This window comes from Monodelphis domestica, chromosome 3, assembly GCF_027887165.1.
Source record: "Monodelphis domestica isolate mMonDom1 chromosome 3, mMonDom1.pri, whole genome shotgun sequence".
Lineage (NCBI taxonomy): Eukaryota > Metazoa > Chordata > Mammalia > Didelphimorphia > Didelphidae > Monodelphis > Monodelphis domestica.
Window position 1 is genome coordinate 264,124,235 of NC_077229.1, and position 144,179 is coordinate 264,268,413.

General features: G+C 38.2%; 1 protein-coding gene across 3 annotated transcripts; it reads right to left on the bottom strand.

The window, feature by feature from the left end:
- Positions 1 to 7,504: 7,504 nt before the first annotated feature.
- On the bottom strand, positions 7,505 to 102,806 carry LOC103098366 (cilia- and flagella-associated protein 53-like). 3 transcript variants are annotated; one of them, XM_007487687.3, is made up of 8 exons: positions 102,268 to 102,802; positions 86,969 to 87,058; positions 76,561 to 76,679; positions 73,115 to 75,189; positions 47,291 to 47,427; positions 36,854 to 37,014; positions 22,261 to 22,373; positions 7,505 to 8,765 (listed from the first exon to the last, which is right to left on the bottom strand). In XM_007487687.3, the coding sequence occupies exons 3-8, from the start codon at positions 76,622 to 76,624 to the stop codon at positions 8,340 to 8,342; spliced, it is 2,976 nt and encodes a 991-aa protein (XP_007487749.2). In that variant the 5' UTR covers positions 76,625 to 76,679; positions 86,969 to 87,058; positions 102,268 to 102,802; the 3' UTR covers positions 7,505 to 8,339. The 3 variants fall into 3 exon arrangements, with proteins under 3 accessions (XP_007487749.2, XP_007487750.2, XP_056679668.1); XM_007487688.3 differs by lacking the exon at positions 86,969 to 87,058 and having other exon boundaries at positions 102,268 to 102,803; XM_056823690.1 differs by lacking the exon at positions 36,854 to 37,014 and having other exon boundaries at positions 8,629 to 8,765; positions 102,268 to 102,806.
- Between the last annotated feature and the right edge of the window lie 41,373 nt (positions 102,807 to 144,179).

Consider the following 144,179-nt stretch of genomic DNA (forward strand, 5'->3'; position numbering starts at 1 on the left):
CAAGACAGAGTAAGGGGTTTATATATATAATATTTATTTCATCTTTATATATTAATATAAATATAATTCATTATGATTATATAACAAACATGCAATTATATAATTATTAAGTGTTAATATTATTGATACAAATATGTAATATAGAATATTCTATGTATATTTTATATAAATGTATAAAATATATAAATAAATATAAAATATATGTTAATATACTTATTATTTTATTTATTATTGATAACATAATTATCATAAAACACTTATTACAAATGATAGGAATTTATTATATAATTATATTATAATTAATATATGACATTTATTAAATATTACATTTATATTTAATATAAAATATAATTTACATATGGTATATATCATATAATTATAATAGAATGAACATTATGTAAAATTTATTAAATATTATATTTATATGAAATATAAAATAAAACAATATACACATATATTATATATATATAAACATATATAAATGACTTTGTAAACTTTAAAGAACTATATAATTGTAAGCTGTCATTACTTTTCTGATGAGCAACAACTAGGTGGCATTGTGGATAGAGTGTTGGATCTGGAATCAGGAAATCTAGAATTCCAGTTCAGTCTCAGACACTTCTTGGCTGTGTGACCCTTGCTAAGTCACTTAAACTATTTGCCTTAGTTTCCTCAGCTATAAAATAGAGATAATTATAGCTTTTACCTAGTAGGGTTTTTGTGAGGATTAAATAATATTTTAAAATACTTAAAATATTTTGTCTGGCATTTACTGGACACTAAATAAATAAAATATGTATTCTTTCCTCATTTAATCTCCACAATCACTCTAAGGGCAAATAGCATATCAGTCACAAACCCCAAAAGTATTCCTAAGTTAATATTGTCCTTTATGAGGAATGATGAACTGGAGGAATTCCATGTGCAATATTTTTAATTGAAAATTTTATTTAATTATTTAATTTAGAATATTTTTCCATAGTTACATGATTCATGTTCTTTCCCTCTCCTCCCGCGCCCCCCCCCCCCCATAGCCAATGCACAATTTCACTGGGTTTTACATGTGTCATTGATCAACACCTATTTCCATATTACTGATATTTGCACTAGGGTGATCATTTAGAGTCTACATCCCCTGTCATATCCCCATTGAACCATGTGATCAAGAAGTTGTTTTTCTTCTGTGTTTCTGCTCCCACAGTTCTTTCTCTGGATGTGGATAGTGTTCTTTCTCATAAGTTCCTCAGAATTGTCCTGGATAATTGCATTGTCCTTTCTGGATTATTTTAAATGCAGCAATATAGTCAATCAGTAATTAAATTAGGAATCTATATGAGAATGAGAATATGTAGAAGGGTGCTTAGAGATCATGTAAAAATGTGATAAGATCCTAGACAGATTTAAATGACAATTTTAATACTTTAAAGTCCTAACATGCTTAAAGTAAATTTATTTCGACATACAGGTTTTCAATATCTGCATCTTGGTACAATGAAGAGAGTGGCAGATTTTGAGTTAGAGTTTCTGAGTTCAAATCTAAATTCTGCCACTTACCATCTGTTTTTTGTCAGTTACTTCACCTCTCTGTTTCCTCCTCTGTAAAATGAAAGGGTTGGACTGGATGTGTTCTGAGGTCCTTTCTCCCCTAAATCAATGGTCCTCTGATCCTTTAGTAATGGGTAAAATGGAGCAAATGTGCACATAATAGCATGAGAGATGTAGCCACCCATTCCCTTGATTATTGTAATCTACAGGGAGGAAGGTGGTCCCATAATTAATTAACTGACTGGCTGAGGAATGTAGCATTTTGGCCACCAGGAGGTGGTGTACTCAGGCCATCACCTCAGTGACTTTATCAGGGAGCATTCGCTCGCTGCCCATAGTGGGCTATTCTCAATGGCTGCTGTATCCCCAAGCTTCAGACTACCTAAGAGTAGACTGTCCTAATGTCTCAGGCATTATAGAGTTTGTATTCTATTCAGATCTGTGAATTTGACTTGGAATAGGATAAAAATAATCTAAATTATGACATGATTATTTAAAATGTTTTATTGTTTTCTCTGAGGCTTTCCCACCTCCACAGTGCTTAGGGAAGCTAAATTAGGAAGACTTAAGCATGGTATTCAGTAATGGTCTGTCACCTGAAGAGCCAACTAGTTAAATTTAGAGAGGCTAATTAAGTGATGGACTGATGAATTTTTTCAGTTAAATGAACTTGAAAAAAATCATTCCTTAAGTTATAGAAGTATTACTATCTATATTAGTACAGGAATACCCCCACAGATGGAATTACAGCTCCTTCAAGTCTTATTATCAGTGCCAGTGCCAAGGATAAGAATTTCCATAGTGCTTCAGTTTAAAAACCAGTTTTCTCACCCAAACTCAGTGAAGTAGGTTGTTTAAGTGTCATCTCATGAGATCATATATTTTGACCTGGAAGAGGACTTAAAGAGCATTGGGGTCCAATTTAATTTCTCATTTTACAGATGAAGAAACAGCCTCTTAGTGGTCAAGTGGCTTAGCCAGGGTTACATAATTAGTATTGGGTAGAACTTGAACTCTCCCACCCCATTTTCTTGACCTCATGTCCAACTCTCTATTCATTACAAAAGCTTCCTCATTTTTATAGAGATGGAAAACAAGACTCAAAGAGCCAGTAAGTGGCAGAGCTCATCTCCCCAGTCCAATGTTCTTTCCATGCTGAGTCAAGTGCAAGTTTTGAGGAAGAGAAAGGATTTTGTAAGAGGAATGGGAAAATTGAAAGAAGAAATGAAGGCAGACCAAGTTTTAAAGGTGGTATATGTATTTACTGCATTGCATCTAATTTAGTAACTATTCTGCTTCCTTTGCGTCGAGTTGATTAGTCATGATCAGGAGACATTTCCCATCTTTCATGTGTTGCTAAGATGACAATCTGGTATTCACTAATCAAGTCTGTGAAGGAAATATAGTAAATATGTTATTTGGCAGAGGTTGATCCTGACAAACTGGTCCTTGCAGGTAAATCCAATAAAAATATTTTAAGTCTTGATTTTTGATGTGAACAGAGAAAGGGCTAGTAGTATCTGCAGAGTGTTTAAGATGGCTGTCTTCTGTTGATTTCTCCATTTCCAGGCAGCACAGTGTACCTTGACAACAAGGGCATCTTTTATTGAAAGGAGACATTTTCTGCAGATTATGACTGTCCTCACAATCCCCAGCACTTCACAGATTCCTGGCAACATTGAAAGGAGGGAAGCAATAAGACGGGACACTTTTTGAAGATGGTGAGATTCTGGTCCTTCTGTCTCTTTGAAGAAGTAATAGTGTCAGCAACACCTTTCAGCCAAGATTCTCATCAACCTGAATGGTAGTGAGGGAGTGGGAGAAACAAGGCTCTTAGAGCAAGCAGCCCTTCCCACCAAATGCAAGCCATAAACTCCTAGTGACTAAACATGTTAAGACTCCCTATTAATTGGTTAATCAATCACAATTACTCAGCAGGCTGGTAGTTAGGGAAGATTGAGACTAACTACAAGGAAATCTAGGAAGAATAAGCAATTCTGTTTAATCACTTAGCAGAATCCCTAAAAGCCTCCTCTGGCCTCCTGGCCAGACTTTTGTTACTTAAGTGGTTGAAAAGATTATTTTAAAAAATTAAAGAGACTGTATTTGCTGAAGAAGTAGGAGAAGATACTATACATTATGGACTTGATTCAGGAGTTTGGCAGTGAAAAGGAGAAAGATTCAATAATAGTTTGGAGGAGGGGATGAGGCAATGCAGAATTGACTGGAGGTGTTGTTTTTTTTTTTTCAAGAAAGGGAAAACAAATTTTTGAAGTGTGTTAGAGGGCTGATTTGGGAGATTTTTGGAGAAAGAGATGATCCCAGAAAGTAGGAGAGTGAAATGGATTCTTCCCCTTCAGTCTTCCTTAAATATCTCTTCCCACTAACCCTGCCTTTACTACTCTCTAATAACTGGTTTTTAATGGGTGAACTTCTTCATTTGGGGAAAGACAGAGAAATCAGCTCTCTCCCTCTTCCAATATGACAAGGAAGTCAATTTAAGATAACTGAGAACTTTATTCTCGGTGTGAAATCTCCTGATGCTTTTCTTACTCTTCTCAGGTTCTGCCACAACTCTTGGTACTTTTTTTTTGGGGGGGGATGGTGATTAGATTCAAGGAGGGATTTGAAAAGCTCAGGAGAGAAATCTCTGAATCAGACTGTCATCTTGGCTTTCTCAAGATAGAGAGATCAACTGCCTCTCACCCACCTGGAATCTCTCTTCCCTCAAGATTCCAAGCCTCCATCCCCCACTGTGGATGTAAAGCTTTGCATGTCTTCCAGGCTCTGCCCTTCACAGAAGGCAATGAGAAAGGAAGTAGTTAAGAAGAATGAAAATATTGGAACAAGGAGCATAATTAAAAGAGGAAGGTTTCAAAGAAGGCAGAATCAGATGAAGCTGAAAACACAAATATGGTCAGGATCAACCCAGATAGGATAGTAGTCCAAAGAATTAATGAATGTTATCACATATAACATAACTCATAATTCAATAATAACAAATAAAATTATTGTAAACTATTTTATACCAGATCTGAAATTTCATTGATCTAAAGAACTCCCACTGAGAAAGTCCTTATGTCAATGCAAATTAACACCTCCTCTGCAGCTTCTAGTCTTCCAGAGAGTTGCCCAAGATGCTGAGAGGTCACTGGGTGACCCCTAGACAAGGTCACTCAGCCAGTATGTATCCGAGATGGGACTCAAACATGAGTTTTCCAGACTCCAAGGCCATCTTTATTTACTCGGTCATGATGGACAATGGTGTGGTTGGAGAATAATTTTGTGCCTAAATCATGGCCCCATTGGTGCATTTTCTGGGGCAGCTTTTACCTTAAGGATGGTGGGAATTCATTCCTACCAGAGTGATGATAGAGGTGTCCTGTAAAACCTTCTGCAAGGGGAAAAAGACCTTAACTTTAACCCCATTATCTATTACTTCTATGTTAAAGGAATATCACTACACTCTCTGGGTTTTCTTTTTTCTCATTTGTTAAGTGAGGAGGTTGGATGCTCTCCAACATCCCTTCCAGTTCTGATTCATGAATAGATGCAGACACTAGGGTGTGGCACTGCATCTGCTAGAGCTTCTTGGAGCCACAGAGGAGAGCTAGGTGTCAGATGGACACCAAAGGAAGAAAGCAGCCCTGAAAAGGGCTTGCCTGGCCTTCACACCAGAGGCACTAGTTTTTCCTGAACACTCGCTATCCCCTGGTCAGGTGGAGGATAACCGATTGAGGATGGGACACAAGCCTGTGGGTGAGTTAGTGGGATGTGTATCCCAAGCAAACGAAGACTTTCTCTGGCAGAATGGGCCAATGAGAACAATTTGTTCCAATGGCCATGAAGGCTGCAGAAGCAGAGGCTGTGGAGTTCTTAGAGCTTGGTTAGAAGGCAAGTTCACCTCCTGCATCCTGGGCAATCTCTAACCATCCTGACTTTTGTCTTGCCCCTGGACTTGGATGACTGGAAGAGAGTGAGGTGTACAGCTTGCATAACTCTACCTTACTCAAATTCAATTTATGTGCCAGTCGAAAGACACCCAGTAATGTCATTTTGGTCTTCTTTGAGCACAAGGGACAACAACTAATGAACTAAGTATATCTGTATCCATATTCCCATAGATAATTTATTAAGCATTTACTACATGCCAGGAACTGTGCTAAATCCTGAACATATAAATTCAAGGAAAAAAGAGAGCCTTTTCCACCTCCCCCCATCTCAATGGTTCAGATGGGGATAATGAAGAGATTGTAGTAATGACATATTTATATAGTTTTATGATTTACAACCATCTTCTGAGGTAGGCATTATAAGTATTATTCTGCCCATTTTACAGACAGAGAAACTGAGGCTTAGGAATGTTTAAACGCCTTGTCTGTAGTCACAAAACACAGAATGATAGGTCTGGGGACTGGAACCCAGATCTTTGGACTCCCATACCAGTGCTCTTTCCAGTAACCCCAAGACTGAAGAGACATATATCTTTCTTTCTTGCAAAATCTTCAAAGAGCAAGTTCCAGCTTCAGCACATTTTCATCATGGGGATAGAGGGCTTGAATTATGAAAACCACCATTTCACATTGAAATGACTGAACTGGGCATTGAGGATATACTTGTCTGGTTCACAGCTGATGTTATGCTGAAGCTCACTTTCCCAAGGGAAAACCTCTCCATTCCATTAGCTTAAGTTCCCTTGGTTTCAGATAAAAAAGGAAAGAGAGCCTCTTGGGTCCCCAGACTTAAACTCCTTCCCTCCTTTAGCCTCCCCCATTAAGTTCAAACCTTAAGCTGAAGCTACAAAGTTCACTGTCCCCTCGAGGGCAGAAAGGGCTCCAAGTCTGCCTTTGGCTCTCTCCAAAGCCACCACTATGGGGGCAGACATAGTGTAGCCCTTTTCTTAATCCCCTACCCCCAAACTAGAATACTTTTGCAGTGTGTTCTGGGTGCTAGGATACATAATCCATTTGATGTATTCATCACAAAAAGATGTGCTTGTCTATTTTTTACCCCTCTCAGATATGAATTATTAAAGACTCCGTCATTGTTCTTCATGCTCTTGTATTGAACATAGAGCTCATTTGGAGGGGAAAAAAAGAATCGACTGAGGCAACACAGGATAAGCAAAACTAAAGCTCAAGCACTAAGTTCAAGACTCCCACCAATGGCGAAGATAATCTCTTGTATTTTTGTGCAAAGGGAAAATTTTCCCGTTTTGTTTTCATTCTGGGTGCACAAGATAATTACACCTACAGGGAGAGGCTGTATCTAGAATAGCGGAGGCTGCTTTGCTCTTCCCACACTCCCCCCCCCCCAACCCTCTCAGTCTCCAAGCTGCTCATGTCCCTGCTCCAACCACAACCACTTGGCGAATGCAGTGGACAAGACAGGACGGCTCCCTGAAACGTGTATACACAGTTTTCAGCCTCCTCCAGGGCCTGCCAAACAAAGGCTCCTCAAATAGTGAAAACACAGAAGTTTAACAAAGATCTATCTGTCTGAAGGCAAAGCTGCTAGCCCATCCGTGCTCTACTGGCCCAGGATGAATCCCCCACTGCCTGCTGCCTCCCCAATATGGATAACCAAATTTAATGGAAGTAATAAAAAAAAAACAGCTTTAATGGAAACTTGGACTCCAGTGCACTTATTGATAATAAAATACTAATTCTCCAGGTTCATAAAGACCAATATAACCCAATGCTTAATAGTCAAAAGAGAGAGAAAAGGGGATACTTTGGAGATCTGATTTTACTTCCTTCTAAAATCCATTCCCCTGCTTCTTAATTGTGACAGATTTTTTTTCCACCATCATCTTTAGACTGAAATTCTAGCCTACTACAATTTCCATCATTGGCTAAATCTCAGGGACAGTAGATATTCACTAGCACCATCTACTGGTTTCAATATTCTTTCATTTTCTTTGCTGAGAAAGGGTAAAAAACCAAACCAAACCCAAAACTACCATTTAAAATGACCCCCAAATCCTCAGTTTATTTTGTGGATGCATTTTTTATTACATGTGGAACATTGAGTTCCTTCCTTACTGGAGAAAGATTACAATTCTCTCTCTCAATAACTCAAGTCAAATATTTGAAGGAGGATATATTTTTCCATTTCATTTATGGCACTTTGGGATACTAATAGGAGCATTTTGTCCTCTTATATGATCAAAGGCATTCAATTTGGGAAGCTCATCCCAAGGCTTCCTGAAATAAGATATGTCAATGATTGCAACAAAATACAATTCTGAAAGATTTAAGTTCAGCTTTTTCAAACTCAGAAAATAAACGTCAGATTAAAAAATGACATGGAATCAATCCATAAATATACAGGCAAGTTAATTGGTGATGATAGCTGGATAGCTTTCTCTTTTGAAGTGGCCAAGAAGCAGTACTCTGTTATCTGGGTTTCATTAGTTTTTGATTGAATTCTTCCACATTCTTGGATGGATTTCACTTTTGTTTGGGTTGTTACCTCATTTACAAACAGATGACTTCTGATGTGGCTTACAAAGTAATTTGCTCTCCAGATGGCATTCAAAAGAAGTGGCACATCTCAGTTTTTGTGCTGGCATCTCAGTCCAGAGCAGCACCTCCTGGCACAATGACTGTCCCTCTGGTGAGCTGAGCATTGGAACAAGTTCTACCTTATTCTGGGCAAGCAGGCTGATGAGATACAATTTCTGTTGATTCAACTCTTTAGAAATTACCATCTGTCAGCTTCATTGTTTTTCTGATCCCTCATCTATGTTCTTCATTGCATCTGGTTGTACTGGCAAAATCTCAGGAACTGGCTTAAAGGAAGACCTTTGCATCTATGGTAAAGATTTCATCTAAAACTGACACACCTGTCTTTTGGTCTACCGTCTCACATCCAGGCCTGATTGAGGATGTATATTCAGTGGGTTTATCATCGTCTTCGGCTATGCAAGAGATACATCGGCAACACTCAGTGGCTTTGGTCTCTTCAGCTTTGGCTTCTGGGCAAGGGTCAGGAGAGATGGGAACACACAATTCTTTCAAATACTCTATCTCTGTGGGTAGTTTCTGGGTCTCACCTGTGCGCCCAGGAGCAACAGAAATGGTACATTCACAGTGATAGTAGCCAGATTCCTGCTTCTTTTTATGCATGGAGCAAAGATCAATTTGACTAAAGATTTCAGTTCCAAAGGGGTAGTCTTCATATTCTTTATATAGTTCAGAATGGATCTTTCTAAAGCCCTAGAAGTAGAAAAACAATTAGCATTATATTTTTAGGAAGTAAATTGGATGCATATGATTTTGCTGTTTAGGAAGACTTAAATAACCCCAGAAAGATTATATTTAATTTTAAAATTTAAAAATCATAATTAAGCAAGTGTCCTTCTTCAATTTCCAAAACAAAGTAGTCAGTGTCACATATAAAAGTCCAGAAAGTGAAGCATTATTGTTCAAAAGAAGTACTAAGTTGGAAGGATGCCCAGGCCTGGCAAGGTTAGTTATTCTGCACAGGTATCTATCCTTATGAACGATGGGGACTTGAGACACAGAAGAATTCAGTCTAGGAGGCATGGGAAGTACTAGAGATAAAATTCTCAAGCCCCAAAGAGAAACAATTCCAATGAGAAAGAAAAGGAGACTAAAGAAACCTATGTGAGTAAAAAGTGAATTTATCAACAAAGTTGTGAAAGTTTAAAAGACATACAGAAAAGATAAAAGAAAGAGCAGATAACAGAAGATGAATTCGAAAGTGTGTCACAGTCCTGTTAGAATGTCAAAAAGTGCTGAAGCTCAAAATGTGCTGGTCTGGGCAAAGTAAGTCTAGAGAGAACAACAAAATTCTTTTAAGTTATGTTGGGGAAAAGGAGATCACAGAAGGGATAGAACCACTGTTCAGGGTGGATGGGACAATGATATCTGATAACAAAGAAAGCAGAATTGCTTCAACTCAGTTTTCTTTGCTAACAAGGAAAGTTTTGGGATTAGAAAGCCTAAATTAACAATGGCTAATAGGAAGTTGATATCCAAGGAAAATTGGGAGATAGAAAGCATTTAGCTACTCTTGACAGGTTCAAATCACCAGACCCACATGGGCTATATGCCAAGGTACTGAAAACTGGCAGATGTGATTGCTGAGCCATTGTCAGTGATTTCTGAAAGACTGCAGTGAAGGGAGAGGTACTTAATATAGGATGGCAGGAGGACAAATGTCCCAATTTTTTTCAAAGTAGAAAATAGAATCTATAAATTATAGGTCAATGAATTGGATTTGTGGGAAATTTCTAAAATATATTATTTATGAGTTGGTTAATGAACATTTAGAAAAGGAAGTGGTAATCACAAAAAACTAGCATTGTTTTAGTTAAAACAGGTTATATAATCAAAACAATATAGTATTGGCTAAGAGAGAGAAAGGAGAATCAGTGGAATAGACTTGGGATAAATGACCTTAGCAAGTGTACGATAAACCCAAAGATCTCAGTTTTTGGGAAAAGAGCCCACCATTTGACAAAAAATGCTGGGGAAATTGGAAAACAGTATGGGAGAGATTAGGTTTAGATCAACATCTCACACCCTACACCAAGATAAATTCAGAATGGGTCAATGACTTAAATATAAAGAAGGAAACTATAAGTAAATTAGGTGAACACAGAATAGTATACCTGTCAGATCTCTGGGAAAAGAGAGAATCTGAGACCAAGAAAGAGATAGAGAATATCACAAAATATAAAATAAATAATTTTTATTAAAAAGTTTCTGTAAAAAAAAACAAAACAAAACGAATGCAACCAAAATTAGAAGGGAAGCAACAAGTTAGGAAAAAATCTTTAAAATAAAAACCTCTGACAAACGTCTAATTGCTCAAATTTATAAAGAGCTAAATCAATTGTACAAAAAATCAAGCCATTCCCCAATTGATAAATGGCCAACGGACATAAATAGGCAATTTTCAGATGAAGAAATCAAAACTATCAATAAGCATATGAAAAAATGTTCTCAATCTCTTATAATCAGGGAAATGTAAATCAAAACAACTCTGAGGTATCACCTTACACCTAGCAGACTGGCTAACATGAGAGCAATGGAAAGTAATAAATGTTGGAGGGGATGTGGTAAAATTGGGACATTAATGCATTGCTGATGGAGTTGCAAATTGATCCAATCATTCTGGAGGGCAATTTGGAACTATGCCCAAAGGGTGATAAAAGACTGCCCTTTGATCCAGCCATACCACTGCTGGGTTTATACCCCAAATTGATAAGGAAAAATACATGTACAAGAATAGTTATAGCTGCGCTCTTTGTGGTGGCAAAAAATTGGAAAATGAGGGGATGCTCTTCGATTGGGGAATGGCTGAACAAATTGTGGTATATGTTGGTGATGGAATACTATTGTGTTCAAAGGAAGATTGAACTGGAGGAATTCCATGTGAACTGGAAGGACCTCCAGGAATTGATGCAGAGTGAAAGGAGCAGAAAACCAGGAGAACATTATACACAGAGACTGATACACTGTGGCACAATTGAATATAATGGACTTCTCGACTAGCAGCAATGCAATGACCCAGGACAATTCTGAGGGGTTTATGAGAAAGAACATTATCCACATTCAGAGCAAGAACTGTGGGATGTAAACCTTAAAATTTCTTAGACTTATGAATGTTGGAAATTTCCCCATTGGGAAATCTCATACTGGAAAAAATTTCCTACTGATAGTAAGAACTCTATTGGAATGTGAACCCCCTTGGCATGGGAGGATCCTTCTCCTCCCTACCTAAGACTACTTTAGGACAGAAACCTTTTGCTAAACAATGGCAAGGGCTTTGACCTATGCTTAAGCATAGAACAGGAAGTTCTTTGAGTCATGATTGATTTTAGAATTAATACAATAGAGATACTTGGAATGACAGAACCAGGTCTTGAAACTACAATCTCCACCCTACTCAGAGTAAAAGGATTTAGGAAGGGCTGCAGCAAGGATCAAGATTTAATTATTTGAGAATATGACCTTCAACAGACATGTGCAAAGGGGCAGACCTCTGGGTGGTCCTGGGTTAAGCTAGAGCTACCATTGGCACAGGGAAGACATGGACAGTGATTGGTAGATGTGAGAACTGAGGGGAGGGAACTTAGATAGCAGGGTCTGAGGACTGGAGGTTGGAGAGGTTTTGCTCTGAGAGGTGGTGCTCTGAGAAGCTTGCTCTGAAGGAGGCTGGAGGTGGAGGCCCCTGAGACTGTTTCTCCATTTTGGTCACGTGAGTGATAGGGACTGATCTCTTTTCTTTGCCTCAGCTATCTAAGGGCTTGGGCCTTTTGGCCCAGCCTAAACAGAGGGGGTATTTAAGCCCTATTCCCTTCTCTCCCTCTCTCCCTCTCTCCCTCTCTCCCTCTCTCCCTCTCTCCCTCCCTCTCTCTCTCTCTCTCTCTCTCTCTCTCTCTCTAATACCTTTCTTCCTCCTGTTTGTAATTAAAAACTCCATAAAAGGTTGACTGCTGATTTGAGTTTTCATTTAGGAATTACATAGCTGAATTCCTTGGTGACTTTAAATTAATATATATCAGTCTTTTAAAGTGATTTCCTTGTCACAGGGAGCAGAGACACAGAAAAAAAACAACTGCTTGCTTGATCACATGGTTCAATGGGGATATGATTGGGGATGTAGACTCTAAATGATCAACCTAATGCAAATATTAATAACATGGAAATAGATCTGTATTAATGACACATAAAACCCAGTGGACTTGTGTGTCAACTACAGGAGGGGTTGGGAGGAGGGGAGTGAAAGAACATGAATCATGTAACCATGGAAAATATGCAATATTAATTAATTAAATAAACAACTTTAAGAAAGGTTTTGTTGCACCAAAGATTTTTTTGGGGTGCAGATTATTATACTGACTGATTAGGGCAATGCTGTAGTTGTAATTATTCTTATAGAAAAAGGGGAGCTGTGGCCTAGGTGATTAACAAATAGAACTAGAGGTGGTTGAATGGCTGGGTCCGTGATGAAATTATTATTCAGTGTCAGCTTTGAAGGGGATCTTCATCTGAACCAAAGATCTGTTGTTTGCTCTGTGCTGGCCAACATTTCTGCTAATGATTTTATATTAAAGCATAGATACCATGTTTATTGAATTTGAAGAAGGCACAACTGGGGTCCAAAAAGACCTTGATAATCTAGACTATTGGGCTGAATATAAAAAGGTGAAAGTTTAATAGAGATTTTGCCATTTTAATAGAGATATGCCAAGATTTTACTTCATGAGTAGAAAATAAAGTAAACATGGCCAGACAGCAATTTGTCTAATAAAAACCTAGCTTTTTAATGAGCTGATAGCTCAATAGGAGTCAAAAAAGTTAACAAGATCTTAGGTTGAATTAAAAGAAATATAGTACCCAGGGTAAAGGGGGTCAGTGTCCTACTGCCCTGCCCTATCCTAGTCAGACCACGTCTGCAATTTTGTTTTCAATTTTGAATACTACATTATTAAACTGACACTGAACATATGTTGAGTGCACAAAATAATTACCCTTCAGAGACACCCACAGGGAGAGGCTGTATCTAGAATAGCTCAGGGCTGTTCAGGCTGCTGTGCCTCAGACCCCACCCCTACGTCCTAAGCTACTCATGGCACAACTCACTTGAAGATTGTAGCTGATGAGATGCTGATCCTGATGAGATGAGATCCTGAATCATGCAAATATGGTTCTCAGCCTTCTCCAGCTCTTATTGGACAAAGGCTCCCGAGTGAAAATATAGAAGCTTAACAAACATCTGTATGAACCCCAAAGTTTTCCTTCACTTTCCTTCCTCTATTAAAACCTTCTGAAATCTGTCTTGAAGTCTCTTCATTTAGCTGAATCTACTTTTCCCAAAGTTACTAAAAATATTTTATTTGCAAAAATCTAATGGTCTTTTTTGATCTCATCCTTTTTGACATCTCTGTAGCATTTAATCACTATTGGTCACCATCTTTTCCTGGATATCCTCTCTAGGTTTTGTAATACTATTTTCCCCTCATTCTCTTCTCCTTGTAAAGACCCCCCATTTCCTTGGCTGACATGTCCACTAATCTTGGGTGCCTTGTGTCTTCATCTTCTCCTTCTATACTATGTTGCTTAGAGATATTATCTACTATGGGTTCAACTATCATTGCTTGTTAGATGATTCTTAGATCTATATGTACCAATCTAGCCTTTCCCTTCAGTTCTAGTCCTCTATTACCAGCAGTCTTTTTTGCATCTCAGATTGGGCGTAGGTACCTCAAACATTTCCAAAATGGCATTCTCTCGCTCTCTCCCAAACTTTTCCATCTTAACTTCCCTATGACTGGTTAAGGGCACTAAGATCATTTCATTCACTCAGGTTCAAAACCTTAGTATCATCCTTGACTCCTCACATTCAAAAATCCAATTTTGTCAAATCTTGTCATTTATATATTGACAACAATATTTCATGTACATGTCTCCTCTCCATTTACCTCATCTTATTAGAGGTTCTCATACCTGTGTTCTGCCTTAACTTTCTATTGGTCTTCCTGTGTAATCTCTTTCCCTATTCCTATATTCAATTGCCAAAATGGTCTTTCTAAAGTATATTCTAAGTAACATCATTACCTTACTCTTACTCAAACTCCAGTGTCTTCTCATTACTTCCAGGAGCAAATATAAAATTCTTGATTAGGTATTTAAAGCCCTTCAAAACAACTTGGGTTCTTTCCATCTTCCTAGACTTCTTTCATACATCCTTCCTATGTACTCAATGATACAGCTAAACTAGCCTACTGACTGTTTCTTGTACACAATACTCCATCCATGCCTTCTTACTGCCTGTCCCCCATGTCTGGAACAGTCTTTCTACTCAGCTCTGCCTCCTGGTTCCCTGGCTTTCAAGTCCTTGCTCAAATCCCACCTTCCACAAGAGACCATTACCAGTTCTTCCCACAGGCAGTGCTTTCCCTCTGAGACTATGTCTCACTATTTTGTATACATTTTATATGAATGGAGTTGTTTGAACAGGGGCAATTAGGTGGTGCAGTGGATAGAGAACTGGGCTTAGAATCAGAAAGATTCACTTTCCTGAGTTCAAATCTGACCTCAGACACTTACTAGCTAGGTGACCCTGAGCATCATTTAGCCCTGTTTGCCTTAGTTCCTCATCTGTAAAATGAACTGGAAAAGGAAATAACAAACCACACCAGTATCTTGCCAAGGATACCTCAAATGGGGTCATAAAGAGTCTGACATGATTCAACAACAAGAAGTTGTGTAAATATTGCCTCCCTTGTTAGAATGAGAGCTGTCTTTTCTTTTGCTCTATAGATGCTTAGGACAGTGCCAGCCACAGAGTAAGTTCTTAGTGTGTGTTTATTCATTGATTGACTGGGTGAGCTAGGTTGGGCTTTGAAATGATGATGAGTTATAGATGTTTAGCTTGGGGGAGAGAAGACATATGGAGGACATAAAAACTGTCTTTAAGTATTTTAAGAGGTATTAGGTAGAAGGATTAGACTGGTTTTCTTTGACTGTGAGGTGCTGAGTCAGGAGCCCTGAGTGGGTGAAAGTTGCTAAGGACCAAGTTTAGGTTTGATATAAGAGATGACTTCCTAATGATTGAAGTCATCCCCAAGTAGAAAGAGCTGGCTATCCCCGAAGCTAGTAGGCTTCTCTCCCCTCTGGAAGTCTTCAAGCAGAGACTATATTACCACTTGTCAAGTATATTCTAGTGGAAATTCCTGTCTAGGAATTTGCTTCTGAGCCTTGTCCTAATTCTGAAATTTTGTTCAGTTTATAAAATCAATTAGTGAGTTAATGGAATTTATCTAACTCTTTACTGTGCCGAGCATCATAATAGACACTAGTCAACAGTTCCAAGCCCCTTCCTTAGAGACTCTAGAGTTTAGAGGAAGAGATGCACTAATATACAAAAACAGAAATATGCACACACAGGCACACCCACTGAACAAGGTCAATAGAGGGGATTCTGCCTTTTGTAGTGGCCTGGGTTGTGCTGATTTCATAAAAGGGTTGGTTGGATATATATATATATATATATATATATATATATATATATATATATATATATATATATATACGCAGTCTGTGATTAGGAAAGAAAATAAGGATATCTGGCCTACATGGAAACCAAACTTCATTAGCACTATGTTCTATGGTGTTAGTAGAACATAATCAGGAAAATGTTAATTCTGAATGGGGTTCTTTAGATGTTAGTTGCACCTCAACCCTGTCTCCAAAAGGTACCTAACTTTCTCTTCACCTTGTCCTTTAAGACCTCGTTACCAAAAATTGCCTGGGTCTAGGGGGTCCTTTAGGCTGTATCTCAAGTAAACTCAAGTCTCTGGAGCAATTGCAATGCTTGAGTCAGAGTCAGAATGGATCCCAAGATTATATAGCTTCTTTAATTTGGGGTTCATTTTTAAATTTAGGGACAAATGAGCAATCTTACTACGATAAGGTCTACTAATGCCTGGATTTAGACTATATACGCTTATTATATATGTTCATATAATATATTAGAGAAATTAATATATAATTTTAAATTATAGACATTAAAATTCTATTAAATAAAATTATATAAAATAAACATAAATTTATAAAATAAACTCTATAAATATAATATATTATATAATTATGTGAATAAATATGATTATGAATCCTAGAATATTTATGTATAATTTATCATAAGTTTAATTATATTATTTATTATTTATGGTAATATTTGTTTACATATAATACATAGATTATATTTATAGCATTTATCATATATAAATATATAAATGTTACTTATACATATATGTATCTATCTATATTTATTTATATACTACATAGTCTATGCAGAATGTAATTCTCATGCAGGGTCATGAAAAAGGGTCCAAAGGTTTTATCAAACTACCAAAGGGGTCCAGGACCCCCAAAATGGTTTAGGACCTCAGCTCTGAATTTTACTTAAAGGTGCCTGACTTGACAGAGGGAATTCCTTAACAGAAGATTCCTATGCTGCCAACATTACCAATCCAGTAAAACAAATATGACCATTTTATAAATAAGGGGATTAATCCTGTTTCCCAGCCCCGGAGTTATAAAGGTCATCCATTTACAATGAGAAATACAGTTGTATCTCCCTTTTAAAATATATTGCCCAATTTAATAAGTTTGGACTAACAGAAGCCAGGGACACTCTACTATATATCAGAAACCTCTACATTTATAAATTGATAAAATTATTACCCATTATCACATTTTTGTGTCCTCCCATTAATTTGTCAACTGTATCATAAACCCCATCATATATTCACTGTCCAGTTGTGTGCTGCTTTTTCCCATAATTCCTCCCTATGAAACACAATGGCCAATTATACAGTAAACCTCATTATAAAGTTCTTAAAAGTTGGCATATACTGAGCAATAACATAATCAGAATTCTGGAAATTAGATTCAGACCAGGTGAATTGGGAAGAGAATATACACACTCTCTCCCCTTTCTCAATTTACTTTTCATTTACTTTTTATTGATTTCTCTGTGCACATGTCAAATTCCCATTTCTGCCACCCCCAGGAGAATACAAGGGCAAGGACTGTGTGTCAGTTTTGTCTTTGTAACCCAAGAACCTGGAACAGTGTCCGATACAGGAGGTGCTTAATAAATGTTTGCTGAATTCCATTGAGATGGAGAAAAGAAGGGGAAGAGGAAATCTCAGTTATAATATTGAAGGACATTATTTAATACTTGATCCTGAAATTGAATTGTACTGCAATCAAGCCTTATGAAAGGAAATAAATATGATTGAGAGCCTTTCAGTGAGAAAATGGGTTCTTGTCACATGCAGGATATCAGGCAGTTAGAAATCTACTTTGGGAATATCTCAATAACCCAAACAAACATGTAAAAACTGTTAATTGATCTAGCAGAGGAAAAAAAAAACATTTCAAACATCTGGGTCATTTTTGTTGTTGACCATTTTGTACGACAAAGGTCTTTTCTTATTGTAAATCTCATCAAATATCTGTGCTCTTCTCCTCTACCCCAATCATTGAAGGGAAAGCTTATGGTTTTGAAGCAAGTTCTAACTGCCCTGTCCCAGAGCATCTGCCTCCAGGTATGGTATGATCTGCTCTTCTTGTACTTTTCCAGAAGGGGGAGAAAGGAACCTGGTGCTTTCTTATTCTCAGAAACAGCTCAATGCTTTGATTTCTTGGGAGAATTTATAGCTTATATTGTGAAGGTAGGTCAAGACTGATGAGAAATGACACTGGTAAGATTGAAAGTGACTGTAAGTAGTAATGATTAGAAGGAATCATGAATTTTTCCTTTTGATTAGGAAGTCTCATTCTCTTTTAAATCATACTGTAGTGGGAAGAACAATGGATTTGGAATCAGAAACCATGGATTCATAATCTGCTCTGTCACTTGTCGTTGATGGAGCCTTATGTAAGTCACTAAAATTGTCTAGTGTCTCAGTTTCCTTATCTATAAAATCAGTTTGTTGTCCTAGATAACCTTTGAAGTCTTTTCTAGGTCTAAATCTTTGGGGCAAAGCAATATCTTTTTTTTTTTTTAATGCTATCCACTATAGATCTTTGGTTGGAATTCAAATTGCGACAAGTAGAACTGGGTGAATAATGTAATTTTAACTCACAGAACTCTGCGACTGACTGTTCTTTCTATAGATCTGTACAAAAGGGTGACTGGGACCCATTCTAGTCTGAGGCAATTAGTTTTCCTCCTGATTGTCTGCTAACAGCCCAAGTCAATCAATTTATACTCAATGATCGAGGCAAATCAAAGCCCCTAACCCTCTATAATAGAATCCTTCTATCCTTAACAACAATAACCTTCTTTATCATAGAGTTGGTGTATAAATGTATGTATGTATATATATATACATATATATACGAACCCATATACACATATGCATAAGCACACATACACATATATAAATATATGTATATATAATCTCATTGATCCTAAAAAAATGCTTTGTTTTATAAAATCCAAGGTTTTGTCATTATCACCAAAGTAGTTTGGTATTAGCTGCAATAGGGCTGAGTTGACTATATGTCATTAAATAAAATACTTTAAAAATCAACTTTTCCTACACTGTGAAAAGTAACTTTTCAGCATTTGAGATGCTCTTATTGTGACACGTTGCAAAGATTGCTTCCAAACTATATATATAAAATATAATTTACGTTATATTATATTAATTGTATAATTATTATTTTATAAATTATCATTATATTACCTATAATTATATAAATATATTTTTTCAATGGGTTTATTTTAATTAAGAATCATGCATTGTCTCAGCTTGCATTTTATAGTTTGGATTTTTTTGGAGGGAGGCAGAGTTCTCTTTCATTACTTCTAAATCTGAATCTGGTTAATTCTTACATTTTATATATGCAAGCGATGAAGATAGCACAAAAAGACAAGCAAAACATGGCAAAAAAAATCAATCAAATGAACAAGACACGGAGTCCACATGCTATCATGTCATTGGTGTTTTTCCAAATGGCAAACCCTCCCCTTCCCCATCACCTGAACCCTCACCATTGAAAGGCATTTCTTCCTTTGCCTTTCAACAAGAGAGATCACCTTTGTGAGATTGTTTGACCAGGATCGGTTTTCCTGACATGAGAAATGACTCTCCATTTCCTTGCATCCTAGAAAACTACTCTTAGATTTCTCATTAGTAGTCCTAGAAGAGGAAATCTGTAGTTCCAGAGAACCTTCCCTGGATCCTTGACTCAGGGGCCACTTTGGTTTTCTGCTCATTTAGTCAACTCAGTTTTTGAATGACATGTAGGAATCCCTGGGCATATTGCTTATGTTAAACTAAAGACAACCACATTGGCTGCTACTTTAATCTATTAATTGAAAGTAAACCTACATAATAGGTTTATAGCTCTGGGACTTTAGGGGAACTGTCCTCAGACATTAGTTTTCACTCAAGTAAAAAATCCAAAGCCAATCTTTGCCATTTTCCTCCATGATGTCCTTCTCTAGTACATATACCAGCAACTAATATAGTTTTGCTTCAAAGGATCCTTCTGTTGGAATTTACAGAGGTGGAACATGAAGAATTGAGTCCTGTTTCAACCCTACAAGTTCTATGTTGCTGGACACCAGTTCTGATTACTCTTAAACACAGAAATGCAGATGGAGACTCTATGTTACTTAATAGCATATGAAGCGTGCCATTTGGCATACTGCCCATATCCTATGTGGTGAGCAGCTGGAATCTGACTGCTTTTGCAAAATGTATTAAGGTACAATCACAAAGGAACCATATCCAGATGTCAATACACTGTGGCACATCTGGAAAAGATTGGGCTTGTTGAAGCAATAACCCTCATATCCACCTACCACACAGAGTCTTTGGTGAGCAGCAGCTTTGGGATTGCAAACAACAACAAGAATCTAAATAAAAGCCTTTATATTCATAGCAGTTAAAAAAAATAAAATGTAGGCTGAAATGAGAAGGCAGCTATGCCCTTCCAAAGACTGACAGTCACCAAAGGACCCCACAAATACAGCCTTGGAAAGAAAACAAGCTATTAGAACTTTACCTGTGTGTGACTTAAGTATATTCCTTAATACTGTATTGAAATGATGGTTCAGTGTATAAAAATGTAATTATAGCCAGTAGATGGCATCATAATAGCTAGAACAATATTTTGGTAAGTTATTTGCTTGACATCATATCTTCTGTGGTATAATGGCTCTTCCCTTGATACTTAGCAACAGGCCATTTTAATTTTCAGTCCTACTTATGGTTGCCTTTTTCATTTTCACCTGACAGATGTTGCTAACATTTTTTTAAAAAAAGGTTAAACATCACAATCTTGCTACTACGTGATTCTGTTAAAAAAGTGTTTAAAAGGCAAATTCCTTAACTTCCAAATGAATGTCATTTAAAGATATTAATTATGAAATGTTAGATGTAAACCCTCCCCCCCAAAGAGTGAGTTAATTCACTGTAACTGACTACAGATAGCAAAGGGGCTCCCTAGCAGAACAGGATAGAAAAAAGAATAGCCATGATGCCTCCAACTTAGACAAATTCCTTGGAATTCAATGAATTGAAAAGTTTCACAAATAATTAAGTTACTGAATAGACTAGACCAGGAGGGGGAAAAAACCAATAGAATTTGATTCCTTAGAGCTAAATTTGCTTTTTAGTTTACTGTATCTATCTGCAATCCCAACAAACTACTTAAGTCATTAAAATCCCATTAGTTTCCCCTTTCTTTTCAACATCAATGGAACTTAAAATGGAATTTTTTCACATAAAGATGATAGCATCGAGTATGCAGGACTCAACACTTTGCATTTTCTGTGTTGCTTAGCCAGGCCAATATCCGAGCTTAAAGACAATGGGATTTCCTTATTGCACCACTTTTTCTGGTTTGGATGGATGGATTTTGGCAGTTGGGTTTGTATTAGATTGATCTAATAAATAAAAGAGGGTTCTTGCGAATGTGAAGGACAGTTGTCTGCTGGGGAGAAGACTAATCTAATCAGAGAATTGTTTCCTTCTTTAAGTGTAAGTCATAAAAACAGCCAATTCCCATGTCATGCTGCAGTAAAGGTTACATCAGCACTTCATATAATATTTATAATTGTAAAAGAAACCCTGCAGTCTGGATTCCAATGTGGCATTACTCTCCCCCTCCTCTTTCTTTTGCCCCTTCCCCCCTCACCCACACTCAATGCTCTCCCCAGCCCAAGTCTGATGATGGGAACAAATGACTACACAGTCCTGCTAGAACAGGAATCTTGACCACAAAAGCAAATATAGAATCCTATTAGGTTGCAGACAGGCTGAAGCCACACATTACGGACATGCTTTGTGCCTTTCTGTTTGAAGATCTCCCAAGTGAAACCTTTCTGCCTTCATCCTGTAAGACTACCCCACAGGGAGAGGAGGTTCAATATATGGCCAGTTTCTGGGAAGGGTCCTGTTGGTTTGGGGATGATGTTAATGAGACCAGTCAGTCACAGGTTAACTCCCCCCCCCCATTGGGGAGCTAGCTTCTGAGACCTACTCTCTGATGGCCACAGTCTTCACCCCAGAACCCGAACATCTGCTCCTGTGATAATAAGGTCATGGTATGGATAGTGATTAAGAGGGGAGCTGACTCAACTCAACCCATGACCATGATTAGAACATCCATTCAAAAGAGGTTCTATTAATGGCGGTTAGGGAATGTTGTCTTCAACGTAACAAGAATAAGTCAGTGGTCATAGGACACGCCTGTAATCCTCGCCACTAGGGAGGCTCAGGTGAGTGGATCCCTTGAATTGGGAGGTTCTGTGGAAGCCTGGAACTGATTTAGTATCTACAATCAATCTTTCATCATCATGGTAAGCCCTTGGAGGAGAGGTGGAAGAGAGGTTGGACACGGTCTGCCTAAGGAGATGTGAATCAGCTCTGATTGCAAACACAGCAAGCAGCCCACAAACTTTAGGCTATTGTGCTTCTAGTCTGAATGAGAGATGGAGATCCCATCTCAAAAAGTAAAAGTAAATCATATCACAAAATAAATAAATATGCCCACAAATACTGTATACACTTCTATGTCCACACACACAAACTAAGAACAATAAATATATTTTGGAAAATCTTTTTTATACCAAAAGGAGAACACAGAATGAAATATATATTTTTTAAAAAAGAATACTTAATAGAAAGACTTGAATCAATTTAATTACCTTTCTCCTCAGGGCGGGTGCTTTGGATAGTTTCAGGAAAGTCAGATGTGGTCTGAAGTCTTTGCTGCCTGTGATGTCTATGTTCATTTCCTGAAAAGATCTCTCCACGGCCTCTGATAAACAAACAATTTGTAGTTATTTGGGGGGGGTGGCACTGAAGGAGGGGCACGGGTTGTTTCACTGTCTTTATCAAAATACCTCATTAGTTGCAGCATATGGCCGTGACTGATTGAACAGCCAAAGTTTACGTTTTCACAGCTGTCACGTATTCAAAATACAAATTCAAAATGGGAAATGCACAACATTTGTATTCATCAAAAAATTTAATTGCTGGCAAGTTGGTGAGTTCTGATGATAGAAATGACATGGAATCCATGAATTGTGCTATGTTATAATTGGCACAGGGACAGGGTTTAGGCTCTGGTCCCTAAGTCCTCCCCTGGTCCCTATCACTATGTTTCTACCTTAATTGGATTCAGTGCAGAAAGTTGGCTTACATGGTGGTTTGCAACCAGAGATGGGAAATTTAGTGATGATATAAATTAGAGAAGAGATTTTCATCCTTTTATATATGGAATAAAGGGATGTGCAAACACTAGGAGATGAATATGCTCAAAATTTAGGTGGTCAAGGTTGCCATCCAATGGCTAGCTTTTTTTTTTGTTTGGGCAAAGTGATCTTTGAAACTCACTGAAGGATTCTTTAGGTTAGTGGTATCAAATTTAAGGCAATAAATCAAACATAAGGACCCTTGCAGGTGCATAGTGACATAGAAAACAAGTTAACGTTATCTCTGTTCTTTTGGGTTTTTATTTATTTGGTAAATATTTCCCAGTTACATTCTAATTTGGTTCCACACACTGGTGAGTGTTGGGGGCCTGCTTTAGAGCAAAGTTGGCATTGTCTTTAAGCTAATCGAATGAAAAGATTGTGCCTTAGATTTGTAGACTTAGTATGGCAGAGGCTGTGATTAAAAAATGCCTGTTGAGGAGGCAACTAGGTGACTCAAAGGATAGAGAACCAGGCCTAGAGATGGGAGGTCTTAGGTTAAAATATGGCCCTAGACACTTCTAGCTATTTGACCCTGGGCAAGTCGTTTGACCCCCATTGTTTAGCCCTTACTCTTCTTCTGTCTTGGAACCAGTGATGGAAGATAAGGTTTTTTTTTTTTTTTAATATTTGTTGATTGAGCATGAAGGATCTAACAAATGTCTCTGGTTCAGAAGAAAAATGGCAGCCAGATGACTTGGTACCTGATACAGAAGTGTGAGGTGTTTCAGCCTCATCTTATAGAGATGATGCTGGATTACATTTCATAATTTATTATCTCTTACAATTAAATAAAAAAAAAACTTTACTTTTCTTCTTAGAATTAGTATTAAGTATTGGTTCCAAGCAGAAGAATGGTAAGGGGTAGACAATTGGGGTTAAGTGACTTGCCCAGAGTCACACAGCTAGGGATTATCTGAGGCGAGATTTGAACCTGGGACCTCTGATCTCCAGGCCTGGATCTCTATCCCCTAGATGTCCTTGCAATTACATTTTTGCTATTCTTTATTTCAAAATGCTTGAAAAATGCCCAGAATAGCTAGACAATGAGTTTATCATGTTCTCCAAGGAGAAAACACAATGGGTAATAGTAAGAACATTGGTCTGGGAGTTAGAAGACTTCGATTCTAATCCCTACCTTACCACTAACTGACTTTGTAACCTCAGACAAGCCCATATCAACTCCCTGGGACTTGGTTTCTTGAGGTCTAGGATGTGGCTTGAGAACATGAAGATGGAATAGAGTGTTTTCTAAGGTTTTTTTCAGTTCAATAATCTCTGATGGGATAAAGCCAAAATGGTAAAAAATAAGATAGCCCTTGAGAGAAAAGATATTTGTTTTAGAAAATGAAGGCATGTTAAGAACAAGGAGAAGGAACAAAATGAATGAGAAGATATTCCCAGTGCATTTGGGGGTTATGAAAATGGACTAGAAAATTCTACCTGGATTGAAAAGGAAGACAGTCACTTCAGCACACTGATTGTCTGACAGTCAGTTCATTTTGTGTCTGCTGTGTAGTCAAATCACCCTTGCTGCCTCTGGCAGTCCCTCAGAGGCCAATGACTCACCATGGTGCAATTCTCTGATTCAGTGGATGAGTGAAGAAAATAAAAGTCCAGGCATATTGGGAGACTAGGGAGAGGGTAGCTGCGGTTCCTCTCCTAGTGATACTTATTTGGACAGCTTGAGAGCACTTACATCTACCAGGCACATTAGTCAAGCACACTTCTGAGGGAAAAAATATTCAGTCCAGTGGCCATAAAATCAGAGACCCCAAAAGAGTATGGAGAGGCCATTTAGCCCATTCTCCTGCATCGAAGCTGGTTTATCCTAAATAATTCCTGCCTGACGGGTGTCTATTCTACTTCCACAGATCCGCACGTAAAGAGAAGCTAGTTTTCAAGTACTTCAACAGATTGAATGGGTTTCCACTCAGGGGGACAGTTTATCCTAGCATGTGTCCAAAGTGACAATCTAACGACAGGCCTGTTAAAAAAAAATATAAGGAATCTGACTTCGTCTCACTTCACTTTTGTCAGGTTTTTACTGTGCCCTCATGTTACTGTTGCTTGCTTGCTGCTGAGATTTGGGCCACTGTTCCAAGTTCTGCCAGGACAAGGTTCCCCCACCATGATCCACTCAACATCCTTGTCTAAGATCTTCTTCTATCTGTCTACTGACTGTCCGGTGATGAATTAGAATTTCCCTGAGCAACATAAAATACCTAGGAATCTATCTACCGAGACAAACACAGGAACTATATGAATACAACTACAAAACACTCTCCACACAACTAAAACTAGATCTAAACAATTGGAAAAACATTGATTGCTCATGGGTGGGACGAGCTAACATAATAAAAATGACCATTCTACCCAAACTGATCTATCTATTTAGTGCCATTCCCATTGAACTTCCAAATAACTTTTTTACTGAATTAGAAAAAAACATAACAAAGTTCATTTGGAAGAACAAAGGATCAAGGATATCCAGGGCAACAATAACAAAAATACAAAGGAAGGTGGCCTTGTAGTCCCAGATCGCAAACTATACTACAAAGCAGGGGTCATCAAAACAATTTGGTACTGGCTAAGAGACAGAAAGGAGGATCAGTGGAATAGACTTGGGATAAGTGACCTCAGCAAGACAATATATGACAAACCCAAAGATCCCAGCTTTTGGGACAAAAATCCACTATTTGATAAAAACTGCTGGGAAAATTGGAAGACAGTGTGGGAGAGATTAGGTTTGGATCAACACCTCACATCCTACACCAAGATAAACTCAGAATGTGTGAATGACCTGAACATAAAGAAGGAAACTATAAGTAAATTAGGTGAACACAGAATAGTATGTATGTCAGACCTTTGGGAAGGGAAAGATTTTAAAACCAAGCAAGACTTAGAGTCACAAAATGTAAAATAAATAATTTTGACTACATCAAATTAAAAAGTTTCTGTACAAACAAAACCAATGTAACTAAAATTAGAAGGGAGGCAACAAATTGGGAAATAATCTTCATAACAAAAACCTCTGACAAAGGTCTAAGTACTCAAATTTATAAAGAGCTAAATCAATTGTACAAAAAATCAAGCCATTATAGGCAGTTTTCAATTAAAGAAATCAAAACTATTAATAAGCACATGAAAAAATGTTCTAAATCTCTTATAATCAGAGAGATGCAAATCAAAACAACTCAGAGGTATCATCTCACACCTAGCAGATTGGCCAACATGACAGCAAAGGAAAGTAATGAATGCTGGAGGCAATGTGGCAAAGTGGGAACACTAATTCATTGCTGGTGGAGTTGTGAATTGATCCAACCATTCTGGAGGGCAATTTGGAACCATGCCCACAGGGCGATAAAAGACTGTCTGCCCTTTGATCCAGCCATAGCACTGCTGGGTTTGTACCCCAAAGAGATAATAAGGAAAAAGACTTGTACAAGAATATTCATAGCTGCGCTCTTTGTGGTGGCCAAAAATTGGAAAACGAGGGGATGCCCTTCAACTGGGGAAGAGCTGAACAAATTGTGGTATATGTTGGTGATGGAATACTATTGTGCTCAAAGGAATAATAAAGTGGAGGAATTCCATGGAGACTGGAACAACCTCCAGGAAGTGATGCAGAGGGAGAGGAGCAGAACCAGGAGAACATTGTACACAGAGACTGATACACTGTGGTACAATCGAAGGTAATGGACTTCTCCATTAATGGCTTTACAATGTCCCTGAACAATCTGCAGGGATCTATGAGAAAGAAAAAAAAACCCTATCCTCAAGCAGAGGACAAACTGTGGGAGTAAAAACACTGAGGAAAAGCAATTGTTTGACAAAGGGGTGGAGGGGATATGATCGAGGAGAGACGCTAAATGAGCACCCTAATGCAAATACCAACAACAAGGAAATGGGTTCGGAGCAAGGCCACATGTGATACCCAGTGGAATGGCACGTTGGCTAGGGGATGGGTGGAGGGAGGAGGGGGGGGAGGAAAAGAAAATGATCTTTGTTTCCAATGAATAATGTATGAAAATGACCAAATTAAAAAATGTTAAAAAAAATAATTTCCCTGGGACTTCTCCAAGTTTTGCTCTTGTATTCAAGGATACCTTGCTTTGTCTCTGCCTCAAAGTAGCAGTGAAGCCTGCCTTTTTCTTATCCTTAGAATGTTAGCCATTAAAGACCCCTTTCAGAAGCAAGCTTCAATCCCAATACCAGGAGGGTGATGCTCCCAAATCCATCTAGACTATTGGGTCTAAAACTTTATAAAGTTTTATTGAAAAGTTTATAAAACTTTACTAAGTTTTATTAAAAAATTATAAGACTTTAAAATTTTTATAAAATATTTTGTCAATATATATATTCATATAAAATATTGTAGTAATCATTTTTGGAGACTTCTTCAATATTTGTGACTTAATCAACATAGAGAACTCCCAGTGTAAAAACTCCCTCTGCTTTGGAATTGAATAATTTTAGAAAATTGCCCAAAGCCCTTGAGATATTAAGTGACTTGCTCAGGGTCATATAGCTAGTATGTAATCATGACTTGAATTCAGATTTTCCTGTCTAAAGTAGTCTTACTTTCCATTTTGCCATGCTTCCTTTCAATGATTTCATTCTTCCCTTAAAATTTCACTTGTCATTTAGAGGTGACCTTGGATTCTTAAAAGGCTGTTTTAGCAACTAAGAAGTTCTGTCTGGCACTAAAAAAACCAGAAGGTCCTCAGATCTGTGTCCTGTGGCAAATGCTGTATTTCTGTCATCTAAGGATGAGCCTAGCTAAATTGGGAGAGACTTGTCACCCAAAAGTTGGGCAATAGGCCTACAAGTTTATATTCTATCTGTAATGAAAGCAAGAAAGTAGGTGGATAGAGTTGCAGCTGGTAGTCAGGAAAGGCTGAGTTCAAATTTGGCATCAGACCCTAGCTGTGAGACCCTGGGAAAGTTGCTTCACACTGTTTGCCTCAGTTTCCTCATCTGACAAATGAACTGGAGAAGAAAATAGCAAACCAATCCAATATCTCTGCTGAGAAAAACTTGAGCAGGGTCATGATGGGTTGGACATGACCAAAAGATAGAACAACAACAAATGTCTCATTTCTGTCTCCAGATTGTCCTGGCTTCCTTAGTTTCCTAGTTCTAGCTAAAATCTTACCTTCTATAAGAAACCTTTCCTGATCCCCCTTTACATTAGCTTTCTTCCCTTTCTACATTATCTCTAATTCATCTTGAATCTATCTCGTCTGTACATGTTTGCATGTTAGATTATGAACCTGGGAGTAAAAAACTGGGTTTTTTTCTCTTTTTTGTGGGTGTCCCTGGCACTTAGAAAAGTACCTGGAAAATATAAATTACTTAATAAATGTTTATTGACTTGTATAACCTTTGGCAGGTCACTAAATCTTTCTGGACCTCAGCTTCTTAATTTGTAAAAGTATGACCATGGGAAGATATGACTTTTTAAGCTTTCTTCCATTTCTAAATCTATGATCCTATTACATATAATGTACACACTATATATTATCTGTAAGGTTCATACCAACCAATCAATCAACATTTATTAAATGCCTCTGTACTAGGCACTGTTCTAAAAAGTAAAAAAAGAAAACAACAAAACTGGGGTTACAAAAAGAGGCAAAAGACAGTACCTGACCTTAAGGAACTCACAATGTAATTGGGGAGATGACATGTAAAGAAATATATACAAATGAGCTATATAGACCCTAAATATGAAATAAATAAAAGAGATGAAGCACTGGAATGAAGAGGGGTTAGGGAAGGCTTCCTATAGTAGATGAAATTTTAACTGGGACTTAAAGGAAGGCAGGGGAGAAAGAGCATTCTAGACAAGGAGGACAACCAGCAAAAATGCTTGGAGTTAAGAGATAGCATGGCTAGCTCATGGAAAAACCAGGAAGCCAGCACCACTGAATTAAAGAATATTTGGCAAGGAGTGAGGTGTAGGAAGATTGGAAAGATAGATGAAGGTTAGGTTCTAAAAGATTTAAAATGATAGATAGTATTTTGTATTTGATCCTAGAGGTAATAGAGAGCCACTGCAACTTGGGTAGAGGGAAGGTGACATGAATGGACCCATGCTTAGGAAAATCACTTAGGAGAGAGAAGAGAGTATCAGGGAGGAGAGGGTGATCAATAGTGTCAAAGATCGCAGAGAGCTTTAAGGAGGATGAGGATTGAGAAAAGGCTGATGGAGTCGGCAACTACGAGATGATACACGGATGGCATAAACTCAAGTGACATAGGTGACCTAGCTAGGTGGTATGATTTAATGATCTTCACTGATCAACAATACTTCCTTCTCTGACCTATATGAAATCTGCAGCAACATTACTCCCACTTTTGAGACGGTATTTGGAATTTTCTTTGCCTCTAGGCATCATGACTGACATTGGTGAAAGTTAACCCTTTTATCATGGATGAGTTTATCTTATTCAAGTAACCTTGGGAAGGGCAATGGGACTCAACTTCCTCATCTGCAAAATGAGTGTCTGGCAAATCTCTGAAAATATGATATGGGACACAGGAGTTGGAACAAGGATAGATCCGGAGAAGAGGATTACAGAAAATGACTTTTGGCCTATAGGGAAGAGTATAGGGGTTGTAGGAGAGAATGTGGATAAAAGCAGAAGGGGACATAGAGAACAATCTCTATTGTTCAACTTTGTCAAAGGCCAACCTTGCCATTCGGCATTCCTGTGCCTCTTACCCTTTTCCCTCCATGAAGGGTTCACATCAGCAGCTGGTAGACTACAAGACCAGTAGAGTCAGAGTGTCTTGGAGGACGAGGAAAGATGCATGAAGCAAAGATCTGTGCTTTGTTGGCCTTAGCATGTGAAAATGAGCTTGTGAATGTGATTGGAAAATAGAAAGGGCTTATACTGTAATATGGAAGCAGGACGAATGGAGTTCTAGATGACTGAAGAAAGTCTTGCTAATCTAACAGAACTTGGATAAAGGCCAATTTGAAGACAGTTGCTTGTGTTTAATTTTATATATACATATATACATATATAAATCACATATTATATATGAATATATATTTTATTATTTATAAATTTCTAGGACAATTGACTAAGAAAACAATTTTATATCAATATATTGTATCTATGGCTGCAGGATATTGTGGAGAGTCTTGGATTTGGAATGATTCCAATCCTGACTCTGTAACTCACTTGATTTTGGGCCAATACTGGGCCAACCCCATATACAAAATGTGGGAAGGAGGTATGGCATCTAAAGACCTTTCCTATTTAATTAATTTATTTACTGAAAATTTAATTCATTAATTAATTTAGTCCTTTCCTATTTTTAATTAATGGACTTATGACCATTTCTAGGGATTCTCTTAGCCTATATATATATTTTTTCAGATAACACTGAGAATAGAAACTATCTTTTTTTTTTTTAATCCTTATCTTCCATCTTAGAATGAATACTGTATATTGGTTCCAAGGCACAAGAATGATATGGGCTAGGTCACACAGCTAGGAAGTACCTGAGGTCAGATTTGAACCAAGGACCTCTCATCTCTAGGCCTGACTCTCAGTCCATTGAGCCACCTAGTTGGCCCAGAGTAGAGACTCTCCTTTTGCCCTTAGATGCCCAATGCTTAGCACAGTGTCTGGGCACAGGAGGCACTTACTAAATGTTTATTGACTCTGTTTAGACAATCAGAGGTCCTCTTGATACAAAGAGAAATGGAGTCTTGGGAAGAGTAATGGGACTCAACTTCCTCATCTGTAAACTGAGTAACTAGCTAATCTCTTGGTCTAGCTTCCCTTAAGCTTTGCTGTGTTCTGACCTCTGCATGGAAGGAAGCCCCACCATACATCCTAACTACTGATTGGTATATTCTACATGATACAGTAGATCTTCCATTTCTACCTCTTCTTGGTCTTTGGCCAACACAAGACTAGTGCAAGCTAACTAGTGGATTTATCCCACAACATAGAGCTCAAGTTCTGAAGCTTAGTGTATTGGGGTTTGCTGAGAAAGAACCCACTTGATTGGAATCATAGAATCCAAGTTCAAATTCTTGTTCTGCTACTCCATTTGTGATCTTGGGCAATTTATGTAACTCCTCTGGGCCTCAGTTTCCTTAGCTGTAAAATGAGGAATTTGGACAGGATGAATGCTATGGTCTATAATATTATGGTCTTTTGCTATTTAATTGGAAAGAAACAGAAATTGTTTGAATCGTAGTGTGCCTCTGAAAGGCACATATTCCTATTTTTTGAGGGAGGCTCAGGTTACCAGGGAGGACGAGGCATGTTTTGCCACATTGGCTAGTGGGTGTGTGTAATATCTTGAGACTTAAGGACATTGGATGTGGCTGACTTTGAGTCAGGAATGTTGACCTGCATTAAAAGTGTACACCAATATACCTCTAATTCAGCCGCCCTTTTCACATATAATCAGCGCTGTGGCTAGGTTTGGTAGGACAGTGAATCTCCAAAATACTGCAGGCAGAAACAATGGGCCAAATATTACAATATGAAATTTAACGAGGAGAAACACAGAGTTTTACATTTAGGTTTGAAAATACAATTTTAGAAGTTGAAAAAATAGGGAAATATAGATAGCAAATGATGTGAAAAAGACCTCCTGCTTTAGCTGACTGCAACAAAATGAATCAACTGCCAAAAAAGCCATTTCAGGAGTAGGCTCCAAAAAAAGAAGTATAACATCTAGAATATGGGAGATATTAGGCAGCTTGGGTGACTGTATGACTTTGGACAATTCATTTCATCTCTGTTTGCCTCAATTTCCTCATCTAAAAAAATGTGGGTAATAGGACTTACTTCCAATAATTATTGTGAGGATCAAATGAGATAATATTTCCAAAGCACTTAGTATAGTAGGTATTTTGTAAATACTAGTTATAATAATAATAATGATTAGGTATTCCATATAAGCCTTTGGTACTCTGTCTTGTTCCTATAGGAAGGGAAACACTGAGATTAGTTCTGAATACTACATTTGTAGGAGGAAAATTTCCTCAAAGGAGCATGGCGCTCAAAGCCATGTTACATGGGACTTGACTGAAGGAAAAAGGATTGTTTGACATAGAGAAGGCTTATGGAGGGGGAACAGGGAGGATAAGATTGTTTATAAATCTCTAGTGGGTTGTCACTCAGAATAAGGATTAGAGGTATTCTCTTGGAATCTGTAGCGAAATTGGAACGGAGGGTAGAAGTTAGAGAGAGGAATATTTTGGCATTAACCTCTTAATAATTAGAATTGCCCAGATGTGGAATACACTGGTAATAAACTCCTCTTCCCTGGAGGTGTTCCAGGAAAAGCAAGCAGAGAACTTGTAGGCAGGATAATAGCAGGAGATGATCTGCTGGGCAAAGCATAGTATTAGGTCATCTTCAAGGTTCTTTCTAGCCCTGCTCTGCATTTCTCTTATTATTTAGTGATTTGGAGCATCCTTTCATATGGTTGCTAATAGCTGGCAATTCTTCTTTTGAGAACTCTTTGTTCATATTCTTTGATCCCTAGTCCATTAGGGAATGGCTTTAGGTCTTCTTGAATTATCTGATAGCTATCTGTAGATACCCAAATTTTATCTGAGAAAATAGCTACAAATATTTTCCTCATTTGATTGCTTCCTTTCTTATGCTATTTACACTAACTTTGTGGAGAAGTTTTTCCAGATCATGTATTCAAAATATGTCTGTTATAATTGCATCTATGCCTTGTGTGATTAAAAATACATCTTTTATTTATAATGGTGTGGGGTATATAATTGGCTTCTTTTTTTCTCTTATGGAATAATCTTTAATAAGCAGGTGATGTATCCATTTTGAATTTATTGTGGAATATATGGCAAAGAGTTTGTCTGAATCTAATTTCTGCCAGACTAATTTCCAGTTTTCCCAGTAGTTCTTATCAAATAGGGAAATCTTTCCTAAGTTAATTTCTGTTTTCTGGTTTAAAGGATGCTGAACATTGAGTTCCATTATTTCTGATTCTTTTATCTGGTCTGCTCCATTGATTTACTATTCTCTTTTTTAGCCAATTCCAAATAGTTTGGATGATGACTATTTCATTATATAGTTTGAGGTCTGGAAGTACATTTCTCCTCTTATAACCCCAAAACGTGAAATACTACATTTATTAGACAGAAAGATTTGGGTTAGAATTCTGTTTTAGATACTTAGCTGTGTGACCCCAGGCAAGTCACTCAGTCTCTCTGGACTTTAGTTTAATAATCTATAAAATGGAGCTAAACAATAGCATCAGGTTAAAGGATTATTTTGAGGAGCAAATATGATATTACATATTAAGTGATTTATAAACTTTTAAATGCTATCTAAAGGTGAGCCTATTTTAGGGAGTGGGAGATGGGGTTGAGGAGAAGATTCCAACTTGTGATTTCATTGGTTTGGAGATCTTTCAGATCCTGTCAAATTCAGGTTGTCAACTGTATGATTCTGTAACTTTGAGTTTTACCAAATTGCTTTGATCTCAAAAAGGTTACGCGACTTGTCCAATGCCACGTCATCAGAATGGGTTCGAGTTAGGACTTGAAAGTAGGGCTTCTTGACTTTGAGGCAGACCTTCTATTTGATATTCCAGACTGTATCCCTTGAGCTGTTATTATGAGGATTAGTCACAAGAAAAATAGTACTCTCTATATCTTTCTGTGTGTAGATATAGATATAGACAAAAGGTATCCGAGAAAGTCAGAGAGAGACAGAGATAGAGAGAATATTCATGCTAACTACCAAATGACCTTGTGACAAAGATAGTTCATGTTCTCCCTTAGAGTATTTGAGTTGTGGAAGAAAGAGTTTTAGTCTGTCCGGGCTATTTAAGGTTCCAGGACTTTTAATATTCCTGACATTGAATGAAATGTAAATATTTCAGGGGAGAAAAATAATAGGTGGGGGCCCTAAATGTGGGGAGGAATGAGACAATGGATGACAACATACACTCATCCAAATGTGGCTGTTGCCTCTCAGGCAGACAGTTTGGAAATGACGTAGGCAAATCAATGAGCTCTCTGCTTAGGCAAGACCCATTAAATGCGATCAAGGCCGGCCCCCTTCCCACAAGATATTAAATTAAGTCCTTTAAACCAAGCCCTTGCCTGCTGTCAGTGAGACAGACATCTTACTGTTGGAGTGCTCATGGTTCAAGTTCAAGGTAGATGTTCCAGGAATTCATTCCCTGATGCCTACCTATAAAAGGGACAGCTGGCTGGGGCTCAATATTTTGTTCTAAGATCCTGATCTGAAGATTGTTTTTGCCTTATTCGCCGCTCAATGGCGTTGCTATGCTGAGGATAACCCAGTTCACAAATGGAGCAATCCCAGGCTTTTTTGTAGACCTAACGTTACCTGTTGATGTCTGTTCACATTGGCCCAGAGCATGCCTTTTTTTTTTTTAATAACCTGCCTCTTGGGAGATAAATCAGGGTGACTCTGCTCAGTTTTAGGATGATGAAAGCAGGCAGAGTGCTATTATGACTCAGGGACTTCTCCCATTTCCTAGTGGCATTAACCCTTTCAAGGTCCCAGTGCATTGCTTTAAATATGGAAGCATTAGGTATTAGTCACTGGAGTACCAGAGTGCCTTTGTCAACTGAAAAGTCGATCCTTTTTCCAGAAATTCACAATCAGGAAATGATTTCAGGATGAGATCTTGACAAACATTTTTTGAGTTTCTGCAAAATGAAGCTGTGTGCAGAGAAAATATTTTTCTTTTTTTGTTTTAATTTAATTTTACTGATTAAGAAAAATTTTCCATGGTTCCATGACTCATGTTCTTTCACTCCCCTCCTCCCTCCCCACCTCCCATAGCCAATGTGCAATTCTGCTAGGTTTTACATGTGCCATTGATCAAGACCTATTTCCATATTATTGATATTTGTGCAGAGAAAATATGAGCACATAGTAGGAACTTAATAACTGCTTATTGACTTGATGTGTTACTTTCAATTCTACAGGTTGTTGTATAAAGTGATAAATGAGCTCCCAGACCAGGTTGTTTTTCAAACTCCTATTTGATATGAAAATATCATAACATAACAAAAAATAATTTGCCTTTAATATTTTTTCTCAATTCATTTCAAAGTGCTCTCCATGTCATATTCACTCTCGTGTAGTATTTCTAATAGGAATGATTGTGAACCTATTCTTCCATTATATTCAGTCAAAGACATCAAGACCTGAAGAAGGGATGAAGTACCCCCATTTGAGGTTACATAGGAAGTCAATATTAGATTTTATATATTTGAGATACATTTTATGTCTTCTTTCTTTATATATCTTCTATCTTTATATAGATCTTCCCTCTGTTAGAGTTCATGGTTTTGAAATATATTTTCTATATTGAGATCTAGGGATCTTGGGCAAAGTTGGACAACCATCACCAAGCAAACTGGGCCATTCCCTTCGATGCTAGGACAAGAGGCAGGATTTTTAAGTTGGCGACAGGTCATACAGGCCAATGAGTATTTGCCCATTTCCTATTAACATTCTTTACTTTATTTAGCCCACTGGCTTAGTAACCTATCAAATGATTATATTTTCCACTGGAGAAACTGTTTGCAACCTAGTTCAGAGCAGGAGGAAAAATCATTTTCTTGATTTGTCTCTGAGCCTTCTCTCAAGGGTCTCACATACCATGGAATCATTACTTTTGTTCTATTCTAAGTAACAAAGCAAGAGATGGGGGAGACAACTTCATGATAAAATTCTACATATGGTAAAAACTATCACTTGAAAGCATTGCATTTGACCACAAAATCCAAATGGACCAGGTTCAGGGAAATACTTGGATATTTTGGCCGGTGTCTTGTTGATCTTTTTTGACAACTACTTTGCAAAGATTGAGGGAAGGCACAGAACGGGAAGGGGGCAGCCCCTAATAAAATGAGCAGAGAATGAAGCTGGTGACTTTATGAAAGTGAATGCCAAGGGACCATGCTCCAGGCCTATTAGAGTCTCTCCACCGGCTCCCTTTCTGAGAAAACCACTTGGGTTTGATTAGTAAGAAGAGGAAGGAAAGATAAAATGGTCACACAGAGCTCCTTTTCCACAGAATTAGAATCTTCAAAGGCAAAAAGCTGAAAATGGATAGGGGGAAATTCCTTCTGCAGAGAAGCTCTGAAAACACATTTTGCAGAAACAAATGTGGGGCCTGACTCATGCTAGGACGGCGAGCAGCTAAACAAAGAGAACAGTAGACACACGCTGTGGGGGAATGGGGATCATTTGCAGAGTCTCCCTCTTCTTTGGGCCTAGGTAGTGCTAGCAGGGAGCGAGGAGATGGGGTCTTCCTGATGCTTTTCTTGGAGGCCTACATCAATCCTGCCATTTCTTCGTAGCCCCCCAAACATCTTCTCTCAGGAGAGTAGTGTTTGTAAAGAGAGCTTGATGATGCTGATGATGGGCTTAAATTGCTGGAATCAACAGTCACGCATAAGACCTATACCCCAAATCATTCCTTAATTACTCGTTCTCAAAATAGACTGTGGCCCTGGGTGGGTAGGAGCTAAATCACTGGGGAATAATTATGATGATTCTCCCATCTAACTGTGAGGTCATAGGCTGTTGTTCAGAATGTCTCTGCTGCCTTAAAGTCATCCCAGATCTTCCCTCTGTTAGAGTTCATTGGTTTTTTTCCCTTTGAATCAAGTCAACAAGCATTGGTTGGGTACCTACTATGTGCCAGGTACTAGGTTAGAGGTCATCCTAAATGGAGACAAAGAAACCTTGAGGTTAAAAGAGGTCATCGTAAGCAAGCACCAAGGAGACAGTAAACCCAAGGATTCATACAAACAAGGGGCTCCGAATAGTATTTCCTAATAAAATTGGAGAAAAATGGACTTTTTTTTTGCTTTCAAGAATACATTTTTTCTTTCATCTTTAGCATAAAATGCCTAGTAAGGAAGGAACTTGAAAACTATTTAAATAAATCAAATCTTTCAGACCCAGTTGAATTTACACATACACACACACAGATACACATATATACACACAGACACACATATGTTTAGGTACTTAACCTGCAATTTTGCTCAGTAGCTGTTGCTCCTGCTCTCCAGACATTTTCACATATATCACTTGATTACTAAACTGACCAATCCCATGAAATGTCATATTAAGACGTCTGCCTTCCAAAAGCTCTTCTACACGAACTTTGCTCTCTTCCAGAGCTGAAATAGCCCTGTCAAAAGAACATACAAGAAAGGGAGAACTATTGGGCAGGCCATTGTGGCAGTGAGGTGGCATAGTAGAGTGCCAGGCCTGGAAGCAGAAAAATTCAACTTACTCAGTTCAAATCTGGTCTCAGCACTTACAAGCTGTGTGACCCGGACAAGTCGCTTAACCGCTGTTTACCTTAATCTACTGAAAAAAAGAACTGTTAAAGCCCTCCAATATCTTTGTCTAGAAAAATTCCACATGGGGTCATGAAGAGTCAGACATGATCGAATACCAACACTAGATGACTCTCTTCTTTATGAGAAAATGATGGCATATGGAAGATTATTATTATTATCATTTTGAAAAACCTTTACCTTCTGTCTTGGAATCAGTACTGAGTATCGTTCCAAGGGAGAAGAGCAGCGAGGAATAGGCAAGTGGGGTTAAGTAACTTGCCCAGGGTCACAGAGGTAGGAAGTATCTGAGATCAAATTTGAACCCAGAACCTCTAGTCTCCAGGTGTGGCTCTCTATCCACTGAGCCACCTGGCTCTTGCCAAATATGGCGGCTTATTGAAGTGAGTTGAGAAAAACGAAAATCCTTTCTTCAATTCCCATTTGGGGAGGTCTCTCCCTCTCTTTCCACCCCTTCCTATCCTCCTTTAGTAAAACTGGCTAATTGGTCAGAGATGGTTGGATGTCACAGTATACACATGGCATCTCCACTACCAGGATGCCAATTTCTATTACCATATTAATAAAAGAAGGTACCAGTGGTCAACGGCACCCAGAAAGACCATGCATTACACTTTTCTAATCAGAATTAATCCCTCTAGGCACATAGTATGTGAAACATCAAAGACTTAATATTTGATACATCAAAGGCTCTCTTGCTAATTCTTTTGAGGAATAAAATATTATGCTAATGAAGGAATGGGGTATGAGATTTGAAATCAGAACCTTTTTCCCCTCTGATTTTGGATAAACTTTTTATAACTTCATTTGCCAGATAGCATCAGCAAGGCTATGCCAATGAATTGTCAGAGTAGGCATCTGCCCATCTGCCAGTTTTTGAGTTTCTGGAAATGTCAGTCAGCCTTACAGAATCTTCCCCTACAGTCTGCCATGGCATCTCACTTCCTAGGATTGAGCTGCTATGAACATCCTTAACCCAAAGTTACAGTCGGTCAACAAGATTTATCATGAACCTACACTGGGCTAGGCACCCAAGGTACAAAGGAAAGCAAGGTCCCCTGGGACTGGACTATCAGATTAGCAAATCAGTCATGCAGCAGGGCTGCGAGAGAAAAGACACAATTAAATCTAGCTAAAAAAAAAAATATATATATATATATATTATATTTATAACACAGGGTGGGAGTGGGGTCTCTTTGCTCCAGGATAACATAGCCTTGACTAATTCTTTAGACAAGAAGTCTTTGGTAAGGGGTCACAGAAATAGTGAAACAACAGATTAAAAAAAAATAACTTCAGCATGGGTAGAAACTTCCACTTGAGGCTTCAGTGACTCTAAAAAGCAAAGGTCCCCAAAAGCTCTAGCCTGGTTTACAACCCTGTATGTAGAAGAAATGAATGTGTGCCCACCAAGGCTGTGTGAATTATAATCCTTGCAGAATTCTGGGCTTTGGTCATGAAGCACAGGCCTCCATTGAGTAGACTAAATTATCCATGTCATTTGATTGATATTGGCAATCTGGATGATGAGCTTTTCTTTACATTCACTCCTTCTCTCACACCCATTTCTCTTTCAGTAGCTGGGTTTTTTTTTTCCTATTCTCCAGATGACTTTGCTTATAAAGGGACTGTGACAGTGCATTTGGCTATATCCAAGTCAATATAAATCCTTTTCCCAGAAAGACTTTTGACTCATGTCTTTGGAAAGAGAAATGAATTTAAAATATTCCAAATTAAGATACCTGGCAAACAGGAGAGGAATGAAAACCCTTGGGAAAGGCATCAACAGGGTAGATGCATATTCAATTTTACTGGTTCACTGCACTTTCACAAATCACATCTCTTTGGATATACATGCCCAAAGGCAATAGATAATATAAGGATGGACTTAGGGGTGTTTCTAATTAAAGTATTTATGGGCATTAACATAATGAGATCCTAGGAAATATTTACTTGTTCATGATTGATGAGGGAATGTCAGTTAGTTCAGAGATCTCCATTTCCTTTCTGCTTGGGTTTTCAGTAAAATTCCGGAGTATATAGTTGGACTGGAAGGGTCATTCATCCCAGGGCTTGGTAAGTGCAGGAAGGTAATTTCACACAAATTACTGTAGGGTTTTCTTGGTTCAGTACCTTAGCCTTTTCAGGCAAGGCCTAGTTCACCCAACATTTTTCTGCTGTGTAAACCTCAAAATTTCTTAGACTTATAAATGTTAGAAATTTCACCATTGGGAAATTTCATACTTGAAAAATTTCCTATTGATTGTGGGTCTTGACTATTGGAATGTGAACCCCATTGGCATGGGAGGTTCCTTCTCTTCCCTTAAGATTACTTTAGGACAGAAACCTTTTGCTGAACAATGGAAAGGACTTTGACCTATGCTTAAGCATAGAACAGGAATTTCTTTGAGTCATGATTGATTTTAGAATTGATACAATGGAGATACTTGGAATCAATCTCCACCCTATTCAGTCCTAACAGGATTGAGTAAGGGCTACAGACTAGATCAAAATTTAATTATTCCAATCTCTACCCTACTCAGGTTAACAGGATTTAGGAAGGGCTGTAGCAAAGGATCAAAGATTTAATTATTTGAAAATATGACCTACAACAGACATGTGCAAAGCCAGACCTCTGAGCGGTCCTGGGTTAAGCGAGAGCCTCCATTGGCACAGGGAAATTGATGGACACGTGATTGGTAGATGTGAGGACTGAGGGGAGGGAACTTGGATGGTTTCCTTAAGGATAGGGGGGTCTGAAGACTGGAGGGCGGGGTTGAGAAGTTGGTCGGGGTGGTTGGTGTGTGCTCTGAAGGAAGCTGAAGGTGGGGGCCTCTGAGACTGTTTCTCCATTTTGGTCATGTGAGTGATAGGGACTGATCTCTTTTCTTTGCCCCAGCTATCTAAGGGCTTGGGCCTTTTGGCCCAGCCTAAACAGAGGGGGTATTTAAGCCCTATTCCCTTCTCTCCTTTTTTCTCTCTCTCTATCTCTAATTCCTTTCTTCCTCCTATTGTAATTAAACTCCATAAAAGATTGACTGCTGACTTGAGTTTTCATTTAGGAATTACATAGCTGAATTCCTTGGTGACCTTAAATTAATATATATCAGTCTTTTAAAGTGATTCCCTTGTAACAGCTGCTAACATGTTCTTTATATTAATGGAACCTCCTACACATTGGATTGTGGGATAAAGAACATCAAGTCCAACTTTCCCATTTTACCAGCGAGGAAGCTGAAGCACAGAGTTTTAAAGTGACTTTCTCAGGGCCACACAGCTGCTAAATATATAAGTCTTCTGGACTCAGAGGCTCTGTCCTCCATCATGTTGGAGCTCTAGAATGGGGGCTCCAGGTTTTGATCCACAGAATCTATGAATATCTAAGAGATCCAAATCAAAGTAAAGGATGCAAGGGAAGAGAACACAGGGGCAGGGAACAGCATTAAGCATTAAGTTCCCAATGGCATGCTTGCTATTTTCCAGTTGTGAAATGGAAAGAACTTTGGATTCCATTTATAGCAGTTTTCCTTCTGTAGCATACCAGATATATTAACATCTTGAAAGCATTATTGGTGTATTGATATTGTGTCTTATGTGTGTATATATCAGACTCATGGTCATGTTATTTTTTGATGATTGTATTTCCAAATCTTCAGTCCAAAGGACAAAAGAATTCCTGAGCAGGGCATTATTTTCCATAGGGTCCTAGCTACTACCGCGTTAGATCACATTCCATACCAAGTCACATGCTTGATTAACCTCCTCCTCTTTGATTAAGTGTTGTCAATTGAACCAATGTTAAAACCTATGCTATGTCAAATGTTCATTAGCTACCTCCCACCCACTCCACATTCCAAAACTCTCCAATAAAAGTTCGGGGACACATGCAAATTGTCCTTTTTGAGAAACATCACTGGAGCATGCTGGATCCCTCATGTTTTTACTCTTTGTCTCTGAGTCTTTTCTTTCTCTCTCTCTCTCTCTTTCTCTCTCTTTCTCTCTCTCTCTCTCTCTCTCTCTCAGTCTCTGTCTCTGTCTCTGTCTCTGTCTCTGTCTCTGTCTCTGTCTCTGTCTCTGTCTCTGTCTCTATTCTCCTTCTCAGGTGTCTACCCACTGAGTAATTAAATAGGAATTGCAAGCAGTTCCAACACCTTCTCTGTTCCTTAGAAGGCAGGAAGGGTCTGTTTGGCCTCTATAAACCCATTAGTGGGTAGTTCTTCATCCAACACATATCCTTTCTTTGCTTAAATTTGTCCCATTTCCCGTCTCTGTTCCTGCTCAGCTCATGTTGTCCACTCTACATTATGATGACTACTCTTGACAAAAACACTTTGCCACATATCTGATGCCAATCCTTCACAAGCTTTAATCATAACTTCTCATTCCACCTGAAAGGCACTCACACTTCCCACTGCCATGACACAAAGCTAAAAATTTGATTTAAAGTTTACTCCCTGGAAACCAAGGACAGATAAATGGAAAGCACTTCCCATTTATCTTCCATAATAGGTCCCACAAAGATTTTGACATCTCAGAACTAAAAAAAACATAAATCATCACTGCTTGACTATCCCAAAAAGATCAACTCTTTAAAAATCCATGATTCCCACAGTCTATTTAGGAAGGGTGGAGGGAGGGAATAAACATTTATTAATCACCTTCTCTGAGCCAGACACCATGCTAAGAACTTTAAAAACATGAATTCACTTGATCCTGGCAACAGTTCTGGGAAGTAGGTGTTATTATGATACTCATTTCATGGCAGAGGAAAATGAGACAGACAGAGGTCTGATTTACCAAGGGTCACATAACTATTGTCTAAGGCAGTATTTGTTTTTGTTTTTTTGGATTTTGCATTAAATTTTTTAAAATTTATTTATTTATTTTAATTAATTAAATCTGTTTAATTGAAATTTTTTAATTAATTAATTTAGAATATTTTCCCATGGTTATATGATTCATATTCTCCCCTCCTCCCAGCCAATACGCAATTCCACTGGGTTTTATATGTATCATTGATCAAGACCTATTTCCATATTACTGATATTTGCACTAGGGTGATCATTTAGAGTCTACATGCCTAATCATATCCCCATCGACCCATGTGATCAAGCAATTGTTTTTCTTCTGTGTTTCTACTCTCACAGTTCTTCCTCTGAATGTGGACAGAGTTCTTTCTCATAAGTTCCTCAGGATTGTCTTGGATCATTGCATTGCTGCTAGTAAAGAAGTTCTAAGGCAGTATTTGAACTTAGATCTTCCTGACTCTAGGCCCAGTGCTCTATCCATTGTGCTGCCTAGCAATTTCTGGCAAAGTCATTGTTAAAATGGGATGATAGCAGCTTAATTAAATTGACCAAATTGATTAGCTGCTAATATTGATTATTTCTGGTGGAGTTGGTTATTATTGTCACATAGTTACTCTACCTGTAAAGTAACCAATTGAATTGGCCTTTTCCCCACTTAATAACAAAGACATGAAAAGGGACATAAAACTAAACAAGAGTTAATGGTATAAACTTAAAACATTTCAGCTCTCAAATTTCTCCACCCATCCACTAAAGTCCTGCTCTTATGCTGCACCATGGAATGGAATGCTGTGTCAGTGGGTCTTATGACTGACTGTGTCCCGTCACCAAAAGACCATTCCAGCTAAATTGGGGGAACCTCATTCCTTACTTCTCCTGACCCCCAGGTTTGGGTCTGGGGATGCATTTCTCATCCAAAGCAACTTTCAATGAGCATATTGTAAATTGTGAAACATCGCAGTGTAAGCTAAATTGGTATATGGAATATCCATACAGATGGTTGGAGACTTGAAGTTATTCCTATCCTGTTCTTGAGAGGCAGAGTGTAGCTGAAAGAACACTACACTAAGAACAAGAAGACTTACGTTCTGGGAGTGCCAACTGAGATCACACTGAAGTGATAGGTTTGGAAGTCAGTATACAGGGACCCAGAGACCTTTGGGCAAATAGGGATCTTTTATGCTGTTCCCACTTTTCATCATTCTCATGGACTTCGGTACATATAGGATCAATAAGAAAATGGTACAGGATATATATATATATATATATATATATATATATATATATATATATATATATATATATATATATGTGTGTGTGTGTGTGTGTGTGTGTGTGTATGTGTTTTTTAAATTTATTCATTATATCCATCCCTTGTGATTTCTCAGCTCTAAAACAGCTGTTTCTCTTGACATCTTGCACCTGTATTTGTCTTCTTCCTCTTTATGGACTAAATTCTAATAAAGGATCCTGGTTTGAGCTAGGTAATATCTCATCCCAGGTCCCTCCTTGTCCTCCAATATCTCTTGTTGTTAAAGACACTTATCTGAGTACTCCAAGATTTAGATTTAGTCTATCAGCACCATTTAGGTGCTGGGGGAAGGACAGGTATCAAGTTCCAAGACAAGGAAGGGATTTCTGGATTTATTCTTAAGAGGCTAGTTAGAGTTTTTGTGGTGTTGCCTCTTCTAGAGGGCAGCTAGGTGGCACGGTGGATAGAGTACTGACCTGGGAGTCTGGCAGACCTGAATTCAATTCTGGCCTCAGATGCTACCTGGGCAAAGGACTATAAGGGGTAAATTTAGAGGTTTTGACTAATATATTATACTAGTGGTCGCCAGGGATTTAATTCAATCCCAATAAAAATACTCAAGTCAGTTTGGGAATTTTATGGTGGTTTAATTAATATAGAGGGAAGGAATTAAGAAGAAGAGAGAGAGAAAGGGGTATAAGAGATTTCTCCAGCCTAGCCTAAGCCAAGGGGAGTTCAGCGAACTCAGGCACGAGGCCTCCTCAGAAGATAAAAACTAGCTCGGCTTCCCAAGAGGATAGTGTTTTTGGAAAGGTAAAGGGAAAAAAAAAAGAAATCAGCCTAAACTCCGAGAGAGCTCAGGGAAGACGCCTCACCTGACCCATGCTACTGAGATTCTCCCAGTCACCTAATCAAGGATGCTCACCGCCAAACCCGGACAAGAGCTGAAAGCACACCAAAACGCCAAGACACCCAGCACACTGTCATGAGCCACGTCTCTGCGAAAGAGAGCCCCAGAGCTCAACGTCTTTGCTGTCAAAGAGAGACTAGAGAGAGCAAGATCCCCCAAATATATAGACTCTTTTTTTACATCACTTCCTGCATCTCACATGTACCAATGATAGCTTAAGGTTGACTTAGGACAGCCCAAGGGTTTGTCAGTTGTTTCTGATTTGTCCCTTCCTAGCACATGTTGGTCATAGGCCATCCTCCTCAACACTTAATCCTTAAGTATGGGTGTAGACATTCCTGTTTGTTAGGTTTTTAAAAGCTAATCAGGGCATAGAAAATCTAAAATTCACATCACTTACTCTATCTGCCTCAGTTTCCTGATGTGTAAAATGAGCTGGAGAAGGAAATGGCAAACAGCATCAGTATTTTTGCCAAGAAAACTCCAAATGGAGTCATGAAGAGTCAGACATGACTGAAACAACTGAACAACAACATCTTTTCTAATTTTTGTAATTTATTGAAAGTGGAAGAATCTTGGAAGTCATTGAGTCCAACCTCCTCATTGTCATGATTGAAAGTTAACAAAAAAGGGTAAACTGAGGCAAGTCTCCAAGCAGGGTCATGCTATCTGTCAATAAATGTATTGGTGATGTACTTCTATTTCTGCCAAAGATCCCAACCAAAAGGAGAGTTCCTTTAATATGGGTTTTGAGGAATACAGAACAAAGAATAGAATAGGAAGATGACATCATGAGGTTGGGAGCAATATAATTGGTGATAAAGATAAAGGGAACAACAGGAATGGTTGGAAGTTTGGTAATGAGAAGCTAGAAACAATTCCCTCCAATTTGCCTGTCACTAAGAACTGGTCATCATTTTAGAGTACCTGCCAGGTCTGAGAGATAACAGACCTGACTTTTGGACTGCAAACTAGACATCCTTGAAGCATGACTCAGTGGTGTAAAGATATTAGACCCAATTCCCTTGTGTTTTTGTGTATCCCCCCCAGGACAGCTAAATTCCTTGAGGCAAGAATAAATTAGTGATTAACAGGAGAGTTAGATTTCTAAAATTAACTCATTAAAGAGCAGCTGAATTCTGAACTAGGTTCAGACACATAGAGCCATGCCTTAAGCAGTAACAGGACAAAAGCATTTATAGGACAAAATCAATTAATTGTAAATAGGATCAATAAGAAAATGATACCAGATGGATCTTAATATTTTCATTATTTTATAGATGAGAAAACTGAGGCCCATATAGGGTAAGTGATTTAACAGTGGCCACACAGGTAGGACATGGCAGAGCTAGGATTCAGGCTCAGGTTGTCTCATGTCAAATCTAGTTCTTCTTCCAATGTACCATGTCACTTCTTTTTAGCCATTTGGGAACTTGAGCTTGAAGCCTTCTTCCCATTCCTTAGTCTGTAGCTAAAACTGGGTTTGGTCATGATGGGTTAAGTTGAATATTTGCTTCCTGACTTATTAGTTGTGGGATTCTGGGAAATTCATTTATCTTTAACTTCTCAGTGTCCTCATCTATGAAATGGGGATAAGAATGCTGGGCATTACCTACTTCACAATGGTTGCAGCAAAGGAAATGAAATGCTATATAGACGTAAAGCAATGTTAAGCTGTGGGCATTTGTGAGGGGAACTAATTTAATTCGCCAGAACTCTGTGTAAGATGCAACTAAGAATATTCCTACACAACGACCCCCAAAAGGCTGGAAAGAAAACAGCTAAATGGATGACTGTGGTAACTGATGCCCAAAGCTTTCCATTTGAGCCCTCACCCAATTTACTAAGTATCTTTAATTCTCTCACTCCAGCCCCCATTCCCAAACTAAAAATAGAAGATTCCATCAAGTTAAGACTGCCAAGCTGGTTTGCCTTTTGTTTTTATCTCCTGCCCCTAGGCTTTGTGTGCTTTTAACCTGATTGGCTAGCAGTGGGGAATGATCCAGAGAGGCATGACCATCCAAATACCATGCAAATCCCACTAGGGCAGCTCTTTATAAACTAGACTGATGATCACAGAAACATGGTGTTTATACTAAATACCCAAGATTAAATGTCCCCTTCCCCTCCGAACTCCCCCAGCTTCCTCACCTCAAGGAACTTGGAACACAGAATTAACCATTTTTATCCTAGTGTAATAGTTACCCACATTTACCTTTTGAAACCCATTTGCAGATGAGCTTAGAAAGGAGATGACTTTAGGCAAAATATCTGGTTTTGTAGTCTCTAAACAGAAACTTCCTAAGTCACCTTTGTGTGAACACTGTTTTGTATTACTTAGATTCCTGGATGATAGGTTCACTTTAGCTCAGCTGTCTACATTTAAAGAGGCATCTAGGTGGCACAGTGGACAGAACGCTAAATCTGAAATGAGGAAAACTCAAATTCAAATCCAGCCTCAGACACTGATTAGCTTTGTGACTCTGGGCAAGTTACTTAAACCTCCATCTACCTCAGTTTCCTCAGCTGTAAAAAATAGAGATAATAATGGCACTTACCTTCCAAGGCTGTTGTGAGGATCAAATGAGAGATTTATTTGTTTAAGCCTTTACCTGCCATCTTAGAATCAATACTAAGTATTGGTTCCAAGGCAGAAGAGTGGTAAAGGCTAGGCATTTTGGGTTAAGTGACTTACCCAGGGTCACACAAGTAGGAAGTAATTGTCTGAGGCTGGGTTTGAACTCAGGACTTCTCATTTATAGGTCTGGCTCTCTATCTACTAAGCCACTCAGCTGCCACCAAATGAGATACTTGTAAAGAACTTAACACAGAGCCTGGAACATAGCAAGTCCTTAATAAATAATTGTTGTCCTTTATTTAAAGACCTTTCCTATTAACTCAGTTAAGTGCTAAGCTCTCTAACTCAGGCACATAGGTATCTTTTACATATTCTAATCCTAAAAATCTAGTGAATTAAAAATACTAAATAGGATTTTTAAGAGTAGAAAAGGATAATTTTTGTTACATATAAAAACATTTATTTAAATATCTTATGTAAATGGAGTGAGGTTTGGGAAAAAATAAACACTGTATAAATCAAATCCACTTTGTAGACAAACTAATATGGTTCTTACTTTTGCACGTCTTGCTTGGTTCTGAGATGAGCAACAATTATGGTGATATGCATGGTCTGGACAGGGATCAAGGCTTTTAGCAGTTCAGGCTCCTTACTGTAAATGAACTCCTGCACATCTTCAATTTTATCTAGAATCTAAAACATTACATGTGAAAAGAAAGACATGATTTACTTCATTCGCACATTCTATCTTAAGTTATCAATTCAAGTCTACCCCACAACTATTTATGGAGAGCTTTCTGTGGACAAGACATTCTTGGAAATACCACGATGACTAAGACATGGTGTCTCCCCTCATGCAGCTTATAATCCAGAAGAGAGAAATAAGATATGAAGATAAACAATTAGAATAAAAGGTAGGACACAGATGTTCAAAAAGAGGTATGAAGTGCTCATTTCAGAGGACGAAAAGGTTCATTGCAGATGAGAGCATCAGGGAAGCCTCCACAGAAGAGGAAGCAATTAGAATGAACCTTCAAGAACAGACAAGATTAGAGAAATCAGGAAGAGCATTTAAGTCAAAGGGGATGTTTTAAGTAAAAAGTCCCGAGGTAAAGAAGTACAGACAATAATTCAGGAACACCAAACTCTAGTTTGGATGCTGGATAGGATTTGTGAAGAGGAGTACTAGAAACTAAAGTTGGAAAATTATGTCTGGGCTAGACCATCGAGGGCTTTGAATGTCATGCTGAGAACTTTAGACATAAATACCTTCAGGCTCTCGAAGGACAATGGATTTAAGAGAAGTAGTAAAAAAAATCAGTGCTATGTTTTAGGAAGATGATGGCAGTGGCATGTAGGGTGATCTGGAGGGCAGGTAGGACAGAACAGAAGCAGATCAGATGGCAAACCATCGTAATAGTTCAGGAAGGCAGCAATGAGAATGGCGGCAGAGCTCTGCTCATGTAACTACTGAGTTTTAGGAAGATTAAGTTAACAGCCGTATTGAATAGGTTGAACTTTTAAATGGCTTCTAAAGTCTCTTCATGCTCAGATCTATGATGCTGTTTTTTTGGGATTAATTCTTTCCACCATCACTGACTGTGCTGAGGGGCATATGAGGATGAAGACAGGAGTCCTACGCTCAAGGAGTTTATACTCAAAAACGAGCAGATGTAGAACCCACCATACACATGGATAGAGTGAGCAGCTGAACATGGAACAATTTTGCAGTGGCCCAAAGACAAGCTTGCTTGCCTTTTAGATCTCTACCTCACTAGTATGAAATCCTCAATTGGAATATTGCCTTTGAGTTGCTTCTTGTCTGTCCTTTGCTTTCAAAAAAGGACCAATGACATCACAGGTGAAGTCTTGACTTGTGCATGAACTGGATTTATTTATTTTTTTGTTTATTTGTTTATTTTTTTAAAACCCCTTATCTTCCATCATGGAATCAATATCGTGTATTGGTTCCAAGGCAGGAGAGTGGTAAGGGCTAGGCAATGGGAGTTAAGGAACTTGCCTGGGATCACACAGATAGGAAGTAATTGAGTCCAGATTTGAACCCAGAACCTCTCATCTCTAGGCCTGGCTCTCAAGCCACTGAGCCACCCAGCTGCCCCCATGAACTGGATTTAAGTGAGGAAGAGCTGCACAAAGTTGTCAGCCTAGTAGCAAGACAAAAGTCAGGATGACTGACCATGGTCCAAGATGCAGTGGATGTCCTTGGCATCTTTGAAGTCTGACTAAGCTTTGGTGCTCCACAGTGCCTGCTTCATGGCCTTCATGGCCACTGGAACAAAGCATTGCCATCCACCCATTCCACTGGGGAAAGTCTTCATTTGCTTGGGGTTCACATCTCCCCTAACTCACTGATGAGTTTCAATCCTAGCAGTTACCCTCAACCTGGTTTAGCTCATCTGCCAAGATGGTTTTGCTAGGTTACAGTCACCATTGCACATGCTACCATGAGTCACAGGTGAGATTGGGGTGACAGTGTTGGGTGACAACAAAGGCGAATGAGCAGTTCCAAAAAGGGCTCCGTAAGTCTCCATCCTGGAGGCATTAGTCTGAGTCTTTGGTTAAATTAAATAAATCAGATTAACTAGTTATTATCTTGAAAAATGAGTTCTGATTTTGAAGGTAACTTTTGATAAAGAAATAGAGGCCTTATGGGACCAGTTAAGTGGCTCAGTGGATGGAGTGCCAGATGTGGAGATGGGAGGTCCTGGGTTCACATCTGGCCTCCAGCACTTCCTACCTGGGTAAGTCATTTGTCCCAAATTGTCTAGCCCTTACTGCTCTTCTGTCTTGGAATCAATATTTGTATGGATTCTAAGACAGAAGGTAAGAGTTTAAGAAAAAAGAGGCACTATGAAAAAAAGATAAAGTCAGGTGGTATGGGAAAAACTAGGGAAAGAATACCTTATGTCTCGGGGTAGGGATGGGGAGTAGCATTAGAAAAATAGAAAAGGATACTTCATCCCTCCATTCCCCTGACATAGGGGTTGGAAATACCAACAAATTTTGCCTAAATATTTTTCCCCTGTATTTTTATCCAAGCACTTAACAAGTGATGGATAAACTTCGATAAGCAGCATATTTAAAGCATAGATAAACAGGTAACGATCCACACAGAAAATGCCAGGGACACAACTATCTCTCCTACTCTTGGCTGCCCTTCCCAGAGGACTGGTGACCATTAGCTCACACAAAGACAAAATGGCTAAAAGTGTGGAGCGTCAAACCACAATTATATCACTCCAAGAAGTGCAATGGTTCTACCTGGTCCCCAACCCTTGATGCTCTCTTATTAAAGTTCTCTCTGAAATAGCATCACGGTATAATTCAGTTTGAGTTCACTAACTCCGATAGCCTGCCAGCTTCTCCTATATTTTATGGACTAGATTCAAGCAGCTTAGTGTAGAAGAGCAAATGATATAGTTTTTAGACATATGGGATGTATCGATTCCTTTAATGTCCCTGGAACACAGTTTCCCTACAAAGCTAGGTGGGGGATATTGGAAGGGACAACAAGAAGACACAAAATCTAGAGGTAGAGAGGGAGAAAAGGTAGAAAAGAACACACTAACAACTTTGCCCAAGAGTCCAACCCTACCTGCATCAAACAAGAGCTCATTAATTCTCCCTGTTCCAACATTAGACAGATGAATAAAAAAAAAGTGGCAACAACCATAGTAGAAGGACAAAAACCCCAAATCTTTGGGATTTAAAAACTGCTCCCAACTTTTCCCTGAGGAAAGTTCTAATGAAAGATCTTTCTAAGGAAGGGTCATAGATTGCAAAGGAGTTGCTACTTCGCTGATATCATAAAACCTGAATTTAATGGCAAGTATCTTAAAGGAACCTTCAAAGGGAAACTATCTTGTCTAGATATTGGTCCTGGATAGAAAATCAATAATAATTTGATAAACATTAATGCAAAATCCAAACTAAATCCTCTCCTTAAATATTAAACTAATTTAAAAGGCAATGTTAATCAAATCCTCTTTAAAAGTCTAAATCTACTTGGTCAAGACTCAGAGCAATGTTTATGCTACCATACAATTATTATTGGAGTCTTAGTGTGGTTGCCTGATGAGTGATCACAAGAATTGAACAGTATTTCCATAATTAATCTCATGCCATTTCCCCAATTACAAATTTGATATAGTGAAACTGATAGGTCTTCAAACGTAACTAAGAACAGTAGCTAAAATCATTTTCTCAGCCAATTGAGTATGGTTTCTTGGTCAGCTGTTAGCTGATTGCATAACTCACTTTCAAACTCCTGGCAGTGGAAGAAAAGAGGGCAAGCAATCCAGAAATGTTATTTTGAGCCAGTTTTTTAATAACTGGGGGAAGCTGAAGTTGTTTGGTAAAGAACAATGATCTATGGGGTCGGGTGCCCCTTAACAACTCAGGAATCATGAGATTTGAATTCATCATAAGGGGGTAAGGGGGCTGGTGCATTGCAAGCTCAAGGAGTCAATAGTTTATACCAGGTGTTGATCAGAAATATCTGTCTCAGTTACCAAATATTTATTAATAACACTATATACCAGTGTCTTTGCTAAGTGCTGGGGATAACAAGAAAGGCAAATCACTATCCCTATCTTCCAGGGTTTCATATTGCAATGGGAGGATAACACATAGACAGTTGTTCATATAAGATGCACATACACACACATATATATATATATATATATATATGTATACACACATATAGTACAGATGGATAGGAGGCTAAGGAGTTTGTGTGATCCTATGATTCACTGAGAGACAACTAGTGTGCAGAAAAGCAAGCAATGATTCTGTGACTCTCTTGGTCAGATAACAACTGGAATGTTCTGTTTAATTCTGGGCTCCACATTTCAGGAATGATATTGATAAGCTATAGACATCATAAGCTGTAGAGGGCAGTAATGAGCACAATGAAAGGTCTTGAGATCATGATGTCTTACAAGGACTAGTCAGAGAAATTGGTGGGGTGCTTATTCCAGAGAAGAGAAGACTAGGCAGAAGGGACATGAGAACATTCTTCAGCCATATGAAAGGAAGAAAAATTAGGCCTTTTCTGTTTGACCTCAGAGGATAGAAGAAGGAATAATAGGTAGACATTTCAGAGAGGCATCTATAGTATAAATATAAGGAATACAACTTCCTTCTAACCAAAGCTATCTCAAGAGTGGAGTGAGTAACTTTAAGAGTTAGTGGGTTCTTCCCTGGAGAACTGCAAATGGAGGCTGGGGGACCACTTGTTAGATTATAGAGTAGATTTTTTGTTTATATATGGATTCCAATGCCAAGATTCTGAGTGTGAGTTTTAAGTTGGACACAAAGACTGGTGTCACTGGATAAGTTATGTAATCTCTATTCTTTATTTTCCTTATCTGTAAAAAAACTGAGAATATTTGCAAACTTGCAAGGTTGTTGTGAAGCTCTACATAAATGTGAATGAATAATCCTATCAGAGTGAAGTGAATGTGAGCTATTGAAAGCCCTTCCTTAGCCTCAGTCTAAATATCAAGAGTTAGTTCAGCTGGAAAGGCCTCCAGGAATTGATGCAGAGTGAAGGGAGCAGAACCAGGAGAACATTGTATGCAGAGATTGATACACTGTGGTACAATCAAAGGTAATGGACTTCTCCATTAGTAGCAATGCAATGATCCAGGACTATTCTGAGGGACTTAAGAGAAAGAACACTGTCCATATTCAGAGGAAGAACTGTGGGAGTAGAAATGCAGAAGAAAAACAACTGCTTGATCACATGGGTCAATGGGGACATGATTGAGGATGCAGACTCTAAATGATCACCCTAGTGCAAACATCAACAACATGGAAATAGGTCTTGATCAATGACACATGTAAAACCCAGTGAAACTGCGCATCAGCTACTGGAGGGGGTTGGGGGGAAGGGAGGGAAGGAACATGAATATTGTAACTATGGAAAAATATTCTAAATTAACTAATTAAATAAAATTTTCAAAAAAAAAGAGTTAGTTCAGATCTGCTGTCTCAGGCACAACATGAAAGACTGGCATAGTCATAGAAATTTATCTACAATTAAACATTCTCCTATAAAGTGTATTCACCTGTCTTTCTATAACAAAAGGACTATCATGGCCCTGGGAAGAAACCCTGAACCATCTGTCCATCCTTACTTAGCCCTGACCAGGCAAACCATCCCTTGATCCCTTGAGCCAATGGCCTGATTTCTCAGTGCTGGACAGAACACAGAGACAGTACTCAACACAACAGGAGGGAAAGTAGGCACCAAACTGCTAGAAGTGATGAAGTCAGTCTAGAGAGATTCATCTGTTCCTAGAGATAGAGCATCACAAAGTAAGCCAGTTGTCCAAAGAGTGAAATGGTGGGTGCACAGTATTATGAACAGTAGCCAACTCAAAAATAGCATCATAATATCTAGAGATATAGGGGACCTTTGAAATAATTCAATCTAATTACCTCATTTACAGATAGGGAAACTTAGGATCAGAGAAGCTAAATGATTTGTCTAAGGTGTACAGGGGTAAATGGCAGATTCAGATCTTGACCTCATATCCTTTAATTCCAAATCTACTGACTTTTACCTTATTCAGAGAATCATTGTATCTGAGATTTGGAAGAGATCTTGGGAGTCATTTACTCGTATACTAAAAGAATTCCCACTAGTGCATACCTAAAAAGTGGTCTCCCAACAAATTAATAACAAATTAATAAAGAACTTCTAACTCAAGACTGCCAATTCTTTTGTCAGTTATTGTTATTGCCATTGATAGATTGAGGGTATCTGCTTTGACTTTCTCAGACAAACTGTGGTGATTCTAGTCAGAGGACCCTCTTTTTTAGGCATAAACATCCACAAAGTTGGAGAGACAGAGAATGTGCTCACCTATAGGACATGTTGTTTGTCCTGTTTTCAAAGAGGACCAATGATATAAAAAAGTAATGTCTTGACTTGTGCATGAATTGTATTTGATAGGCAGAGTTACACAAAGTCATCAACTTCACTCTCTTTCAGAGTCATCCAAGTCCAGAGGCAAGTCAAAAGTCAGGACCATGGCCTGGGATGCAGAAGATGACCTTGGCGTCTTCTATGTCTGACCAAACCCTAATAGCTTCACCGTGCCTGCTTTAGTTGCTTTCATGTCCAGTGGAACAAATTGTTTTCCTCTACCTCTTCGGCAAGGGGAAGTCTTCACATGCTTGGGGTGGATACCCTCTAACTCACTGATGGGCTTATGGACCTTGTAAAAATGGAGATTTGAACCCCAGACTTCAATTCCCAGAAGTCCTTGGTACTTCACAGAATTCCCTATATTCTCACCTGAGTCCTCACCTGAGTGAGAGAACACAATTTAGTATTTAAAGGGCTCTCTGCCTCCCAAGAGCCTCTCTTCTTCTGCTTCTAAGCACATATGTCTCTCTACCTGACAGGCAAAATGTAGTGAGTAGGCTGTGAATGGGCTAATGTGCCCTAGGCATGTGCTTTTCTTATTTTGTATTTCTTTATCCTTGATTTCTAATAATCTTTAATAAACCTCATAAAATATAATACTTTTATTAGAGAAACTAATTTAACTATTACAACCTTCAGTTATCCTCAATCTGGTTTAGCCCCTTTGCTGAGATGGGTTTATTGGGGTATGGTCATTGATCATGCTATACCTTCTTGAAGTTACAAGACTAGACACTTTCCAGATTACTTTCCAGAACTGCTGGACCAATTCACAGCCCCACCAATAGCATGCCCATTCCTATCCTCCAATATCTCCAAAAACTGTCATTTTCATCAATATGATGGAGAAGAGGTAGAACCTCTCAGTTCTCTGGGCAATTAAGACTTCAAGTTACAGGGAAGGTGCTAACTTGCTTTAGTAGAAGGAGCTTCTTCATTTAGGAGCAATGTGTCCCAGTGGATAGAATATTGGTCCTAGAATTAGGAAAAGTTCAAATACAGACTCAACCACTTACTGTATGACCTCAGGCAAGTTATTTAATCTCTCTTTGCCTCAGTTTCTTAAACTACAAAACGGGGATAATAATAGCACCTATCTCTCAGGGTTTTTGTGAAGATCAAATGAGATCTTTAAAGGTGGTTAGCATGGTGTCTGCCAAATAGTAGGTGTTATATTAAGGCTTATTTTCTTCCTCCCAATACCAATGAAATTATAGGCATAGCCCCTAACATTTTTCCCCTTTTAATTTTAACTTCAAAGATAATATCTGTGCAGAAGTTTTCAATTTATGTTGCCTGATTTTTGTAAAGATACCCTACACATCTAAAGGACATATTCCTTTCTATTCCATCAATTACCAAAGAGCTAGGATATCTAATTTGTCTGAAATTTTATTCAATTCCTTAATTTATTTAAAAAATATTTATCTGGTGCTTAAATGTCAATATTGAGGTCTTCCACCTATTATCATATTGCTATTCTCCTCTGTAATTTAATTTTTACCAAAGCACTTGGGTACTATTCCATTTGATACATGTATATTAATTATATATTATTTCTTTGCGTAGGATACCTTTCAGCATAATGTAGTTTTGTTATTTTAAACATGTTTATTTTCACTGTTGCCTGTCTAGAATTATGATTTCTAGTCATGATTTTTTTGATTCACTTGAAGCATAATACATTTTGCTTTATCTACTTATTTTAACTGTGTGAATATTTATGCTTCCGGATTATCTTATAAACAACAAAATGTTGGATTCTGCTAATCTATTTTGCTAGGTTATTTTGTTTCATGGGTGAGTTCAAAAGTAACATTTTCTGTTATTGTTAATTGGGTATTTTCATTTGTCATCCCTTCTTATCCTTTCTTTCTCTCTTTGCTCTTTGACCTCCACTTTATAAGAAAGAAGTCAGTGGTGAATGCAAAAATATGCTCAGGGCTACTAAGCCATAATTGTAGCAAATTTGGTTTTATTACTCCTACTCTTTCCCCTTTATTCAGATCCTAATAGTTCTTACTCATATTTTTCCTCCTTCAGGATCCACTCTCTTGCGATTAAAATTTGTGTTGCCTGTGATTATTCCTTTTCCCATATCTCTCTCTCTCTTAACCCATCCCCTCTTAACCCAACCCTGCCTGTCTCTGTCTCTCCTTCTCTCTACATCCCCTGTTCTCTTTTTTGTCTGGTTCAGAAAAGAGTGAAGTTTATTTAATGCCTTCTCCACAAACATCTCCCTTTACATTTATACATGCTTATGTACTCTAATTTTGAGAAAGAGTAAATTTGACTTATCTTTCTATCCTAGTATATTCTTTTTACTCTCCCTTTTCGTTCCTCTCCCAAATCTATCAAGGCTGAACAAATCCCAAATCCTTTGTTCTGATTTTATTGAATGCCTTTTATGACTTTGGGAGACATTAAAAGTCAAGGAGGAATCCTAGAGATTCAACCAAAAAGCTAATTGAAATAATCAATAACTTTAGCAAAGTTGCAGGATACAAAATAAACCCACATAAATCATCAGCTTTTCTATATATCTCCAACACAGCTCAGCAGCAAGAACTAGAAAGAGAAATCCCATTCAAAATCACCTCAGACAAAATAAAATACCTAGGAATCTACCTCCCAAGACAAACACAGGAACTATATGAACACAACTACAAAACACTCGCCACACAGCTAAAACTAGACTTGAGCAAATGGAAAAACATTAACTGCTCATGGATAGGATGAGCCAATATAATAAAAATGACCATCCTACCCAAACTTATTTATCTATTTAGTGCCATACCCATTGAACTACCAAAATACTTCTTCACTGATTTAGAAAAAACCATAACAAAGTTCATTTGGAAGAACAAAAGATCAAGGATATCCAGGGAAATAATAAAAAAAAAACACATATGATGGGGGCCTTGCAGTCCCTGACCTAAAACTATATTACAAAGCAGCAGTCATCAAAACAATTTGGTACTGGCTAAGAAACAGAAAGGAAGATCAGTGGAATAGACTGGGGGAAAGCGACCTCAGCAAGACAGTATATGATAAACCCAAAGATCCCAGCTTTTGGGACAAAAATCCACTATTTGATAAAAACTGCTGGGAAAATTGGAAGACAGTGTGGGAGAGATTAGGTTTGGATCAACACCTCACACCCTACACCAAGATAAATTCAAAATGGGTAAGTGACTTAAACATAAAGAAGGAAACCATAAGTAAATTGGGTAAACACAGAATAGTATACATGTCAGACCTTTGGGAGGGGAAAGGTTTAAAACCAAGCAAGATATAGAAAGAATCACAAAATGTAAAATAAATAATTTCGACTACATCAAACTAAAAAGCTTTTGTACAAACAAAACCAATATAACTAAAATCAGAAGGGAAACAACAAATTGGGAAAAAATCTTCATAGAAACCTCTGACAAAGGTTTAATTACTCATATTTATAATGAGCTAAATCAATTGTACAAAAAATCAAGCCATTCTCCAATTGATAAATGGGCAAGGGAAATGGATAGGCAGTTCTCAGATAAAGAAATCAAAACTATTAACAAGCACATGAAGAAGTGTTCTACATCTCTTATAATCAGAGAGATGCAAATCAAAACAACTCTGAGGTATCACCTCACACCTAGCAGATTGGCTAACATAACAGCAAAGGAAAGTAATGAATGCTGGAGGGGATGTGGCAAAGTAGGGACATTAATTCATTGCTGGTGGAGCTGTGAACTGATCCAACCATTCTGGAGGGCAATTTGGAACTATGCCCAAAGGGCAACAAAAGAATATCTACCCTTTGACCCAGCCATAGCACTGCTGGGTCTGTACCCCAAAGAGATAATAGACACAAAGACTTGTACAAAAATATTCATAGCTGCGCTCTTTGTGGTGGCCCAAAACTGGAAAACGAGGGGATGCCCATCAATTGGGGAATGGCTGAACAAACTGTGGTATATGTTGGTGATGGAATACTATTGTGCTAAAAGGAATAATAAAGTGGAGGAGTTCCATGGAGACTGGAACAACCTCCAGGAAGTGATGCAGAGCGAGAGGAGCAGAACCAGGAGAACATTGTACACAGAGACTAATACACTGTGGTATAATCGAGCGTAATGGACTTCTCCATTAGTGGCAGTGTAATGTCCCTGAACAACTTGCAGGGATCCAGGAGAAAAAAACACCATTCATAAGCAAAGGATAAACTATGGGAGTGGAAACACCGAGAAAAAGCAACTGCCTGAATACAGAGGTTGAGGGGACATGACAGAGGATAGACTCTAAATGAACACTCTAATGCAAATACTATCAACAAAGCAATGGGTTCAAATCAAGAAAACATCTAATGCCCAGTGGACTTACGTGTCGGCTATGGGGGGTGGGGGGGAGGAAAAGAAAATGATCTATGTCTTTAACGAATAATGCTTGGAAATGATCAAATAAAATATATTTTAAAAAAAAGTCAAGGAGGACAATTATTTTCCTCTCCATATTAGAATGTTAGCACTTCTTCAACATTATCTAAGCCCCTTCTGATTGCTCAGATCTATTTATCTTTCTCAGTTTCTCTTGATTTGTGTCTGAATTTCAAAACTTCTGCTCAACTTTGGACTATCTACTCATCTTGAAAGTTGTCTATTCTATTAAAGGTTCTTTCTCTTCCTGTAGGATCATAATCAACTTTGCAGGCTAAGCTATTTTTAGTTGTAAGCCTTTACCTTTTGGAATATTATATTCTAAGATTTCCTCTCCTTTGTAACTGGGGCTACTAATTATGTAACTTTGACTGTGAATTCTTACTGTTTGTAGACTTTTTCTTCTACCTAGAAACTCTAAATATTGGCTATGATATTCCTGAGATTTTTTTCCTGTTGGGATTTCTTTCAGGAGGTGACTCATGGATTCATTCTATTTTCACTTTACCCTCTAGTTCTCATAAGCCTGGGTAGCTTTCAATTATGATTTCTTAAAATGTAGTATCCAGGACTTTGTTCTAATATTTCTTGTAGTCTCATGGATTCACTGATTTATTCTTTTCTAATTTTCAGAGAATTACTTAGGTATCATCTACTACTTTCTGTTTTAAGTTGTTTATTCTCTTTCCAATTCTTTTCCTCGAGAACTTTATTTTTATTTTTTTTTAAATAGCTTGCTTGGTTTCTCCCAGACATTCTTGTGTCCAATTATTTTTTTTTCCCTCTCAAATGTAGGCAGATGTTGTGAAGTTACTTCTTTTGTATTGGATATTTGAATCTTATGGGTATTGGATCTCTCGATCTCTAAAAATTCTTTAGAGTGGTCAGTTTCTTCTGTTTACTCATTACTGTAGTCTTCATTTCTGAATTAGGTCTTTGTGTCAGGGCTAGTCTCCATATCCATCCTGCACTTTTCATTTGGTTTGCTATGATTGGTCACTCTGAGTCATCCAGATTCTTGCATTGGCCTCTGAAACCCTCAGGTATGTATATCTGTGCTCAGAGGGTTGGTAGATTTGGGGGACACTATATTTTTGAAGTTCAGAATGCTGAATCTTCAGGGTTTTCTGTGGGATTTCAAGTCATATTGTCATAGTTTTCTGATGCCCAGAGGTCTGTCTTATCCCAGTCTGAGCTCTGCTCTCCCAGATTAATTGCTGTTACTCTTAGATGTTTCCAACTTGGACTATATTTGGGGCATTTTGGGAAGATGTTCTCTTGTTTTCCTGTACTGATGTTGATTTTTCTGCTGGACCCCCATTCTAATACCTATGAACCTCTGGCTGATATTTTGCATAATTCAAGGCTGGAAGAAATTACTTTTATAGTTTCTTTTTGCATTTCTCAATGCTTCATTCAGTTTGGTACTATTTTTGGAATTTTTGCTAAAGTCAGTATGTGAAAACTGGGCAGTTTACTTTTTCTTCTTCTACTACTTCTTCAGGCTTCCATATTAACTAGAAGTCCCTTGTGATTAGGATTTTTCATATCATTTACTTGCCTTGTTTGAACAATACCAGTGAGATGATTTGAGACAAGTAAAGGGGTTATTTCTTAAAATTTCTCAAATTCAGGGCTGAAAATGCAAACTCTCATGAGATCTAAACTCTATCAATATGGTACAGTATGGTAGAAGGAATCAGAATGGCAATTCTAGTCACCAGTTTTGATACTAATTTCTTGTGCCCTTGGGAAAATTGCTTAATGGTTGACCCTTTTTTTTTCATCCTTAAAATGAAAGTATTTGAATCTTAAAAACTGAAAGGGAGCGTAGAGCCCCATGATGCTACCATTTTTACAAAGCAGCAAAGAATAAGAAACTGGGAAAAATTGTGGAAATGTGGAAAAACTACATTAGAAGGAAGAGAATTGTTTCATATATTTTCAAAGGTTTATAAATTCCTTGCCCTTCGCATACTAACATTCTTAGTTGAATATGTGAAGGAAAGATCTGGAATTCTGTCCATATGAGGATCCCCTACCAGAGCAGATCACAGACTGCCTATGACTTAGTAGATTTATAAGGATATTGCCTGAAAATTAGAGAAATTAAGTAAGTTGACCAGAGTCTCACAGTTAGTAAGTCTCAGAGGGTGGATTTGAACTAGGTCATTCTCAACTTCAAGTCTATTATTCTAGCCACTAAATCACACTGATGAAACTTTGACTAAATCTATAATTCTCATTCAACTCACCTATAAAAGTGAAGTCTTCAATTCCTCCTTCAGGTCAAAAACTCAATGTTCTTCCAAACCCAGAGGTCTTTTCCATAAATTTGGATGGCCTTGTGCCATTCAATTTTAGTGTACAGGGCTCAGGATTAAGCCATTAACTACTCTATTCAATCAAGAAAATTAAATTTAAATTCCACACACATAGCCTTTTCCATTACCCAAGATGCAAAATTTGTTTAAAACATTACAATGGATATGGCAGATGAGTGAGCAGCAATAAATAGGACATCCTGGAATAATCATATAACATTACAACATTTCCAGTACAAGCCTTCCTCACTCAAGGATGGCTAAGCATTTTCACTTAGGCTAGAGGCCAGTTCTCTTTAAAGAATATTGAACTGACCTCTTGAGATTTAATACATTTATCCATTAGATTAAATTTTGCACTAACCACCCCACCTTTCCAAAAGGCGTCAATCCTAGCATTACTTTTAGGATTAGTGTGCAATGATATATGTCAAGCACCTACTACATCCACCCCCCCCAACTTTTAAAATGAAGATTAAATATGCAGAAGAGTAGGAGGAGGCTAGCATATAATTTATAATTATGATCTTATAAGATTAAATAATGCTGCAACTATTATCCTCCAGAGAATTCAAGCACCTTCAAATAGGATGGGGCAGCCTCCCTCATTCTACAAATGGGAAGGTGTTCAGAGGAGTTAAAAGATTTCATTAAATTAAACAGATAAAGACAAACCTATGAATGTCTTTCTTAATTACGTGTGGAATGAGGAGGGAGGCAGGGGAAGCAATCATTCAATATAGATCTTATTATGTTCCAGACACTGTATGAAGCATTTTATAAATATTATCTTATTTGATCCCGACAATGACTCAAAAAGGTAGGTGCTATTATTATCCCCATGTTATAGATGCTGAAATTGAGGCAGGCAGTGACTAGTCCAGGACTACATAAGGTTGGATTTGAACTCAGGTCTGACTCCACCTACCTGCCTTATCTACTAGAAGAACAACAGTGTTTTTCTCCAACCTCCCTTGTGCATGATTTCAGGTAAAGAGGAAATTAGGGAAATTGGGGATGAGATGTCTGGAATTGGAGGCTGGTAAAGATAACCTTTTATTTACCCATTTCTGGTTGTAGGTTTGGGGCTTTTGAACCTAAATTTGTCACTCTGAAACATAAAAGCTGTCTCTATCTCTGAACTCTGTAAGATGCTCGCATTGTAATACTCACATTTCTAAATTGTTTTATACTTTACAAAGTGCTTACCTTTAAACCTTGTGCAATATTTTCAAGTATCATTTCTCCACTTTAGAGGTGAGAAACCGAGGCACAGAGAAATGATCTGTTTGGATCATGCAGTAAGAATCAGAGCCAGGAATCTGGCTGTGATTGGGCTCTTATTCATTGAAGATTGGACTCCAATCATCAAAGTTCTTTACTCATTTTTGCATTACTTACCTTCAATGCTTGCCCTATAATTTCAGTTGCAAAATAATCTTCTGCTGAAATAGTATCTTAAATATGGGAAGACGACACGTCCTCTTCTATGGTGGGAGAAGAGGATGGGCTGAACTCTATGGACAGAGACCCTGGGGCATTCCAAAGCTCTTGTTGGGAAAGCTGCTTCTTCTCTATCTCAAGGGACAGGGGGAAGAAAGGGAAGAGAAGAGGAGTGAAAAGGAGAGGAGATGGGAGAAAAGAGAAGGGAGAAAAGGAGAGGAGAGCAGAGGGATTTCATGTATACTTTCCTTAGTAGTTTTAAATATTAAATAATCATTTAAATTAAATATTAAATAATCATTTTTGCTCAGAGAAGTTATTTCTATGCTTCTGAAGAAGTGCAAGCCCTATGCAGTTTCTGGGACAAAGCCCTGATTATTTCACCCTAGTTGTACTCAGTATATTACTTGTAGCTTTGATAGGATGTATTTCCTCACTTTTCCTTGGATGTTCCCACCTTTGCACTATCACATCTTATCTTTTTAGTAAAAGGAGTGCTTCCCACCTTTGTCAGCATTGCTCAAAGGTCTTTCCAGGTGTCTATCTGTGATTGTTCCTATTTACATTCTTTGGCCAGGGAAAGCTGTTGTGGAGTCTTGCTTGTTACCAACATGCCCCAACATTTTGCTTTGGGATAGGGTTCTCTTCTCTTCTCTTCTCTTCTCTTCTCTTCTCTTCTCTTCTCTTCTCTTCTCTTCTCTTCTCTTCTCTTCTTCTCTTCTCTTCTCTTCTCTTCTCTTCTCTTCTCTTCTCTTCTCTTCTCTTCTCTTCTCTTCTCTTCTCTTCTCTTCTCTTCTCTTCTCTTCTTTTCTTTTCTTTTCTTTTCTTTTCTTGTCCAGAGCTGTTCACAGCAATCAAAGTCAGTCACCCTGAAGGTCTGCTTGGACCATGCCTGTTTACAAAGAGAGTAAACAACATAAGCATGGAATTTTACTTCACTCATTCAACTCCCCTCTCAGGCATTATGGTTAATGGCCAAATAAATTGTCTATGCCAGACTGTGAGCTTTTCCTTGTTTTGAAGTGGGTGCTTCTGGTACTTTTGAAGAGTTGAGTTGGAGCTGTCCAAAGTGGATGGGCAATCCTGGTGGGAGCAAGTTCCTCATCATGCGGTCACAGAATGTCCACTCAGTCTGGAATGCTACACATAGACGATCGGGGTATCGTAGGCTTGACGCTGGAAGGAATCTCAGAAACCATTCGATCATCTACTTCATATTTTCACGGGTGAAAAACCAGCAGAGAGGGGAAGGGTATTTCTTCAGTAACAGACAGGTTTAGATGCCTCTCAAGGTCCTTTCCAGCACTGAGTTTTGTGATTTACTCAGCTAACTAACTAGAATTCACATGAAGAGCTTCAAGAGAAACTGAAACCTCCCTTGAAGCAAATAGGATACAGGAGTCCTAACCGATGTATCATCTGTTCTCGACAATCTGTGGGCCCCAGATATATTCACTTCAAACAAACACTACTACTATGTGCAAAGCACTGTGGTAGGTGCTGGGGGTTCAAAGATAAAAAGCAAAGTCCCTGACTTCAAGGAATTTGAACTTAGGGGTTCGGGGAAGCTACACGAACACAAGTGAATATAATACCCAGGAGAGAGTGAAGGGCCAAAGGGGAAAGGCAGAAAAAATGCTCAGTAACTTATTTAAGGTGGGAGAGAATGGATCAAGGAACACTACGTGGAGATGTAACATCTGAGCTGAGCCTTGAGGGAAGAGGATTCTGAAAACTCAAGATGAGGGAATGCATTCTAAGGATAGGAAGGACGGCAAAAGGAAATAAACTTTTATTGTCTGCTGTGTGCTAGGAACAGAACTGGGCTTTTTACTTTGCAAATATGACCTCATTTGATTCTCATGTCCACCCTGGGAGGTAGGTGCTATTATTATTATTACCCCCCTTTATTATTTATTATTATTTGTTATTTTAGTAATATAAGTGCTTCCCATTTTTTTCCCCTATTGCTCAAAAAGTCCTTCTTTTTTTACTTTTTGCCCATGCATCTGTCTGTGAATCCTTGTTACATTTTTGTGGTGGGGATGCTACTGTGCAATATGATTCTTATTCTTTATGAGTTCTTCCTTTTTACCATTTGGAGTTCCATTTTACAATTGAGGAAACTGAGTCAGGCAGAGGTTAAGTGACTTGCCTAGGGTCCTACAGCCAAGAAATATCTGAGAAAGATTTGAACTCAGGTCTTCCTGACTCCAGGCCCAGTACTTTATCTATTACATTCCTTAGCTGTCAGGAGGGCATCATGGACAAATATGTGGAGAGGGGAGATAGAAGGTTAAATGTGGAAAACAGCTAGGCTATTAGGGATCCAGAAAAAGTGAAGAAGAATGAACTGGTGCTAGAAGCATATTGTGGATGGGGAAAGAGTTTTGTATTTTATTTTGGGTTCAATAGGAAATCACTGAAAGGCTTTTTTGAGCAGAGAAGGTAACTTGGTCAGAGAAGACCCGGCAAGGAAGATAGCACATCATGACATGATTTTTTACCATCCATGCTTCACTTACGAAGAATTTGTATGAATGTTTTTTAAAAATAGTATTTCCCTTCTAGATCAATACTGTGTATTGGCTCCAAGGCAGAAGAGTGGTAAGGGCTAGGCAATGGGGGTAAAGTGACTTGCCCAGGGTCACACAGCCTGGAAGTGTCTGAGGCCAGATTTGAAACTAGGACCTCCCATCTCTAGGTCTGGCTCTCAATCCACTGAGTCACCCAGCTACCCCTGAATTTTCTGATTATTGATAGGGAGGCAGTAGTGGAGAGACCATTAGTCCTGGAGTCATAAGACCTAGGTTCAAATCTCACTTTTGATGCACCTATGCTAGATTCCTACTCCTCTAAACCAGTTCAAGTGATCAGTACTTTTGAATTTCTCCAGATTAAAAAAAAAAACCCTCACCTTCTGCCTTAGAATCAATACTTTGTGTTGGTTCCAAGGCAGAAGAGCAGTAAGGGTTAGGCAATGGGGGTTAAGTGACTTGTTCAGGGTCACACAGCTGGGAAGTGTCTGAGGCCAGATTTGAATCCAGGATCTCCTGTCTCTGGGCCTGGCTCTCAATTCGTTGAGCCACTCAGCTGCCCTCTTTTGCCAGATTTTCAAACTTTCACTGATCCTGACTAAAAACACCAGGCCACCTGACCTTCCTTGGTCCTGTAGCTTACTTAGCTTCCTTTGTTTCTGTCATCAAAACTGAGTACCTAATTCTAGCATCTGCTCCATCTTTGCTTTCCATTCCCTGCTACTACACACTGTAGACCATAAGAACACACACACACACACACACACACACACACACACACACACATACACACACACTTTTTTAAATGTGAGAATTCTGATACAAAGTACCAGGATAAGGAACATATAAAGGAAAAACTAGGTGGCAGAAACTTTCCAAATCAATATCTAGGTAGCTCCAGACTTAGTTTATTTATTTATTTTAAACCCAGAACTTTCCAATGCTTAGTGTTTTTATCTTATTTTTTCCTGGAGAGGTAAGGTCACCACACACCCACACACCCCCATCCCCCCCACACCCCCACCCCACACACACACATGCGCATGCACGCCAGTTATTTGCAAGTCTGATTGCCACACATGTACTCCTGTCCCCCCTCCTCCTCTGCTCTGGTGATATTACCTTAGTCTATTAGAATTCAATCCCCTGGAGGGCAGGTGCTATCTTCCTTCCTTCTATTTACATCTCCAGTGTTTGGTATGGTGCCTGGTGCCCAGCAAGTACTCAATAAATGGCTTTTCTTTCATTAGTGAGGACCCTGATTTCTAGGGTCTCAGAAGTGGTACATATTTTAAAAGTTCTGATTATGAGATACACAGCATATGGACCATCAGAAAGACCCCGAGAAATCTTATACTGTTAGAAAACATCGGATATATGCCTGGCCAAAACCAAAGAAATGGGAAATGATCCTAGTGTCACTATCAATGCTGCTGGTAGCCCCTCTACCAATAGATGGTTCATTTGATACAAAATATACTATAGAGACACTGGGGTTTTCCCTGCAAAACCTAAAAGTCATTCAAACTTTCTTGGGAATATTCAGTTTCTTCAATGTCCCACCTCCCCAAAGACCTTTGATAAGCTACCTCATTGGCCATTGGAAAAGGGCGATCCATGACTTTGGACTTGCCCAAAATGAGGATACAGCCATTCTAGACTACTTAGTAATCATTGGCTTGATAGATAAAACATTTATTAATGACGTATATATTCCAAGTACTGTGCTAAACAGTAGGGATACAAACGTTAACAAAGAAGATAGCTTCTATGCTCAAGGAACTTATATTTGAATGGGGAGAAGACGTAATATGATGGGGAACTGGAGAACTAGGCAGTGGGGTAGGGGAGTGAGGAGGAAGGCTGATAGGAAGGACGTGGAAAGGTCTTGGGTGTGAGTGGAGCCAAGAGTGAAGTGCAAATGATCTGAGTGGCCTGTGAGATAGTTCAGGTGAGGGGCTCCCCAATCAGGAAAGAAGACCTGAAAACAAAGGCATCTCTGGGGGATGGAGAAAAGCTGCTGGGGAGGTGGTGGAGACCTTTTGAGTTTGGGCTTGTCTGTTATGATGAATCACTGTTTTATCTTATTTCTGAAATGTGATCTCACTGTATTGGGGTTTAGCCAAAAAAAAAAAAGATGAGAAGAGCTTATTGCTTTCAACTCAAGAGCAATGTCATACTGAGGGGAACTACCAATGCATTCCCCATAGATGCCCTTTCTGCCACTGAAGAAATCAGAAACTCCACTGTGCCCCCTTTGTCTCTGGGGGTCTAGTTCATACACTGGCACATTGACCAACTGGAAAAGAACTTCCCCTCCTAGAGGGACCTGACAACTGCAGAGCAATTAGAAGGGCCTCCTCTGAAGCCAGTGGACTCCCCAGTGCCCCCAAAGAAAGGATGCAATCATTCTTGTCTGGCAATTGTACCTCCTGCAGTATTTCTCCTGGTATTTCTCCAACCTATAGTACATCATGCAGACATTCTCACAAGAGGGAAAAGCCTCACTGGCTACAAGATTCCATTAGCTAAGTACTTAAGGTTGGGGGTGGTGTGAGGGGGAGCATTCTGTGTGTTTTTGCCAGAGGGTATTAGGGGCCAATGTTGAAGTGTTTCTCCTTTGTCACTTGGGAGTGCCTTTACTTATGCCCCCCTATATTTCTCTTCCCACTCTCAACCCCTTCCCCCAGGATGAGTTATTTCAAAAGTACAAAGCAAGGAAATTTGGTGGCTTTGAAGGCATGCTTGTCTCTTGACTGCTTACTGATAGCAGAGTGAAAAGTATACTAGCTCTTGAGTCAGAGGACTTGAGTGCAAATTCTTCTAACTTTGAGAGCTTGGATGAGTTATGTAACTTCCCTGACCATCAGTTTCTTCATCTGTAAAATGAGTGCGTCAGAATAGATGGCCTCTGAGGTCCCTTCTTGCTTACTCTCTTCGATTCTGTATCTAGATGATATGATGCAGAGCTTGGAGTGAAACAACTTGTGTGAATATCAACTCTGCCCTAGACCAAGTCTCTTAACCCCTTTTGGCCTCAGCTGTTAAAAAGAGTCAGGCTAGGGAGCTAGCATTTAATGGAGTTTCTTAAAGCAAAAACTTTAGCTTGCAGTGTTTTATATATTTTCTATATTTATGTGAGAATCTCATTTGATTCTCACAACAACCCTGGAGTATAGACGCTATTATTACCCCCCCCCCCCATTTTATAGATGAAGAAGAAGAGAAAGAGGTAAAGTGACTTACCCAGTGTCATATAGCTAATGACTAAGCTAGAATTTGAACTTGGGTTTTTCTCACTTCTATACTATTCACTGTACCGCCTAGCCAACATAACCTTAATCATCTCTGATCTCTAAAGCTTTGGTCCTTGCTTCTTCTTCACAATCCTCCAAGAGGGCAAGAGTTTTGTTTATTTTTTTCTTGCAAGAAAGATAATTGACTTGTAGCACTGGGAGACCCTCTCGACTTGATTTTTTCATCAGAATTCCTTGGGGCCTTTGTTTTTCTTTGTAATTTCTAAATGATGAGTTCCTTATCTGTAAAATGAAGAGACTGTACAAGTCCATTTTGATGTCCCTTATGGCTCTTGATCTGTGATCCTATGGCACTTGAGAGAATATTTTCCTTCTATTTATTGTACAAGTGAGCTACCTTTTATCTGAATCTCTCCTTAAGCATGCTTCGTGAGAAATTCTAAGATACATTAATGTCATAAATCTATAAACATCAACAGAGGCTGCCACTAGACTTTGGTTGCCTAAGGAATATGGCAACAGTCACTTTTTGAACATGGTAAGCTGCGGCAAATCTTGCCCGTCCTATGCTTTACTAATTAGATAGATAGACAATGACTTTGGGAAGGGATGGATCCACTTATTAAAGTGTTGAGAAGATAACATACAGACAATCTATTCATAACTCGGGTTCAAATCTGGTCTCTCAGAAATTTACTAGCTTAGTGACCCAGGACAAGTTACTTAACCTTGCTTGGCTCAGTTTCCTCATCTGTAAAATGAGCTAGAGGAGGAAAAGACAAAGCACTCTAGTGTCTTTGCCTAGAAAACCCCAGATGGGGTTATGAAGAGTAATGCACAACTAAAACAGCTCTTCCCATACTAACAAGGAAAAGGAGGCAGGTCTGCCCAACTGCAATTATGTGCAACTTCTCTCTCATTCATTGTATTTTATTTCTTTTAAATCCTTACTTTCTGTTTTAGTATCAATTCTAAGAGAGAAGAGTGGCAAGGGCCAGATGATTGGGGTTAAGTGACTTGTGCAGGGTCACAGAGCTAGGAAGTGTCTGAGGTCACATTTAAACCCAGGTCCTACGAATTCTGGAACTGGTGTTCTATGTGCTATGCTATCTAGTTGCCTCTTCTCTCAACCATTCTCTCAACCTGGTTTCACTGATTAACCTTGCGAGGGCATGCAGTAGCCCCTAGAGATATGGCTCTGAAGCACATGATGTGGGACTTCTTATGACACAATTAGGGCAAGTCATTTAACCTTTCAGTACTCTAGGCAACTCTCTAAGACCATAGGGAAAAAAAAGGCAACTGTCAGTAGGGGAGGGGATCTTCTCTCTCTGGAGTTCTTCAAACCAATAGAACACAGATTCTATTCCAAACTCCAACATGGTTGGGGGAGAGGAAGAAGGAGGGGACATTTCCTCATCATTTGTACCCCATCCCTACCTCACCAACCTAACTTCCTTAACTTCAACCACTAGAAGTGGCTTGAGTCACAGATGATAAGTGACCAGTGGCAAAGGAGTACACAGGAAGATCTTCTTTTCTTGAAATTGTCTGTCTTTAATCATTAGAGGCAAAAAAAGCCCTTGCGCTCCCCACCCCCCAAAACTGCAAACCCTAAAAGTCAAAGAAATAATTACATGCCTTGGAGAGGAAGATTACAAACGCAAACATTCTAAAGGACTATCAGGACTAGGTTGCGAAGGCAGGGCTCACTACGTAAAGAGGAAAGACGAGACCATTTATTCCTTGTTCTTCACTTCACTTACCATTCCTACTGCTGTAAGCATAACATTAAAATAAACGGAACGTGAAAGAATGTCTGCAGTATGTAAGCAGTCAATGGATGCTCTAAAAGGATGTATCATCTGCTGATGTGGAACCAAGTTTTGGTTCTCTCCCACCAAAGCAAGGTTGGAAAAGTTGTCATTAGGGCTATTTGCCATTTAAATTACATATGCAGAAATCAAAATCAGAGTCATTTAAAATGGCTGAAGACCTAATTAAGGGTCTTGAGACTATTTTCTGAAAATCCTCGATACCATTATGGGTTCTGCATGTTTCAATAGACAGCACATTTAGTACGTCAGCTCTGGACATGTCTATCCTTTTGTATGCACTGCTTGGAGACTCTGGCATGGTTATGGTATTTATGCACTTACAGCAAGGCACCATGTTTGTGGTAGGAATACAAAGATTATACCAGGAAAGTCTTGGCCTTCATAGAATTTACATTTTAATGGGTTGAAACAAATATGCAGACCAACAACTGAGCTGATAAACAAAATATAGGAAATGGTCCTGGAATGGATCTTTGAAAGAAGATGAGAATTCTAAAAAGTAGAAATGAGGAAGAAACATGTTCCAAGCTTCTGAAATTGCATGGAAGTGGGAAAAGAAGCATCACGCTTGAGAAATAGGCTGCTTTGGCTAGAAAAGACTATATCCAGAAGAGTAATGTGGTATAATGCTGGGATGGTAGGTGAAAACTTGACATAGAGAACCATAAAAGCCAACCTAAGAAGTTTTTACTTGATCTTATAGGCAATGGGGATCCATTGAACGTTTCTGAGCAAGGGAATGGCAAGTTCTGACCTGTGCCTTAGAAAGATTATTTTGGCAGTTAGTTATATAGAGGGTGGGTTGGCAAAGAGAGAGAATGAAGATAAAGGAACCTATTAGGCAGCTTCTTTCTCTGATGTACTATAGATTTCCATGAAAATCCCTGTCTCATCAGCTTCCAAGAACCCTGATGATATCTCTTATTTCCTTATCCTGGCTCCTCACTGTCTCAACCCCCTACTTCTGCAATAGCAATGGTGAGTCTGGCCTACAGTTAGAGGGAAAGAAAAAAGCTGCCAATAAGGGGGAAACTTCTGTCTCAGCACAACCATTAATTATCTTTTTTTTTTTTAGAAAAATCAAAACTCCACTCCAATTCCTTTCCTTCACTACATTTTCTTCTAAACCTTTCTTGCCATTTCTACTCTATAACTCCAGCCATTCCCATCCTAACTACTCAGCATTAGACCTTCCCTTATAGAGTTTCCTTTCCACCATAACAATGTCTTTAACCCTACCCCAACCTCAGGCAGTGGCAGCCACTATGAGAAGCTTGAGATGAGAAGAGCATTGGCTCCTGAAAACATGGAATGAAAGTTCTCATGGCTGATGTTTTGACTATGATAGATCTATCTCGGGCAGTTAGGTGGCATGGTGGATAGAGCACTGGGTCTGGAGTCAAGAAAACCCAAATTCAAATCCAACCTCAGTCACTAAATGGGTGTCCCATGGCAAGTCACTTAAATCTGTTTGCCTCAGTTTCCTCAACTGTAAAATGATCTGGAGAAAGAAATGGCAAGCCAATATCTTTGTCAAGAGAACCTGAAAAAGGGGTCATGAAGAGTTGGACAAGACTGAAATGACTGAACAATAACAATCTAGCCCTCTCTATGTGTGTAGTGCAAGTATTCTCTATATTCTAAATTGGAAATTAGACCACACTTTCTCATCGAAACAGTGCTACATGTGGGAGGTAGGTCCCATAGTGGTAGTATTATAGTTCATGTATGTTGCAAGTTAAGAAGGCCTTTGGAAATTGTTTCATGTATAACATTTTCTAAAATGTCAAAATTTGTTTCAAGCTCTAAACAACCAAATCACAAATTAACTTTTGGACATGATTCACAGTGTAATTTGACAACTGTCTCCATTTTACTCTTCAAAATCCAAGAAGAGACAGTCTGTTTCGTAGGAAATAACAGTTAATTTCTTTCAGCTCTTGTTTATTTTCTCATTGTTCAAATGCCAAATGAATGTTTGCTGAAAAGCCTATTTTATGGACAACTTACACAAGGCAAGTGCTCACACAGAAGTCAGAAGGATGCTCTAAAGGTCTCTCTGAAGAACTTTGGCATTGACGTTGGGAGACACAGGAGTCATTGGCACAGGACTGCCCAGCATGGCATGCCCATATCGAAGAAGGTGATAGATTCTGAGCAGAGCAGAATTGCAGTAGCTCAAGAGAAACACAAGATGGGCAAATTGAGAGACATCTCCATCCATAGTTCATACAGGCTATATGTGTACCTGACCTTGGGTAGAGCCTTCTGAGCTCATCTGATCAGTCATAGTCATACACACTATGGTAGTGATCATTTTGGTCTTCTTCAAGTACAAAGGACAATGACCAACCAACCCATCTTCTCAAACCTGTTCTCTTAAGTGATTGTGATTTTAGGCTCAGGGTAAAAGAGGCTAAAAGGGAAGGATGTTTAAACTCAAATTCAGTTACCAGGAAAGGCCTTTTTTTTTTTTTAACCCTTACCTTCCATCTTAGAGTCAATACTATAGATTGCGTCTAAAGCAGAAGAATGGAAAGGGCTAGGCAACTAGGGTGAAGTGATTTGCCCAGGGTCACACAGCTAGAAGTGTCTGAAGTCAGATTTAAACCTAGGATCTTCTTTCTCCAGAACTTGTTTTCTATCTACTGAGCTACCCCCACAAGAAAGGTTTTGTTTTGCTTTGCTTAGAATTGAAAAATTTTATTTAATTAATTGATTTAGAATATTTTTCCATGGTTACATGATTCATGCTCAGTCCCCTCCCCCCCAAGCCAACGAGTAATTCTACTGGGTTTTACGTATGTTTTTGATCAAGATCTATAGGAAAGATTCTAAAAAAATGTTATTTTAACTTTGTTTTATCTAGTCAAAGAAGGTGATAGCCAGGCAGCTAGGGACCTGAAGGAAGATATTGTGTATCTGTCTAAGGGATCATATTATTCATTAACAACATGACAGAGGAACAATGAGGAACTGGATATGGGAGCATGAAAGTTTCCGAGTTTCCTTAGCACTGTGGGTCACAGTGAAGGAAATGTCCTAAAATGTAAAGAATTTAAAACATACTATTTAATACAAATTCCCCAAATTTCTACTATTTATTATATGTATGTGTGTGCATACATGTATGAATATATGGAAAAAAAACTTCTAAGGGAAACAAAATATTCTTATAAATATACAAATATATTGATAAATATATGAATATATTTGATGTGATATAAATATACATTTATAAATATATAAAAATAGTTCAATAAGGAAGGCATGGTTTCTAGAGAGAAGAAGGAATAGGTTTACATAGATTAGGAAGGAGGAAGCTATTGCCAAATCTTTCACATGGAATGGAGCATGTATATGTATATACACATATATATGTGTGAATGTAGTATATACTCATATACACTCACCTTAATATATGTTAATATATTAATGTCACATTAATATATACTTAATGAGTTTAAATCTGAATTAGGACTGTATTATAATTTTATATTGTGCTATATTATAAGCAATACAAATTTAGGACAAGATTTTGAAATCCTTACTATTATCCTAAAGTTTCCAAAGAAAAACACCAAACCTGCAAAATACTGTACCTGATCATTGGTTATTGGAATTGCTACAAAATAATTAGGGCTGTCTCTTTTATGTTTCTTTGATTTCTTTTCTTCCTCTTGGTTCTGTTCTGCTACCTTGTTATCATTCTCTTCCTCACCCAGTTCTTGCCTTTGATCTGCTTTGTTTTGGATTTGCTGACCTGTTTTCTTTGAAATGTTGTTCTGGGTGTGCTTCAGTCTTCCCCGTTGACTTGTTCTCTCTTTAAAAGTTATTGACTCCCTGTCCAGGTTTTGGTCTTGGTCTTGCTCTCTTTCCTTTGCACCATTATCATGTTGATCTGATGGATCCTTGAGATCCACTTCTCTTTGATCCTGTAGCTCTTTTGTACTTTGACACTTTGAACCATGCTTAATCATCTCTTTTTCATGGTGGTCCTGATCTGACTCTATCATCCTGGAATCCTCTTTCCATTGATGTCCCAGCTGCCTCATCACTTTCAAAATGGCCTTTGCTTGGAACTGCTCCTGCAATTCCATGGTCTCCAGAATGGCTTCCATTTGGCTCTGCCATTCTTGACGCATGGCCTTGAGAACCTCTTGTACTTGACATTGCTCTCCAAGGGCCTTCTGAATTGCTTCTTCCTGATGGGTCTGCTGCTGGCGCATCACTTTCAAAATGGCTTCCTTCTGGCACTGATGCTGTTGCTTTAATACTTGCAGAATTTGGGATATCCCTGTTAAGCCAGTGATGTTTTCCTCTTGCTGTTCCAGTTGAAATACCTTGGGCTCTTCATCCACTTGGCTTTCCTTTTGGGATAATTCTGAAGCCTCATTTTCTTGTATTGGCCATTCTTTGTTTGGGTTTTGTTGCTGCATAGTTTCTTTATCTTCTCTACCTAACTGGGTTTCTGTAGATAAAACTTCAGACAATTCTCCATCTTGTTGGGGCAGCAGAGGAATAATTTCTTCCTTCTTCTGACACTGACCCCAATTCCCCCAGGAATGTTCATGGATCTGTCTCCCTTGTGGCTGCATAAGGCTTCCTAGCTTTTTTCTGGAGCCACACTGTAGCTTTGCACCTCTGGAGCCTTCTTCCTCTGTCCACTGCTGGAGTATTACCTTCTGCATCTCTTCTACTTGGGAGCAATGATGCTCTTGCATAACTTTGACCACCTCATTTATTTCCCACTGCTGCCACAATCTCATCACCTTCACTACTTCTTTCTCTAGGAAGCTGAAGGGTTCCCTTGATTGTCCTTCAACTTGTTTTTGCTGCTTCGTTTTCAGGTCATCTTGGTCATAGACTTGTGGCTCTGTTTCATTCAACCTCTCTGAGTCATGAGGATTTTCTGGAAGTCTGCTCTCTTGGCACAACTCTATCTGTTCTGACTTTATGTCACTTTGGCCAGGATGATGAGATTCTTCTTGAGTGAGTTTTACCTCAATTTGATTCAGTTGGTTCCCTTTCTCAGTTACTCTGGGTGTGTCTTGGATGGGGCACTTGGCTATCTCAGCCTCCTTTGCTGAGCCTTCTTTGGCATTACATAGGTCTGGCAGCACTGGATATCCTTCCACCTTTTTCTCTTGCTGGTTGGGGTTCTCTTGTTCATTCATTGTTATATCTGCTTCTCCCTGCCCCTGCTGCTGGATGAAGTATACCTTTGAGTATATTTTTTGATGTCCTCTTAATACTTTTGTTAGTACTTGATCTTGAAGGCAGCAGAGTTCTCTTCTCTTCTCATCTCTTTCTCCCTCATATGGCTGTTGCCCCAACTCTACCCTGTCCTGGATCCTCACTTTTTGTCCTTGATACTGTTGCATCCTTGCCTCCATCTCTTGAGGGATTCCCTCCTTTTGGGGATGGTCCTGATGCTTGAGCACCTTGAGGCCATCGTGGTGGTTCTGGTCTTGCATTGCCTTTGTCAGAGGGCTCTCATCTTGGCTCCAGCTTGACTGGTCTGTTGGGTTGCCTTTAGGTAAGCACATCATTGCCTGTTCAGTGAGGACTTCCTCCTGACATTCCTGTTCTTTCTCCTTTGATTTCTGGTAGCTCTGTTGTCTTCTCCAAAATTCTTTTCTTTTCTTTTGAGACTTGAAGCCAGCTTTGATAGCAACTGAAAGATTGCAAGGAATGTCATTGCTAACAAAGTCACCATTCTACCAGTGAATAAATGGATTTAGATGCCCCACGTTAACATAAAGTCTAGCAAATGAATGGAGTGGGAGCTTTGGGAAACAAATGTCCTTATATTTACAGTTGGAGGAAATATGATTATAGCTTTTCAATAGTCTATGCAGGGTTTATTTTATGACACTGTCCCCAGCTCTCTGAATAGTGCAGGTGTTTTGGGTACACCAGGAACCCACAGCTCAGGGCCCAGCTGCTCCTCCCATTTCCCATTTCCTGGGCACTGTGCCATGTTGAGTGAAACTGTTGGAATTTTAGCTCCTGTTTTCTCTGTTTCCTTATCCCTTCTTCCCACTTCTAGGTGCCAGGTACAAAAAAAGACTCTTGGGTCCGACTGTTGCTTTGCCCTTTTTTTCTACATAAAGCCCTTGAACCTAGGTATGAACAATTCTGAATCTCCCTATCATCTCACTTGGAAGTAGCTGGTGGTGGAGCCAACATCCATTCAGGGGCAGGCAGATAAGTTATCTGCAGTGTTTGGACAGGCTTTATTGGAGACATAATAGTCACATAGAACTAGGATTCAGATGACCCCAATTTAAAATCCTACTCTTATTATTCTACTAATTCTGGAATGTCATAATTTCTTAGCCCCTGTTTCCCCATTTCAGCACAGGAGGGGGATGAGAACAGACTCCTTTTACCAAAATTACATGACTGTTACAAAGATTTAAAGACTAGTCACATAATATCACCATTGTATACCATTATTTTTACAAGGAATTACCACCTGCATGTGGATTGTTACTTAAAACCAAGAGTTAATTATTGCTAGGTTATTGAAAAATCCATATTCTTCATATTAGTCTTAATAGTTTTTTTAAGTACAAGAGGTGATTTAAGGAGAAAGTGTGTTCAGCCGTGTGACTGCATAGTCATTTTGAAGATGTCCCAATTTGTTATACTTTGCTCAAGACATCTTTCCCCAATGTGCCCCATTATGTAATATTCAGAGCACCTTTTCCAAATGCAGAGGAACACAGTCTTCCAGAAAGATGAAGGGAGGGCCTTTGTATTGGGTTGGAGTAGAGAAATCTGCAAGTATCTCCCTTCTTTCATGTATATAAAAACCAAAAGGAAACCCAACAATTAGCTGTACTCCCTTGGGTAAGTTCTTTACCTTCCCCAAGTCTCAGTTTCTCAATATGTAAAATAGCTTGTATCACCCCCCCCCCAAATGCTTCATAAAAAATGTTACATGAAAATGTCAACTTATTTTTTAAAAAATAATCCTCTTCTTTTTTACTTAAATACACAAGGAATGGGTTTATTAGCCTGGAAAAGGCATGATACTCACTTTCAAATATCTCTCTGATATCCACATCCACAAAGGGAAGCACAAAGTTTTCTGCTTTGCTCATGATCAGCTGAAGTGAAAAGAAAGCAAGGCCTCCAATGGTGTTCCAAACTGGCCCTCTAGGAAGAAACCAAAGGGCTTCAGTGAGTTCAGAGGATTTCACTGCATCCTTCATGCCACACAGTGAGAGAAAGACAAGAGGCTTAAGAGTCATTGGATTTGGGGAAGCTGGGTGGCTTTGGGTGGGTGGCTGGGTGGATAGAGAGCCAGGTCTGGAGATGGTAGGGCCTGGGTTCAAATGTGGCCTCAGGTAATATGATTGGGGATGTAGACTCTAAACGGTCACTCTAGTGCAAATATTAATAATATGGAAATAAGTCTGGATCAGTGACATATGTAAAACCCAGTAGAATTGTGTGTCAGCTCTGAGAGGGGGAGGGAAAAAAACATGAATCATGTAACCATGGGAAAACATTCTATTATTAATTATCTAATATTAATTAATTAAATAAAAATTTCTAAAACTTGGGAAAAATAAACAAACAAAAACCAAATGTGGCCTCAGATACTCTTTACCTGTGTGGCCCTAGGCAAGTCAATTGTCTAGCCTTAACTGTTCTTTTGCTCCAGAACTGATATTTAGTACTGATCCTAAGAAGGTAAGGATTAGTGAGAAAAAAAGAAATTGGACTCACACGGATGACTGGCCTATAAAGTTAAGAAATCAACCCTCATAACACTTATTAAGACCTGGTACAATAGAAGCAGCTGTGGAGTCATAGAACTTTGATTCAAATCTCGCTTTGATACTCTCTACCTATGTGATTTGGGGCAAGTTGCTTAGCTGCCTGGGGTCTTAGTTTCTCTATTTATAAAATGGGGAAGAGGGCAGCTGGGTGGTTCAGTGGATTGAGAGTCAGGTCTAGAGATGGGAGGTCCTGGGTTCAAATCCAGCCTCAGTTACTTCCCAGCTGTGTGACCCTGGGCAAGTCACTTGACCCCCATTGCCTAGCCCTTACCACTCTTCTGCCTTGGAACCAATACACAATATTGATTCCAAGAGGGAAGGTAAGGGTTTAAAAAAATAAACAAACAAATAAATAAATAAATCTGGCTTCAGACACCTCTTAATCACTTAACCCACATTACCTAGCTCTTGCAGATCTTCTGCCTTGGAACCAATACATAGTGTTGATTCTAAGGAGAAGGTAAGGGTTTAAAAAATAAAATGGGGTTGTTTGGACTGGAGGTCTTCTTTGGTTTATTCAAGCTCTTACTGTAAGATCTATGACCTTGTGTTATAAACCTGACGCTTCAGGATGAGAAGACAAGAGTATGATAGAAGCTTAAATCCCATCTAGCTCATTCATTTCAGCAAGACATATCCTACAGAGATAGCTGGTGACACAGATAGAACCAGGAGTCTGGAATCAGGAAGACCTGAGTTCAAATCCCATCTCAGATACTTCTTAGCTAGGTGACTCCCAGCAAGTCACATCCTCTCTATCCCAGGTTTTCTTACCTGCAATGCAGGGTACTAATAGCACCTACCTCAAAGGGTTGTTGGGAGGATCAAATGAAAAAGTAATTGTAAAGCACTTAATGTAGAACTTGGTACATAGTAGGTGCTATATAAATGTTATCTGTTATTATGATTAATTATTTGCTAACAATAGCTGGTAAAAATGTTGCTATTTAGTCATGCTCCACTCTCTGTGACTCCTGTGAAATTTAGATTAACTCCATCCTACTCATTCTTTAGAATTTTAGCCACCAGGAATGTAGACACCCCATTTAAGGATTAAGTGTGGGAGAGGAAGGTCTATGACCCATGTGTGCTAGCAAGTGACAAATCAGAAAAAACTGACTGTCCCCTGGGCAGGCCAAAGACAAGTTTAATCCACATTGGTACACATAAGACACAGGAAGTGATGCAAAGAACTGCCTTTAAATTTCACGGTCACTTCCTGTGAGGGTGTCTTCATCTTGGGATTTGATCATGGAGGAGTTCTGGCTTGAGATCTCAGAATGCTTCCCTTTGAACTGCCATGTGGTGAGTGAAAAGGTTGACTCCCTTTCCTAACCTCTGGAGAGGCCCCTCTTCTTGGAGGAGGCCTCCTGGCTGGAAGCCATGTTAAATTTAATTCTCTGCCCCCCACCCCCACCCCCTTGCTGGGGCCTCTGCCTGGTTCAGACCAGGCTGGAGCAGCGCTCTCTCTCTCTCTCTCTCTCTCTCTCTCTCTCTCTCTCTCTCTCTCTCTCTCTCTCTCTCTCTCTCTCTCTCTCTCTCTCTCATTTCCTTAATTTCTTCCTTCTATTTGTAAATAAACTATCATAAAAGCCATTCTAACTTGAGTAATTCATTGGGATTTGGTAATTAAATCCCTTGCAACCAACTCTCAAATATTCAGTCCAACCTTAAATTTTACCCTTATAGTCTGGCTAATTCATGAAGGTTGTGACATAGTACCCTCAATTTCCCTGAATTTTCTTTTCTCTTTCTCTCTTTATCTCTTTATTACCTCCTCAAGTCAGTCTTTTAAACAACTAAGTCTGCAGTTAAAAGAAAAAAAAAGCTGCTAGATATACAAAGTTTAAATTCTTTTTGAGAGTAACTTTAGGTTAAGAAACATGCTATCTCTCCAAATCCAGAAAGTGAACTGTTTGGAGAATGCACCATGAAGATGCCTCCACAGACCACATACTGCACCAGAAGATCCAGAGTGAACTTTGGGATGTGGTGATTTGAACTGTGTGGGGTTGAATGCATTTGTTCTATATGTATTCTTTTATGTCATAGGGGACTGCGCCCTAACTGACTTTTTTATTGTCAATGCACCTAGCAACCATTGGTTTTGTTCTCTTTTCCTTTTGGCCCCAAATAATTGTAATTTAAAAGTTGGTTATGTTTACAAGATCCATTGGAGAGACTAGTCTTCCATGGATCTCAGGGGTGAATGTATAATTGAAAATCTGTTACCCTAAAAAAAGTGCTACACTTCCCAGGAGCCCACTGACTTCCTGTTATTACATACTTCCTGTAGACAGGGGATATAGACGAGGACAGGGAAGGTCCCGCCTTTTTCTTTGACTGTCAGTAAGCATGGTGGTGGTGGTGAGTAGGATTTTAAATGGGCTAATCAGCCATGGGTACATGGTCTTTATTTTGTGTCCTCTTTATTCCTTTTTTTTTTCCCTAATGATCATTAATAAATCCCTTAAATTATAATATTTTTATTATTGACATTAATTTTTAATTTTATACTCCGCATATGATTTTCTAGGCAAAGATACTGGAGTGGTTTGCCATTTTCTTTTCCAATAGATTAAGGAAAACAGAGATTAAGTGACTTTCCCAGTTCTGTACAACCAATTTGTGGTAGAGCCAGAAGTGTGACCAACTATCCACTATATAGAAAGTGTGTTTACACTGCTTTGCAAGTTGATTTGAATATGATCTAGATAATATTTTTGTTGTTGTTTGGTTATTGAGTAATGCCCAACTCTTTGTGACCCCCATGGACCACACTATCCATTATTTCAGAAGGCAAAGATTCTGAAGTGATTTGCCATTTCCTTCTCCAGCTCATTTGACAGATGGGGAAACTAAGGCAAATGGGGTTAAGTGACTTGCCCAGAGTGACCCAGTTAGTAAGTATGCTAGGCCAGATTTGAAATCAGGAAGATCAATCTTCCTCACTCGAGGCCCACTCTATTCACTGTGCCACCTAGCTGCCTCCAATTGGGAAAATACATAAGTAATTAATCAAATGGAATATTGTTGGGTGAAAAAATAAAGCACTTTGTAATCTTTAAAGTACAATGGTCCCAATATTATACAAACTATTCGACAGAATAATTATAGAAGGAGTTTTACCAAATTCCTTTTATGACACAAATATGGTACTGATTCCAAAGCCAGGCAGGTCAAAAACAGAGAAAGAAATCTACAGACCAATCTCCTTAATGAACATAGATGCAAAAATCTTAAATATAAAATTAGCAAAAAGACCCCAGCAAAGTGATCACAAGGGTTATTCATTATGACCAGGTGGGATTTATACCAGGAATAAGAGGATGGTTCAATATTAGGAATATCATCCACATAATTGATCATATCAACAAGCAAACCAACAAACATCACATGATTATCTCAATAGATGCAGAAAAAAGCCTTTGATAAAATACAACACTCATTCCTATAGGAAACACTAGAAAGTATAGGAATAGAAGGGCCTTTCCTAAAAATAATAAACAGTATATATCTAAAACCATCAGCAAACATCATCTGCAATGGGGATAAACTAGAAGCCTTCCCATTAAGATCAGGAGTGAAACAAGGATGCCCATTATCACCTCTACTATTTGACATTGTACCAGAAACACTAGCAGTAGCAATTAGAGAAGAAAAAGAAATAGAAGATATTAAGATAGGCAATGAAGAGACCAAGCTATCACTCTTTGCAGATGATATGATGGTCTACTTAAAGAATCCTAGAGAATCAATTAAAAAGCTAGTCGAAATAATCAACAACTTTAGTAAAGTTGCAGGATACAAAATAAACCCGCATAAGTCATCAGCATTTCTATATATCTTCAACACATCTCAGCAGCAAGAATTAGAAAGAGAAATTCCATGTAAAATCACCCTGAACAATATAAAACACTTAGGAATCTATCTGCTGAGACAAACACAGGAACTATATGAACATGACTATAAAATACTCTCCACACAATTAAAAGTAGATCAAACAATTGGAAAAACTTTGTTTGCTCATGGGTAGGATGAGCTAACATAATAAAAATGACAATCCTACCCAAATTATTTTACTTATTTAGTGCCATACCCATCGAACTACCAAAAAACTTTTTTACTGAATTAGAAAAAATCATAACAAAGTTCATTTGGAAGAACAAAAGATCAAGGATATCCAGGGAAATCAAGAAAAAAAATGTGAAGGAAGGTGGCCTTGCAGTCCCAGATCTCAGACTATACTCTAAAGCAGTGGTCATCAAAATAATTTGGAACTGGCTAAGAGACAGAAAGGAGGATCAGTGGAATAGACTTGGGGCAAGTGACCTCAGCAAGACTGTCTATGATAAGCCCAAAGATCTCAGATTTGGGGACCAAAATCCACTATTTGATAAAAACTGCTAGGAAAATTGGAAGACAGTATAGTATGGGAGAGAGTAGGCTTGGATCAACATCTCACACCCTACACCAAAATAAACTCAGAATGGGTGAATGACTTGAATATAAAGAAGGAAACTATAAGCAAATTAGGTGAACACAGAATAGTATCCATGTCAGATCTTTGGGAAAGGAAAGATTTTAAAACTAAGTAAGAGTTAACAAAATTCACAAAATGTAAAATAAATAATTTTGATTACATCAAATTAAAAAGTTTTTGTACAAACAAAACCAATGTAACCAAAATTAGAAGGGAAGCAACAATTTGGGAAACAATCTTCATAACAAAAATCTCTGACAAAGGTCTAATTACTCAAATTTATAAAGAGCTAAATCAATTGTACAAAAAATCAAGCCATTCTCCAACTGATAAATGGGCAAGGGACATGATCAGGAAATTTTAGTTAAAGAAATTAAAACTATTAATAAGCACATGAAAAGGTGTTCTAAATCTCTGATAATCAGAGAGATGCAAATCAAAACAACTCTGAGGTATCACCTCGCCCTTATCAGATTGGCTAACATGACAGCTATGGAAAGTAATGAATGCTGGAGGGGATGTGGCAAAGTTGGGACATTAATGCATTGCTGGTGGAGTTGTGAATTGATCCAACCATTCTAGAGGGCAATTTGAAACTGTGCCCAAAAGGTGCTAAATGACTGTCTGCTCTTTGATCCAGCCATAGCACTGCTGGGTTTGTACCTCAAAGAGATAATAAGGAAAAAGAATTGTACAAGAATATTCATTGCTGCACTCTTTGTGGTAGCAAAAAACTGGAAAATGAGGGGATTCCCTCCAGTTGGGGAATGGCTGAAGAAATTGTGATCTATGTTGGTGATGGAATACTATAGTGCTCAGAGGAATAATAAAGTGGAGGAATTCCATGGGGACTGGAACAACCTCCAGGAAGTGATGCAGAGTGAGAGGAGCAGATCCAGGAGAAAGTACACAGAGACTGATACATTGTGGTACAATCGAATGTAATGGATTTCTTCTCCATTAGTGGCAATGCAATGATCCTGAACAACCCGGAGGGATCTACAAGAAAAAACACTATCCACATTCAGAGGAAAAACTGTGGGAGTAGAAACACAGAAGAAAAGCAACTGCTTGAATACATGGATTGAGGAGGATATGATTGGGGATGTAGATGCTAAAGGAACATCCTAGTGCTAACAACAGCATGGAAATAGGCTCTGATTAAGGACACATGTGATACCCAGTGGAATTGTGTGTTGGCTACAGGTAGGGTAGGGGGAGGAAATGGAGTGAAACAATATGATTCTTGTAACCAAGGAATAATGTTCTAAATTGACAAAAAATAAAATAAAATAAAAAATAAAGCATGATGATATGTATTTAATATTACTATTATGAAGTCTCAAGTATCTATGTGGAATCTGGAAGCCAAATTTCCTTATAATCCATTGACCCAAAGGTTGGGCTTCTCCCTGTCTGGGTTCTCTCAAGCAAATGGTATTTTTAGCATTTGCTTTTAGTGACTTTAAATAAGTGACTTTTAAATGTGTCTAGAAAACAAACCATGAGTCTTCCAAAGCACCAGAATTCCCCAGGGCAAAGATTGTTCCAGCAGTGCAGCTCAACTTAAATCAGATATAAAGGTCACTGACAAACAAACAAACAAACAATGGCAGCGTGGGAAAGGCCAGAGAGAGAGTTCAAGTAATGAAGTATAATTGGGGAAGCCTAGGTTCGCTTTGAATGGGTGCCACTCTATTCATTCCCGGATGATAATATCAGGGCTGCAAAGCAGGTCTCTGCATTCTGAAGCAGTGTATTAATTTTGGGTAGAAAATGTCTATGGAGACAGTCGGGCATAGACAATAGAGAACTGGGCTTCAAGTCAGAAAAACTCGGGTTCAAATGTAGCTGCATGACCTTAGACGAATGATAACTTCAATAAACCATAGGTGTTCTTTAATAGGATGAATGGAGAGCATGCCCAGACTAATACTAAGAAAATACCAAGTATTCAAGTGGCTCTTTGATCTCATATTTGGAACTTCCTCCATCCTGGGTGCCTTTTGTCCATGTTCTCCCATAAGTTCTGGAGGTCTCCCTCACTTATTCCTGCTGACACTGGAAGAGTTTAAGGGGCAGATATGTAGCACAGTTCTAGAGCAGGTCATCCTGGCTTCCAATCTGGCCTCAGATAGTTCCTAGCTGTGTGATCCTGGGCAAGTCACTTTGCCTAGCCTTTATTGCTTTTTTGCTTTAGAGTCAATACTTAGTATCAATTCTAAGACAGAAGGTAAGGGGTTAGAAAAAAAGAGTTTAAGAAAACAATCTGTCAGTCCATTTGTCATTCCTTTTTCTTGTTATATAAGCGGCCCAACTTTCCTACTTATTTCCTTGATATATCTGAGGAAATCAGAAGTGGTTCTATGCTAAATCAGGCCACTGGGCAAAATATAATCTGAGTGACCCCCATACTTTAGCTTTGCTCAGACTTTGAAATTGTACTCAGCCAGATTTCAGGAGACAGCAGGCTCCTAAGACTTCCTCTCATCTCCTGAGAATTAATCCCATATCCCAATGATGCTGTGAGGGGCAGAGCTGAAATGACAGCACTTATTCCACCTCTTCATTAAATTGTCTGCCAATTGGGATTGTCATTTGTAGTTGTTGTTCAGTTGTGTCCAATTCTCTGTGAAGCCATTGGGGTTTTCTTGGTAAAAATATGGGAATGGTTTGGCATTTCCTTTTACAGCACATTTTACAGATAAGAAAATGGAAGCAAACAGGGTAAGCGACTTTCACAGGGTCACATTTGATTTGAACTCAGGAAGATGAATCTTCCTGCCTCTAGACCCAGTGCTCTAACTACTGTACCACCTAGTTGCCCAATCAAAACTGTCTTACACTTTCTTATTTCCTGAGTTTGCCTTTAATGGACCAGGGTGAGGCCCAAAACAGGATTTTTCTTTTACTAGTGATTAATAGAAATTACTTCTTTCTTTTTAACCCTTCCAAAGTTCAATAAGTTGTTATGTTCCATCATGTAAAGAGTCCATAGTGACCTATGATCAACCTAGTCTGGTGTCAGACCATAGAGATCCAACTCCCTCAGTCATGAGACCCTCCCTGCCATCTTAAGATTGTCTAATTAGGATATTAGGGTGTAAACTCTAAGCCCCCTCATCATCAACCATTGGTAATGGGACTGATTTGTTTTCAGACATTGCTCATGCCTGACACCCTTGACTAAGAGTTAGGAAAAAAAGAAAACTCCTCTGGCACAGTTTTATTCCCTATAGAAGCCATTCCTCCCTCAAGGCCAAATTTTTGGGGCCATTCTCCACATGAGGATAGTCCATTCCTGGGGCATCCCTTCCCCTGTCTTTCTGAGGATCAGTATATTCTGAATAAACCTGATTTTACCTACTTCCTATCTCCCTAGTTTTGTCACTTTCTTACACATCCCTCAGGAATGACGTGTCATGACCAATCTCTCTCTCTGCCTTAGCACTCCTTAAACTCATAAACCCAACACAAGGAAAACCAAATTCCCTAACAGCTATCCGGGCTGAGACCAGGGGCTGGCCATGAACCTGGATTTCTTCTGTTCCCCTGACCTCAAAAAGCAGAGCTAGTAGGAGCAGAACAGAGTTTCAGGGAGATATAGTAAACTTTTTTTTATCTATCATTTTATGAATCAAAACTCTATTAATCATAACTCTTAGGTTATACTTACAGGGCAACAATAGTAGATGTGGAGGAAAGACTATGGGACATGGGATACCAGTTCTTACATGATCCAGGTAAATAACACTGAATAAGTCCATTCAATTTTCTGAGCCTTATTTTTCTTCAAACAACATGGTTTTTGTAAGGAAACCACTATGGAATGGAAGCTTTCTTGGTTTGCATTTCTATAGATTTCTAGAAAGGCAGTTGTGAGGGATAGTGGAAAGAGACCTGGTCTTGGAGTTAGGTAGACCTAGTTCAAGATTGTCTATGTGGCTTCACATTTCAATGTACCCAGAAAGTTCTCTAAGACTATAAATCTACTAATCTACTTTGGTAGAAGTTCCTCTATTAGAATTCTACTTGGATGAACCATCAAAGGTCATAGTTCCTGGTTGTTGCATTTTCTTGTACCGTAATGGTTTGAAAATTGCTAACCTATTTATGATGACTTGCTATATCCAGGTATCTATGAATAACCAGAACACTTCCATTCTCTGACAGCATCCAATAATACAGAGATTGCTATATTTGTCGTTCAAAAAACCGTCCAGGAAAATTCCATGTAAGCTAATGTGGTTATTCACATATTTGCCAATTGTTTTAGCACAAGCTAATCTATTGTTTGCTGTCATCATTGCAGGACCTACCATATTTCTTCCATGGAGAAGCTATTTTTTCAGTGATGGGTGCAACAATTAGCTCAGACCAATGAACACTTACCCTCGAACCTTGGGCTAACCCAGGTTCTGCTTAACCCTCTTGTGATAAAGCCCAGTGCTGGAGTTCATCAGACAAAGACCTCATTTTATTACATAATCACTAAACTCCTCTCTTCCCATCCTTGTAGACAACTCACCAGAGGATTTGGGGCTTCAATTCACCCATCTTACTTCATTTTAGAAGCACATTTTCAGCACATTTGCACCCAATTTCCACAGAGGCTGGCTAAGCCCAATCAACCACAGGAAGTTCAAATGGAATTAAATCCCAGCCTTTCCCTCAGAGCTGAGTTTGCCTTGACCAGAAAATTTCCTTCTAAGGTCAGACTTTTTATTTTAATCAGAAGAAAAGTCAGAAAAAGATGTAAGTTATTGAAGCCCTGAGGATGCCTCTATGTTCCTCCCAAACTCAGTGAGGCTCATGGGATCACAGATTTAAAATTGAAAGGGTCCACATACCACAGCTAAATCGACCCACCTCATCTTAATATATGAGAAAACTAAGGCCACGGAAATGATTTGCTTAAGGTCACACAGATAGTAAATAAGATGAGGTTGGTGCCATAGTCCTCTGATTCTGCACTCAGGGCTCTTTTCCATTGTATCATTAAATAGAAAACTATTAAGCGAGTGGGACCCAGATAAAAGAATACAACCATCTCCCTTTGAACTCGGACCTGCACTGTCTTCATTCTCAAGAAGATGGGTATTGGACATATAATGTGGAGAATTTTAAGTAAGATACTAACCAAAATACTTTGGGGCCCATTTCCAACATACTCTTACCTAGGTGTCAGCCAGCATATCCTTTCCTCCTTCTTCCTCCCTGTAGCTGGGCCAACTGATTTGTTTCCATGGGGAAGAAACAGGTGTCTCCTGTGAATAGATTGTGGGCTGGTTGGCAACACCAGAACTAAAATAGAAAGCTCAAATGGAAGCATTTGCTATATTGAACAATACAGAAAATATGATTTAGAAAGATTGGTTGGTTTATCTATAGATAAAAGAAGATAGGTTTACCTTCTCTGTGAAACACCTGAAGTAATTCTTTTTTTTTTCCAGTTCTTAATCTGTCTAAATTTTCATTGCTAAGGGCTGATATATCTCAGCTGCTAGGAAATAATGTTTTGACAAGAGGAGGGAGAATGTTTAAAACAGCTTTTCAAATGGTTCTTCATTAGGCCCACACAGATTCCATTGTATCTGCTCCACCCACGGGTACCAATGCTACCCCTCTATTTCCTGTCTTTTCCAAGCACTTCCTATTGATTGCGTGTTAATTTAATTCAACAGGTGTGTTTTTGAATAGCCATTGGGTGCTAGGCATTGGGCACTTAAAGACAAAAAGGGAAAAGGTCCTTGATCACAAGGGCTTTATAAAGTATTTTTTTAGGAGTTATCAATGTTTTGGCCAGACTTTATGGTTTCATTGATAGAAGGGATCCCCTTATGCCATCAACTCATGCCACCAACCAACTTAAGAACCTCGGAGAGTTACCTGTGGGCATTAAGAAGTTAAGCAACTTGTCCAGGGTCATTCACTGTGTATTTTACCAGAGGAAGGCACCAACCTAGGTCTTCCTGACTTTGACAGCATCTCTCATGGTCAAACTTATTCCCTAGCAGAGCTTGAGTCATTGCACTCAGTATTGTTTCATTAAAAATATTCCATAAAAATGAAAAATAAAAGAAAGATGAGGTTGGCCTGATTTTCCTAGGGACACTTTGATTTTGCTTTTAGGTCTTAGATATTTGCTATGACTACGTTAAAAAGAAAGGATTTAGGTACATCAATGGATCCATTGTTTTCTTTATATAGGCACTTGCTATATAGCTGTGGTTCAAATAGAAATAGATTCCTGAGAGCTACATATTGTCTTTTTTTTAAACCTTTACTTTCCATCTTAGAATCAATACTGTGCATTGGTTCCAAGGCAGAAGAGCAATAAAGGCATTTTTAAAAAGACAATATATGGGGGCAGCTGGGTGGCAGAAGCCTTGAAACCAGTACCTAGTATTGATTCTTTGTTGTTGTTGTTGAAAATTTTATTTAATTAGTCAATTTAGAACATTATCCCTTGGTTACAAGAATAATTTTCTTTCCCTCCCCTCCCCTCATCCTTTCCCATAGTCAATGCACAATTCTACCGGTTTTTCCTGTGTCCTTGATCAAAACCTAGTATTGATTCTAAGATGGAAGGCAAGGGTTAAAAAAGAGGACAACATATAGTAGGGTAGCATAGTGGCTTGGTGGAATGAGAGTCAGGCCTAGAGATGTGAGGTCCTGGATTCAAATATAGCCTCAGAAACTTGCTAGCTATGTGATCCTGTATATTGTCTTTTTAAGAAAATGCAGGTTCAGGGGACAGCTAGGTGGCTCAGTGGATTGAGAGTCAGGTCTAGAGATGGGAGGTCCTAGGTTCAAATCTGGCCTCTAGTTCCTAGCTGTGTGACCCTGAGCAAGTCACTTGACCCCCATTGTCTAGCCCTTATCACTCTTCTGCCTTAGAATCAATACACAGTATTGATTATATGATGGAAGGTAAGGGTTTAAAAATGCAGATTCACATCACTGATGTTATATCCTATTTTTCTGTATTTATTTATTTAGTTCAATATGTCTGAAATCACATTTTATCTGTTTCTGGCTATACTGGCAGGTCCAAAGTTTGACACTTCTGCATTATAAGCTTGGATCTTAATTCCTCCAAGATTTCTCTTCTTGCTTAATCATTGACCAACTCTTTTGGTAAATCTTCCACAGGAGATATGCCAAAGTTGCTGAGTCCTCCTTTTGTTTTTTTTTCTTCCTTTTTTTGGGGGAGTATTTCTTGGCTGCCAGGGCAGCCCTGAGGTTAACCACCTGTTATTATGTGTCACACTTGCTATATGACTAACCCACTTTTTATTCTGGTTGTGCATATCTTCGTTGATTGAAAAGAAATGTTTTGTAGTGAAAATTATAGTAGATTCAGAGTCAGAAGAATGGGGCTTGTTGTTCAGTCATGTTTAACTCTTCGTGAACCCCATGCGGGCTTTTCTTGGCCAAGGTATTGAAGTAGTTGGCCATTTCCTTCTTTAGCTCATTTTATAGATGACGAAATTGAGGTAATCATGGTTAAGTGATTCACCTAGGGTCACACAGCTAGTGTCTGAAGCCAGATTTGAACTCAGGAAGATGAGTCTTCCTGACTTGAGGTCCAGCACTCTATCTATTGAGTCATCTAGCTTCTGGATGCTGGCTAATCCCACTTATCTATGTGATTCTTAGCAAATCATATCTCCTCTCTGGGGCTTAGTATCCTTAGTAGAAAATAAGAAAGTGAGACTAGATAAGTTCTTTAGTCTCCTTCAGTCTTTAATCAAATGATCCATGCCCAAGGACTTCGACATGCCACCTACATTGACACAACTAAAAACTTGGGAGCTTTATGAAAATTCTTGGTAATATTCTAAAAGAAATTATCACACAGATGGTTTGTGAACTCTTGCAAAGGGAAAGTGGCTGACAAATCATCTCACTATAGTGTTGAGTTAATAGTTAGAAGAACCATGTTTCAGTTCTGATTCTGCCACTACCAGTTCTAATGTTTTTATGAGGTTATCTTTTATGTAAGACCATATATCTATTGAAACTTGTCATACAAGGCACAAGATGGTGGTCAAAGTCTTATTTCTGCCTAAATGATCAATTCTTTTTAAACAAATATTTTCCCACTTACATATAATAACAATTTTAACATACATTTCCCCAAACTTTGAAATCCAAATTCTCTCCTTTCCTCCCTCCCTCTTCTCCTTCCTGAGATGACAATTTGATCCAAGTTATCCATACATGATTATATAAAACATATTTGTATTTCTAGCCAGTTCTTTTAAAAAAAAACACATTTAGCTATCTCAGTAAAGATCAAGGAGTTTACTCAAGACAAAATTATTGAGTTTATTATGCACTGGGCTATTGTGTTCAGTTGCTTTTGGGTCTTGATAATGGAATTTGCTATTTTTTAACCAATACTAATTTAAAAGAAATTAACTGGGAGACATCTAGGCAGTATAGTGAATAGAGGGCCAGACTTGGTATTGGAAGAACCTGGGTTCAAATTGGCCTCAGATGCTTCCTACCTGTGTGACCCTAGGCAAGTCACTTAACCCTCATTGCCTAGCACTTACCATTCTTCTGCCTTGGAACCAATACATAGTATTGATTCTAAGATAGAAAGTATGGGTTTAAAAAGGGGGGGAAGGGGAAAGATGTCCTTCAAACTTGTCCTTCAAATGAATTTCTTCTTTTTTTAATTTGCAAAAATTTACTCAATTAATTAATTTAGAATATTTTTCCATGAAATGAGGGGATGCCCTTCAATTGGGGAATGGCTGAACAAATTGTGGTATATGTTGGTGATGGAATACTATTGTGCTCAAAGAAACAATGAATTGGAGGAATTCCATGGAGACTGGAACAACCTCCAGGAAGTGATGCAGAGCTAAAGGAGCAGAACCAGGAGAATATTGTACACAGAGACTGAGACACTGTGGTACAATCAAATGTAATGGACTCCTCCATTAGTGGCAATGCAGTGATCCTGAACAACTCAGAGGAATCTACAAGAAAAACCACTATCCACATTCAGAGGAAACACTGTGGGAGTAAAACCACTGAAGAAAAACAACTGCTTGAATACATGGGTCGAGGGGATCTGATTGGGGATGTAGACTCTAAATGAACATCCTAATGCAAACACCAACAACATGGAAATGGGTTCTGATCAAGGGCACATGTAATACCCAGTGGAATTGCATGTTGACTATGGGAGGGGTGGGGAGAGGGGAGGGAGGAATAGAATATGATTTTTGTAACCAAGGAATAATATTTGAAATTGACCAAATAAAAATTTAAAAATTAAAAGAATATTTTTCTATGGTTACAAGATTCATGTTCTTTCCCTCCTCTTCCCCCTCCCCCCATAGCTGATGTGCGATTTCACTGGGTTTTATATGTGTTACTGATCGAGATCTATTTCCATATTATTGATATTTGCACTTGGGTGATCATTTAGAGTCTACATCCCCAGTCATATCCCCATCAACTCATGTGATCAAGCAGTTGTTTTTCTTTTGTGTTTCTACTCCCATAGTTCTTCCTCTGAGTGTGGATAGTGTTCTTTCTCATAAATCCCTCAGAAATGCCTTGGATCATTGCACTGTTGCTAGTAGAGAAGTCCATTACAATCAATTGTACCACAGTGTATCAGTTTCTGTGTACAATGTTCTCCTGGTTCTGCTCCTTTTGCTCTGCATCAGTTCCTGGAGGTCTTTCCAATTCACATGGAATTGCTATATTTCTTTATTCCTTTGAGCACAATAGTATTCCATCACCAACAGATACCACAATTTGTTCAGCCATTCCCCAATCAAAGGGCATCCCTTCATTTTCCAATTTTTTTGCCATCACAAAGAGCATGGCTCTAAATATTTTTGTACAAGTCTTTTTTGTTATGATTCAAATGAATTTCTTTTCATGTCACCTTGATCATATCATATGATCTCTCTGAGCTTCAATTTTTCTCATCTGTAAAATTAAGGAATTTAAGACTAGAACACTGCCAAAGTTTTGCTGAACATTAAAATCTTTCAATCCTACTAGAGCAAGCCTGGTTCCTGCCATGTTTCACATCAGGGAAGATTATGCCATGTCAACATATTAAAAGGTTAAAGTCAAATGAGATAATGCTTGGAAAGCTCTTAGGACAGTGCCTGGCAGATAGTAAGTGCTGTCCTCCCACCTGCCCCCCTTTTTAAAACACTTACTTTATGTCTTTATGTCATAGTATTGTTTTTAAGATAGACTAATGGCAAAAGCTAGACCTTTAGGGTTAAGGGATCTGCCCAAGTTCACACAGCTAGGAAATGTTTGGGAATAGATTGGAATCCAAGTACTTCTGACTCCAGACCTGATGCTCTATCCACTATGCTACCTAGCTAACTCTTCCCTCTCCTTGTGATGGCTAGTCATGGTACAGGGACAATTCTGGGCTCTTACCCATCAAAATATAAGCTTTTAAGAGGTTCTACCAGGCTTGACACAGTGGTAGACTTTATATCTTGTTTGATGACCAGTCTTGCTAAATTCAGAAAGGCTCATAACCAGATTGGCTACAAAGTGATGAATTTTTTGGTTACAGAAACTTTGAAAATTGTTTGCCAAGTGGGAGAGAATCATTAGCCTTTGTCAGTAGAGAGAATAGCTACATTTTGGAAATAACAGATCTTTTAATCACTGAAGGAAGTAGAAAAGTAGATTAAAGGAAATGCCATAAACAAATTTGATATTTATTTAGACACATGCATACATGTATAGGTAGTATCTACATAATGCCCATTTTAGCATGTCTATACATATGGTATTTTAAAATAGCCTATAAAATTATTAACAAAAAGAAGACATTCCAAAATTATAATAGTAGAGGCTGATGGAGATGGAGAAGGGAAGGAAATAAGTATTTGTATAATGCAACCATATGCCAGGAACTGTTAAGCACTTTACAAATATTATCTCATTTGATCTTCACAACAACTCTGAAGTAGATGTTGTTATTATCTCTGTTTTGTAGTTGGAGAAACTGAGATACACAGAGGTATAATTTTTTAAACCTTTCTCTTCCAAAATATTTATAGCCACTCTCTTTGTATTGTCAAAAAAAAAAAAAACCCCTGGAAATTGAGGGGATGCTCATCAATTGGGGAATGGCTAAACAAATTGTGGAATATAATTGTGAGGGAATACTACTGTACCTTGAGGAATGACAAGCAGATTAATTTTCTCAAAACTTGAAAAGAACTACATGAGATAATGAAGAATGAAATGAATAAAACCAGGAGAACAGTATATACAGCTATAGCTTTAATATTTGAAGAATAATTTGTGAGTGTTATCCTCCAGAAAATGAACTGAGAAGTGGAAGTACAAAAGACATAATCTATATATTTTGGTGGATGATGCCTTCAATGGTGCAGTGAAGGAAGGGAAGAGAAAAATAAAAAATGAAAATAACAAACCTTTCCCTTCCATCTTAGAATCAATGATTCCCAAGTCAAAAGAATGGTAAGGGGTGGGCAATTGTGGTTAAGTGACTTGCCCAGAGTCATACAACTGTAAATTATCTGAGACCAGATTTGAACCTAGAGCCTCCCATCTCTGGGCCTGGCTTTCTATCTATCCTGCCCCTTAACAGAGATGTTTTTTGACTTACCTAGGGTCACACAACTATTAAGTGTCTGGGGCTGGTTTTGAACTCAGATCTTCTTAGCTACGGGTCCAGCATTATATTTACTTCACCACTTAGTTGCTTTAGCTAAATAACAAGGGGTTTTGGCAGAATAACAGCTCCATATGTGACACCATGTGTGATGTCATGCCAACCAGAGGAGCTAATGCAATTTTAGACTTCACTCATAAAATAGAACATCCAGAAGAAGGAGAAAATAGCTGCATTCTGCCATGGTTAGACTCTACCTAGAATATTGGGTTCATTGCTAGGATTCCTTTTTTAAGAGGGACATCCACAAAGTTGAACCAAAGCTGGGTGCCCAGGATAGTGAGGAGTCTAAAAACCATGTCTTAGAAAAAATTGTTGAAGGAGGTAGAAATGTTGAGCCTTAAAAAAAGAAGAGAGGGAATATGGCAGTTGTCTTCAAATGATTATGGAGTTACCATTTGGAAGAGACTTCAGATTTTTTTGAGAGAAGATGTAACTATTAGTTCCAGAGGGTAGAGCAAAAAAAAAAAAGAAATAGAGGTGGTGGCATGGAGGAAGCTTTTAATTCATGGTAGGGAAGAACTTTCTAACAATTAGAGTTGTGGCAAAGTGGATTAGATTGTCCTCTGACAAGTTCTCCAGAGTTATTGGATTAGCTATCTGTGAATTAGTAGGATTCCTTCATTAGCTGTAAGGTTCTATTAAATGACTTCTCAGCCATCAATCAACAAGTATTTATTTATCAATTTTGAGTTACCATTTACTTTTATTATATATAATAATAGAATATGCAACATAACCACAATATAATATATATGATTTGTTATAAATATGTAATAAATTATAATAAATATCCTCATCCCAGAGAAACACATCTTCACATCTGCTATGTCTGAACATCTATCTCATTCTTTCCCCTCCCCTTCCCTCTTCTCTCTCCTCCCTCCCCAAAGTGGCAGGTAGTATGATATAGATTGTACATACATTATCATATAATATATATTTCCTTATTCATCATGTTTTGAAACAAGACACGTTTTGCTTACACTAGAGAAAAATTCACTGAGGAAATAAAGTGAAGAGTGGGAATGTTTTAATCTGCATTTGGACTGCATTTGGACTCCATCTGCTCCTTCTATGGCAGTGGATATCCTTTTCTCTCATGAGTCTCTTGGAGTTGTCCTGGATCCTTGCCTTATTGATAATAGTTGAGTCATCACAAGTGATCATCATACTGTATTGTTGTTACTGTGTATAATTTTCTGGTTCTGCTTACAAATATTTACTAAGTGTTTACTATGGGGGAGGGGCAGCTAGATGGATCAGGGGAATGGAAGTCAGGTCCAGAGACAGGAAGTCTTGGGTTCAAATGTGGCAGCAGACACTTCTTGAATATGTGACCCTGAGTGAATCTCTTACCCTCCATTGCCTAGCCCTTACTACTCTTTCTGCCTTGGGATCAGAACACAGTGTTGATTCTAAGACAGAAGATGAGTTGTTTTTTGTTTGTTGTTTTTTTTTAAAGAGAATTTACATTGTCCCAAGAACTGTGCTAAACATGGAGGAGACAGAGAAAAACAAGAACAGTCCCTGCCCTCAAGGGGCTAATGCTCTAATAGAAAACATAGCATATACACAGGGATGTATAAAATACGTGTGAAGCAATGGATGTGTGTTCAAGGACTGGTACATCTGAGGTAAATATTTGCTCAGCCCTTTCAAGACTGTTCATCCACCTTTGTTCACCTGGCACCCAATTCTGACTTGTGATTCTAGGAAGTTGTAGAATACATGTGGTCAAATCCCACAAAACTATCCTGGCAGACAGGCTAAACCAGGCTGAGGGTAACTCAAATCCATTGTGAGTTAGGGAATGTCTCCTGCAAGCATTTGGAGAATTAGAGCCCTGGAAGAATGGGCAGATGATAACAATTTGTTCCAATGGCCACAAAAGCTGCTGAAATGCTTACTGCGGAGCACTTGGGGCTTGGTTAGATGATGAAGATGCCAAGAAATCATCCGTTGCATTCCAGATCATCACTAGTCATCTTGACTTTTGTCCAGCAACTGGGATGACTCTGGAAGAAAGAGTGATGCTGGAGACTGTGCAACTCTGCCTCACTTAAATCCAATTCATGCATGCCAAGACATTACCTTATGATGTCATTGGCCCTCTTCTAAATGACAAACAACAAAGTAGTTACAAGATAACATTACAGAAAGGAAGCAGTTGGTGGGGGTTGGGGAGAAACAAGGAGGGCAGAGAACCAGGAAAGGCCACCTTGCAGAAGGTGCTATGTGAGCTGAGTCTTGAAGGAAGTCAGGTGGCAGATAGGAGTTTAAGGAGAGGATTCTGGGGACAAAGGACAGCCAGCGCAAAAGCAGGGAGATGAGAGGTGGAGTATTGTCTCAGGAATGGCAAGATGGCCAATACAGCTGGGCCATAGAATGTTTGAAGAGGATAAAAGTATAAAAAAAAAGACTCCAAAGACAGGAAAAGCCAGGTTGTAAATAGCTTTAAATGCCAAGTAGAGGAGTCTGTATTTGATCCTAGGAGTGCTAGAGAACAAATGGAATTTATTGAGTATGGGGATGGCATGCTCAAGCGTGCACTTTAGGAAAATTACTTTTGCAGCCATGTCAAGGATGATTTGGAGTGGGGAGTAACTTGAGTGAATCAGGTCAATTAGGATTCTATTGTACTAGAGTATAGGAGAGGTCATGAGGACCTGAACTAGAGCAGTTGGGTGACTAGAGAGAAGGGATGCATACAAAAGATTTTGTGACAGTAGAAATGACATGTTTTGGCAATTGACCAATGTGTGTGTGTGTGTGTGTGTGTGTGTGTGTGTGTGTGTGTGTGTGTGCACATGTGAAAAAGAGAGAGAGAGACAGAGAGAGAGAAACAGAGAGACAGAGAGACAGAGAGAGACAGACACAGAGAAAGAGACAGAGACAGAGAGACAGAGAGACAGACACACACACACACACACACACACACAGAGAGAGAGAGAGAGAGAGAGAGATAGAGAAGATGAGGAGCTGATATTGATCCTGACATCATGAACTGAGTGACTAGAAGGAAGGTATTGCTCCTTATTGGTAATAGAGAATTTCAGAAGAAGGTTGTTTTTTTTGGGGGGTGGGGGGCGGAAGATCTGTCTTAGGCATGTTGATTTGAGATGTCTATGGGACATTTGGCTCAAAATGTTCAATAGCCATTTGGTGATGTGTGCTTGGAGAACAGGCTAGACAGAGCCTTGGGCTAGATCTGGAAACCATTTCAGAGAAATGAAAAATGAATCCATGAGAACTAATGAGATCACTAGGTGAGAGTATACATTTGGACTCCCTTGGAGGAAACATACTTGAGGTTACTAGTGAGTTCCTCTCCTAGCCCTCTTCCAGTCAGAAGTATCTTTCCTTTCTGGGGAAGCCTAAGCTGAGTTTTAGAGAGACATCAAAGGCTTAAGAAAAACACTTCTGACTGTGAGACACGCAACCCTATCTCATTGGCCCTGCATTGTCTAACTCCCAGCAAGGGCTGAGAGAACATAGCTCGTCTATGTTATATTTTCCCCTTACTATTCTTCCTACTATTAGTAGTACTATATGAGTATTCCTCTTCATCTAATAGACACACTTCAGAGGATATTCCCTTTTCTCTGAATGGGAAACTCTGTATCCCTGAACTCACAAATTTGGGTTTATTCCTGAGTTAATCCAGAGGACTCAGAGACCAATTAGATTAGGTTATTATAAATTATATTAACCATATATAAATATAAAATATAAATTAAATTATGTCTAAATGATAGCTAGAAAGTCTCATCTAACTCTGAGAGTCTGTATGGTTCCAAAGACTAAAATAGTTTCCAAATTAAAAAAAAATTAAAACATATTTTCTTGACTTTGAAATGTTTGATTACTATTCCATAACTGATTGTTAAAAAACATTTTTGATGAAAATGTCAGAATCAATGGTTCTATGTAGACAAGGCCAAACCAAAGACATAGTAGGAAGGTGCTGAAGTTGCTTCTTAAAGTTGCCATGCAATGTTGTCTCATAGATTTTAATTTAAAACAAATAGTTCCACACTCCAAAATGGATTGGTCTCAGCACAGCATCATTCAGTCATGATGAGATAACAGCTCGAATCAGCCCTTGTCTCTCATTGCTGAATCATTCATTGCACTTTTGATCTCAAAGTAGGAATGTTTCAGTTGGTTCATTTAATAGGAAATATGACAGCAATGCTTTTTTATTACCTGAGGGGGAAAAAAGCACATTTGCCTAGTTTATAAAGGTCCAAGTGCCTGCTTCAGCTGCCTTCATAGCTACTGGAACAAATCATTTGAAAAGACGAACAAATAAAAGGTGTCAATATTTAGGATGCAAATCATATCAGCTGGGGAGGGGATTTTTGAGTGCACAAGAAGAATGTTGAACTTAGACTCAGGAGATCTGAGTTGGAATCTTGCATCAGATACTTTTAACCATTGTGAGCCTAGATCAGTTACTTAACATATCATAGCTCAGTTTCCTTATCTGTTAAATGGGGATATTTGTAATAAATACTTCACATGGTGTGGTGAGGAAAGCTCTCTGTAAACCTTAAAACACTATATGTTGTTGTTCAGTCATTTTCATTCATGCTCAGCTTCTCATGACCTCATTTGGATTTTTCTTGGCAAATATACTGGAGTGGTTTGCCATTTCCTTCTCCAGCTCTATTTATAGATGAGGCACTGAGGCAAACAGGGTTAGGTAACTTGCCCAAGGTCATATAGCTAGTAAGTGTTTGAGGTAGGATTTGAACTCAGAAAGATGAATCTTCCTGATTCCAAGCCCAATACTCTATCTACGGTGCCACCTAGTTGTCCCAATACATTATATAAATGTATGATATTACTACATGGCTGTAAGTTTAATGTTGCCTATCGCTTTTGTTGTTACAAAAGTACTTTCACATGCATTATCTCATTTAATTCTCACAACAACCCAGTGAAATATCCATTAACTATGTACATAATAAAAATGATAATGATAATCTAGACCTTTTTTGACCCAGATCCCTCATAGGGAACTCTATCACTAGCTTCTGGCCTCTGTCTCCACCCCAAGAACTTCTCCAGTCATCTGGAGGCTTTTCAGGATCAGATCCATTTCTGACTATCAGTTCTTGCCTCCTGTCTGAACTCCTCTAGGATATACCTCCACCTGTTCCTGCCTGCTTTGAAGTGGGTTTCCACATACTCCTAGGATATATCCCTGCCTTCCACAGAGATGAAATTCAAGGGAGGGCCTTGAGTAATATATTCATCTTCCCTCCATCAGCAGACCTCCCTCTCTAGCCACTAGTGAGATGTCTTGGATTCATTCCTTTATGGTTGCATACCTTTCTTGCTCTGGTCCTTCTGTGACTATCCTTTTACAAACCAAACTCCATTCTCTGTCCTTCAATCCTATCTTTTCTTCTCAACCCTACTCATCTCTATAATGTCATACTTCACACTACCAGCCCCTTCCACTGTCTCTAATTCTCCTTAGTGAACTGGTTCAATTCTACACTATCCTCTACACATGGATCTCTTTCCTCCTTATTCTATTGCCTATCTTTCCTGATCAAATCCCGGCCTTTTATTACTTCCACTGTGTGCTATCTTCATTCCTTTTCATGTGCTGATGAAGAGAACTAGAGAAAACCACAAGACTGGGTTGATGATACAAATTTATGTGAAATAATAGTATCTGGGTCCTCACTGCAGTAAGGCAATCCTCTTCTTCCCCCTTATTAAGTTTGTTATTCCACTCACCACAGCAGTTATTCCAAACCTTTTCAGTCTACCTCAATACTCCCGGGTGGCTCTCATTTTGGCTATCTATGTTGCATCATACTACTTATACACACAAATACGAGGCAATTTGCCAAGAGTTCCCTCTTCCCCTCTCCTTATCTCACATCAATTGGATAGCTTCTTTCTCAATGTCCTCTTCCATTTCTATTTCACATAATGAGTTGAATCTCCATGTCAAGGTAAAACACTCTACATGTATACTTGATCCCATTCCATCTTGTCTTACCCAATAGATTGTAACCTCTGTCATCACCATTCTCTCACGAGTCTTCAGTATTCCCTTATTTACCATGACATCTAATATTTACATAGCATTTCTGGGAAATATCTAGAAAATTTTTTATAAAATTATTCATGTTATTCTCTGTATTTTCAGTTCAGTGCTGCAATGAATCTATGACTTCCCTAATGTGGATATTCCTTCCAGTGGTGCAGATCATAATTCATCCTCATCCTGTATAAGTCTTGTCAATGTCATATATGTATATATATATATATATATATACACACACAAATATATGTATACTTATACATACACATCCTATACAAAAATTCATATAGCCGACAGAAATAACAGGGAGGAGGTCAATAAGAAATGGGGTAGGGAGCAGCTGGGTGGCTCAGTGGATTGAGAGTTAGGCCTAGTTAGAGGAAGGTCCTGGGTTCAAATCTGGTCTCAGATACTTCCTAGCTGTGTGACCCTGGGTAAGTCATTTAACCCCCATTGTCTAGTCCTTACTGCTCTTCTGCCTTGGAACTAATACATAGTATTGATTCTAAAATGGAAGATAAAGGTTTTTAAAAGAAAAAGAAATGAGGTAACTTTGTCTCAGATTGTCTTCATGAAGAGAAAATGTAGACTACTACATGCCTTCAGCATTAGACTCTTAGCTAGTGACTGTAATTGTAAGCCCCAAGTTAATCTTCCAATGTATATGGTATATGAAGACTAAGAGGCCACATTTGAGCAGATATTAACTGTTATGAGAACTATTTTTTAATATGACAAAAATATCCATATGATTTGTGTATAAATATACATATAGGAAATATATAAATATAATTTAAATTCTCCACATTATTTTCATTACAAATCCCCCCCACCAGAAGTAGAATGGATGATGTCTCTGTGAACATTTATCATTTAAAAATATAAATGTCATTTATATTTAAATATATCTAATTAATACATTATTTTTAATTTTAATTATAAAATAATTTATTAATAATCTATATTTAAATATATATTAAATTTAATATATATTTAAAAGTAGATTCATTTTGACAAAGAGTTCTTCCTTAGTGCTTTCTCATTATTGGTGGAGATGTATGCCCTGTCCAATTTGAGGGGCGTGGGCAAAGTTAGCAAGAGATGAGAGAGCTACAACCTTCACCAGTCCCCTTCTGAGACTCCTCAAGGCTAGTCCTTTAAAGGACTCCCTAGGATGAATCCTCTTTGGGGAATCATCAAGCTTTGAGTCTTCTTTAAGCATCTAGTTATTTCAGGTGCTTCTTCTAGATTTGAAAGAGAAGATGGAAGAGGCCAATTCCTATTCAGGTCACTGAAGGAAAGACTCTGGAAACATGCAAGTGGGGCTATACGTCTTCATCATGTCTCTGTTCCCAGATTACTACACTAGAGATTACAGGGAGTTTCTCTTTCAGTGAGATCCAGAACATACTTGGTTTGAACTGAGTTATCTCTTTCCCAATGAGGGAACTCCTTCATTCTCTTTTGGTATGGTATATATAGGTGGAATAGTAGATAGAGTTCCAGGGCTAGTGTCAAGAAGAACTGAGTTCAAATTTGCCCTCAGACACTTAAGAGCTGTGTAACACCTGGGCAAGTCACTAAACCCTCTTTGCCTCTATTTCTTCATCTGTAAAATGAGTTGGAGAAGGAAATGGCAAACCATTCCAGTATCTTTGTCAAGAAAATCCCAAATGTGTTCAGTCAGACACAACTGAAGAGATTGATCAACAAATATATACATACACCTTGGTTTATCCTCTCTATGTTTTGCTATGATTTAGATGAATGGGTTTCTTTTTTATTCTCTTATCTGCATTTACTGTGGAACTGATAATTGATAGGAAAGGGATCTAGTCATGAATAGCTTAAGGTCTTCCTTATCTCCCCAATAATAATGATAAAATGATTAGAAGTTAGTTTGAGCCCAATCATATCCCCTAGACTAGTGATGGTGAACCTTTTAGAGACTCAGTGCCCAAACTGCAACATCACATGTGAGCCACACCCTTACCCCAGATGGGGGAGGGAGGAAGCACTCCCATTAGGCTGCTGGGCAGAGGGTTGGGGCATTGAGAAATGTCTTCAGGCACACATGGAGAGGGGGGAGGGGAGCAGTCCCCTCCCACACTTGTGCCATAGGTTTGCCAACACAGCCCTAGACAAACCATACGTAAGAGAATAGACAGAAACATTTCTACCCCCATAGCTTCTCTCTCTGAGGGAATAAGAATGGTCACTCTAGGGAAAGCAAGGTGGCTCAGTGAACAGAAAGCCAGGCCTGGAGATGAGAAGTCCTGGGTTCAAATCTGGCCTCAGGCCTTTGGAAAATCACATAACTCTACTCATCTTGTCTTTACTACTCTTCTGCCTTGAAACTGATACTTAGTCCATATTCTAAGACAGAAGGTAAGGTTTAAAAAAAAAAGAATGGTGGCCCTCTTGCTTCCCCTCCTGGTAGGAATGAAAGTCTTCCTTAGAGAAGGTTGCTGGGAGAAGAGGCTAGAGATGCCAATTCTGCCTCCATTTGAACCCTACAAGATCAACATCCTCCCACACAAAAACTATGTGTGTGGGGCTCTCTCTTCCCTACATGTGAGAGCTAGAAATATCTATTTTGCCTCTCTTCAAACTATACAATCATAGCCCTTTGCCATAGGCACACTTTAAGGTTTCCCCTACACTGGATTCATTGCATTTTGACAAAAAGCTCTTACCTAGAAGGTGCTTATCTTTTCTAGCACCTGTTTCCTCCTGGTTGTACTGTTCCCCCAGGCAGGGGAAGTGGCTGCCCAGGCGCCATGATGCTAACTGATGCCTTCCTGTCTTGGCAGAGCAGCTGAGAGGTTTTTGAGCAGGCCGTGATGCAGGGAAGGAAGGAAAGGGATAAAAAAATCAAATAAGCAGAGATTGGTGCCTGGGAATTAAAGTTTTGGATGTGATAAGGCCAGGCAGTCGCATTGTCTGAAACATAGACCAAGTCAGTGTCTAAAGGGGCCCATTGTGGTGTGTTGGGATCAGAGGAGATTGCAGTGTCTAAAGAGGAAGCCAGGTCGAACCAAAGGTACACCCAGTTTGGGGGAGGCAAGGTGGGGAAAGGGTGGTGGTGCCTCATGGGAAAGAGCACTAGTGCTTAGGGATCAAGGCTAGGTAGAGTAACAGCTACGGAACTAGAAAAGGAGAATTTCCCTTTGTTGCAGTCATTGCTCCTTATGCACACAGGGTTTTTAAGGTGGACCATGTTGCCCTAGGGCCCCTCCCTCCAGCTTCTCCTTGAAGAATTCTCTTCAGTTGGAGAGCCCCTGTTATTGCTCTCGATAACTTACACAGTAACCATGGAACGTATGTGCTGGCCACTGACTGATAACAGTTAATGTTATTTGTTATGACTTTATACTTAGAAGCAAGATAGATGTTTAAACTTATTGTTGTTGTTAATTTGTTTCACTGATGTCCAACTCTTCATGACTCCATTTGAGGTTTTCTTGGCAAAGATACAGGAATGATTGGCCATTTTCTTTTCCAGCTCATTTGATAGATGAGAAAACTGAAACAAACAAGGTTAAGTAATTTACCAAGTATGATAAAGTAATCCCCATATGCAAACAGGCCCTGGGGAAACAAAGACAAAAATGAATAGATTCCTGGCCCTCAAGGAGCTTACATTCCACTAGGGGAGATCTAACATATAATCAGTATAGAAAACTATATGGGATCCTGGAAAGTACATCCCTCGAAGGTAGTTTTAATTGGTCTGCATTCTCCTTAATTCTCATTGCACTTTGTTGGCCAGTAGGGAGATGTTGGAAGCCAATGAGTTCAAAAGACACAGATTTAGTAATTTAGTTATATCTTCTTCATTGGAGACCCCCCCCCCTTTTTTTGGTGGTGGGTTGAGGGGAGACAGTAATGAGTAGATATGCCTGTAAATGAATAAGAGTAAGCACTGTTGTCTCCTGTACTAATTCATCTGGGGCTAAGGAAATTTGTACTTGGTTTCATTCAAATTATGCTCTGTCTTTGGGTGAGTGATGGACGCTCTCTGAGAAAATGAAGAATATGATCACCCTTCCAGTTAATAGCCCATGAAAAGATTTTTGTATTTGTATGTTCTTTTACAGAAGGGGTGGCTTATTTTTTTCCAGAGGAACATGGTTAAGACTGTGGTTAAGGGATGTTAAGAATTTTATGGTCAAGTCCAGTAGGAGTGTACTTAAATAGTAATTGATTTGTGACACGATTACCATTTTGATTAATTTAGCCCTTCCCTGAGCACTAGAGGTGGTGGGAGGACTAGCTGTTAATGGCCTTTTGAATTACTGTTTCATGTTTTGGGTACCGAGTTGAAAAGTCTCTTTTAAATCACTATGGTATGCCACAGTCAAGCATTTTATTCAATTTAGTTTCTAATTAAAGTTAAAAGAGGGCATGTCATTCAATATAAAAGAAAAATATATTAAAAGTGAAGGACTTTCTCCCTATTGTTTACCTTATTTTGCACCTGGAAAAATGAAAATTTATCTGTCACTTAGGGGAAAAATATTTTCAGTTAAAAAGGCAAAATTCTGAGCGTGTCATCATGGGATGATAGAGTTGGAAAATAACCTTAGATGTCATCTAGATCAATCCATTACTTTATATATAGCTGATAGAATATAAATCTTTTAAGAGATGGAATTATTTCTTTTTTTTATCTTTGTATCCCCAACACTTAGATTAGTGCCTGGCATATTTTAGGTACACTTTTATAGATCTATTGATTGATGGATGGATCTTTTCTGCAACATCCCTTTTAAACTTAGCATTTTCATCTATGCTTGTCTCAGAGGTTCATAGATTAAGAACTAGAAAGGAACCAAAGAGGAATGATCCCTTTTCTTTGTTTTATTTTTTAAATTATTCTACAATTAACAGGCACCCAATTTGTTTGCATTTCTTTGTTATCACAAAGAGAAAAGTTGTGAATATTTTGTTACAATGTATTGAACTTTTGTTTCTATCATTGACTTCCTTGGGCATATATGTCCAAAAATGGGATTGTTGGTTCAAAAGGTATTGCATGGGTCATTTAGCCATTTCACTTGAATAATTACAAATTGAAACATGGAATAACTGAACCATCTTTACTGTCCCATCTTTAAGACATTCCTTCTTCCCATAGTATCACATAGCAACTCCTCATTCAATATTGACTATTTCCACATTTATTCATCAGGGAATACCCTTTAAAAATTTATTTTTATTGTCATGCAAAATATGCTTTTTCATACATAACCACAACCTCCAAATAAGACCCTAAATACACTGATGTGAAAGATGACTCTGACAGTTCTTTCTCTGGAAATAGTTAGCATTCCCTGTCATAAACCTTTCAGAATTGTCCCAGATCATTGCATTATTGAGAGTGCACAAGTTCGCACAGATGGACATCATACAATATTGCTGTTACTATGCACAGTATTCTCTTAGTTCTGCTTATTTCACTGTGCATCAGTTTCCATAGATCTTTCCAACTTTTTCTGAAATTATCTTACTCATCATTTTACTGTACTATAGTACAGTAGTGTTCTATCAACACCATGTACCACAATTTGTTCAGCCATTCTCCAACTGACAGATATTTCTTCAATTTCCAATTCTTTGCCCCTACAAAAAGAGATGCTGTAAATATTTTTTTAGAAGTAGGCCTTTCCCCCCTTTTTATGATCTCTTTGGGATACAGACTCAGTGGTGATCATCAGAGAATACCTTTATCTTTTATGGTGACCAGGATAACTAGCATCACAGGAGTAGATGAGCTTACCATTCTTTCCTCTTTGGTGCCTCAAAACAAACAAACAAACAAACCAAAAAAACAACATTTTTTTGCCCTGACTGCACCATACATATCTCTGTATCTATCTGTAGATCTCTGCCTCCTTGTCAGATTCTTACCTTAATTGCTGTAATGGCTGCCATTTGCATCTTAAAGTTCCCTATTCCCCATCAGCAACCCAGGACCCTGCACTTTCATAGATTCATCTCAGTTGAGATCAGTTGCCCTTGACCTAGTGTCATGTGTTCAGACTGCTTTATGGCTAGGTAGAATAAGGGACAAAAGCTTTCCTTCCACAATTAGAGACAAGACTCAGTCATTTTGGAAGAAATGATGCATTGATTAAAATGTACACTAAGCAGTGGTTTACAAACTTTATGTAGGGATTTTCTTTGTATGCAAAAAAAAAAAAATTTGTCCTGGGCCCACATTTTTCATTCATATAAAAATAATTTGTTTTAATTTTCCAGCATGTGAGTCAATGTTAAATATGCAATAAAATAGCACAATTGAGATTTCTATTGATAAAATCACTTATAATGTGCATATTTATGATGTACAAAATTATAACCAAAATTATAATTTTGTTTTGGTGATGCATGGGCTGTTTTGGCACAAACTATATTGATGTTGTTATTTGCATTCTTTTTTGATGACTAATTGAAGTTGACATTTTATCTTTACAATAGCAGCAGAAGAAGCTTCATTTTACAAAAAAGAAAATATTAAAGTTTGAATGACTTTGCTTTATAAAGCAGAAAACTTTTTAATCACCTAAAGCCAAAAGATAATAAGATTTTCAGGTTCAAATGCTTATTTCAGCATACTAAAAAAGGGAAAGAGACTTCCTTTTAAAAAATTATTACTAGCCATTTGATTTCACCAATGAAAGAAATGCCTAAGGAATTTATTCTGCCAGTGTACATTTACACCTGTTTTGCTTGGGATTATTTGGCCAGGGCTATACAATCAGCATGCATTAGAGGCATCACTTGAATACAGACCATTCTAACTTCAAAGACAGACATTTGTACACTAATGGTACCTCTCTTGCTTTTGATGGACTTAAAAAAAATAAAAATGATCCTCCAGGAAAATCCTCCATCTCTCCTTAGTCATACATCTTCATATAAGTGATGATGAAGTATGTCATATATCCAAGTTGCATGTAGGTAACATCACCTAACTCCAGGGTTGTTGTAAGGATAAAATAAGCTAATACAGAATTTGTGAATTATTTTGTAGACTTTAAAATACTGTATAAATACTACTTATTATTACTCTTATTAAAGTAGTTCTCATAAACCCTTATTTCATCCTAACATTGAATAGCATCATGATAAGTAATAAAATTATCCTGCATTATGTAATATTCATTAAAATATCTGACAATTACAATTTTGAAAGACTTCTGATGAAAAATGCTATCCACCTCCAGAGAAAGAACTGTGGAGTCTGAATGCAGATCGCAGCATACCATTTTTTACTTTTTTTCTGTTTTGTTCTGTGATCTGTATTTTCTTTCACAATGTGACTAATATGTAAATATGTCTTACAAGACCACACATGTATAACCTATATAAAATTGCTTGCCTTCTTAATGAGGGGGTAGGACAAGGAGGGAAATTGGAACTCAGAATTTTAAAAAGCAAAGATTAAAAATTGCTTTTATATGTAATTGGAAAAAATATTTAAAGCAGAAAGAAATCCATCTATCTCATAATATCTCATTGCTATCAATAGCTTTGCAAAGTAGCTTGTCTTTTCTAATATCACTTTAGACAACATCCCATACATATGTACCAAATGATCATCTTTAACAGCACCTGTTACTTTACCACTAAATTCAAAACAGAAATATTTCAGTTTCTCAATAAAGGAATTGCAAAGGTCTTCAGACAATTTTCTTTCCACTATATTTTCTGTAAGTGACCCTATTTGAAACTGCTTTGTATATGAGTCACCATACATCTTTTTGATCATGTCAATGGCTGTGGCTAACACCATATTTTCTGAAAAGCTTGTCATTGCTTATTAAAAGTATTTCCTCTGGAAAAGTGCTCTTTCTTAATAAGAATTTTTCATGTTTTCCAATGTATTAAGCTCTATGCTATATGAAACTAAAGCATTTGTACAAAATAAACATTGCAATTTTCCCTCTCCACTCAAAATAATACTTGTGAATTTCAATGATAAATATAGTGAATCATATCTTCTGGATTTTGGTTTTTTAAATATGTGTTCCTGTATTTATTTTATCTCAATAATTTTTGCTTGTGCTTTTTTTGATCCAAAGAATTTTTCCTTTAAAGCAGTTATGCTTTAATGTTGCTCATTAAAGTGTCCTTTTTCATAATTTAAAATTAAGCCATAATTAAATTTAAACCTAACTGTTTAAAGTTTCAAATATATCTCTATGTCTAGGTATATGGATTTTTTATAAATAAATTATAAAAATATGTCACAAATCATAATAAATCATTAATATGAAATCATATATATAAGTTTATATATCTGTTCTTTAGTTATTTAAATTTTTAAAGTGAAATTTTTAGAAAGCTATTTGTTAACATTTTAATCACTAAAGTTATATTATGGTATTTTGACTACTATAAAAATGGATCAAGAAGTTGTAAGACACAGCTTTTTTAGTAATGAACCTGGGTCTATAGACTACAATGGAGGCAGATCATGTCAACATCAAGATTTGACATGTGCAAAACCAAAAGTGACTTTGTTTTCCTATGAAAATCAAATAATTGTTTCAGAGTAAATCAGGATACAAGATGGTGGCTTAGAGACAGCAATAGCCCAGGCCTCCATAAACTCTTCCTCACTGGTCAAAAACACAATGCTTTGCCGGGACTGAAAACAAAATCTAACAATAGGACAGAGCTAGGGAACCCTCCTCCTGGACCCAATATAAAAGGTTTCCTCCCCAAAAGCCTGAATTTGAGAACACTCAAGTTTAAGAGGAAAGAAGAAGGAAGGTCCCAGGACCCCTCTCCCACCTACAGTGCTGAGCCTCAAGTGATGGCTGGAATCTCTGGGCTGGCAAGGGAGCAAGTTCAGAGGGAATACCTTGTTGGCAAAGCTATGCCAGGCTCAGGGTGTAGAACACAGGAGGCATAAAGGCGGCTGGAGGAGAAGCTCAGACCAGGCAGCCGAGACTCTCCATCATCCCCCTCTACCCCCTTCTGGAGGTTTTGGCCTCAGGGCACATCCAGCTTTGCAGATCAACTCCTCTGCCCTGGCTCAATCTCATCAATAGGGCAGATAAGAAGCCTTCAGAGGGCAGGGAAGCTCAAGCTCCAACACGCCTCCTCCACAGACTGATCTGAGAGCCTTGCTGACTAACCCCAAGGGCAAATGCTGCAGCAAACTACACGCAACATCCTTGACAATAGGGCATGAAGCCCAGCTCCTTTTCAGCTTCTGCTGTCAGCCTTGGAAGATCTGATAACCTCATCAATCAGCAAAACAGAGAAAGAAGTTCCTTCAGGACAGAACAGCCCAAACCCACAGATCCAGCACATAATGGAGAGGAACAATACTACAGTCAACTACAGGGGGGAGGGGGGAAAGAAGAGGGAAATATGAATAAACAACAGAAAAAGAAAAAAGAAATTACAATTGACAGCTTCTATCTAGGCAATGAACAAAGAGCAAATGAAACAGAGGAGTATCAAAGAACTCAAAACAAAAACGCAGAAACTCCATCGAATTGTATACAGGCTTTGGAAGAACTCAAAATACAATGCAAAAAACAATTAGAGAGGCTAAAGACAACTGGGAAATGAACTTAAAAAGCAAAATAAATTATCTAGAAAGAGCAAATGAAACAGAGGAGTATCAAAGAACTCAAAACAAAAACACAGAAACTCCATCGAATTGTACATAGGCTTTGGAAGAACTCGAAATACAATGCAAAAAAAAACAATTAAGAGAGGCTAAAGACAACTGGGAAATGAACTTTAAAAGCAAAATAAATTATCTGGAAACAGAAAATAGTGTCTTGAAAGCCAAAATTAATCAGCTTGAAAATGAGGCAAAGGAGATGAAAGATCAGAAGGAGAAGGATGACTAAAAATCCAGGGATGAAATTTAGTCTTTAAAAACTAGAGTCCAACAACTAGAAGCAAACAACTTCATAAGGCAGCAGGAAACTATAAAACAAAATCAAAAGAATGAAAAAATTGAGGAAAATATGAAGTACATCATACACAAAACAGAAGATTTAGAAAACAGGTCCAGGAGATGCAACTTAAGAATCATTGGTCTACCAGAAGATCATGACAAAAAAAAAAAAAGCCTGGACATCATTCTAAAGGAAATTATCCAAGGAAATTGCCCCCAACATCTAGAGCAAGACGGAAAAGTAGACATTGAAAGAATCCACAGATCACCTCCTGTACTTAATCCCCAGCTGACAACCCCCAGGAATGTTACAGCCAAATTCAAGAACTACAAGACCAAGGAAAAAATATTACAACTGCTAAGAAGAAGTCATTCAGACACCATTGAACTACAGTTGGATAACACAAGATCTGGCTGCATCTACACTGAAGTACCAAAAGGCATGGAAAGCAAGGGAACTAGGTCCCAGCAAAACTAACTATATTCTTGCAGGGGAAAGCATATTCATTTAATAAAATAGAAGACTTCGAACTCAAGAGAATCACCAAAAGGTAATTAAGAAAGGGGAAAAAACAAAAACAAAAAAACCAAACTTTTTTTAAGGGACCCAATAAGTCAAAATGATATGTATCCCAACAAGAAAAGAGGATATTAGTAACTCTTAAAATTTGTTATCACCTGGGTAGCTAGAAAGGATTATATTTAGAGGGAACAGTGACAAACCCTATGGGATTAAATGCCAAGACATATATATATAACTAGAGGGGGGGGGGGAAGAGGTTAATAATAAGAGAAATGGGAAAAGATTCATATGCCAAAAAGAAGTACATGGTGGGAGTGGAGGAGAACACCAATACACTGGAAGGGTAAAGAGATTGGAGATAGGAAATACTTAATTCTCACATGCATTGAAATTGACTCAAAGAGGGAAGAACGATTAAATCCATCAAAGCAGAGAATTGATTTGTGCCCTATAGAGAAGTAGAAGGGTAACAAATGGATTGGTGGGGAGGGAAGTAATACAAGGGAGGAAGAGAGTAGGGGGGGTAGTTTTAAAAGACTGTTAAGAAAATAAAAGAGGAATAAGAAGGGAGGGGAACTAGAAAGGGAAGTAAAATAAGTTTGGGAATTAGGGGAACTGATTAAAAATGAAACACTGGTGTAGAAGGAAATAGTGAAAGAAGAATGGGTAGGACTAGGAGGGGAAATCAAAATGCTGGGAAATACACAGCTGGTAATCATAACTTTGAATGTGAATGGAATGAACTCACCCATAAAATGCAAGCCAATAGCAGAGTGCTATTGGTGTATGGGGTGCTCAGGGAGGGGTAGTATCTCTGGTATGGAGGGCTTGTCGTGCCCTCCTAGGGCAGCTCTCCAGCCTCTGACCCCCACCTGATACCCAGCTCTCACTTGTGTCTCCCAGTAGCTGCTAGCATGTGGCAGTGGCCACACCCCAGGCAACGGCTTCGACAGGCCAGCTAAACCTTGTGAGGGTAGCCATCGGGTCGTCGACCGCTGGTGAACCAGGGCTTTGCTCACCCAGCATGTGAAGACTGTTTTGGCTGAACAGATGGAAGAAACCAATAAGAAGGTTCAACGGCTAAGAGGGCGACGCAGCAAAGCACTGTGGAGTGCTTAGGGCATGTTGGAGCACAAAGGACAACACGGCCATCCAATGCAGCTGAGGAAGTCTCTAGACTTAACAATTTTTTTCGTGCCACTGGACCCAGGCTTCTAATGCCGAGAGAGTGGGACTGTCTCCATGCATCAGCTTTTCCACTTAATCTCTTTCACGCACAAGTATCTTTGTGCACACTCATCTATCCTAACCCCGTCCACCCTCTTCAAGACCTGCGGCGATGGGGGAGTGGCGACACAACAGGTGGAGGTGACCACTGGCAGTTGTAGTCACGATCCTGCACGTAGGTGGCCCACGGACCAGTGGTCGCTCGGCCCTGTGGGCAGTAGGGACGTTCGGCAGCATCCTGGGCGACTGAGTAGCCCTCTCTAGGACAGCACTGCTCACCCTAATCAAGGGAGGGGACTAGAAAAGGTGTCCCAAACATTGCCTGCCCTACAAACACCCGGTCAGCACACCGCGGCTGGCGGGTCATCCCTTTAAGCGGTCGAAATCAAAGAAAAAATACAAAGAAACTCCTACTAGGAGCATGGAACATCAGAACATTACTTGATAGAGAGAATACCCCAAGACCCGAGAGAAGAACAGCTCTAATGGGTAAAGAACTGGCGCAATATAACATTGACATTGGAGCCTTACGCGAAACATGCTTACCAGAAGAGGGATCACTCAGCGAACCCACAACTGGATACAACCTTCTTCTGGAAAGGTAGAGCCTCAAATGTAGATAGAATCCACAGTGTTGGCCTGGCTATCAAGACCAGTTTGCTCAAACAGCTGTCAGACTTGCCTGTGGGCATCAGCAAGAGGCTCATGAAGATCCGTTTGCCTCTCAGCAAAAGACCAGTATGCCACAATCATCAGTGCATATGCCCCAACACTGACCAGCACAGAGGAGACCATTGAGCAGTTCTACTCTGACCTGAGTGCCTTCCTGCACTCAGTGCCCACCAATGACAAGCTCATACCACTGGGAGACTTCAACGCCCGCATTGGCCAGGACCATAAAAGATGGAAAGGAGTGCTCGGCAAACACGGTGTGGGCAAAATGAACAACAACAGCCTACTGCTACTCAGCAAATGCTTAGAGTTTGAACTCACCATCACGAACACTGTGTTCAGAATGGCGAACAAATATAAAACAACGTGGATGCACCCAAGATCAAAACAGTGGCATCTCATTGACTACATCAATGTTTGCTGGCGAGACATCCAGGATGTAAAGATCACCAGAGCCATGAGAGGAGCTGAACACTGGACAGACCACTGATTGGTTAGAGTGACTCTTCAAATGTGCATTGCGCCTCACCATCCAAAATGCGCCCAGACAGTTCGCACATTTTACAAAGTGAGTTGTCTTAGAGATCCATCTTATTTGCAAACATTCCAGTTGTGCCTAGACGACAAGCTGTCTGCCAAGGGACCATATAGTCATACTCGATCACCGAGAGACTACCACTAGACTAGACACTAGATATGTGAAGAAAAATAAATAGGGACAAAAAAGAATACACCTTTTCAGCAGCACATGGCACATTCACACAGATCAACCATGTACTAGGGCATAAAAACTTTGCAAATAAGTGCAAAAGAACAGAAATAATGAATGTAACCTTTTCAGAACACAATGCAATAAAAATATTAATTAGTAAGAGTACATGGAGAGGCAAATAAATTAATTGGAAATTAAATAATATGATTCTCCAAAATCAGTTGAAGAACAAATCATAGAATTAATAATTTCATTGAAGAAAATGAAATTGAATTTCTTTCTTTCAGAATTTATGGGTTGCAGCCAAAGCACTACCTTAGGGGAAAATTTATATCCTTGACTTCATGTATTAACAAATTAGGGAGAATAGACGTCAATGAATTGGGCATGCAAATTCAAAATACTAGAAAGTGAACAAATTAACAATCCTCAGATGAAAACTAAATTAGAGATCCTAAAAATTAAAGGAGAAATTAATAAAATTGAAAGTCAAAGAACTATTGATTTAATAAACAAGAATAGAAGCTGTTACTTTGAAAAAAATAAAATTAAAAAAATTAAAAATTAAAAAATGCCCAATTATATGGCAATAAATATGGCAATCAAGGTTATTTGGATGAATATTTACAAAAAATATAAATTGCCTAGATTAACAGAAGAAGAAACAGAATACCTAAATAATCCCATATCAGAAAAAGAAATTGAACAAGCCATCAAAGAACACCCTAAAAAAATTCCCAGGACCAGATGCATTCACAAATGAAGTCTATCAAACATTCAAAGAAAAACTAATCCCAATATTATACAGACAATTTGACAGAATAAGCAAAGGAATTCTACCAAATTCCTTTCATGACACAAATATGGTACTGTTTCCAAAGCCGGTTAGATAAAAAAATAGAGTAAGAAATCTACAGACCAGTCTCCTTAATGGACATAGATGCAAAAATCTTAACTAGAATAGTAGGCAAAAGATTCCAGCAAGTGATCAAGAGGGTTATTCATTATGACCAGGTGGGATTTATATCAGGAATGCAAGGATGGTCCAATATTAGAAAAAACATCCACATAATTGACCATATCAACAAGCAAACCAACAAAACTTACATGTTTATCTCAATAGATGCAGAAAAAGCCTTTGACAAAATACAACCCTCATTCCTATAGAAAAACAGTAGAAAGTATAGGAATAGAAGAGCCTTTCCTAAAAATAATATATAGTATGTATCTAAAACCATCAGCAAACATCATCTGCAATGGGGATAAACTAGAAGCCTCCCCATTAAGATCAGGAATGAAACAAGGATGCCTATTATCACCTCTATTATTTAACATTGCAATTAGAGAAGAAAAAGAAATTGAAGGTATTAAAATAGTCAATGAGGAGACCAAGTTATCACTCTTTGCAGATGATATGATGGTCTACTTAAAGAATCCCAGAGAATCAACTATACAGCCTGTAGAAATAATCAACAACTTTAGCAAAGTTACAGGATACAAAATAATCCCACATAAGTCATGAGCATTTCTATTTATTTCCAACACATCTCAGTAGCAAGGATTAGGAAGAGAAATTCCATTTAAAATTACCCTAGACAATATAAAATTCTTAGGAATCTATCTGGCAAGACAAACACAGGAATTATATGAACACAACTATAAAACACTTTCTACACAATTAAAACTAGGTCTAAATAATTGAAAAAAACATTAATTATTCATGGGTACAATGAGCTAACATAATAAAAATGACTATTCTACCCAAAATAATTTACTTATTTAGAGCTATATCCATTGAATTACCAAAAAAACTGTTTTTTACTGAATTAGAAAAAAACATTATGATGTTCATTTGGAAAAAACAAAAGATCAAGGATATCCAGGGAAATAATGAAAAAAAAATATGAAGGAAGATGGCCAAGATCTCCAACTACACTATAAAACAGTGGTCATCAAAACAATATGGTACTGACTAAGAGACAGAAAGGAGGATCAATGGAATAGACTGGGGGTAAGTGACCTCAGCAAGACAGTCTATGATAAGCCCAAACATCCCAGCTTTGGGGACCAAAATCCACTATTTGATAAAAACTCCTGGGAAAATTGGAAGACAGTATGGGAGAGATTAGGCTTTGATCAACATCTCACACCCTACACCAAGATAAACTCAGAATGGGTGAGTGACTTGAATATAAAGAAGAAAACTATAAGTAAATTGGATGAAAACAGAATAGTATACATGTCAGATCTTTGGGAAAGGAAAGCTTTTAAGACCAAGAAAGAGTTAGAAAAAATTAAAAAAATGCAAAATAAATAATTTGGTTACATTAAATTAAAGTTTTTGTACAAACAAAACCAATGCAACCAAACTTAGAAGGGAAGCAACAAATTTGGGAAAAAAATCTTCAAAACAAAAACCTTTGACAAAGGTCTAATTACTCAAATTTATAAAGAGCTAAATCAATTGTACAAAAAATAAAGTCATTCCCCAATTGATAAATGGGCAAGGGACATGAATAGGCAATTTTCATATAAAGAAATCAAAACTATTAATAAACACATGAAAAAATGTTCTAAATTTGTTATAATCAGAGAGATGAAAATCAAAACAACTCTGAGGTATCACCTCACACCTAGGAGATTGGCTAATATGACAGCAAAGGAAAGTAATGAATTTTGGAGGGGATGTAGCAAAGTTGGGACATTAATGTATTGCTGGTAGAGTTGTGAATTGATCTAACCATTCTGGAGGGCAGTTTGGAACTATACCCAAAGGGTGCTAACAGACTGCCTACCCTTTGATCCAGCCATAGCACTGCTGGGTTTGTACCCCAAAGATAATAATAAGGAAAAAGACTTATGTAAGAATATTCATTGTTACACTCTTTGTGGTGGCAAAAACTTGGAAAATGAGGGGGTGCCCTCCACTTGGGGAATGGCTTAATAAATTGTGGTATATGTTGGTGATGGAATGCTATTGTGCTCACAGGAATAATGAAGTGGCAGAATTCCATGTGAACTGGAATGACCTTCAGGAATTGATGCAGAGTGAGAGGAGCAGAACCAGGAGAACATTGTACAGAGAGACTGATACACTGTGGTACAATCAATTGCAATGAAATTCTCCATGAGTGGCAATGCAGTGATCCAGAACAACTTGGAGGGATTTAGGAGAAAGAACACTATCCATATCCAGAGGAAAAACTGTGGGAGTAGAAACACAGAAGAAAAACAACTGCTTGATTACATGGGTCAATGGGGATATGATTAGGGATGTAGACTCTAAATTATTATCCTATTATAAACATCAACAACATGGAAATAGGTTCTGATCACGGACATATGTAATACTCAGTGGAATTGTATATCGGCTATGGGAAATGGTGGAGGAAGGGGCGGGGGGGGGGGAAGGGATGAATATGATTCTTGTAACCAAGGGAAAAAATGTTCTAAATTGACTAATTAAATCACATTTTCAAAAAAAAAGGAGGGTGCCTTCATTTTGATCCAGCAATATACCACTGCTGGGTTTTTACCTCTCACAGAGATAATAAGGAAAAATACCTGTACAAAAATATTTATAGGCAAAATATTGGAAAAATGGGAGGGGTGACCATCAATTGGGGAATGGCTGAACAAATTATGATATCAGACAATGATAGAATATTATTGTGCTGAAATGAATAATGAACTAGAGAAATTCCATGTGAACTGGAAAGACCTTCAGGAATTGATACAGAGGAAAACATTGTACACATACACCGTGGCATAGTCGAATGTAATGGACTTCTCTATTAGTAACAATGCAATGATCCAGGACAATTCTGAGGGGTTTATGAGAAAGAACACTATCCACCTGCAGAGAAAGAACTGTGGGAGTAGAAACACTGAAGAAAAACATATGATCAATCACGTGGTCCAATGGGAATATGTTTAGGGTTTTGGCGTTAAATGATCATTCTATTGCAAATATTAATGATATGGAAATAGGTCTTGCATAATGATACATGTATAACTCAGTAGAATTGCTCATCAGCTCAGGGAGTGGGGAGGGGAAAAACATAAATGATGTAATCATGGAAAAATAGTCTCTATAAATAAATAAATAAATTTATTACATAAAAACAAACAAACAAACAAATAAATAATTGGTTCCCTGAATTCTCTGTTGTTTGGAGCTAGTTTTCATGGTTAGCTTCATTTCCATTGTCTTTTTTAAAATTTGGTTTTCTTTGTGAAAAATATTTAAACTCCAGAGATGCAATTAAAATTAATTGAAAAAATTCAGAAAGTATCAAAATATAAACTCTCTGAAAATACCAACTTTTCAGTAAATTACCTAAAAAGTCAATATGTTATAAAGAGGAATTCTGTTAAATTCAGTCAGAGAATGTGTAAAATATTTAAGAATCCACTTATCAAGACACAACAGAATTATATCAATAAAATTATAAAAATTATTTACAGAAATTAAAATATAAATAATTGGAGAGATATTAATTGTTAATGGGTAGGCTGTGTCAACATGATAAAAATAACAATATTCTCTAAAATAATTTATTCAGTATTATGCCAATTAAACTACCATAAGATTACTTTTTAAAGATTAAAAAAACAATAATAATGCTCATGTAGAGTAATGAAAGATAAAAAATGTCAATGAAAAGGTGAAAAAAAAAGTGGGAGGAGGGGTTATATTGTAGTGTCAGATCTCAAATTATACCAAGCAATTGTAATCATAAAACATTCTTTAAAAAATAGAAAATTTGATCACAGGATAGATTAGGAAGTTGCAGAAGCAAACAAACACAGTGTTTAATAAATCTCCCCCACAACCCCCAACAAATTGCTATTCTAAGCACTCAACAGTAAACAAAAATTGCTGGGAAGACCAAGAGCAGACTAGTAAAAATAAAGTTTAAACCTATATTTCATTATATTTACCACAAATAGATTCAAATAGAAATGTAGTCACATCACCAAAAAAGAAGAAGAATGAGGAAAGAGCAACTTCTCATAGGTGTTGATAGGGGCAGAGTTCTTAATTAAATAAAAGATTTAGAGGATTATGGAAGATAGAATTGACTGTTTTGATTCATTAAACTTAAAAGGTGCTGTGTAAGCAATATCAATGCAATTAATATTAAAAGGGAAATACTAAGCTAGGAAAAAATGTAATATGTTTCTCTGATAAAGTTATAATATCCAAGATATGTAGGGAACTATTAAAGTATAAGCTATTTTCCAATAGGTTGTCAAAGGATAAAACTAGGAAATTCTTAAAGGAAGAGAATCAAATCATCAACAGCTATGAAGGAAAAAAGACTTCAAATTACCAATAATAGGAAAATGCTAATTAAAATAACAGCTTCTACTTCACACTCATTAAATTGACAAAGGTGACAGAGGAATATGACAATTGTTAGAAGGGACATGGGACACAGGGACACGCATGCACTTTTAGAGGTCTGATTGATGTACTCATTCTGGAAATAAATTAGTAACTAAAAACCACTAAATTGTACTTAGTATTACTTGCTACATACTCCCAAAAGATCAAATATAGGAGGAAAGTACCTATGAATATGAAATTATTTATAGTAGCACTTTTTTATTGTAATAAGGAACTGGGACTAAGGGGATACCCATCATTGGGGAATAGGTAAACAAATGAAGAAATATGACTATAGTAGAATATTGGTGGTTAGAAATTATGACAAGAACAGATTCAGAGAAATCTAGGGAAACACAGGAAGTGATGTGCAACTAGAGAACAATTTCAACAATTGTATAAATACAAAAAACCCAAAACAATTCATTTTGAAAGACTTAATTCTGATCAGTGTAAAGAACAACCATGATAATTTCAAAAGACCTATGATGGAGTATGCTTACCACCTATAGACCAAGAGTAATCAACCAGAGGAGTAGAATGAGAGACTTTTTAGGACACTGCTAATGTGGGGATTCATTTTGCTTGTAATATAGTAGCTTGTCACAAGGAAGTATTTTTAATTTTTTGGGGGGGGAGTAAGGGAGAATTGGGGGAAGAGCAACCAAATTATGTCAATAAAACAAAATAATTATGCCAAATAAAAAATAAAAGAGCATCAATGAAACATTTTAAACTGAAATAGAAGAGAAGAAATGGAGATTCACTATGAAAGACAAATAAACCGAACATTTTTGGAACTACTGAATTTAGTATATAATTAAAAAAAAAACAAAAGAAGTGGTACGTAAAAGATTTGTGGCTTCTCAGTGGGTGAAGAAAATAAGCATTTATACAAAACTTTACAAATATTACTTCATTTGATCCTTTCAACAACCGTATAAAGTAGATGCTCTTATCCTCATTTTACAATTTAGGAAACAAACAGAGGTAAAGTGACAGGTCCAGGCTCATACAACTAATAAGAGACCAAGGCCATGTTTGAACTAAGATCTTCCTGACTCTAGATTTAGCATTCTCTCTACTGTTCCACCTCACTGCCCCTAAAAAGTTATCTTTTACTGCTCTTTGTACAAGATAGGATGGAAATTTGTTGATGAACAAGCTTAGAATAACAAAAAATGGGGGGAGACTCTGAAAAGTAGGTTTATTTATGTGTAAATTATACTTGAAAATATTCAAAATTTTGGATTGTATTAAAGGCATATCACCTCTTCTAACAGGAATATTTTCCATAATTTAGGAGACTGCATTTAAGAGCAAATATGATTCAGATAAGATCATTTAAGATTCAGGATTTGGTCCTTTGCTGAAAACAGTTTTAGATTGGGCTCTGCAGTGGCCTGGAAAGAACAGTATTATACTGAGTTCTGGAAGTAACCAAGGAAAATTAGGGGAACATGTGGAAGGGAGAAGGAGCACAGAAGGTACCCGAGGCTGGCTAGTTAGTGTATTTCTTCCCTCTTTTCTCCAGAAAATGATTTGTCCTAAAGCTCATTCCCTCAGAGCCAGAATAGATTTTCTTTCCAAGGTTATAATCAGTGAATCCTATAAACTAATGTACCAAGGAACTAGAAGGCAACATATACTCTTTAGGGTTCTCTCTGCTTATAAATGCCTATTTAACAGTGGCATTAATGACTCAAGTGATGGAAATATGGCCACAATGGAAGGCTAACCATTGGAGAGAGCCTTTGTTATCAGTGAGCTTTTAAATGTCCTTTAAATTACCATTATGATAATAAACTCACATTAACACAGTAAGTTTTGTAGATCTTTTTCCTCACAACACTGTATTGTATAGAACATGAGGCATTATATTCATTTTAGAAATAAGAAAGTTGACTCAGAAGCCACTAGCTAGTTTGGGGAATAGAGTCTTGGGCTTGGACTAAACTGAGTTCAAATATTGCTTCAGACACTAGTTTGGTGACCCTGAGTAAATCACTTAACCTGTTGTAACCTCATTTTAAAAATCTGTTCAATGAGGGGTTGGACTTGACTCAGATCCCTTCTAACTCCATGATACTATGATTTATTTGTGTTTCTGCTTCTAGTCCAGTTCTCATAGCCATCATCTGAGTAGGTGGGTCATTTGCCATAAATGGACTGCCATATAAGAGGGCAGGCAATCCAGACTGACTGGAGCACCTACCCTGAAAGAGAGAAGAGGTAGTGTGAGCCAGGCAGGTCAAACTACCATGACCATGTTGGCTCTGACTCTTCCTCAAATCCTGATGGAGATCGCCCAGAAACTTGAACCCCAGAGCCTTGGGAATAGTAGTGTTTCCCAGTCCACTACCCTTAACCATCATTCTAGGAAGTAATCCCTGGGGAGAAACTTCTACAGGTACTACAGTCACAGGTACTGAAGACCCAGAAAAGAAGTTCTTTGTCCCCAAAGTCCCCGGAATTGTCAAATGGTTCAGCATCAGGAAATGATATGACTTTTTCAGGGGGAATGCCATTAAAGATGACATATTACCTCTGCTTTTATGATGATGTAGAATGGTGGGATTTTTCCATCTGACTGGCAGTGAAATCTTCCTTATTCTTGTCTCCCTGATTAGAATGTGATTGAGAGTATTCATGTCTCTGTATTTTTGCAACCCAAGTACTTAGCACAGTGCTTTGCACACAGTAAGTGCTTAATTAATGCTCCATTCATCCATTAAGCTAGGAACTCTGGTCTTACACTTTCAAATCTAATGTTTCTTTGTTAATCCATTTTCAACTTTCAATACTTTTAGGTTATATAAAATTTATTAATTATTAATTAATTTAATTTGTAATTAAATGTTAATAAATATAATTAATTTAATTATTTCTCTCCTGACCTGTGCAGAGGGGAAACCTTGCATGTCTGCTTTGGATAATTTTTATCATAGGATGTAAACTTCTTGAGGGAAGAGACTTAATTTTTTTCTTTGGATTCTTAGTACCTTGCATGGTGCCTGGCACAATACAAATGCTTAGTGAGTACTTGGTGATCGATTTATTAATTGGATAAGAGATTAAAACAAGAATATACACTATGGCATTGACTTAAATTTACTTACCAAGCAATACATAAACAATTGCTAATTCCTATAATTCAAACAGTTACTTGGAATCATGGAAGATAGAATTAGAAGACACATAGCCCATTCCTCTATCTTTCAATCGATCATTCTGTCATTACATATTTAGGTCTTACTAGTGCTGGGCATATGAAAAGAAGCAAAAAGTAATCCTTGCCCTCGAGGAGCTTGCAATGCAATAAGACAACATGTAAGGAAACATATTCAAAGCAAGCCTTCCATAGGATAACCAACAAAGAGAAACATCAGAATTAAAAGGAATTAAGGGAGGCTTCCTGTAGAAAGAAGAATTTTCGTTCATCCTTAAGGAAGTCAGGGAAGTGAGTTGTCAGAGCATAGGAGAGCAGTCCAGACAAAGGGGAGAGTCAGAGAGAAGAATGCCTGGAGCCAAGAGATGGAGTGCCTTGTTCATGGGGAAGTCAGTGTCACTGGATTGAAGAGTATGTATTAGGGAGTAAAGTGGAAGGAGATCATAAATTAGGAGAGGGCTAGGTTATGAAGGGCTTTGAATGCAAGGCAGAACTTTGTTTTTTTAGTCTTGGAGGCAATAGGGAGTCATTGAAGTTTAATGAGTAGAGGATGCGACTAGAAAACTGAGTTGTAAAAAAAAAATCAGTTTAGTGACTGAAAAGACATTAGTTTGTAATGGAGAGAGACTTGAGGCAGGCAGTCTCACCATCAGTTATTGTAATCAAATCTTCACATTTTGCACATAGGGAGACTGAGATCCAAAGTAAGAATTAGCCAGGATTTGAAATCATTCTACAGAGCTATATTTTTAGTATTTTCTCTGCATCTTGTGGTGCTGAAGAGGCACAACAGTTACTTAATTAGAGTTAAAAATCAGTTTGTATCTTCACTTTATATTTTCCCTGACAGAATTTGACCCCCCTCAGATGAATGGTATTACATAGTGGAAATCCACATGTCATATTTAAGTTAATTTTACATGCAATGACAAAAAGTAACTACAAAATCATTCAGACTCCAAATTCCATGTATTCTCCATTTTTAATGTTTCTTTCATCTGTTCCTTTCTTTTCACTCACTCTGCTATCACCTTCATTCAGACCCTTGTCAGTTCATGGTGGGCCTATTGCAATGGTCTCCTGATTTTGATAGGTCTTGTTTCTACTTATTCCAAGCCATCCTTTCCCCTACTTGCCTATGTAATGTTACTAATATTTAATATTTATACATCATGAGATCACTCAAAGGAGTAGCTAGGTGGCTCAGTGGAAAGTGTCAGACCTGGAGTTAGGAAGATATGAGTTCAAATCTCACCTCCCACACTTACTAATTATGTGACAATGGACAAGTCACCTAACCTCTAAATTTCCTCATCTCTAAAATGATCTTGAGAAGGAAATGACCAATCCTTCCAGTATGTTTGTCAAGAAGACCCCAAAAAGAGGTTATGACAAGTTGGACACCTCTGATACAATTGAACAACAAAATGGTTTTCAGAAGTCTCCGAGGATTTTCCACTGAGTAACGAATAAAAACCTTTCAGCCTGGCATTCAAGGACTCCCACCTCTGATACTTCCAGCCATTTCATATTTCTCTTCTTCACAGCATCTATATTCTAGCCAGATTGAATGACTCAACAGACTCTCTTCCATCTCCCCTTATTGAAATCCTTCCTTGGTCTAGCTCAGGTGCTACTCCCTCCATGACATCATTATGATTGTCCCAGAACAAAATTGTATTCTCCCAAATTTCCCCATAGAATTTTGTTTCCACTTCATCTACATATCACATTCAAATATCTATTTTGGCTATTTGTATGCATGCCTTATAGATTGTAAGCTAATTGAAGGTAGGGAAATGTATCATTTTTTGTTTTTGATCTAGAATTATAGAAGTAGAGGTGAAAGGGACTTTAGAGCCCATTGAGTTCAACACCCTCTTTTTATAGATGAAGAAACTATGGCATAAAGAGAGTAAGTGGTTTCCCCACCTTTATACAGCCAGTAAGTGTCTGAGACAATTTAAACCTAAGTACTCTGACTTAGAGAAGTTAATTCAGACTACTCACTGGAAGAAGGTCAAATACTGAAGCTGAAGCTAAAATTCTTTAGCCAGAGAATGAGAAGATAGGACTTCCTGGAAAAGACCCTGATGTTGGAAAAGAATGAAGGAAAAAGGAAAAAGGAACAGAAGAGAATAAGACAGATAGACAGCGTCATAGAAGCAATGAACATGAGTTTGGACAGACTTTGGTAGATAATGAGAAATAGAAGGATCTAGAGTACTATAGTCCATGGTGTCACGAAGAGTAAGACACTGCTGAATGACAGGTTCTAAGAGCAATTTCTTGATCTCAAGTGCCTAATATGGTTCTTTGCACAGAGAAAGCACTTAAGTACTTGTGAGGTATAAATGATTTTTGGCTCATCAGTTTCTGTCACTCTAATCAGTAGAACACCAGAAATACTGTCTTAGGCTGATCAAAGATGCAGGACCAAGCTATTAAAACCATACTTGCATTTCTAGTTCAATTTGGTATCTGAGTATATTGATCCAGTGACACAAGGCCAGTTTCAACACAAAAACACCACATTACATTTATATATTGATCCCCCTTTAAGGTTATTTTAGGCGTGTTTTTGATTGCTCATGGCCCAATATGTACCATGCAAGGAGAGGCAGCTTTGTCTCAAATCATCAAAAGAAATTGTGCAGAAAAAACATAGCCCATTCTGTACAATAATTGCAGTGAGTAAACAAAAGGATTTCTGCAAGCTTCTTAGTGATGCTACAATTCATCTTGAGGAGGTCAGTGATTCCCCTGTCCCCCATACTAGAGAGGCACTGCCTCTCTGAGGACCATTCCACACCTCACTCTCTGTGTTCAGAGGAGGAAGTCAAGAAACTCAAGCAAAGATTTCTAATCAAAAGAAATGACCTAAATATCTGCTTTGGTTTTGATAAAGTAGCAGTGATTGCTTTTTACACACACATCCTTCATCATCATTATCGGGCTCTGGCTCCACTTTCCCATAAAAGGATATAAAAACAACAGAGGGAACAGAGAGAGTTAGAGAAACACAATACAGCTTGCAATTACAGAGACACAAAGAAAAGATAAAATAAAAACTATGGAACTGAGACATCATTGCGGACAGCAAATCTTGTGCTTCATTACACATGTATTCATTCAACACATCAAGGACACACAGAACTACATTTCATATCAGCACCAAATTTCACATTTTATATTCACACACTCAAGAATTGTTAGCAAGGGCTCTTTAAGGCCTTCTTTTCTTTCTTTTTCTCTCTTTCTCTTTTTTTTAATCCTCGAGTGGTAATATAAATGGCTTTTCAGTAAATCAAGGAGTAAAAGTACCCTATAAAATCCTCTAACTTAAAAAAAATTATAATATCTGTCTTCCTCCTTTCAGTGAAAGACCCAGATAAAGTCCAAGTTGTTTGACAAAATGCCATGGAGCAATGAAAAGTAGAATATGAATCCACTACATTATGTGTGATGTATATTTTTATTACCAAGAAGCTTACATTTAAAGGTCTTATATGGCTGCCCATTCTTATTTTTCCTGGTAGGATAGTTCATGACTATAAATAGGGGGAAAGTCCACTGTATTGTGAACCTTTTTCTCTCCTCAGTCATTCAAAATGAATTTCTTCTAGCAAATAGTTTATTTTGTAAATGGTTTAGGTGATTCACAGATTGTTGGGGGGGAAATCCTGAAATTAATTCTCAGACACGTGTCAGAGGTTTCATAAAGAAATAGCCAAAGACATTGGGGTATGTTGGTCTATGAAAAGAAAGGAGCCAAGGGGTTGGAACAGAACCAGTGAGTTCCCAGAAAACATTGGGATAGAAGTCTGCCCATTAAATCAGTAAAGAGTCTGAAGCCTGGTACATATTTGGTGATTGATTTGGAAATCAATCAAGGCAAGCATTAGCTAAAACAGCTGAAAGAAAGAAAGGGGTTTCTCCCTCAAATGGGCAAAATCACTATTTAGCTATTAATCATGCTCCCCATTCCTGCTTCTTAATAAGAAAATGACATAAAATATCAATGCCATATGTGAACATATATGCACAGATAACAGGGTCAAATAGCTGGAAAAGCCACAGAAACATTCAGCATAAAGGTCTGCAAGGATGAAGGTAGAAATAAAATCCCTCACACTCACATTTTGCAAATTTGGCAGTAAAAAGTCTAGATAACAGAGTAGAAAAACTGATCCTGAGTCAGCAATGTAGTACCAAAATGAAAGAATCAGGAATAAGGAATGGAATCATAAATAAGTCTCATGGGAGGACCATGAGACTATCATGGTCACTAAAACGCTCCTTTCAGTTCTAAGATATCTTTGGGACTCAGAGTTTTGGATCAAGAAGGCATCTTAGAAGTCACTTGGCCCATTTTACAGTTAAGAAGATAAAGGCTCCAAAAGTCAAGTCAACTAGCATTTATTTATTAGATACCTATTATGTGCCAGGCTAAGCCTTGGGGATACAGAAAGGCAAAAATGGTCCTTGCTCTCAAGGAGCTCACAACCTATTGGACTATAAACAATTAAGTACAAGCAAGATAAATACAGGATGAATTGGAAATCAACAGAAGGAAGGCATTGGAAAAGAAGCTAACATGGCAGAACTTCATGCAAACTTTGAGGAATCATACCCTCTCCACATATTTCCATATCAGGCATGTTGAAACATAAAGAAAATTAAAAAAAAAAGTTTACTCCAATCTACACTCAGAATCCTTCAGTTCTCTCTTTGGAGTTATATTGAAAATCTTAGATCACTGTAGCAGTTAGCATCTAAGCCTTCCATGGCTAATCATCATTAGAAAAAAAATTATAGATTTGTAAAGCTAAAAGGATCATGGATAAAGAGCTAGGTCTAGAGACAGGAGGTCCTGGGTTCAAATCTGGCTAGACATTTCCTAATTGTGTGACTAGGGGTTAGTCTTTTAACCCCAACTGTCTAGGCCTTTGTGTTCTTCTGCTTTGCAATTGATACTTGGTTATTAATTCTAAGACAGAAGGTAAGGATTTTTTAAAATCTAAAACTACAAACCACTTCATTAGAGAAAATTAAAATGCAGAGAGTTAAAGTGATTTCTTGATTGTCATATATCTAGTTAGAGGCAAAGCTGAGAACACTGGTATCCTAACTTATTTTAGAGTTCTTTCAAGTCCCATGAACATTAAAGGGCCAGAAAATGACATACATAAGTGGAAATGGGATGATTCATTCTGATTACCTTGAATTCTCCCACTTTCATTTGCCACCTTTTTGAAAGCAATTCTGATTCATTTCGAATCTTGGAGACTCCATTGGATCTTTTTGCTTTTGTATCATTTGAATAATTCTTTGCTTAGCTCCAAAATTGAAAGCCACTCCTTACTGAGATAGTTTTTACTAGATATACTGATCCAGAGCTAATTTATCTGCAACTTGCACTGGCATAGCAGCAGCAACCTTCTGAGACACAGATTTCTCTAGGGCTAGGAGAGAATGTGAGTCAAAACCACTAAGTCATCCCTCAAGTCAGGGAATGGGGCCATTTGTGTTACAGGGATAATAATCTGAGAAGGATTATGCCCATAGCCTAGAATTAGTAAGAGGGATGTCTGGGCACTAATACTACACTTCCTGCAGAGTTACTTTCATACCCACTGGACCTGAGTCTACCTGTAGGGAAAAGTCAAGGGCACTGAAATCATTCAGCCAGAAAAAAAGGTTTAAGGCTTGATAATTCAATAATTGTCTTTAGTTTTCTGGTGGGATCTTACACATAGGCAATTAAATAGCTATTCTGTATTTCTAAGAAGGAATGAAAAAGAAGAAAAGGACTCAAACTGCAGTGTGAAAGAAGTAGGTAAGATATACAGTTAGCAATGCTTTGCTGAGAAAGCAGTTAAATCTGAGAAGGTCATATCTGCAAAAGCAATAGAATCTTCCTCCCCAGGAGGCTCTGACTAGAAGATAGGTCTCCGAAGATTAAATTGTCAATGAACAAATCAACAGTGGGAAAGGAAACTAAAAAAAAAAACAAACCTATAGGTGTCTTTTCCTATTTTCTTTACATCATTATGGTGTTAAGATGGGAATGAAAAGATTGCTGAATCTTGTTGCTAGAGAGACCAAATGATGATGTCCTTTGAAGCAGAGGTGTCAAGCACACTGTGGACCAAATATCAATATTTTGTCTGCAGGAATCCTTCTTCTTTACAGTTTAGTGGTTCCTCTTTCTATTTGAGTTTGACACTACTGAGTCAGAATATCATCAACTTTGTTAGCTCTGGTCCATGTGGCATTTATGGATCTCCTTATAATTTGACACTGTGAGGCACCAGAAGGGTAGAATAGGAAATGAAGAATGGTAGAGTATAACTCTAGATCAGGAGTCAGAGACTCTGGGTTCAAATCCCACATCCAACACTACCTGTGTGATCTTAGGCAAACTACTTCCCTTTATTCACAAAATGAAGGCATTGGACCTAGTGGCCTTTAAGGTCCCTCTCAGCTCTAAAGCTATGACCCTGGGATCCTTTAGGTGTCTTTGCAGCCACAGGAATTTGAACATCAATACTGAACTTCTCCTGAGTGCCTACTGTTTGCATTATCCTAGGCAACAGGAATGCCAAGGCGAATAAGATGTGGTTCCTTCCCCCAAGGAGTTTATGCTTTAACCTGGAAATGACTCATGTTCTCCTGTATCTGCATTATAAGATATGATCTGAGTGCTCACTAAGACTACACAGTATTATGTGGATCTCAAGAAATCAAGCAGAATGCTATTAGGTGACCAAGGGCTGCCTTACAAAGAACGTAATAGCATCTAAGCTGGACATTGAAAGAAGGGAAGGATCTGAACAGAAGGAGACAAGGGAATCAGCAAAGAAAGCAAGGGGAGAAATTGTGGGATAGGTTTGGGGAGTGGTGAAGATATAAGAAGAGCACCGCTAATAATAATAATAGCATTTATATTGTTCTTAGAAGGAATGGCCACTCCAATATCTTTGCCAAGAAAACCCCAAAGAGGGATCCCAGATTTGAATATGTCAGGAAACTACTGAACAAAAATGTACCCAGAATTGTGCTAAGCCTATTAGTATTATTATCTCATTTGAACTTCCCACAACTCTTAGAGGGAGGGACCCAACTTATAGATGAGGAAACTGAGGTAAAGAGAGGTTAAATGACTTGCCTAAGGTCACACAGGTAAGTAAGTGTCAAGAGTCTGGATTGGAACTCAAGTCTTCTTGATCCTAGGTCCAGCACTGTGTCACCTAGCCACTTAGAGTATGTGATCTGAGATAAAATTATTTCATAATTTTAATTTTTGCAAAGTTACATCAGGGCTTTGAATGAGAGGTTAGAACATTGTTTAGTAGACAACAAAAAGTAGTGGAAATATTGTTACATAGCAATGGGCATTGACCTAGAGGTAGCTCTGTTGGTGAATAGACCACTAGACCTGGAGTCAGAAAGATCTGTGTTCAAAATTTGCCTTGGATTAGTTATGTAACCCTGTATCCTATCTGAGCCTCAGTCTCTTCCTCTGTATAATGGTGATAATAACTACAGTGATTCCCTATTCTCTTTGTTGAGAGATTCTGACATAAAGGATGTTGTAAATTATAGAGTGTCATCTATGCCACCAATTTTTTCTGGTATTGTCTTTCATAACTGGGGACTCAATACATATCAAGCAGAACTACTGTAGACTCTTTTCAGTGTGACCTGGATGCTCCTGATCACAGGAGGGACAAAAGGCAGGGAGTAAATGACTTTTGAAAGTACAGGAAACGAGCTAAATAGGTGTGAGGTCGGAAACCATCAGTGCTTCCCTAGTCTGCTCAGAGTTCTGCTAATGACTTGGATTCAATGTATTGGACTCCTGAGGAGAAATATTTTAGGACACAATCAAGTTCTTAATTAGACATTAGTCTCATTTAGTATCAGTTATTGGGGGAAGGAGCATGGGTCTCAGGGAGGGGAAATGCTTCCTGTAGAGTCCTCTGTGGCCCACTTGTTTCTGTCAATAACTTTATTAAAAGATAGGAAAATGGAGCCTGCCTATTAGCATCCCAGCATGAATTAGATGTTTGCTGCAAATGAACCCCCTGAGATTGCTTCTAAAATTGAAGATTACATAGAACCCATGTAGGAGCTAGAATAATCATTCAACTTCCAAGTTCTGAGCATAAAGGCTTAACGGGCTGGATGGGGAGGACATAAAAAAGTATGATCAGCAATTTCAAGAGTGCAAAGAAGAGGCCAATAGAAGTAGCATCCATCACCTTGAAACTGTATTTCCTGCATTGTGGTGGGCTTTGGAGACATGGAAAATGACTCCCAGAATACAAATGTGAGACATTAGAAACCGGCTCCAGCCTGCTATAGTAGCCTGGTCATTGAGATTAAGGGTCTTTCTGACAGCAAAATTCCAAATATCTTAAGTTTCCCAAATCCCTAAATCAATTTGACCCTTTGTACATGAGAGCCCCATTTTGCATGCCTCCTGGGTGGAGGAGGGAGATGGCTTTCATCCTTTGGGTCTAATGCTCAAGTCTTCACTCTTTCCTCAGATTAGTTGTGGAACCAAAATCAGGCAACAATTTTTTCTAGTTTCAGACTCAATTCAATAAGAAATTTTAAAATGGGGTACAAAGATCCCCATTCATAGATTTTAATGACATGAGGGTGAGGCCTGTTAACTTGAATAGGAAAAAATTCAATTGTATTTCAGTATAACTGGTTTCCTTTATAATCTTATGAATTTTATTTTGTGAATTTAAAAACATGATTCTGAGTAGGAGTCTTTGGGCTTTACCAGATTGTCAAAGAGGTCCACCACACAAAGAAGAATAAGAATTCCAGAAGATGGGCAGCTAGGTGGCTCAGTAGATAGAAAGCCAGACCTGGAGTAAGGAGGCTTTCAAATCTGATCTCACACATCTCCTTGGCATGTGAGCTTGGGTAAGTCACTTGACCCCAACTGTTTAGCCCTTACCGCTCTTCTGCCTTAGAAATGACATTTATTTTTGATTCTAAGGCAGAAAGTAAAGGTTTTAAAAAAAGAATTCTAGAAGAAAGTAAAATTTCTGAAACTATGTGATTACCTCTATTATATTTAACTCCTTTCTACCTTTTCATCTTTTCCATATCCTTTACATCACACTTCTTGCTGCCCTTTGCATACAATATTCCATCTCAATAATACTGTACCTTGCTCTTGTTTCCCATCTCTGCCACCTTGCTTCCTTAAAGATTCAGCTCAAATACTTTCTTCCAAGGGGACCTTTCTACAATCAAATGTAATGAACTTCTCTACTAGCAGCAATGCAATGATCTAGGACAATTCTGAGGGACTTATGAATAAGAGCACTATCCACATTCAGAGGAAGAACTGTGGGAGCAGAAACCCAGAAGAAAAACAACTGCTTGATCACATGGGTCAATGGGGATATGATTGGGGATGTAGACACTAAATGATCATCCTAGTGCAATTATTAATAATATGGAAATAGGTCTTGATCAATGACACATGTAAGACCCAGTGGAATTGCATGTAAGGTATGGGGAGGGGGAAGGAAGGGAAAGGAAGAACATGAATCATGTAAGTATGGAAAAATATTCTAAATTAATTAAATAAAAATTTTCAATTAAAAAAAATAAGGGAACCTTTCCCAATCTCTTCCCATTGATTCCCAGAAACTTCCTTCTAGGATTATCTTCCATCCAATCTCTATATTGGTATATACATATGTAATACATTGTTTATGAATATATTATTTATATGAGATCTATGTTTGTTGTTTATATTATATATTGGTGCATATATTGTTTCTCTCATTAGACTATGAGTCCCTGGATGATGGGGATCAGACTTTTTTGCCTTTCTTTGTACACTCAGGGCTTAGCACAGTGTGGCACAGAGTACGTATTTACTATGTGCTTCTTGACTGATTGATATTACTAATAAACTCCTTCAAAGCCCAACCTTTCACCCAGGCTGTGAGAAGGATCAAGACGAAATGTCAGCTGAGATGATATGCAGCTGGTGATCTATGTGCTCTGAGACCCTGATGGTGGCTGTGAAAGCCTGAAAAGGACACTGAATGCTGGCCAGTTGGGCTCTGGTGATTGGACAAAGCGGGCTAGAGTCCCAGTAATGTAATAGAAGGGATCTCACGCATCTAAGCAATGGATGGGAATACTTAGGGTTCCTACTCAGAACTGTCAGTATGTGAAGTGGAGGATAGAGGTCTAAGAGGCACTCTTTTATGTGAAGTTGCCATAAGAAGACAAGAAACATTGGGATACATTTTTTTTTAAATGGCAATACTCTAGGGGAAGCTAGACAGTGGATAGATCACCAGACTTGGAGTAAGAAGGACCTATGTTCAAATCTGGCCTCAGACACTTCCTAGCTGTATGACCCTGGGCAAGTCACTTAACCAGAATTGCCTAGCCCTTACAGCTTTTCTGTCTTTGAATTGATACTAAGAAAGAAGGCAAAGATTTTATTTTTAATAATAATAATGATAACAATATTCCACCTTCTGTAAATGCTTCAGTACAGTTGGTACTGACTTATACAGTGGACAAAACATGACTACTAAAGTGCATGAAATGGACTAAGATATAAATGTTTTTATTATACACCAGTACCCTGCCACTTAGGTGGTACAATGATATGAGCAAGCAGGATTGAGTCTCTTTCATTTTCACCATTATATAGTAGCAAATCAGTAGAACAAAAGAAGATCTGAGTTCAAATTCATCCTGAAACATTGATTGTGTGATCCTGGGCAAGTTACTTAACCCTGTTTGCTTCTTTTTCCTCCTCTGTGAAATAGCTGGAGAAGGAAATGGTGGCAAACAACTACAGTATCTTTGCCAGGAAGTTCCTGGCAACCATGACTTCATAATGTTTTTTGTTAATGATTTCCTTAACTCCAATTAACAACATAGTAATATGTGGCATTTATATAGTGTTTTAATTTTTCCAGAACCCTTATGTCATCCTCCCCAAAATTCTGTGAAGATAACAAAAATATCAAATTAAAATAAATAAAATATAAAATATAAAAATTAAAAAGATAATAAAATAAAAAATAAATGCTGTTTCCATATCATAGATAACAAAATTGAGCCATGGGGAAGTTAAATGACTTGTTCATAATCACAGAACAAACAAATAACACATCTAGGATTGAATTAAAAATTTTTTTAAACTTTTACTTTCTGTCCTGGTAATAACTCTTAAGAAAAAAGGATAAGGACTAGGCAAACAGTGTTAAGTATTAAATATATGGGAAATGTCTGAGGCTAGATTTGAACCTGGGTCCTCCCTACTCTAGGCCTGGTCCTCTATCTATTGAGGTGCCTCATTGCTCCCAGATATGGGATTCGAACTTAGAGCTTCCTTACACCAACTCCAAAATTTAACTAAATTTACAAACAAGCAAACCTGGATCTTCATGAATGCCCTTCCTTTATTTTTTAGAACTTTAGAATTTAGAATTTTAGAGCTTGTAGAATTTAGAATAATGCTTTCTTTTTCCACCCTCCCTTATCCCTTTCCATGGCAGAGCACTAAATTACCAGTCCCAGAGAGGATGCCAGCACAGCCACACAAACCAAACCTTCTCTAACAGATTCCCTTCAGCCATTAAAAAGGGGGGGGGCAGAGCCATTTGGAAAGCCATAGCTGCCAGAAGAGAGAAAAGCAGTCAGAGAAAGACTCAGGAGATCCTACTACTGAGCCCTTCCTCTCCTCCTGCTTCCTTTGGGGGTTGAGAGGCATTGTAGCCTCAATTTGGAAGGAGAAGTTTTGGGGGTTTCTTTCCCTCAGCATGCCCTCTGCACTAACTTTATGAATAAAATAATACACAGAAGAATCTTTGGAGATTTGAGAAAAAACAATGACATTTCCCATGCTGCTAATAGCCCATGCAGGAAAAAGGGAATGCTGGAATGTTTCAAATATGGATTTAAAAGGGTCGAGTCACATAGGTTTAAAATGTCCTTTGACTAGTAGCTAGAAAATGAATATACCTGTGTGGACCAAAGAATGGCCCCAACTTCCCGAGAGAGTGTTAGCCTAGAGAAGCCAGGTTCTGGGGTTTGCATCCTGTCTCTGTCTCTTTTCTCAAATTCGCATTCTCATCAGCAAAGTGGAGATTCCTGCCTCCTGGCTACTATGAGGGAGTCATAAAGTGCTTCTAGAAATTAGAGGTAAGATTACACAAGCAGCCATTAGGGTGTAAGTTTCAAGTCGGGAGATCTTAATAACCTCCTTATCAAAAGTGATGTACAATGGAAAACTCTCTCTAGAACTTTGTAAAATTCCTCCAGTGTCTCTTCATAGCAAGGAAGCGACCCCATGTTCTCACGATTAAGATAACTGAACACATACTCAAGCAGGTTGGACCTCTTCTATTTCCATAGTGATTCAGTGGAAAATCATAGTGGGAAGGGCAGAGGGATTGTCTAAATTCTAAACTGTTTTTTCTAAAATTAACTTAAATATAGGTAGTATATGTGCCTACTTATTGACATATTTCTTCCCCCATTTGAATATACATTTCTTGAGAGCAGGGATGACTTTGATCTTTCTTTGTATCCTTCACACTAGAGTTTTGGCACATGGTAGGCACTTTCTTGTTATTGAGTCCTGTAGTTGTTTCAGACTCTTTGAGACTACATTTGGGATTTCCATGGCAATAATACTGGAGCAGTTTGTCATTTCCTTTTCCAATTCATTTTGTAGAAGGGGAAACTGAGGCCAACAGGGTTGAGTGAATTCATCACATAGCTAGTAAATGTCTGGGGGCAGATTTGAATTCAGGTCTTCTTGATTCCAGGGATAGCCCTCTATTTATTACTTAGGAAGTGCTTAAAGATTGATCAATATGAGATCCTTGTCCAGTTATATGCTGTCATTCAAATGGATATACTATTAGGGGAATGGAGTCACACTGATACTTGCTCTAACTCAGTGATTTTTAACATAAACTTTATTTTTTTTAATTTGAAATTTTTTATTTAATTAATTAATTTAGAATATTTTCCCATGGTTACATGATTCATGTTCTTTCCCTACCTTTCTCCCACCCCCTCCATGAATTGGAAAAGGAAAAGACAAACACAACAAGCAATTCCCCTGGGTTTTATATGTGTTTACATTGATCAATACCTGTTTCCATATTATTGATATTTGCACTAGGGTGATCACTTAGAGTGTATATCCCCACTGACCTATTAACATGAAATTTGTGAACTTGGTTTTATTTTAAAAAATCCTTTGATAGGAGTAGCTGGGTGGCTCAGTGGATTGAGAGCCAGGCCCAGAGATGGGAGGTCCCGGGTTCAAATCTGGACTCAGACACTTCCAGCTGTGTGACCCTGGGCAAGTCACTTAACCCCCATTGCCTAGCCCTTACCACTCTTTTGCCTTGGAGCCAATACACAGTATTGATTCCAAGATGGAAGGTAAGGGTTTAAAAAATTCTTTGATAATTGTATTTTAATATAATTACCTTCCTTTGTAAGCCTATATATTGTTTATTTAAAAATGTCACTCTGAGAGAGGATCCATAGGCTTCACCAGATGGTCAAAGAGGTGTTTGAGACAAAAAAGGTTAAGAACTCTCCTCTAGATGAAACAAAATGGTACAGAGAAGTGGCAGCCAAATGAAAAGATGATTCATGAGTTTCCCTCAGGGAGGTGAACAGAGGTCTGGGTAAACATCATTTCATGGGGCTTTTGGTTGTTCCACTTTTCAGTCCTCAGGATGAGCATAAGCAAAAAGATCACCATGATGATGATTTCAGTTTATTCTTCAATATTTACTGCAGAGGAGGAAGAAGCAGAGTCTGAGAAGATTGTGACAAGATCCCCCATAATATGTCAATAAATACGTTGATGCTCGATGAGTTCAGTGTCAAGGAATGCTCTGAACAGAGAACAATGCTGACAAATATGAGTAGGGAGGGAATGAAAGAGGTGGAAGGCTTATAGATTATGCAGAAGCCTCTCTCTTGTAGAGCACACATGTATGACATAATTTGGAGGCAGCTAGATGGCACAGTGAATAGTGCTGAGTTTGGAATCAGGAGTATCTGGGTTCAAATCTGACCTCAGACACTTCTTAGTTATATGACATTGGGCAACTTACTTAACCCCCATTGTCTAGCCCTTACAGTTCTTCTGCCTTGAAACCAACACATAGCATTGATTCTAAGATGGGAAATGAGGGTGGATGTGGGGGAATACCTTTGATTTTTGCATGTAAGTAATACTGGTGTGGAACCTCCCTTCACAAATGCTGACCAGTTATTCATCTACAATTCACAGTCTTAGAAGTTGACAGAGCTACTGAGATATTGGTGACTTTGCCATGCTAACAGATATCTAGTGTGAGTCAGAGACAGGACCTTAATCTAGGTTCTAGAACTCCAGTGTGTAAGCCCACAGAATAGTTGACTACCATTTTGGGTCATTTTCATTGGAGGAAATTTGAACATCTGACCCCAGAGCTAGCCTTATATATATTACACAGTGTTGCCTTGTTTCTTTAGGTCCTATAATATTTTACTGGTTCCTTTTACCATAGTTTATTTAATCATTCCATAATTGTTAAAATTTTATTATAAATAATAGTGCTACGAACATTTTTGTATGGAGGATGCTTTTTTTATTAGCAATATCTTCTTTGGATAGAGTGCCATTTGGACAATCTCTGGGTCACAGGGTTTCAACTTTTCTGGAAGGATTCCAAACTGTTTCCCCAAATGGCTGAACCAACTCACAGTTCCTTCAATAGAAAATTATCACACCTTTCTTCCTACAATCCCTTCACCAGTGAGTTTTTCCATCTTTCAGCTTTTTTTTTCTAGCTTGATGGCTATGAGGTGATGCTCCAGGGTTGTTTTAATTTGCGTTTCTCAGATTATTAGTGATTTTGAACATTTTCAGATACTTATTAATAGGTTGTATTTCTTCTTTTGAAAGCTGTTCATCAGGAAAACTTTCTTCAAGGAGAGTCAGAAGGCTTATTAACATAACAAGAAACAAACAACATCACAAAAAATGAAATTGTCCATTGATGTGGGAATCATTTCAGAATCAGTTGTCTACATGCTGTCAGCTTGCCAATTGACTGGGGTCAAAGTTAAAACTTAATGTCAAAATAGAAGAAAGAAAAAGATGGGATAACTGTGTGCAATTATAACAGCTCCAACATCACTTCCTTAAACAAGTTGATAACAAAAAAAAGAAAGAAAATGGAAAAAGTAAAGTCATTAATAGTTTCTATCGTTATTTTCTAGAGAAGTTTCTCTTTAAGTCTTCTCTTCTCCAAGTTAAATATCCTGAATTTCTTAAAACTATCCTCAACAGTATGAATCAATTGTGACGAGGCCAAGAGAACCTAGAAAATACCTTAAAGAGTAAACAATTCACATTCTTGCCAAATGGAGAGGTATGGCAGTCAATGGAGAGACTTTAAATGGAGAGACATTAAATAATGCCTGTTTCATCTAAGACTACTGATTATAGTAAAAATTACAAAGGAAGATGAAGTGATATTAGGAACAATACCACTTTGTAGAATAGAAAAAATAAGCAATGAAAGAGAAAATGGAGGGAAGTTGACATGAAATAAGCTAAAGTCAGTTGCTCCAAGAAATTAATAAATAAAACTAAAAAGAGGAAGTAGAATAGGATGACATACTCACATCCCTAGCTAGTGAAACTGCCACATTTGGATTCTAACACCTTACTATATAATATACTATATGAAGAAGTAGAAATGACATTTATAATGGTAAAATAAGGAAATACTGTTGGACTAGATCAAATATTTACTCCAAGGAGGAATATGTTTTGGAGGCAACAAAATTTCAAAGGTGTTCAGGGATCTAGTACCCATCTACTCACTGAAAAAAATAGGCTACCAAGAAGAAATTAGCAATTAAAGACTTTATATAACTAGCAAACTTTTCTAGATGATTTTTTGTATTCAACTAGTACTAAATAAATATTTAGTTATTAATTGATTATTGAAAATTAGATCTTATTTGAGATAGAAGCTCTTTGAGGACAGGTCTTATCTTACTTGCTTATATTTGTATCCCTCGAGTCTAACAGTATATAGCTAGCACTTAATAAAATGCTTTTCATGTATACATTCATTTGTACGAGGTCACTTAACATCCGACCACAGAAACAACTGTATTAAATGATCTTAATCAGGGTGAAATGAAATATAAAAGAGAGAGAGAGAGAGAGAGAGAGAGAGAGAGAGAGAGAGAGAGAGAGAGAGAGAGAGAGAGAGAGAGAGAGAGAGAGAGAGAGAGAGATGTTTGCCAAAGGTTCTCAACCTTCTCATGGAGCATCTTTCTTGCAGTCTAAATAGAAGAGTGACTCATGGAATTCTTAAGTTATTTCTATTTGTAGATGACATTGTACCAGTTTGAATAAAGGATTGGTATCTATTCAATAAGATCAATGAGTACTTTAAAAAGATCAGCCTACCTAAGCACATGGAAAAAGGAGGAGGCAATAATGCAAATTGCCCAAATTGTGATATGAAGTAGTAAGGACAGATTGCTAAATTTAATCTAATACATACATACAAATGCATGCATACCCATGTGTTAGGAATGAAGTGCAAGGTAAAATGAGCTATATTCAGAAAGGAATAGAAGGGGGATGTGCTAGATTTAAATTGAGAAACTTCAAAGAACTTTGAATGATCCCAGGATACTCACAGTCCTAAAGGCTTATCTTTTCAAGAGCAAAAACTTTCCAGAAATGCTGCAAGTCTGAAAACCAGGCTACACTACAATCTCTGATGAATTTACTATGGGAAAATGGAACAATGTATGGGGAGGGTAGCATAAGTAAAATTGCACATGAGCAACAATGACTTGCATTGAAGAAATGATGTAGAACATATCATCCAAAACCTAATTGGTAAAGGAAGTGGGTTGATCATGCAGTGAAGGGGAAGGAAAATAAATGAACAGGGTGTGTGTTGTACTTGTAATCACAAAATACTAAAAACACATTGAATAGATCTTCATTTAAGAATTTAAGGAAGCTGGGTGGCTCAGTGGATAAAGAGCCGTGCCTAGAGATGGGAGGTCTTGGGTTCAAATGTGGTCTTATTAGACACTTCCTAGCTGTGTGATCCTGGGCAAGTCACTTAATTCCTATTGCTGAACCTTTGTTGCTCTTCTCCCTTGGAACCAATACACAGCATTGAGTCTAAAATGGAAGGTAAGGGTTTTAAAAAGAATTTATGGAAAGATATGACTCAGAATCACACAGAATGAGAAAAGATGAATGGGCTGTTATCTATTCTAGTGAACACAGTGACACTATTGTCCCTCTAGAAAGGACCTGAAAGTTCCTATAGAATGTACACCCTTCTTTTAATGGTGCATCAATTTTGCCTCTCTGACAGTTCTGCCCTCCTCTTAATTGTAATTGATTGATTCACTGCTCTCCAATGAGACTCCCTGTCCATCCCGCTGAATGCACATGGTCATTACTGTTATGAAAGATAATCTAATAATTTATTTTTCATGAAACTCTGTACCTTCATTACAATTATCGGTTACATGAAAATATTGAATTGGCCCAGGACCATTCTAGAAAAGTCACAAAGCATGTGGTTATTATGAATGGTAGCCTCTTGTAAAATCCAAGCTCATTATCTCTTAGTGACAGGTAGTAATGACTATAATAAACTAAGACCTCAGTTCAAGCTAAAAAATGATTAGAGTTGATAATAGAATGACCCTAATTAATGAATTTGCTAAGTGATGTTGTCTGTTTACCGGAGAGGGAGGGAATCATAGAGAGAAGCATTTTTGCAGAGACAAAGAGTTAGAAGAATTGGGTTTGATACCCTGCTCCAAAACTGAGAGGCATGACCCTGGGTGAGTTATATAATGTCTCTGAGCCTCAGTTTCCTAATTTATGAAATAAAAACAAAAACTTGCATTGTGTCCCTTACAGGGTTGCCACATGACTCAAATGATGATCACATCATTTGAAGCACTTTGAAAATTTAAAAATAATGAAAAGACAAGCTATTATTAAGCTTCACTAAAACCTTTTATCTAATGCTTCATCATAGTGAGAACTCTGAGTTCTCAAAACCTGTGCCAATGGAGCCTAACCTCTGGCTGGTGCTATCATGCTGGAAGACTTTCAAGTATGGACCCAGCAACAGACTCTGCTTCCAGAGACCAGTCTAGCTAATTTGGAAAGGCTTTGGGGTAATGGATCTTTCATACAAAGCTACTTGTGAATAGCTTGCCAAGCTGTGCAGAGGCGGTGGTCTTTGTGGAGTTATTGACCACACCATTGATATCATAACTAACAGAAATATACCATTTGTTGGATCACACATTAAATATCTATGGTCCTACATACATATATACATATATATGTATAATTTGACCCTGTTACAGAGTATAAGATTTGGGACAACAACTAAGCAACCATGTCTTCTCAGATTCAAAGGGCTGTCATAGGTAACAATGACAGCAGCAGCAAAAGCAACAAGAAGAACTGGAATTTATATGAGGTTTATTATGGGCTACACAAGGCAGCTGGCTAGGTGGCATAGTAGATAGAGTGCTGGGCCTGCAGTCAGGAAGACTCATCTTTCTGACTTCAAATCTGGCCTCAGACACCTACTAAATGTGTGATCTTGGGCAGATCACTTAATCCTGTTTGTCTCAGTTTCCTCATCTGTAAAATGATCTGGAGAAGAAATAGCAAACCACTCCAGTGTCTTTGCCAAGAAAACCCCAAATGGGGTCATGAAGAGCTGTAGACAACTGAGCATCAAGATGGACTAGGCACTGTCAAGTCCTTTACAAAACTATCTCATTTGATCTTTATGACAGCCTTTGGAAGGTAATACATGCTATAATTATTCCCATTTTTCAACTGAGGAAACTGAGGCAAAGTGAGATTAAATGACTTTCCCAATATCATAGAACCAGTTAGTATCTGAGGTGAGATTTGAATTCAGGTTAGATGTTTCTTGCCTTACCTCAAAGGACAGAATCAATGGATAGAAATTACATGGTGGCAGGATCATCTCCTAATAGTCATATTTGTCCAAAAATAGAATGGACAATTTCACCAATGGACGAGTTCTGTGTTATTGAAGTGATGACCTCTAAATCCTCTTCAGCTCTAAGATTCACTAGCTCTGTGTATTTTTTCATATGTAGCCCCAGCTATCTATACATACTGAATGACAGACAGAACCTAGGCAGCTTGCCAAGACACATCATGCAGCTGATTGCTACCCAGTTATTATACATAGCCAGCTCCCTTTTCCAGATCTGTACAGTTGGGGAAAATAGTTGGAGGTTGTAGTCAGTCACTTTCTGGTGCACTGAGGTAAGCTTGAATTTATGGGGAGAAGGCAAAGAAAAAGACTTCTGTACCAAGAACTGATGGAACAAACATCTCAGGTGCAAAGGAGAGAATCTCCCTCAGTCACACTTTGTGCAAAATTTTTTGTGGTGTGGAATTTGCAATGACTCAGCAAGCTGCTCTACTCTCATGTTAGGCAGAAAAGCGTATGTCATAGCAACTGCTACAGAATGGGGAAGCGTCGATTTTCAAAGGGAAAATGAAAGCTTTCTTTTTATAATTTATCTTTTATTTTTAAATTTTATTTATTTAATTAACTATTTTAGAATATTTTCCCATGGCTACATGATTCATATTCTTTCCCTCCCCTCCTCCCTCCCCTCTTCCGTAGCCAAAGAGCAATTCAACTGAGTTTTACAAGTATCATTGATCAAGACTTATTTCCATATTATTGATATTTGCAATAGAATAATAATTTAGAGTCTGCTTTCCCAATCATATCCCCTTCGACCCATGTGATCAATCATATGTTTTTCTTCTGTGTTTCTACTCCCACCATTCTTTCTCTGGATGTGTATATTGCTCTTTCTCATAAGTCACTCAGAATTGTCCTAGATCATTGCATTGCTGCTAGTAGAGAAGTCCATTATGTTCTGGAAAATGAAAGCTTTCTGACTGGAAATAAGTAAATGTGAATTATTTTAATATAATTAAGCCACTTAGGATATTAGAAAGAGAACTAATTTATAGGGTAAGAAGACTTGGTGTCCAAACTCATATCTGATGCTAGCTAGTTGAGCAATCTTGGTCAAATAACTTAGCTTTTCTGAGCCTCAGTTTCTCTTCTTGGTTGATTGACTCATTTCAGCCAATATTGATTGAATGATTACTGTGCCCAGAACACTGTTTTAGACACCATGGAAGAAAGCAAATTTAGATAAGTCCTGGTAGTGTTTACAGTTTAACAGGGGAATAAGCCAGACATAGGTACTTCTATGTCACTGTATCAGGAGAGCAGAGTTTGGATCTCACTACCCAAATCAGTCATTTTACCTCTTAGTAATTAAGAGAACTTGATTTAGTTTAGTTGGAGAGAAGGTGCCATTCTATATTGGTAGAAGAGATTTCTTTATCTGAGAGTTCTCTTTGCCAATGAAATTGCAGATTCAACCCCTATCTCTACATCATATGGCAGGTACATAGAGATAAAAAAAATAGTATACAAAGTCAAGGGGCATCTAGGTGGTGCAATGAATAGAACACCAGGTCTAAAGTCAGAAAGATGAGTTCAAATATGATCTCGGAACTTAATTGATATGTGACCCTGAGCAAATCATTTAACTTATTTTGCTCACTTCTTTCTTCATCTGTAGAACATGTTGGAGAAGTAAATGGCAAAACACTTCAATATCTTTGCCAAGAAAATCCAAACAGGGTCATGAAAGGCTGGAAATGATTGATAAATGACTGAACAACAAAGTACAAAATCAAAGAATGGAAAAGTCTTACAGGAAAAGATAGCTGTGGCAGTTGAGTTGGACTTTAATGTTGGGGGCAGGGACTGTAGTTCACCAATGAAGCAGTGAGAGAAGGCAAAACAGGCATAAGGAATAAACAATAATGGGCAATGGCAAGGATAGGGGAGAACTCATGCTGTATTTGGGGAATACATAGAAGATTGGTCGGTCTGGTGCATAGAATTCATGGAGTGGAGTATGATAACATATGGCCAGAAAGAAAGGGCACCATCAGCTTATGGAGAGTCTTGAATGGCAAGCAAAAAGGCATAAACTTTACCCAGGGAGCATTAATATCCGTTCTTTCTACACTCAGCATGCTATGAATTCTAAAACTATTCCACCCTAATCAGACTGTACTTTAGAAGATCTGATTTAGCTATTTCCTGATCAATAGCAATAGAGATACTTGGACTAACAGAATCAGGTCTTGGGAACTTTACATTTCTCCATCCTCCATAGTTTAACAAGATTAGGAAAGTCTGCACCAAACTCAAGGATTAAGTATCTGAGAAAAATGGTCTTCAACAGACATGTGCAGAAAAAGCAGACAGACCCCTGGGCTGTGCTAAGTCAAGCTCAGCTATGATTGGTACAGATGAGATGCAGGAAAGTGCCGTAAAACCATCTATATAAGGCACGTGACTGGCTCTCTTCGCCCTCTTTCCCTGGAGAGGTGACTCTGGCTGGCAGCATGCTAGGTGTCTTGGAGTGGTGGCAGTTATTTGTCTGGGTTTGGCGGTGAGTTTGCCCTTGAGCTTATTCCAGTTCGGGCATCTTGGCTGAGCCCTTTTGGAGGTCAGGCTAATTCCTTCCTCCTTCACACTCAAAACCTTACTTTCTAGATCTCCTAATCTTCCCACCCAGTACTAGCTCTTTCCTTCTTCCTTCTTCTTAATCTCCTCCACTATGTCAATTAAATCACCATAAAATTTCCAGCTGACTTGGGTATTTCATTATTTGGGATTTTCCCTGGTGACCATTTAAATTAGATTTAAGTCACAATGCTAAAATTATCTTTACAATGCCCAGCATTAAGATCAAATGAAATAATGTACCTGGAAGTGCTTTGTAAAATATAAAGGAAAACAGAAATATATACATGATATAGCAGATAGAGTGCTGGGCTTGGAGTCAGGAAGATTTAACTTCAAATTTCACTTCAGATACTTCCTAGCTGTGTAATCCAGGACAAGTCACTTAACCTTGTTTGCCTCAGTTTCCTCATCTGTAAAATGAGCAAGGGAAGGAAATGGCAAAACATTCCAGTATCTCTGCCAAGAAAATCCCAAATGGGGTCACAAAGCATCAGACATGACTTATTAACAACAATAATCTTCACCAGTTTCTCAGTTTACTACAGCAGGTAAAATCGTTGTTCCAAGAAGTTAAAATACCATCATAGATCTCACCAAGTTTTTCTCTGCATCTATTAGTTTCATGACTTATACCTTCTGTTCTGAAAATGGGAAAATCTATCTTTCCAGTGAGGCACCATGAATAATAGTTCCAAAATCTAGGAGAGTCCTCTGTGAAAGACACATGGTAAATGTGTCTTCTTGAAGAGTCTGTAATCCACTCCAAAACACATTCATAAGAGCCTACTCTGTGCCAGGTAGTGTTCTAAGCACACAGGGGATACAATTAATAAAAAGTAGGATAGCCCCTGCGCTCAAGGAGCTTACAGTCTAATGGGGGTAGACAACACACAAAAGGAGGCAGGAAATTTGGGCAGGTGGGTGGTGGGGGACACCCAGGAGTACTCAGCTTGTTGCTTCTTGTTCTGTGGAGCTGAAACCAGGCAGTACAGCAGATATAGAATGGAAGGACCTATAAAAAATTCAGTTTCTGCCTTCTATAAAGGAAGGCATTGGGAGGAGATTAGTACTCCATCCTCCAGTCTTCCCATCAGAGGAGAGAAGAGGTTGAGGGAGGAGGTTTCAGTCAAGGTTTGAGTTGGCAGATGTTGTTGAAACCATCAGAGTAGCAAATGCAGATCAGAGTGAACAGACCGATTCTATAAAGGTAGAGTCCATGGCAGCTATGTGGTACAGTAGATAGAGTCCCAGGTTTGAAGTCAG

Bases quoted from the DNA above. Each gene is read 5' to 3' on its own strand.
- LOC103098366 (XM_007487688.3), bottom strand. From the start codon at position 76,624: ATGAGCAAAGCAGAAAACTTTGTGCTTCCCTTTGTGGATGTGGATATC. The intron at 37,015-47,290 runs GTAAGAACCATA...TTCTTTTGACAG, and splicing joins ACCAAGCAAGACGTGCAAAA to GGCTATTTCAGCTCTGGAAG. The intron at 8,766-22,260 runs GTAATTAAATTG...TTCTACTTCTAG, and splicing joins CACCCGCCCTGAGGAGAAAG to GGCTTTAGAAAGATCCATTC.